This window comes from Nelumbo nucifera, chromosome 7, assembly GCF_055504915.1.
Source record: "Nelumbo nucifera cultivar China Antique chromosome 7, China Antique-T2T, whole genome shotgun sequence".
In the NCBI taxonomy this organism is placed as follows: domain Eukaryota; kingdom Viridiplantae; phylum Streptophyta; class Magnoliopsida; order Proteales; family Nelumbonaceae; genus Nelumbo; species Nelumbo nucifera.
The window spans coordinates 1,455,895-1,568,372 of NC_142655.1; the positions used below are offsets into that span (position 1 = coordinate 1,455,895).

At 37.5% G+C, this 112,478-nt stretch overlaps 9 protein-coding genes, 1 long non-coding RNA gene and 1 pseudogene across 12 annotated transcripts; 4 read left to right on the forward strand and 7 right to left on the reverse strand.

Moving 5' to 3' along the window:
- Positions 1-503: 503 nt before the first annotated feature.
- LOC104597662 (eukaryotic translation initiation factor NCBP-like) lies at positions 504-4,067 on the forward strand. Its single transcript, XM_010259333.3, has 6 exons — positions 504-783; positions 1,956-2,051; positions 2,756-2,860; positions 3,065-3,142; positions 3,474-3,593; positions 3,708-4,067. The coding sequence occupies exons 1-6, from the start codon at positions 643-645 to the stop codon at positions 3,837-3,839; spliced, it is 672 nt and encodes a 223-aa protein (XP_010257635.1). The 5' UTR covers positions 504-642; the 3' UTR covers positions 3,840-4,067.
- Positions 4,068-7,808: 3,741 nt separating this feature from the next.
- Positions 7,809-12,951, reverse strand: CSD3 (copper/zinc superoxide dismutase 3). The gene is made up of 7 exons (XM_010259332.3): positions 12,721-12,951; positions 12,527-12,628; positions 11,850-11,945; positions 11,721-11,752; positions 11,525-11,600; positions 8,753-8,806; positions 7,809-8,094 (listed from the first exon to the last, which is right to left on the reverse strand). The coding sequence occupies exons 1-7, from the start codon at positions 12,809-12,811 to the stop codon at positions 8,066-8,068; spliced, it is 480 nt and encodes a 159-aa protein (XP_010257634.1). The 5' UTR covers positions 12,812-12,951; the 3' UTR covers positions 7,809-8,065.
- A 1,230-nt stretch (positions 12,952-14,181) lies between these two features.
- LOC104597660 (Mitochondrial substrate carrier family protein) lies at positions 14,182-27,505 on the reverse strand. Its single transcript, XM_010259331.3, has 7 exons — positions 27,365-27,505; positions 24,646-24,888; positions 24,060-24,143; positions 22,551-22,612; positions 17,891-18,252; positions 14,677-14,891; positions 14,182-14,557 (listed from the first exon to the last, which is right to left on the reverse strand). Exons 2-7 carry the CDS (start codon positions 24,757-24,759, stop codon positions 14,501-14,503), a joined length of 894 nt encoding a protein of 297 aa, XP_010257633.1. The 5' UTR covers positions 24,760-24,888; positions 27,365-27,505; the 3' UTR covers positions 14,182-14,500.
- On the reverse strand, positions 27,101-32,418 carry LOC148790088 (pyruvate dehydrogenase E1 component subunit alpha, mitochondrial pseudogene; annotated as a pseudogene).
- An 11,889-nt stretch (positions 32,419-44,307) lies between these two features.
- TUA5 (tubulin alpha-5) lies at positions 44,308-47,930 on the forward strand. The gene is made up of 5 exons (XM_010259330.3): positions 44,308-44,591; positions 45,788-46,002; positions 46,092-46,291; positions 46,415-46,923; positions 47,320-47,930. Exons 1-5 carry the CDS (start codon positions 44,479-44,481, stop codon positions 47,630-47,632), a joined length of 1,350 nt encoding a protein of 449 aa, XP_010257632.1. The 5' UTR covers positions 44,308-44,478; the 3' UTR covers positions 47,633-47,930.
- Positions 47,931-50,994: 3,064 nt separating this feature from the next.
- On the reverse strand, positions 50,995-52,472 carry LOC104597658 (ethylene-responsive transcription factor ERN1). Its single transcript, XM_010259329.3, has one exon. It carries the CDS (start codon positions 52,303-52,305, stop codon positions 51,502-51,504), a length of 804 nt encoding a protein of 267 aa, XP_010257631.1. The 5' UTR covers positions 52,306-52,472; the 3' UTR covers positions 50,995-51,501.
- A 2,953-nt stretch (positions 52,473-55,425) lies between these two features.
- Positions 55,426-69,068, reverse strand: EMB2734 (ARM repeat superfamily protein). Its single transcript, XM_010259328.3, has 20 exons — positions 67,702-69,068; positions 67,232-67,435; positions 64,342-64,446; positions 63,670-63,735; positions 63,425-63,589; positions 62,185-62,259; positions 61,924-62,078; positions 60,329-60,464; positions 60,168-60,237; positions 59,943-60,070; positions 59,766-59,822; positions 59,475-59,660; positions 59,227-59,319; positions 58,342-58,427; positions 58,162-58,228; positions 58,006-58,072; positions 57,789-57,925; positions 57,097-57,188; positions 56,883-56,949; positions 55,426-56,087 (listed from the first exon to the last, which is right to left on the reverse strand). Exons 1-20 carry the CDS (start codon positions 68,929-68,931, stop codon positions 55,923-55,925), a joined length of 3,351 nt encoding a protein of 1,116 aa, XP_010257630.1. The 5' UTR covers positions 68,932-69,068; the 3' UTR covers positions 55,426-55,922.
- Positions 69,069-85,925: 16,857 nt separating this feature from the next.
- On the forward strand, positions 85,926-88,011 carry LOC104597656 (tetraspanin-8). The gene has a single exon (XM_010259326.3). The coding sequence runs from the start codon at positions 87,091-87,093 to the stop codon at positions 87,739-87,741; it is 651 nt and encodes a 216-aa protein (XP_010257628.2). The 5' UTR covers positions 85,926-87,090; the 3' UTR covers positions 87,742-88,011.
- Positions 88,012-88,154: 143 nt separating this feature from the next.
- Positions 88,155-89,935, forward strand: LOC104597655 (transcription repressor MYB5-like). Of its 2 annotated transcripts, XM_088891957.1 has the most exons (3): positions 88,155-88,314; positions 88,440-88,802; positions 89,145-89,935. In XM_088891957.1, exons 2-3 carry the CDS (start codon positions 88,504-88,506, stop codon positions 89,812-89,814), a joined length of 969 nt encoding a protein of 322 aa, XP_088748083.1. In that variant the 5' UTR covers positions 88,155-88,314; positions 88,440-88,503; the 3' UTR covers positions 89,815-89,935. The 2 variants fall into 2 exon arrangements, with proteins under 2 accessions (XP_088748083.1, XP_010257627.1); XM_010259325.3 differs by having other exon boundaries at positions 88,155-88,802.
- Positions 89,936-90,023: 88 nt separating this feature from the next.
- On the reverse strand, positions 90,024-103,938 carry LOC148790089 (uncharacterized). 2 transcript variants are annotated; one of them, XR_016078705.1, is made up of 3 exons: positions 103,744-103,938; positions 96,823-96,902; positions 90,063-90,201 (listed from the first exon to the last, which is right to left on the reverse strand). It is a non-coding gene; the product is annotated as an uncharacterized LOC148790089 (long non-coding RNA). The 2 variants fall into 2 exon arrangements; XR_016078706.1 differs by lacking the exon at positions 103,744-103,938 and having other exon boundaries at positions 90,024-90,161; positions 96,823-97,069.
- A 154-nt stretch (positions 103,939-104,092) lies between these two features.
- On the reverse strand, positions 104,093-107,238 carry LOC104597654 (small ribosomal subunit protein uS7). The gene is made up of 4 exons (XM_010259324.3): positions 107,072-107,238; positions 104,791-105,062; positions 104,500-104,703; positions 104,093-104,367 (listed from the first exon to the last, which is right to left on the reverse strand). The coding sequence occupies exons 1-4, from the start codon at positions 107,132-107,134 to the stop codon at positions 104,313-104,315; spliced, it is 594 nt and encodes a 197-aa protein (XP_010257626.1). The 5' UTR covers positions 107,135-107,238; the 3' UTR covers positions 104,093-104,312.
- Positions 107,239-112,478: the final 5,240 nt, after the last annotated feature.

The window sequence follows — 112,478 nt, forward strand, 5'->3', positions numbered from 1 at the left end:
TCCACCTCCCCTCTTCGCATATAAGGAATTTATCGGAAAACCAACCCAACTAAGATAACCCTCGGATTACAAAAAATAGAAGAATAAAATAGTCTTTTTATCTTATTGTTAACAGAATATTAAAAGGTACTAACGGTAATTTAAATATTAATCAATTATAATAAAACAATAGAAGTGACGTTAGTCAATTAGCTAAACCATAACGATAACGGTAGTTTAAGAAATTTACCCTTAAAACATTTATGCTAATAGATCTTAAAACAGTAGGATAACGTTAGTCAATTAACACAACAGATTGTACGGCTGAGATCTTCTATTTGATTTTTTTTTGGTAATAGAACTTCTATTTGATTGATGTGCGGATGAAATCAGAGAGACTAGTAGTGGGGGGAGTGGGAGAGTATTGGAAAAGCATAGATGGTATTATTATCAGAGCAAATCAGTGCGCATTGCGCACCTAGTTCACCCGAGACCGAGAGGCTAGCCCGTGACGCCGAGTAGAGTAGTAGGACTCGCGCTTCAACTTGGAATTCCGGTTCTTCTTCCTCCTCTTCTCTCGCTCGTTCTTTATTTTTTTCCGGAGGGAAAAGAAAGGAAAAGGTTTTTAGGGGTTTCATCAAGGTTTCTGCCGATAAGTGGTGGATGGAGATTTCAGAGAAGAAGGAAGACACCAAGGGTTCCAACGCTCAGCCACCCCTTGATGCATCAGCGCCTGCTGATAAAGAAGCAGAGGAGCGAGAAAGGCAAGAGCGCGAGCTCAAAGCCGGTTTGCATCCTTTAAAGGTCTCTCTCTCTCTCTCTCTCTCATATTGCTATTGTTGTAATTTATGCAATTCCTATTTTCCATTCGAATCAGGGGCTCTATAAGATGTTTGTCTTCTTGATATTTTGTTTTTCCTTCTATTTACTTATTTTTAGTTTGAAATGGATTTTAAGTTTGTGGGGAGTTTTCGAATTCTGAAATTTTTATAACCTTTGCATCAGTACCATGCTATGAATGATGTATAGGCGTTGGCATTTGTCTTATTTTTACGTTTTATTTGTAGTTGAATGATGTCAAAAAAAATGTAAATTGGTTTTCGGTTACTTGGCCTTGCATTTATCAAGGCATTCGTGGGCAGTATCTCTTTAAGGCCATTAGATTGGTTCTCCTACGTGGATTAGTTCGAGGAAAAATTCTGCTACAGTGCTACTAGGTGAAGCGGAGGAACTTTAAGAAAATTGTAATTTATTTCAGTCAGTTTCAACGAGAATTAGCATCAAATTTGATAGTACTTTATGAGAAGAAGGGCGAGATTCAGCTAGGACAATTATCACAAAAATTCATATTGATGTTTTGGAAAGACAAATTTCATCTGGACATTGAGAGTTCTTCCCAAATTTATAGTTTATTCGTGGGCAGGATCTTTTCATGCATTATGCTATTGACTTGATTTGGGTTCTGATTATTTTAAAGCAGCTTCCGTTAATTGTTGGAAAATAGGTAATTAAGGTGTAACTATTAACTAACAAGGGCATGGCACTAGGACAGTTCCAAACCTTGCTCTTTCAGCTTTCTAGTATGGAGTTCTGCTACCAATCTTCTCTGATGTGGTTTGGAACACAAGTATCGGTCGTACAAACTATAAAGTAGTGTCACAGATCTCAATATATGAGAGAGACTTGGAAGAAGGATAGAGGTTAATTTGGGAAGAAGGTCAGCTACCCAGTCAGTACATTGCCTTCATATCTATTCACTCCTCTATTCTACCGTATCCTCTTTTCTTTAATAAATTTTACATGTGTGTATTTTTGTACTGGTAATAGCTTTCATTGGGAAATTGTGATTAAGTTGTATAGTGCATTTTATCATTTCTATTTTTGCATAATAATTTGTTCCATACCTTTCTTTGTTGTGTATGATTTTTTGGTAAATTATCTCACTACCTTTTCTCCTCCATGTTTTGAAATTTCAGTACAAATTTGTATTTTGGTACACACGCCGAACACCTGGAGTTCGGTCACAAACGTCATATGAAGACAATATAAAGAAAATCGTGGAATTCAGTACGGTAAGTTCCTTGTTGAAGCACAATAGAAGTATGATGTGATTACTGTAGTTAAATGTTTTTAAACATTTGAAAAGGTTTTAAAATGTGGAGGTATGAAGTGTCTCTAGGATCTTCTGAGTTAAGAAGTAACACCTCATCATCTCAAAAAAAAGGGCTTAAAATGAGAAAAACTGTAAACTATGCAAAAGAGGACTATATCTTTATACAGGAATGTATAGATAAATTACTTGTCATATGAACAAAGAATACAAAATAACAAGAACTCTTTTTTTTTGATAAAATAGCAAGGGCATTCTTAAAATCCTTGTAGACTATTAGAAATCGCTTAATGTATACTATTAAAAAAAAATAACAATGAAAGAGACCTCAATTTTGGAATTTGACCTTGACCTGTTCTTGTCAAATGAAAATCCTATTTTACACAAGGCACCTCAAGGTGTGATCCATGTGTATTATCTTTTTAGGTATGAACCTCACAGTTGAGCTTAGGGCAAAAGTTCGAGGTTAACTCCAGGGTGTTTTCCTTAAGCCTCATATTGAGCCAAACCCCAAGGTGGGTTTGACATGTCCTTTAAAATGTTGCTGTCAACCCTTAGTTTAAAAGTCGTTCTTTCTCTTGGATCACCATGTGACTAATTTATCACAAATTCAAATTGTATGCTTTTAAAAACTTCTTTTGCTGATAGTAAAAGTATCATGTTTAGGTTGAAGGTTTTTGGGTTTGTTACTGCCATCTGGCCCGTCCTTCTTCTTTGCCAAGTCCAACTGACTTGCATCTATTCAAGGAAGGTATTCGTCCTTTGTGGGAGGTAAGAATTTGAGACCCAACAATACCATTTTATTGTTCTTTTCAATGAGAACTTTTCTTTATTCATCAATTCTTCAACTCAAAGATATCAAAACAATTCTTAATCAACACCTCTACATGTGTTGATTGAACTCTATGCTTTGATATTGCACTACTTTCTACCAAAAAGAAATATCGCACTACTTGAACATCTCTTTATGCTCAGGATACTGCCAACTGCAATGGTGGAAAATGGATAATACGATTCAAGAAGGCTGTGTCAGGTCGCTTCTGGGAGGATCTGGTAAGATGGTATTTCCTATTTTTTTAAAGCATTTAAGCTTTTAAGATGCAATTGAAACTCTGTATCATATTAGTTTATTGAAGATGGTATTTCCTATTTTTGTATGTTAAAATTGCAGTTCAAGCACAATAGTAGTTTAACAGATTCCAATTCCTGGAAATAGTGATTCAACCTGGGTTGGGCTGGGCTATGAATTTGTTAAATTTTCAATGGGTCCGAGCCCAAACTTGAGATTATAACCATGTTGTTCTCTTTTTTTCCCAATATCCACTTTTCTTTCCGTAAGGTTATCAAATTGATGGTAACCAGTCTCTTGGGATGCTTGATGAAGGTTCTAGCCTTGGTTGGTGATCAACTTGATTATGGGGACAACATATGCGGTGCAGTATTAAGCGTTCGTTTCAATGAGGACATATTGAGTGTCTGGAATCGCAATGCATCTGATCATCAGGTCAGTGGTGCTGATTATAATGACTATCGTTATAGCTTGTGAAAATTGCTTTCGCTGTACTGTAATCCAACAAGCAGTGGAGTTTGATTCTAAAATCATGTGTCTATTCATCAGGCTGTGATGGCTTTAAGGGATGCAATCAAAAGACAGTTGAAGCTTCCCCATAGCTATGTAATGGAATATAAGGCCCATGATGCATCTTTGCGTGATAACTCGTCATACAGAAACACATGGTTGAGAGGATAGGGGTAAATCCAGTTCTTGTAATTACAAGATGGAGAGTTTCTTCAGAGGTCTTAAAAGCTTAAATGCCTTGTTAATGGGTTCCTTGGTACCATCTACACTTTGTATTGAGTTCATCAAGTGATACAGTTTTTCTTCTTCAAACACAGTTGCTTGATTCAGTTCTGAGACTTTACAGGTACAAGGTGGTAAATTGTAGTCCTTAATCTACTAAGATCTTTTTAAGAGCAATTACAGTCTTGTATGAATGTGATCAAGGCAAAATTAGGTGACATGTTAAAGCGTTTTTGGCCTGTCAAGGCGAATCGTGCAAGGAATGTCTCACCCATTTTATTACAAGTGTTACCTTACTAAATTTCAGAGATACGAAAGATAATCGGTTACTGGCTTACTGCCATGTTGCATGTATGAGTGGCAGCAGGTCTCGAATCTTGACCTACTTGATTCCCCCCGGGGTTCCCCAAGGTCTAGTTTTGAACTTTTGAACACTCTTCTTTGTTGGATGATTGGGTGGTGATAAAGCATAGACTACTTCTGAAAAACAAAAACTTGTTTTACAAGGTTCAAAATATCATACGTCTAATTCGCCGGTAGCTTTTTTTCTTTTCTTTTAATTTTTTTCAAATCTGGTTCTGAGGGATCGGTTTACACTCCCTGAATCGGTTGAAACCCCAATCCACCCTTAGGGGCATATTGATAGTTGGGTAAATTACAAAGACCCCCCTATAGTCTGTGACAAAGACCCCCATAACTTTGTTTTGCCATAAAGACTCTTTTGTACTATGACCATGAAACGAAGACCCCCTTCCGTTGGTCTTTCGTCCAAAAAATGAAAATTCTGCCGTTCCAATAATTTTTAATTCCCATACTACCCTTATAATAATTATTCGGGAATACCCCTCCTCGGCTTCTTCTCTCCCTCAGGAACCACAAGTTGATTTCCATCGACCCTTTTGGCTTTGCCCAAGAGGCTAACCATTGGGAGTATTGAAGTTTTTGAAGTATTAATCTTCAGGGTTTGAATAAACGCAGACTTACCGAATTTCTTCAACTTGTCTGAGCCAATCATTCCGGTGAAGTTGTTTACGGAGATGTTCGAGAACTTAAGTGCAGGAAAATCAGATGGGAAGCTTCCGTTGATGACGTTGTTGGAAATGTCAAGGTACCTGCAGCGAGCGAAGATTGGCATGGGTTCCACGCTCCCTGAAATGTTGCAACTTGAGGTCGAGATATTTGAGCTTCGCAAGGTCCTCCATCCCAGAAGGCAAAACTCTCGGATCGTTGTGCGAGAGGTCGAGTACTTGGAGGTTCGAGAATCCTGACAGATGGACCAAGTTGGTGAACCTGTTGTGCGAGAGATTGAGCTTTTGAACTGATGACAACGACGAAACCGAACTGGTTTTTGATGTGGGGGCGAAGACCAACATTTCCTCCAAGACAATTCATGGCGAGATTGACTTCGACGAGGCTCGACATCGACCAGAACCAACCTAGAACAAACCCTTGTAGTTTATTGTAGGAAGATCCATATACTGTAACTTGGATAGATTTCAAAGATAATTCCATGAAACGATTCCGCTCAGATTTCTTTCTGGAAGCTTTACTTCCCTAATTGGAGGATTCGAGCAGTTCCCATCTCCAGATTCGAAAAGCGACAAGTCAAATCCAGCGACGGAGTGAAAGGCTCGGGAGATTAACTCCCGGTCTATAGTATTACAACTAGTACTAGGTGCTCTGCCCACCTCTAACACATCAACTATCTAAACACGATCAGCAAGATCTTGTGCATGCCAACTGTTCGATCGAGTTCGGTCTAGATTCAGATTAACAATCGAAGATCAGTTAGCGCATGTGTGGCTTTTGATTGTACAAACAAAAACAAACAGAATAATTCTCATCTTCTTCACTAAAATACGTACGTCGCACGTATTAGGTCAGGAATAAGAATGTTGACCATCCATTTTCATACTTTACACAATCAAGTTTGCGTTTTGAACTGGTACTATATATCTACTACTCCTCGTCCAAGCAACTCAATATATATGTTCAGGAATAAATCAGATCTGTTGCTATGACGAAGAACAATCTATAAGAATAAGCAACCGTCGTAGCTACCATCACTAGTGGCCAATTCCCGGACTTGGGCGGGATTTCTTTATCCCTTCCATCAAGTAGTTAACGTACTCTGCAAATCGGTTCCCCTTATCTCCAGAATTCTTGATTGCCTCGAGAAATAGATTGCTAATAAGCTGAAATGTATCTCCTTCTTCTTCCATGCATTCGTGCTGTTTTGGATCGCTTAATGGTCGGGCTTGTGTGGTGGAAAAGAGCACGGCGATCGAGCCCAACAAGAGAATAATTAAGAGAAGGAAGCAGCCAAGGTGGGATGATCTTGATTTTCTAGCCATGAATATATCTTGTATGTGTGGTATCATAATTAACCAGCTTCAATTACCCTCTTCTTGCTAATGCTAGCTAGGACGAGGCTATATATGCTACAAAACTGAGCAGTTTGGTACTAGTATTAATAGCTAGCAGTAATTTATAGCTAGGGAGGAGGCTATATATGCTACAAAACCGAGCAGTTCCCATCTCCAGATTCGAAAAGTGACGAGTCAAATCCGGCGACGGAGTTAAAGAATCGGGAGATTAACCGGTCTATAGTATTACAACTAGATTCCAGAAAGCAATAAGAGACGGAACGAGCACAACCTTGCAGAAAAACTCCATTACAGAACCCAACCTTATGTTTCCCGGAATCTTTTCAGGTTTCAACCTCCATGTACTTGCAGCGAAAGAGAACGAGTTTCGATGATCTGAGCTTGTGACCAAGGATTCGGTGAGAAGAAACAATCCTCTTGGGTGCACCATTTGGCAGAATTGAGTAGGGAAACACCCCGAATTAGCCACAGCAACAAGTTATGGCGGCTATGGCCGAGAGGAACGGAAAACAGGGGAAAGCGGGAAGAAAAAAGAGAGGAGAGAAAGGGGAAGGGGAAGAAGAGAGATCGGGGGGAAAGAGAGAAATATGAAGGAATCTGAGGTAGAGGGGGTATTTGTCTAAAGTCATAGTACAAGGAGGTCTTTGTCGCAAAACAAAGTACAAGGGGGTCTTTGTCACAGACCCCATAGTACAAAGGGGATCTTTGTAATTTACCCTTGATAGTTTTTTTTTTTTTTTTTTTTTAGTTTTTTTTTTTAAATCTGGTTTAGAGGGGTCGGTATGGACCGATTGAAACCCCGATACACTCTGCAGGGGCATATTGATAGTTTTTTTTTTTTTAAATCTGATTCAGAGGGATCAGTTTAAGGTCCATCCACCCCCTGAACTGGTTGAAACCCCAATACACCTTCTGTAGAGATGTATCGGAAATTCCTGATACGTATCAGCTGACATATGTATTGATACTTTGAACCTTGGTTTTACCCCTAATTATGGTACACTTCTTACCATGCTAACGAGGGAGGGTATCTCTTTTCTTTTCAATTATGTCAATTATACTAGATACAATATCTTGATATATATTATAGGATGTCAGTATTACAAATTTACAATATTTTCCTTTTTCCCTTCCTATTTTTGGGAAAGAAGAGTTGAGTTGTGCAAATAAACAGGAAGAAAAGGCTATATTTGAAACTGGCATCCTTCACATTCACATTGGCCAACTATTACATTCTGATGTAATTGGAAAGAGCTCCTCTCAAGAAGAATCAAGGATAAATGTATATATATTTTTTATTTTTAATCAGTTGAAAGTGAAATGGTTTCAATTGCGTCTTGGTGTTGGTATAAGATGCTATCTCTTATTTGCTGGTGGATTATTTTTCCCCTACGCTTGTAACTGTGTTTGGATTTTGGATCTCCTAAAATGGAGATACGCAGAGAGTGAAATTCTTGATGACAAGCAATCTGATGCCTATGCAAATTAGCTATTGCAAATATACTGCCGCTAACAAACGACCACTAACAAGTTTGATTGCAACCTTTTCCAACTCCAGAGAGTAAAGCATGCAAAACCGCAAACATCCAATAAATGAAAAGTACAAATCTGAGACGTGTTAAAGCTCATGCATTATTTAAAATCAACCAAGAATTATCAGAACCCCATTTGGTCAACATGTTTTTTCATGAGGAAGATAATGCTGTTTAATCAATATATGATACATATACCCGTATCCCATGCATGAAACTAGCCTTGATGCTCAGTCTCGATCTGCGCTAATTGCGGCTATACAGCTGATTGAAGCCCAATGATACCTGCCACATGACATGTGTTACTCTGGTTTCTATTATTATGTGCAAGAAGGAAATAAGAAAATAGAGCCAAAAACCAGATCATAAATGTAGGCAGGCAAGAGCCCAGTTGCACATATTGCAGGCATTCAGCAACTCACCATTTGATGCCCACTTATAAGCTTTCCTTCAACATCTGACTGCATTTTCTGATTTTTCGCATCATACATTTTCACTCTTTTGTTTGACAATTAGACAAAAAACTATCTAACATGCACCTGATTATCCAGATGCCTGGCCCCCAGTCTGGGTCCATTAGCTTTGGACCAGATTATAGTCAGGTCCTGTTTACTTGTTTGGAACCACCAGTGTCATACATGGGCTTGGACCTCACAAGACCCAAAAATGGCACACGTGATAAGGTCCATGCTTGGATATAGGCCCTGTCCTGGACCCAACAAGTTGACACTTCAGATGAGTTCAGTGACCAGGAGGCGTTTAGGTGGGCGCCATAAGATGGTGGGTCCCCTCACTATTATATACATGCATGGTGTTCAACTTTTTGTTGGTGTCACCATGTTCAAGGACCTATATTCTCCAAAGCGAGAGAGCAACCAAAGAGCCAATGAACCAAGAAACCAATCATGATTCTATAACAATCCTAGGGTAGAGACAAAATTACCACATCCAATTCTTCCACCTGCATTCCCGGTTGTCTTGCTAAGTTCATGTCCACCTGTAACATTGACAAAACTCAATAAGTGCCACAATAAAAAGAAACTGTAAGTTTTAAACGTGGGGCTGAGACCAATGAGCATTTTCTACACCTAAAGAATTCTACTTAGTCCAGAATATGGTTGGAGCAAAATGAGATAGCAGAGTAGATGACCCCATATAGTTGGGTAAGGCATGGGAGATGATGATGATGATGATGAAAATGAGATAGCAGAGTAACAGGGCAATCAATCCTCGACCAAAATGATTTGTATGCAGATGAACCAAGTATTTCATCAAAGTCTTGGCTCAGTTTGCTACCAAACACCATTCTTTCTTCTTCTTTTTTTTAATTTTTATTTTATTTTTGGAGGGAGGATATGGACTCGTGAACCCCACGATGCCAGGGGATCCAAGCAACCCAATAGGTGATCCAGATGCTAGCATGATATAGGATCCTTGGCATGGAAAAGACCGATAGCCCCTGGTGCCCATGCAACATAACAGGCTAATTGAAGGCGAGCCAGATTTAGAACTACCAATAGCTGCTTGACTACTATCACTGATCATCATTGAAAGAACAGGAGGTTGACAGATTGATGACAAAGAGGTAAAGTATTGCTGAATGAATCAACATGCCCACAAAAGGATGCTAACCTGTAAAGTTTTGACAACACCACCATCTTCTGATTGTTATTCTGGTTACATTCCGTTCTCAAGGATGAAAATTCACAGAACCTTTTTCCTATAGTCAGAAATGGGAATGCCACTAATAACAGACATATTGATGGAAACCACTGCCACCTTACATATCAGATGACAGAATTTCATTTTGAGTACCATCAGTGTCATCTTCTTTTGAGGTCCTTTCACATTTTCCAGAGCTGACCAAGATCCTGCTTTTTTCCAGGTTGAGCAAACATCTTATGACTAACTTGTACGAGGGTGCATGGAATCTCTATGTCTACTACAAGGTTGTGTTCATTGTACAAGCAATCTTAGGTTCATATTCATCCTACCTACAGCAGAAATGTGGAATACAAGCCTCCTCTTCCCTGTTAAGATGGTTGGTTCTTCTGCATTTTAAATCTCCAGATTGGGATGAAATCTTTTGTACTAGATATTAAACCAGCCACTAAAAACTCCAATACAAGCCCTTCCATATTACTAATGGGAGACCCTCAAGGAACTGATGCTGAGTAGCCTTGAAGACAGCTTTCCAGCAAGACAAAATCCAATTCATGGAAACTCTACTGCTAACATTCCAACTTTTCCAAAGGTTATCATCTTTTCTTTGTTCAAAATCTTTGGAGTCAGGCCATGGGATAAATAGAATATATAAAGAAAGATGTCCAGGGTAATGCTCTTATCCATTAGGTACTGTTTTTCTTTCTCTTTAGACAATCAAGAATGTAAAAGCAAGAATCTCCTAGAGTGGGTATCAGCTAGTATCTTCAAAAGTGGTCTATCTCTTCTAAAATGCTTTTCTACTCAAGTCAACAGGCTAGGCATGACTATTTAGTAAAGCCTATAGTATATGTCAAATGGTCTCAAAAGAAGACTCGGTGGTCCTATACAAACAATATGCATAGTAGACCCCCTCCCTCACAAGTGAGACATAAGATAAGATGCTATGAAAGTCCTGAAAAAGTGCAAATGAAGTGTTCTTACAGCCCATAGCATCAAAAATCAAAGCTATTTAAGGAGTCTCTTTTCCTCTGGCTTAACAATTCCCTACAAGCATCAAAGTATAGGCCTATTCCTTGTATGCAAACATTCATCTCATCTTAGTTATCATGGGAACGTTTTTATTTTCCAGTACTATAGAATTTAAATGCGTTGAAGACCCTTAACATAATGGTGGCTCCATGTTACTCAGAAAGCAACCTGGAATCTCATCTGTCCCCATTAAAAAAAAAAAAAGAAAAAAAGAAAAAACAAAACTTCTACTGGAAAATGATGAATCTTACATGGCACATGGGCTAACTCATAAACTTTGCCAAGGAATTCATTTTGGGAAGGAAAAAATTACTCTTAAGAATTTATAATACTTGAATACAATAGTTGCCAAGAAGATAATGTAGGAAACTATGAACAAAGTAGAAGAGAGACACATAAAAAGTTCACAGACCCTGCTTTTCTTGATATAGGATTACACTCCATATATAGGTATCTCTGATGGAAAATGAGGTTGCTAGCATTTGAGAATAAAATACTGCCTTCTCCAATATATTCAGTTTTAGAAATAATCACCAAAGTTTAGTGAAATGAGACAGGAAACCTTATGAAGAACTCTGCACCCAAAAGCTACTCATCAACCATCATGTTATTACTCCAATGAATGCATGTGCATTGTCACTATGCATCATGATTAGTAACAAACTGATCATTAAGTTTTTACCTTCTCAGTTTGTAAATCTGCCTAGAGGAAGAGATTCAAGTCTTTCCAGCATCTAGCTCCATGTTTTAAAACCTAGTAATAACTTCTCTAATTAAGAAGAAAATGAAAAAAAAAAATCCGTTATAGTGCCTTGTGGTACTACCTTTATACTTAAATTTCATGACCTACAAGCAAATGGCAACCAAGGTTTGAAGCCACTACTGACTTGGAAAAGAAAAACACCTTATTCAGATACTTAACCTCTCCAACTTCAAATACTCTTTGCCAGAAGTTCTGGGAAACAAACTGAGCTATTTGTACCAGAACCTTTCAAAGAAATAGTAGTTTCCAATGCCATACCTCTGCCAAGATCATCAGGATCAGCATGTACAACAACTGCCCTTCCGAGTATTGAGTGCTGCCCAGTTAAGGGAATCTACATTTCAGAGAGAAAGTGAAATGAACTCTCCAAACCTCAAATGAAATTGCTAAGACACTCCATAATGCAAGAATTTGAAATAGCAATATAGGGTAGGTAAAGGGTAGAATATAAAACCTGCATATCCTTAATGGAAATTTCAGCAACTCCTAGAAGCAAAGTAAGCTACAGTTAGATGAACAAACAACTCAGACCAACATCTTTAATAAGAAATAAGAAGAAGAAAACAAAATAGACAACACAAACCATCTGGGCCTGCCACTATGTTTCCCAGGTCACCCGCATGCCTCTCTTCATCAGAAGGAGCTCCATGATCCTTCTTTAGTGGATTGAAGTGAGGTCCTGCAATAAGGGGATAAAAGGGAAAACACCAAAACCTATATTTTACTAACCAAACCACAAGAACAGAACTGGCAAAGAAATGGGTGAAAATCAACATTCTAGCTTGATTAAATACAGTGACTACCACAAAAAAAAAAATGACCATTTTAGGGGGTGATCACCACTATGTTTGATTTTGTTTTGCCAAAGAAAAAAAATCAGACTGAAAACATAAAACCAAAATTGAAGCTAAATAAACAGAGAAGGAGATCAACAATCCTTCTTTACCGGGTTCAAATGAGGCCCTGCAATATAAAATCCGAGCTTAATTAACAGACAAACTTCATCATCCTTGTTTATTGGATTAAAAAATGAGGGCCTTGAATATGGGAAGAAGACGAAAAAAAACAAGAAACCAAGTTTACTAATCAAACCACAAGAATAGAACCAGCAAAGAAATTGGTAAGCATCAACGATTTAATGTTGATGAAAAAAACTTTAATCAATTAAACCAAAAGCATAAGATCAAGTAAAGAAATGGGTATCCATCAAAAATTCAAAATTCGAGCTTAATCAGCATACAAACACATAGAAGGACCCACCAGTAGAATTGCAGCCATTGGTGGTATCGCCGAGAGAATGAATATGGAATCCATGGAAACCGGGTGAGAGGCCTGTGATCTTTCCTTTGACATGGGTAACCCCTATAAATTAAAAGCCACTACAAGCTCAGGAAAAAAAAAAAATAACAGAGACAGAGAGGTGGGTGGGGGAAGGGATGGAGGGAAGTAGAGACCGTTGGGTTCTTGGACAAACTGAATAGAGCCTCTGACGTTGTTGGTGCCGGTGACGATAGCAATCGCTTTAACAGCGCCTTTTGCAGCCATTTTCTCAGTCAATTGAGAGTTGAAACGTAGTCTCCGGCTCTTGCTTGTTCTTCAGTTCTATAATCGTATAAAATGGATTCGACAAGAAAAGGGGTGTGTCGTTGGCTTATTATAAGTTAGCTGCAGCTCGTGAGGATCACTCAGTCAGTCGGCACTCAGCACCACTGGTTCTGCGTCCTACCTGGCGCATTCTAGTGAGACCTTGCAGCCAACATAAATAAATAAATAGCCTATCAAGTTGATGCTTCAGTTCCAGTGTCCGAAGTCCAATCTCAGCTAAGACATTGGCGCCAAAAAGAATCAACATCATTACTCGTCAGATGATCAAGGCAACTAACTATTGGACGATCAAAAAGATTCCTTTTAAGGAACTTAGGACCCACCAAAATGGTGGACCCTGATACTCTGAGAGAAGACCGTGGCTCTTATACTGAGAAAAGCCAGCCAGTGCAACATTTCTTGTTATTTAGGCTCCGTTCGTTTTTCGGTTATACAACGTTGGGTCCTAAATTGGGAATGCCTGTCTGCCTGAGACAGAGAATATCAATTATTTGGGTTCGGGTAACGAACGCTTGTTGAAGCCGGATAAGCGCTATCTCCCCCACCTCTCTTTAGTCTATACCCGGGTAAAGAGTACACACTGGAAACTTGCTTATCCAGACAAATGGACAAATTTAAACTTGCTTAGACAAACCGTACTTACCCAAGAAAAAAAAAATGAACGCCGCCTTATTTGACTTCTTTTAGACAGATATAATCCAGTGGGCGGTCTCTGATAATAAATTGATTGGTCCTGTATTTGGTTTTGGTCCACATGGGAGAAATTAACAAAGATTTAATATTATTTTGTGCGATCAGAATTTAGGATGGTTTAACTTGTTCATACTTCAATTGGGCTATTGTTTGGCACCATTAACCTGAAGGATCCAAATGCAAAATATATATTTGATTGCCCAGTCCAGCAGCAGCAACAACTTAGAATCGAGATAGGACCACTATCACACTGACACCATCACAAATCATAGGCCTAACTTATTAGATCTAAGAGATCTATGAATTTTACTTGTCCAACTGACCGAATGAAGTCAGTCATCCATGAGATCCCAGACCTAATATTATAAACACCTTAAAATTGCTGCAGACATCACCCATGACTTCAGCACCAGTATGAAAATAACCACAGGCATGTGACGGCGAAGCATTTAGATTACCAACATGCAAATATGAAATCATTAACCACGACTAATCGATACTTCAAACTATCAGTATCCAGTCTTCAAAATAATATTCTGTAATCTGTCGTCTACAGTCCATACAAACACCCAAATAGTCGAAAACCCCAAAAAATAGAATCCAGTCCAGTTCACAAATTGAGTTTAGAACTACAAATATTGATTGATGGAATTAAACTGTTTTAAATCTATGAAATCACTTTAATCCACGTCAATTGCCAACAAATCATGGCTAAGAAATTGCTTATCCCTCCAAAAAAATCACCAAAAATAGTTTTTGACAGCTCCGAAGAATTATTAAACCTACACTTGAATGGCACTAATAAAAACTACATTAAATCATTAATTGCCAAGGCTGCCAGGTTTCCAAAAACAGCCTCCACTAAAGTACATAGAGAAACTTATTATCATAGTTGAAGCTTCACTCCTATTAAGTATGAACTCCTAAGTTGAAACTCTACAATCCAATAGATTTCTCCAGTTTTTGGATTTGGTTCAGGAATATCCATGTCATCTGCAAAAGCATCCAATTAATAATCATAACAGAAATAGAAGTTGATATCCAAACAATATCGACTTGGAATTCTAAAGACAAAAAAAGGGGAAAGGAAAAAAAAACGTTAGATATATTACCATGACATGCGGAGCAATCCTAACACAATAGACAGGGAACCCTGTGTAGAATTTAAAAGGGCCTCCTGATTTCAGAGTTTTCATGGTACAGTCCAAAGAACCAGTGTATGGATATTTTCCGTTGGCATCAGGTTGCATTTTTTGTATTTGGGTTTTGACATAGTCAAATGGTAAACTGCAGGCTGAAGCAAAGAATCCAGAAACAGCACTTGCTCCTGCAAGATGTAAAAAATACGAGTACCACTAAACCAGAGCTTGAAGAAAAAGTAAAATTTGCCTGAGAAAATAAACAAGTTTACAATGTTTAATTAAGTTTACAACGAGGGCCAGTGTTTAATAAAGTCAGAGTTATGACTGTTACAAGGAAAATCAAATTACTTCAAATCATACAAGTATATAAAAGAAAAATGCATCAGTATGCCAGATCAGGTTGGCAAAAAATTCTTTTGCATGGGCAATGATTAGGTGTCACCTAACCGACAAAAATTAAGATACATCCATTAAATTTCTGACAGATATTGAGCTACAAAATTGTTGCATGTAAATGGTAAAAGGGAGGCTTTATATTTAGAAAAATAAAAATATCAATAACTTTTACACCTATCTAGCACTAGTGTGGTTGTACTTGTTATAGTGGTATATGTCATTACCAAGTGAGTCAATTGTCTAAAGTGCCTCTTCACAGATTCACTATAATTCTACGTATTAAAGATGCATGTAGGCATGAATTTAACATACAAATGTGAGCATACATTTAATCACTTTGTAAATACTTTGTATGGCAACTTGTGTGACACTTTGGACTTTTAATCACTTAGAAAAGACAGGACATTTGAAAACTAGGGGTTCTTGCCTAGGCAACTCGGCACTCCCCTGTCGCCTAGAATTGCCTAGAGATCTCAACAACTATGCTTCAAGCTTATATCGATCAGGTTGGCCTAAATTAGACTTGTGCCCACATGGGAGATGAAAGACAACAGAGGAAATTCATTCCATAATTATCATAGAATCTTGCTCGAAAAGTTGGAGCAGCATGTTATTTAGGCAGGTCTACTACGGCATCTACACCATCTGGTGGACCAGGTCTAGCAATGAAATTCAGTCACATTTGAGACTCAACCTGAAACCTTGTTTTCAGGAGGATCACTCAAATGAAAATTTCAAGAATGTTCTTTTTCCAAATACAGAACCAATGCCAGGACTAACATGTCTAAATCTGCATAAAATTCAAATGCATAGTTATCAAAGCAGCATGGAAATACCAAGCAACAAAGAACCACCTTGTTACCTAGGCACCATTAGGTGGTGGAATTTTGACAATTAAGACCTATAATTTATTGTGTAGATCCATGTTGATATGTTCCATATTGTCAATTTCTAATTACTTAAGTAAGAAATACCAAAAGAAAGCCAATAATAACAAGTTTTGCATACAGAAAGAACATGAAATCATCACTTTCATAAGGCAACATCTTAGGTGTATACAAGGTCCATAAATTAATTATAATTTTTACAGAAGTACAATACCTGAACTTTTCCCCAAAAAAAAAATCATATGACAACATCACTTTTAATCATAAATCTCTATTTTCCATTTAAAATCTAGTCAATTCCATAAATCAAAGTAGTAATGTTTATTAAAACATGAGTTCTCATATAACAAGAATCCAAATAATAAGAAGTAAAATCACATGAATCCACACAAGCATTGCAGGCCAACTTCCAGCGAGAATCCAAGCTATTAATTAAGGGAAAATTCCTGATTAGTACGCTCTACTTTGGGCCTAGTGCCACTTTGGTCCCCGAACTTTAAAATGCAACAACTCAGTACCTGAACTTTCAAAATGTGCCAATTTAGTACATACCATTAACCAATCGTTAAGTGGCATTTGAAAAGATACAAATGCCCTAATTTTCTTTATCAACCATCCAAACGTTGAAAAAAAATGAACAATCCAAAAGCCTTGCATCTTCTATTCAAGAAAGTTGGGGTCACCAGAATGCCCACAAAGACATGACCCCAACTTTCTTGAATAGAAGAGAAAAGCATTTGGGACTGTTCATTTTTTTGTCAATGTTTGGATGGTTAATAAAGAAAATTAGATGACACTCAAAGGGCATTTGTGTCTTTTCAAATGCCACTTAATGGATGGTTAATGGCAGGTATTGGAATGGTACATTTTGAGAGTTCAGGTACTGAATTGTCACATTTTAAAATTTGGGGACCAAAGTGGCACTAAGCCGAAAGTACAGGTTAGTAATTGGGAATTTCCCCATCAAGTAATGAACATGCTAATATATATAATGATGCCATGTATCAGAGAGCACAACAAAACAACACAAATTTGTATTCAAGGACAGCATGATCTAAAAGGCATCTATGAAAAAAATCTTGTAACTTGGGCAGGAAGCATCACCTTGGTAACTATCATTAGATGAATGACACCCAACATAGGGAATGCATTTTGTGTTTGGATCTACACCATACATTTCTTACAACAATACTTATTCCTTTTATTGGAGTCTTGGTGCAAAGATAGATGAGAGCATGGTGGGAAATTCCAGACTGGAAAGCTTGGGTGTTTGTCAAACCAAAAAGTTCATCAGTTGCCAATTCAACACAAATAATAATAATAATAATAATAACAACAACAACAACAACAATAACAATAAACAGAAAATAAAAAGAAAAATTTACCAAATTAAAAAAAAAAAGGTTTTAATTTACTATGCCAACTAATTATTGTGCAAAAAACTGCATTAGTTTTCCTCTTTAAGTTAAGGCCACTGAAACCTAAATCTAATACAAACAACTTTTTTGTGTTACACTTAAATATTTTATTGGCTTAGAACAAAAAAATGTTCATTTATAATTATAGTGCAAAAATCTCTTTGCATTAATTTTCCTTTCCTAAGCCCACTAAATCCTAAATCTAATACAAACAACTGTTTGCATTAAACTTCAATATTTTATTGTTTAGAACCAAAAATGTGTTCATTTATATTCTTTCTCCCTATTACAAGGCCTCAAACTTAGCTTCTAGAATCATGTTGTTGAAAATCCAAATAAATATAACCATAAAAACAAAGGGAATACAGAAATACAACCTCAAAAGGAATTAGCCAAGTCACAGATTAATTTTTCATTAGATATCAAAAGAAAAAATATTAATTTTCCATTTAGATCAAGGTTTAAGAATGTGAAATATCTTACCTACAACTGTAGCAGCTTCACCGAAACCAAGGGAATCCTTGAAAAACTCAACACTTTGATCATAAGAGGCAAGCATGCCCATATTCAGTGCCATTGCTCTAACTACAGTAGGACCTGCACCTTTCCAAAGTGCTAGAACCCCTTCATCAGAAACAATACGGTAAAGTGCATGAAATGCATTTGTATAATTCCGTCGTTGTGCAGCAGGTAAAGTGGCATCAGCCTGCATACGAATGAGTGCTAAATCTGCTGGACTTCCAACACAAGCTCCAATTGCTCCAGCTGTCAGACCACAGATTGCTTTCTGGTATAATGGCAACGGCTTGCCATCATTGGCAGCAACTGCTTTGTTTGTCAAGGCCCTGTTACATAAAGGATGACATTTCCAAAGAGGATGAGAAAAAGATGACTGTCATTTTCAGGATAGAATGCAATAATTCCATAGCCAAATAAATATATATCTCTTCTCATCATCTCATGAAGAGAATAAAAAAATAAATATTTCAACAAGTTTTATCAGCTCAAACCAGAACACATGAGCATAACATATAAAATAAATTCAAATTGAAAGTGAAAGCAAACAGATATGTGTCGTGCAAAAGTGTTTCAAGCACCCAGCAATTGAAGTGAAACTATCAATCTGTTTGTCCATCTCCTAGTTACATCATGTGGGACTTTGGGAGTTCAAAGGCAGCAACCTTGACTCAAATTTTTTGGGATGTACATATGAGGTGATTGGTTTATGATTTTGGTTGCAATTCATTCTATTTTGGGTTAGGTATTGATGTATGTTGTTGCTTCTTTAATGGAAATTCTGCAATCTCAGATCTTGTCTACAATAACTAGAGTTTCAGGTATTTAAAAGGTATTTATTATTGCTCTTTTAAAAGTTAATAGACCATTACAAGTGGATAAGCACACATAAAAGGTAATTTGGAAGTTCAAAAGAGTAAGACCATTACAAAAGAGTAAGTACATATTATTGTATAAAAAAAGATAACCAATAAGAACAAACTAATACAAGGCATGCACCTGGACCAAGGCACAAGGTGATCCAAGCCCATGCACACCAGGCAAACACATTTCAAAAGGGACATAACTTGGTTTCAACTTTCAAGTAAGGCAAATGCCTTAAAATATGCCTTCTCTGTCTGCCTAGGTAAACCATTTAAAACACTGTCCCCAACAGCTAATCTACAAAGGTAGAAAGCACCTGAGCCATCTCTAATAACTCCTACACCAGAAGGGCCAGATTATCCAAGCTGCAGCCATCAAAATTAAGTTTTAATGGTGGGAGGCCTCCACTCCCTTGCAGCTCTATGATCTCCTCCTTAGTTCTTCTAAGAAAATCCTGTTATTCTTTTTTCCCAAATGGAATGCACCACAATACAGCTGCCCTTGCACTCCCCCAGGCCAGAGAACTTACACTCTTCTTGGGTTGAAAAATGTTGTAGAGGATATAAATTTTAAATCAACAAGAAGTGACCATCCACAACCAAAAACAGAGAAGATATAATCCCAAACACTAGAAGTAAACATGCAGTATCTGCAACCATGGTTCAAAGTACCAATACATATTTTACAATACAAATCAGTTTTCAGGGTCACTAAAACATTAAATACTGAGAGTTAGGACCTTTTAATAGGTTTAAACATTAATATCCATCCTAATGTATCTATTTGTGAATTTATCAAAATGAAAAAAAAAAAACAAAAAACAAAAAAAAAGAGTATTGTATATTGAAAACTCTGGAGGATCAATACTTTGAACCATGGCTGCAACTTGGTCATGCTGAGGTTTGAGCGTTTGCCAAACCTCAAGTAACCAATTTGCACCCCTGGTAGGGGAAACTTAAAGGAATTCATTCTACTGACATATTCTGGGCCAACTGGTTCAGGAGACTCAGAACTAAGATAAAGTATCTTGCTTCAAGGCTTCAGATACCTATCCTAGTTTAAGCAAAATATGTAGCATTAGAAGAAGGTTAGCAGGTGATCATTGGCTAGTTCAAAGTTTCATCTAATAGCTTGGAAAGATCTTTGCGGACCAAAGGTATTAGGAGTAGATATCAGATCCTTTAAATAAATGAATGGGTATTTTTGGTTCATCTAATAGCTTGGAAAGAATGGGTATTTTTGGTTCTTGATCAGTTGCACATATGGCTTAGCAGGCCTTCGTTGGGAATCTAATCCAGTGAATCAGTCATACAGCACTGGACACTGGAGTAATGCAAATGCAAGAAGGTTGCTTTTTCAAGAATTTTCAAGTATATATGCCCTGGCAGAAAACATATAAGCAACAGTTAAGGAGTGTTAAGAGTAGATAACAAACCAACAACATATCTGGATACCGTGTCTAAGAGGGCCTATCAATGATTGGGACATGGAATCACAGGCAAGAATGTTTCAATTACTGGAGAAAATGAAACCCCAATTATTGGATGAGGATAGATTCTGCTGGAGTGAAGACAGGTCAGGTCAGTTTTCATTGAAGTCAATGTTCAGCAATCATAACAGGTCAGTTTTCATTGAAATCCCTTGAAGCTAGTTGTGGAGTTCTAAGATCCCCTCCAAGGTTTTGCTTTTCATGTTGACGCTCATCAAAGAAAGGATCCCAACCATTGATGTCTTGAGATCTAAAGGAATGGTGCTAGTCAATTTCTGCAACTTGTGCGGTTAGGGTGAGGAAAATACTTAGTATCTGCTCATTCATTGCAGCTTCTCTAGGCAAATCGGAAACTACATTCTTCAGTTGTTCAGATTGCAATGGCTGGTTCCTCCAAATGTTAGCACCTTGGTTTCAGCATGGAAAGCTGGTGCATTTGACAAGACAGGAAGTCTTCTACGGAAAGTGGTTCCCTCGGCTGTTGTGTTGGAGTGTGGAAAAAAAGGAATGACAGAATGTTGGAAAACAAGGCATCTTCTACAAGCAGCTTATGTGGGAAGGTTGAGAGGATGATAGCAAGATGGGCTCTAGTATGTAGTGATTTCCAGGGTTTTAAAGCAAAATCCTTTTAAATCATTAGAGGGGCATCCAGCATCATTTGGAATGACATTTTCACAATGTAAAAGCTTTTTTGTGGTAAGCTAGTTTACTCTGATGATGCAATTGTTATGGGGTGGAATCCATCCTCTCTTTCCTTATTTTAATGAGATCAATTTTATATTTCAAAAACAAATCATACAAGAGAAGACAGGGGTCTACCTTGAAGGCTTAACATCTCATTCAGATTGATACAAAGATGAGATAACATTCTGGCACTTTGTACCTTTGACCTATTGACTTCATTTCTACCTTCCTCTTGACATCATGAGTAGAAGGTTTTGTAATCTTACTTTATAAAGTACTCTGATAGCCATTACTGATCAAACAGGTGGCTGATATCTAGCTAAGGGAAGGGTCAACGGAAGAGAGTTGTAGCAGAGCAACTCTCTCAGTCTCTCCAGGATAGCTTCAGGTTCTACCTAGTATCTACTATTATAATACTTTTTTGTTGGGTTGACCTCAGCATAATGGAAGTTTGTATCTTACTTCCTAATTTATCAGGTGGATTGATGATTGTGCTTGCTGCATATTTAAAAAAAAAAATGCATTCATCCTTGATCTGGTTACTAGGCTGCTCATAAAAAACTGAAAAACTGGAAAACCAAATCGAACCAAAGAAACTGGACCAAAAAATCCAGTTAACCAATTGATTCAGTTTGGTTTTGGTAACCAAGATGAAAACCAGCGGTTAACCAAACCAACCAGTATATGCATATAATATTATATATTCATATATAATATCTCATATTGATAAAATTTAAGTTTCAAGAATTTGATATTCCCGCCCAAACGCCCCTAGCTCCAACTCTCAAGGTCCAACCTAACCCAATTAATTCAGTCATGCCACATTTCATTCCCATTATCTTCTATATGTTAATACGTAATTAATAAAATATAAGCCCAAACACCCCTAGCTCCAACTCCCAATGTCCCACCTAACCAAACTGTCAAATGTCATTTGGACATTTCTCCTTTCCCTCTTCCCCAACCAAAAGCACAGAGCGTCTTAACTCCTCACTCTCAAGTTTTAGAATGAAGTAGAAAATCTCACTTGGTTCCATCTTCCACCTCCATCTCCATTCCTCCCCTCTAATCCCATCTGACCTCTCATTCTTTGCCTCTCTATACTCAAGGATTCTACATCATTGTCTCACAACACGGCTGCACCAGCCATCACATTGCTGCCTCACTACCGCTGGATGATGGCGCTGATCTACCACAGCAGTTCAACACCACCAATGATCCAGCAGGACCAACATCACCTTTCACTTTTGTACTCTGCTTTGCCTTTTTTTTAATTCTTGGAAATCCATTTTTTACCGTATTGTCTATTATGTTGTTGTATATTCTTGGACGTTTACGGAGATGACAAACTGAAAAACCGAAATGTGGTTAACCGGTCGTCCAGTTAACTGGTTGCTTCAGTTCGATTTTGGTTTGGCTTTTCAAAAAACCAAATGGTTCAGTTTGGTTAACCTAACCGTGAGCACCCCCCTACTGGTTACCAATTGGAAAAAATAATTATGCAAGAAAAGTGTAGTTTTTCCCAGGAAAATGCACCATATCATGGCATCTGTGTGCATCTGTATTACGCAATTAATGTACACAACTAACCTGAATGATCCAAGTCGTGCTGTTGTGTACGTAGCTTGCCTTAGCAATCCAGCTGATAGACCCTGCTCAAAAAACGATGTAACTTAGGGAAAAAAAATAGGGGGCATAGAAGGAAAAATAGATAAATTATTTTCTTTTTAGAATCATGAAGAGATCATCTTATCCAAAAAATAGTTGTCAAAATCTTATGATTTACACCATTGTTTGCAATTCAAACTGCTAAATCCAAGGTTTCTCATTTAAAGATTACCATTTAATCTTATGATTTATGATTTTTATAATATTTGACGTTAATCTTGATATTATGATTTATCTGTTTATTATTCAAATATTATGATCTATCAGATTCATGTGTTTGAACCAAATTCCACAGAGATCTGATTTAAAGATTACCATTTAATCTTATGATTTATGATTTTTATAATATTTGACGTTAATCTTGATATTATGATTTATCTGTTTATTATTCAAATATTATGATCTATCAGATTCATGTTTTTGAACCAAATTCCACAGAGAGAGGACTCACTTGTACCTTATTTCAAAGGGATGTTTATAAAATATTTAATACCTTAAAGACTTCTGTTGGTTATTTAAAACCTTTATTACTTCAATTTTCATCCATATGTGGGTTAATCAACAATTATGTATGGCATTACGGCAGTATGGGTTAACTCACATTGAAGGTGAACTTGATTCTTGATTATATCATCTACCATTTATAGCATTCAAGTGGTAAACTTGGAAGTAGCACTACTTACCATATTCCCTATATATATAGGCAAGTGATCATTTATATCAACAATTTGTTTGAGAATTGCATAAAAATTAAGAACATGAATCCACTTTCCAACAAAAAGGCAAGACCAAAGTAGAACTAATTCACTAACTTGGACTGAAACGTTCATTTTAAAAGATTCTGCATTTAACAAATTTGTTATTGTGGTTAAGGACTTGAAAAGTATCACTAATATGATTCCGAGAAGTTCTTGACTTCTATGTGATTGCTTTTATCAATTCAAATAAACAGAAAGTATCTAATACCCAATATGTACATCCTCTCCAATTCAAAATTCCGGCTATTACTTACCATATCTATCTACAACAGATGCAATATCCTCTATAGATGGTGAATGTGAATGCTAATATTACAACATAACCTCCGACACATTCTTTTTGAATTTTCTACATATTTTGTCCAAATTTCACTTTTGGAAGTTGGAATGAATAAAATCAAGTACAAAAAACAAAAAACAGTTCAGATAATCATATATTTCTATATGAGCTTGCACAAACTATAAAATAATTTTTTATCTACTTAGATCTACCAATTTTAACTTTATGGTTCTGAATCAGGTAGAAACATTGGTTTCGACTGAGATGTTATGAGATGCCGATGTTAGATCAGATACCCTCATTCCTTTAATAGCAATATTCCTTTTTTAACATGAAATCAATTAAGGAGATCAGAAACCAACTAAAATTTTTCATCAGTCCAAACAAGCAAACCTTGTAAAAGGCGCCAATACCCTCATTCTTGATCATGTTCCTGGTCACTTGGGCTGCTGATCCCTGACCCAGTTGAATCCTCACCTGAAAACCATGAAATATAAGCTAGGCATTCCATAAATGACCAAAAGCATAAATCATTTCATTTATTTGGGGTAATAACAAACTAAAAAACACCCATTTACTCAAAAAATTAGCATCCCCTCCCAAAAATACAGAGGAAAAAAACAACTTACAATCGAAAGGGTAAAACATGCAAGCATACATCACGAGAAAAGAACTCAATTAGTTCGAACTAATCAAATAAGAGAAAAACTCATCGAAACCCCTAGGTCCATCTAGAATAACCCCAGATCCTCTAATAAATCCGACTTTAAAAGCGAAATAACAAAAGAAAGGTAAGAAAACCCGCACACTAAAAAAGGCTCCATTAATTCGAAACCGATCAAATAAGAGTTAAACCCAGAAAACCCTCATTAGCTCATCTACTCAAACACCAGATCCCTCATTGAAAACAACTTCAATACCAAACGAATCAGATAAAAAAAACACACTGATCATGACTAGCAATAGCTATAACTGATACCTTTATCATGTCCACTGGTTGGATAACACAGGTTGCAAGCATTCCAGATGCTCCTCCATTAACAAATGGCTTGACGGTAGGCCAGACACCACCGGTCTTGGGCTTCTCTCCCATTCTTCGATCTAGGGCGTGAGAAGAACGAGGGAGAGAGAAAAGCTTCGGTGGAGATGAAGGGGATCAAATCTGAATCTCCTCCTCTCGAACATAAAAGAGTACTTCGGAGCTTAGTAGTTTGCCCTATGCCTATGAAATGACAAAAACACCCTTTAGTTTCCTTATTTTTACTATCCCTATTTCAAAGCCCAAATATGAAATATGTTTTACAACCATACACTATTTCAGTCCAACAACCTACCTAATGACCCCTCTCTATATTTCTTTGCTAAAAAGTCATCTAAACATTAGATTTTTGATGTCATTAGATAAATAAGGGGTGTCCACACCACATTTTGTGGGAGGGACAAATCTATATTACACCAATCTATAATTGTTTTGAACTATGCATAGATTGTGTGGGATGGACTATTTTATATCCACAATGGGCATTCTGTAGGTCTAGTTTTTTTTATTTCATGTATCTCATATACATTTTTTGGGAGATCTATATAGTCGATCATAAATATCTAATTTTTGCATTTTATATGATAAGTAAATTGAAAAAAAAATGCATCAATATGTAAGGCAACAATTGCATTTTTTTAAATAATTAAAAAAATATTATTTTTAAATATTTAAAAAATAAAATATTATTTTAAATATTGTTTTATTGATAAATATATTAAAAATTAATATTTAAATAATGAAAAAATAGTTGAGAAGAAGAACTGTCGAACTTATGCTAGAATTAATATTAAAATTTATTATTTTATTGATAAATATTAAAAATTAAAAATTATTAAGAGATTAAATAAAATGAGAGTAATTTGACCAATGTAATGTAGGTGCATTACACTGAAACCTTTCCACAAACTGTCTACACCATAATGTGGATCATACACGAGAAAATACTATGAACGATAAATTGGAGTGTGGTCTGTCCTTATCCACACTATTTTGTGGACGGGGACCATCCACACATAACAGAATACCATATCTTGCCATGGATAATGACCAAAATGGTCACGTCCACGATATTCACACACTACCCGAACGCACCTAAAACTAAATTATGCTCATCACTTTCCAAAATGTCTTTTATAACAAGTCCCTAAGTTGTATTGCAATGCAATTTTATTTCAAATACTACAAATATATGGGAGTGTAAATGAAAAAATACAAATTCTGGTTTAATTTTGTTTTGGATTTTACTTTAGGTAAAATACAAAAACCTCCCTTGAATCTTGAAGTTTTTGACAATCATAATAATCTCCCCTGAAGTTTCACTTTAGCAAAAAACTCCCCTAAATTTTTAAGGAATTCATCAAAAACCTATCGTCATTGATAAAGACAAAAAAATGTTAAACTGGTGAATCAAATTTCCAAAATATCTATTTTACCCTTTTTATAAATTAATTTGCATCTATTTTTACTAAAATACCATAGTCGACATGTTATCCTCTTTTTCTCTCCCGTACGTCGATAGAAGGGCTTTCAGAAAGCTTTGCACCGTACTTCACTCATCATTTCCTTTGGTTTGAGGATACCAAAGATGGAGGGTCAGACGGCAAGGCATACCGGTGAGGGAAATAGAGAATCGCTTTCTGCAAAAGCCATTCCTTTGAATTTGGAAGCTAGCAATTATATCTTTAAGCCCTCCTCGTATAAGAGTCAATGGCATCAGGAGCTACCATCTTTACTGGTGTTACTAGTGCTAGCGAACAGTCAGGGTTGCTGCTTCCATCACATCTGAGATTTTATGTCCTCGTTTCAGCCAACTCCTCCATGAGCTCGACGTGGCTAGGCCCAGGTTTGTTCTTGACCTCACTGGTCTCGATTCCTCTCCTGAGGCCCGGCTATTGGAAGCACTGTCTACCCCCCCCCCCCCCCCAATGTGTTGGCCTGTTCATGGTTTCGATGGGAGATTTCGCTTGGAACCGGAGGCTGAACTTTGGGACCAGCCCAGATGTTTGATTATAGTCCGACCCACTAACTGTCCTTGTTCGATCGGAACCATGTCCCCACCAAAAAATCTGTTGCCCTGGGCTACTGACCTTGGAGTTTACTTTGTTGGGCCAGGGCTAAATAAGCTGATTGAGGAAGTGACCCATAATGACCAACAAGGTCTACCTCTAGCACCTACTTCAGCCATTGATGTCATGCTGAGAGTGAAAATCACAGAGAGCCATTTGAAGGATGATTCGCATTGTCCGGTTTGTAAGGAGTTTAAGATTGGTGAAGAAGTTAGGGAGATGACGTGTAAGCATATTTACCATTGCGACTACTTTGTTCCTTGGTTGCAAATTCACAATTCTTGCCCAGTTTGCTAGCACGAACTGCAAGCTTCGTTTGACAATGATCTTCGTGTTGATGATGTGTTGTGGATTCTCAAAGGGAGGAGGTTAGTAACCACCACCGGCATGAGAACCACCAACAAAAGAAAAAGTTTCAAGTTTCAACCGAGGTAAAATTGTATTACTTCTTTATCTCATTCACTTACGGTGGTTGTTCTTACAAATCAAAATTGTAGGCAAGTCCAAAAGAGCTGCCATATTGAGTGCTTTGAACAACTGACCTTAATTGGCCGCACCATCACCATACATAGCGAACGTGACAGTATTACCTTTGGAGTACTTCTGCACCAACAATTCCATGCCCACCAAAGAAGCCAGGGTCCTTGTAGAAATGTATGGAGCCTCCCTTTCCATTAGAGCAACCAGCTTGATGGTCCATCAGTCCAGCAAAGGACTCAAGAAGGGTCTCACCCTCATCGAGGAGAACATAGTGATCTTGGTCGGCATTGATGATGCAGTCCTTCTTCGTGATGGCAGCTTCCATGCCAATAGAGACAACTTCTTGGCTGCCATAGAGATGATAGAAACCGCGGATGAGCTTAGCCTTGTAGAGCGAGTCCACAGCGATCTCCATACGGCGCATGACAGCCATGTCTCTGAAAAAACCGAGGAGTTATTTTTGGGTGGTTTCAACGATGCAGGAGAGTGCATCGATCTTGTGGCTGGTGAAGGGGGCACTTGTTTCGATGGTGATGATAGAAGTGTCATCGACAAATGAGGAGAACGAGCGGTCATGTGGCGATATCAATAAAAATAGATGCAAACTAATTTGTAAAAGAGTAAAATAGGTATTTTGAAAATTTGATTCACCGGTTTAACGTGGGATGTTTTTGTCAAATTATTTAAAATATAGGGGAGATTTTTGCTAAAGTGAAACTCCAGGGGAGGTTTTTATGATTGTTGGTAACTTCAGGGGAGATTTTTGTATTTTACCCTTTACTTTATTCTGTTTCATGTCTTATTTTACTTCATTTGTATACCAACCAAACAAAATAAGATAATTTTTGAAAAAAAATAAATCATAACTTGCACCAAAATCATTTGCACTACCATGATTTTGCATCATTGTGTAGGTATATAGTACAACGTGGATGCATGTGAATGGCTTACAATCAACTTTCTTTCTACAATGAATCCGTGATGCATCATAGGCCTACGATGAACCCACAGCATGCATCGCGGAACCACGATAAACCTGCGGTTCATCGCACGCTCTCAACAAGCCCACTCGCATCCCGAGCCAAGGGAACTTGGGCTGAACCCGCGGCGAGACCCGCACATGCTCAGACTTGCGATTAACCCATGGCCCATTAAGGAACGCGGCAAGATGCCACATAGGGCTAACAAGACGTCGCCCGCCAAGTGGTGACGTCACTAGCGCCACGTCAACTAAGCAATGCACACGAGAGGTGGTAGCACACATGAGTAATGATGACTCTTGAGTGAAAGGAAAGTCGATCATCAGAAAGATCCCCCACGAGACACGTGGCGAATACTCAGTGGTGCACTTAATGATTGACAGCCAGCACAATATCCCCTTTCCTGATAGGAGGCGAACACCTTTATCTCCTACCTTTTACAATCTCGGGATCTCCTCCATAAATAGAGATCCTCCTCGTATTGAAAATCATTCGGCACTCAAGCACTCTTTGCCTTGGACTCCCGACTCTACCATTCAAACCTAACACCTTAGCCCAAGATCCAGTCTCGCTCTAATTCTCGGTCTTTCTCTATCCTTTCCTGATAGGAGGCAAGCACCTTTATCTCCTACCTTTTACGATCTCGGGATCTCCTTTATAAATAGAGATCCTCCGAAAGATCCCCCACGAGACACGTGGCGAATACTCAGTGGTGCACTTAATGATTGACAGCCAGCACAATATCCCCTTTCCTCATAGGAGGCGAGCACCTTTATCTCCTACCTTTTACGATCTCGAAATCTCCTTCATAAATAGAGATCCTCCTCGTATTGAAAATTATTCGGCACTCAAGCACTATTTGCCTTGGACTCCCGACTCTACCATTCAAACCTAACACCTTAGCCCAAGATCTAGTCTCGCTCTAATTCTCGGTCTTTCTCTATCCTTCAAAGAGACCATCACCCAATCTAGCCTTACCCCACCTACACACTACAAATAAATTTGCATTGCAACCAAACACAGACTAAGTTTTTTGCTTTGTGATGACTTATCTATAGTTGTCCGACGTTGCGAATGTTTGTCCAGCGAGATATGAAATTAATGATAATGTTCTACATCGATAATAAAATACATGGGGCCTGCACTATTTATAGTGGGAGTGGATGAATTTATTATTGGCATAGAACATTATGATTGGTTACACAGTCCATCCAATAGCCATCACGTTCAACTAATCATTGATCAGTTAATATGAAGTTGGTAATTCTAATTGGTACCACAAACATATTTACTCTCTCATTTTTATCTTTTTTTTTTTCTTTTTATGAGGGCAAGGGCTTATAACATCCTCTATCCCATTGGTGTCCATTTCTTTTTCTATTTTTTTGCTTTTTTGATAGGGAAAATTCTCGATTAGTATCCTATACTTTTGATCTAGTGCCACTTTGGTCCCCAAACTTTAAAATGCAACAATTCAGTGCCCAAACCTTCAAAACGTGTCAATCTAGTACCTACCATTAACCAGCCGTTAAATATATTTGAAAAAGAAACAAATGCCCTTCGAGTGTCATCACACTCGAAGGACATTTATACCTTTTTCAAATGCCACTTAACAGTGGTTAACAATTGATTAACGGTAAATACTGAATTAATACATTTTAAAAGTTTAGATATTAAATTATCACATTTTAAAATTCAGGAACCAAAGTGACACTAAGCCCAAAACATGACTATTAATCGGGAAATTTTCCTTTTTTGATATTTGATGGTACACTCGAATCCTTACATCCCTTCCCAAGGTTGGTGGTGTCGAATATACATTTCCACTGAAACAAACCGTTTATTAAATGATTTATTAACCTCATTGCATCATTTATTAACCTCTTTATGTATTAAATGTATATCCAAAAACCTTTATGGGCTTGGATGTATGATTCAGCAATTACCCATTTCATACTATTAACCATGCTAGGCCGGTTTACCAACTAGTCAGTTGACATCTTACAACATGTGAACCAAAGGAACGGAAAGAAAATCAAAGCCAGGATATTTAAAATTGTTAATTAGAAAAACAAAGCAGGGCAAATTGGCCATTTTAGAGAGATGGAAACGTTAAGTGCGAGAAGAAATTCGGTGAGACTTGAGGGCCCCACGTAGCATGAATGGAGAAGCTTCAAAGTAATGCATACTGGACCAAGAAAGGCAGAGAAGGTTAGAATATACGTGAGTGGGGTCCGGCCCCAATCCCCCAAATCCCAATAGCTTTTCATTTTCATTTCCAGTTTGCTTCCCCAAATTAATGTATTATTAGTTGTAATAAAAGTGACTTGAGTCCGGATCAATGGCAATTAAACAATTTACGCACATCACAGGTGATAGGTTCATAGGTTTGTGCCAATTTCTCCTCAGTCCTCACACATGTAATATTTTATATTCTTGAACTTTTTTTCTCAAAAAAAAATGCAAATAAGTGTGAATGCAAATATGTAGAGTGTAAAATGGGCAAAATTAGGTTAGTTTTGTATTAGCAAATTTATCTTTTTACCAAGCAGATTTTTAACTGTAATAGATGCAAACATGAATTCCAATAAAACGTATATTTTTTTTTTTATCAAAAGCCCACTTGAATACAAATTTACTTCTTTTTTATTGATATACTTTAATATATATTGATCTGTCATTTATCAATGTATAAATGTAATATTGCCAAACACAAACAAAAGTGAACCAGAATACAAATTTACCTGAACCGAGATTTAACACTCCGTTTACATTGTTTCCAAACACAGCCTTAAGGTCTAGGCAGACCCGTGGATCCCTAGTCTTCTCGGTTGATTTACCCCTTTCCCGGCTATGGAGGGGCAGAGGACTTGCGGGTAGCAGAATTTATTGACCCAGTAACAAAAGTATGGAATGAACAAAAACTCTCCACACTTAATTGAATTCAATTAAGAAAAGTAGGGAACCATTGAACTCTTATGGGGGAGAACAGCAACGATAAACATAAACTGGTTTGGATTAAAACCACAAACGGGGATTTCAAAGTTAGCTCCATGTACAAGCAACTAACTAACAGAGCAGCTTCAACTTCGTCATCTTTTGAGAACATTCTGTGGAAAAAAATTGTGGGCCACCAAGAGTTCAACTCTCTGCTTAGCCGGTGGCACTAGGAGGCTGATCGGCGAATAGGAGTGTTTGAGCTAGTGGCTAGGCCTGCTAGACACTAAAAATAAAAATAAAAAACATGTTTCTCGTTTCACACATGACTGTCTGCAAATCAGACATTATATTAAAACAAGAAAGGCACAAAGAGCAGGACAAGCTTATATTTACAACACCACATAATTGGGATTAAGGCTTTGTTTGAATTGATTTAAGCATTACCAAAGGTCAAATGACCCCTAGTTGAATTGATCCCAAAGTATCCCTTCCATAGTGGAGATGCGGAATCATGCCTACTGATGAGGGCAGATTTGGCCACCACTGACATCATGACACAAGGCATCTTGGAATAATTGGGTGACACCTCAGAACCACCTAGGTGACAATTTGCCTTAGCCAAAATGATGGAGTCCTAGCTGGTGACCTAGCGACCTGCCTCTGTCGTCGACCTAGTGACCTGGTGACTTGCCTCTAGCGCCGACTTGGCGACCTACCTCTATTGCCGACCTGGCGACCTGCCTCCACCGCTAACCAAGTGACCTGCCTCCTCCACCGACCTGGTGGAAACCTAACTGGCGACCTCGTCCACAACTCGGGGCGGCTAGCAGCACCTCATCCAGGGCCGACCTATGGTACCTCGTCAGAACTGGCTGAAGCGGCCTCGACGTGAGGAGCAACCTCCATCGAGGGCTTGTCGACTTGATTGAGGTCCAGGTGGCGACCTGCGAAATGTGCTCGCCAACAAATTTTGCATGCATCCTATCACTCTTGGGTCTCTCAGGAGTCATCTCTCACACTGAATGTTCTGGAGGAAACCGAGTAAGGCGCAAAGATTGGCCTACGTGCATGACTACCTCCAAGGACTTTGGACAGTTAGGCATGTCTTCCCGGAGATCCCAGACACATTGTGTGATGACCACACCAAACAAATATAAAGGCCTTACCTCCAACATCAGAAGGGACATGCACAATTTATTTCTCGCAGCTCTCTTACTTGCAGCTCTCTCACAAAATCTCCGCATTCGCTGACTTAAGCATCAGAGTGCCCACCCCGGGTAAAGCAACCCAGGCACTCTCATATTATTTCCTTACAGTCAGGCATCAGAGCCACCTCTCCAACTTGTCACCAGTCAGCTAGGCATTAGAGACACCTCTCCATTTCATCACCAGTCAACTAGGCATCAAAGCCATCTCTCCAACTAGGCATCAGAACCACCTCTCTAGCTCATCACCATTCAGTTAGGCATCAGGACCCACCTCTCCAACTTGTCACCATCCAGCTAGGCGTCAGAGCCACCTCCTAACTCATCACCATTCAGCTAGGTGTCCAAGCCACCATCCAGTTAGGAACCATTCAGCTAGGCGTCCAAGCCACATTCTAGGTAGGGATTATTCAGTTAGGCATCTGAGTCACCAGCTAGCCGGGAGCTGCCAAAATGTGCATCATCAATTGGTGCCGTCTGTGGGAAACGTTGCAAAAGGCTATGTTCTCTCCCAATTCTCTAAGCCTCAAGTAATGACATCTTCAAGCAACAACAACAGCGCTTGATTGAAAGAACCCTTAGGGGGGCGGAAGCAAAATGATTAGCCCAAACGTATTCTCGTAGTCTTGCTCAGACAGAATCTCCCTAATTGTGAGGCCACCCCCATATGTCGAGCCCTACGAGCTTTATGCGAGAGTTGACAGCTAACAGAATGTGAGGCCACCCCACAGTTCGAGCCCTCCATGGTTCCCGTGGGAGTTGATAGCCAACAAACTATGAGGTCGCACCACAGATCGAGCCCTCCATGCTTTGTGTGGGAGTTGATGGCCAGCAGGTTGTGGAGCCGCCCTCGCAGGTTAGTCCTGCCGAGGTGACGAGGTGTCTATAGGCCGAGGTGCTGAGAGCAAAACTGGATTGTCAAATTCCACTGACTTGGAGACCTGCCTCCGACCTGGTGACCTACCTCCGCTGACTTGGCAACACACGTAATTAGCCCGGACAAGCCTTGTCAGCCTTGTTCGCAAGGTCGCCCCTATAGGTCAAGCCCTCCATGGCTCCCTTGGGAGTTGGCGGCCAACGGACTATAGTCGCCCTTGCGGGTTGAGCTTTTCAAGGTTCCCATGCGAGCTGGAAACCTACAGTTAGTAAAGCTGCCCCCGCAAGTTGAGCTCCTTGTGGCTTATCGTAGGAGTAAACGACCAGCACCTTAGAGGACTGACACAGTGCAGTCGTGACACTGACCCGCTATTTAAATTCCAACATCGATGCACAAATCACAAGGGGAGGCCAAACCGCATTCAACATCAAGGACCCCTAAGTCGACCTCAAAATATGTTGGTAACAGGTCAAAAGACCTACGACAAAGCACAAATCTACTCCCTTCGCTGAGCTGATCTTAGCTCGGGAGTGGGGGGCAATTGATGAGGGCAGATTTGGCCCTCCACTGACATCATGACACATGGCATCTCGGAACAATTGGGTGGCACCCCATAACCACCTAGGTGACAACTTGCCTTAACCAAAATGATGGAGTCCTAGTTGGTGACCTGGCGACCTGCCCCCGCCACCGACCTGGTGACCTAGCTACCTGCCTTCGCCGCCGACCTGGTGACCTGCCTCCTCCACTGACCTGGTGGAAACCTAGCTGGCGGCCTCGTCCACAACTCGAGGTGGATAACAACACCTCGTCCACAACTCGAGGTGGATAACAACACCTCGTCCAGGCCGACTTGTGGTACCTTGTCAGTACCGGCCGAAGCGACCTCAACGTGAGGAGCAACCTTCCTCGAGGGCTTGCCGACCTGATTGAGGTCTAGGTGGTAACTTGCGAGACGTGCTTGCCAACAAATTTTGCATGCATCCCATCAGTCCCAGGTCTCTCGGAAGTCATCTCTCACACTGAATGTTTTGGAGGAAACCGAGTAAGGCGCAAAGATTGGCCTACGTGCACGACTACCTCCGAGGACTTCGGAGCAGTTAAGCACATCTTCCTGGAGATCCCAGACGCATTGCGTAATGCCCACGCCAAACAATGCCTATATAAAGGCCTTACCTCCAACATTAGAAGGGACATGCACAATTTAGTTCTCGCAGCTCTCTTACTTTTAGTTATCTCACAAAATCTTCACATTCGCTGACTTAAGCATTGGAGTGTCCACCCCGGGTAAAGCAACCTGGGCACTCTAACACTGTTTCCTTACAGCCAGGCATCAGAGCCAGCTCTCCAGCTCGTCACTAGTCAGTTAGGCATCAGAGACACCTCTCCAGCTCATCACCATTCAGCTAGGCATCAAGAGCCACATCTCCAACTCGTCACCATCCAGTTAGGCATCAAAGCTACCTCCTAGCTCGTCACCATTCAGCTAGGCGTCCAAGCCACCATCCAGGTAGGAACCATTCAGCTAGGCGTCCAAGCCACATTTCAGGTAGGGATTATTCAGCTAGGCATCTAAGTCACTAGCTAGCTGAAAGCTGCCAAAATGCACATCATTACCTACATGAACATGTTTTCCACGGTATGGTCAGTGGGCCTTGTGTGTATCCTATTTTGCCCCCATTTTTGAATCATTGTATGATACAAAAAAAGTCAAGGCTTTGTTTAGATAGATATTTATAAAACAATTTCATATTTTTGGAAGTACAAAAGTAAAAAAAAAATGATGTAGTGTTTGTTTCATATACTTTATACTTTTGAAAGTATGAAAAATATCAAAACCACGAAGTCAGTTTTTCATATTTTGTGTTTCTAGCAAAATAGTGTTTTGTTTTGTGCAAATGTCTCCGATAAAACTCTCAACCCTACCTTTGCTCGCCATAGTTGGAATTGGACCGCTGTCGTCGGTCTTAGACCGCCAAACCACCGGAAAACATCACCAGAAGCATGAACATACATGCTTTTACCAAATAGAAGATGGTACTTCTACTTTCAAAATCCTACCTTTCAAAATTTTTACCCAAATAATTTTTAAAGCAAAAATACCAAAGTAAAAGTATTTTATGTATTTTGTACTTAGATATTTTTAAAAATATACGACCTTTTTTCTTTTTATTCTTGAAGAGTGTTGAGAGGGCTGGAGGGGATGGATGTGATAAACCTAACTCAAATTTTCATTAAAAAAAGACTAAGAAGAGGCGGATCAATTTTGCCATGTGATAAGTAATAAATAAATTCATTGGAAACAAAGTAATAAGTTGTTCAATTCATCAACTTCAGCGGGTATCAAATGGGCCCTGAGCCATGAACACATTGGCATGTATGTTCATCATTCCTTGACTCAAAAACTAGAAAACTCCTGTCTATCTTCTATTTTCAAGCTAGTGAGTAACAAAAACAGTAGGATTCTCATGGTTCACTCATTGAAAGCAAGTTTATTAAATCAACAATTTATTGGTTAGACAAATGGGCTCCATAATTTGGAAATGGCATGTAAGGATATGTTTGGGTAGGACTCTCCTCTAAACAATACTACTTGAAGAATGCCTTTTTGAGCCCCAGAAGAAATGGTTCTTTTGAGTCTTAATTTTTTTTTTAAGTTCGAATAATCAATTATTAAAATGAGCTTTGACTCCAAAAATTAATCAGCTTAATTCATTCCGATTTTACCGGATTTGGATACCTCCTGTCGTATTTTCAAATCACCCCTATCTGATCCATCTGAATATCCAATAGAATAATCTGAATCAAATTTAAATCAGGGGTTAGAGAATCCAACGGATTCAAATTCAAATCGGATCATACCCCAATTCAATTCCCATCCAATCTATTTGCATCCCTAATCTCAAATGAAGTCTAACATGCAGCTTCACTCTTACATTTATAAATAATTCTCTTTTCTTGTTAGGCAAATAGGCCCACAAACTATTATTTGCATCTCCAAACTAGAAATCACGAGTTTGTTTGGGGTCCAAAAGATGAAGAAGAATGAAAAAATCCATGCATTTTTTATTGGCTACTTATACTTGCTGTCCTTCATGTGTTATTTTTAGTGTGTATGTGTGTGTGATAGTCACTATTTCAAACAGAAGAAACCTATTCCTAGTTGATTTAATTATATAACAAAACCAGGTCAGAAGTGAGCTGGTACAGGTCACCTTTGGCTTTGAGTGTAAGTGAAGGCCACGGGTGACCACCCTGGTTTGCTGGTTTACTTCGCTCCTACTATGGTGGGATCAAAGTGTCGTACCATCTCTTGATTTTCACACATGAACACAGATCGTTTGTCCTCAGAAAAAAAAAAGGTCCTCACAACATTTGCAACCACACATTAGGAACATCTTCATATTTCTATATTTTCATTCCTGAGGATATATTCTCGATGCACCGCTGTAAAATGTTGTGATGACATTTTTGTGAGGATGAAATCTGGATTCATCTGATAATAATGAATTTTAAATCTTAAACCGCTTATTCCTAAGACTAAAATCTAAAATCAACATTGAAAATGCATGTGTTCGAACACATGTTTTTGGGAGATTACATTAACGCCCCACAAGCGCTGCACATACACATCTCACCGTATATTGGGAATATCTCCCGTAGATGTTTCCAAATTCCAATACACGGGTGGGAGGTATTGCCTGGTTTGGCCATGGAAAATACAAAATGGCCAATCCTGGAAGGCAAATATGTCATTTTCATTGAGAGATGTTTTGCATTTTCTTGCTATCCTTTCGTGTGGAGTGTGGTTGAAACATGCACAGAATGAAAAATAATAAAGACTGCAAAATTAAAAGAAAAACGAAAATTATTTCCCACTAAAGGTTTCCAAAGTAAAATAGAGAACCTCAGAAGGGTCTGTAGGTAATTTTGGTGTGTAACATTTATGACGCTTGGTCTGCTCCACGAGAACCTCAGCTAACCCCATCAGACTACCTACCACAGATTGAATAGGAACTTCAATTACCAAAATAACCTCATAACTATAATGGAATGGCTATCACATATCGGAAGTTCAATGAAAGCAATGGTTTTTAAAATCAAACCCGAGATTAAATCAGTCAGGGGTTCGATTACTGGGTTGAACGGTCAGTCCATTCTGACAAAGAAAAAAAAAGGTCAAATTATTGAAAGGGTTTAAATAATTAACCGTCTGATTCAGTGGATTAACCATACCGTTCAACGATTTACTGACTAAAATCAACAGTTTTTTGAAAAAATCCAATTTTAAGGGGAAACGAAATCAATCACCTAACCAATTCTCAGTTTTTTCAGTCCAACCATCTGGTCTAATCCAATTTTAAAAATAGTGATGAAAACTGCCCTTTTTTTTCTTGTTGAGAAGCCCTATGAAAATTGCCTTTTAGTTCCTCATGTTGGTGTTTATAGGCATTTGTAGCTTTACAATATTTAATTAAAGGGGTATCCTCACATATGAATGTTTTTATTTTTACATGTTAAGTGTTGAATGATGTACATTTTCTCAACGGGAAAATCTATGATACCGAAATGGTATAATACTGGACGATTTTTTACAAATCAAAACACCGGCTTTAAAACTTTCCACTATCATAGTCGAACTATTTCTCCAAACAAAATAAATATAGATTGCATTTGCTATTTTCAAGTTTTTATGGATTACAATGCTAAAAGTCAAGTTATGAAGGTGTTTTTTGTCTTTTCGAACAAGTATGTTTTATCTTGTGATTGGGAGTCTAGGACTGTGCCTGAGAAGAAAAGAATGCGCCCAAATCACTCACATTGATTTGTGCAAGTCACTTGTTAGGGTTGATGGAGTGTTTGTCACACCATGGTTGAATTTGTGAACATACGATGGAAATACTGCCATGAACCCCAAGACTTATGTTGAAAACAAATGATTTCCCTTGAAAAGTTGCATTCAATAGGAAAATCAAATCTTTTTTTTTTTTTGCATAATTTGGATGACTGTTGCAAGACATGTCAATCCCCAACCCTTTAATTGAGATGGTGGCTCAGTATCTCTCAATACTCTCAATATGGAGGCATGGGATCAAACCCGCATCACTACAAGCTCTCCATGATAGATAGGATTAATGAACCTCTCACACGTAGAGAGCGAGAGAGAATTATTCTTATTTCTTATTTTTTGAATTACTACTTCTCCCCTCACTCACTTCTCTCATTAAATAGTATATTTAAGGTATTAAGTATTAATTCATTAAATCCTATATATTTAGGTTTTTTTCACCAATAAATTCAATTAATTAGATTTATATCCAATGTTTTTACAATACACAATTCATGTTTTTTAAAACTGATCCAAAACAAAACCATTATTCTATCTAAGTTGCAATATGAAATTCAACATCTAGGGTTAAATGGGTAAACCCATGATATTAGAGTTACATATTAAATATTTCCAAATAAAATAAATACAAAAAAATTGGCACGTCTCTAATATTATATTAATCATATTAAAGAAAAATAAGTATGATAAACATTAATGGGTAGAAATGAAATACAAAATTTAAAATCACAAAAAAAAAAGAAATTGCTTTCCTATTTGGTGATGGATCAACAATTCAGTCTTATTTTAGGTCAAATGTGTCACCCTTGATATCATAATTAAATAATAAAAATAAAAAATGATAAACAAAAAATACAGAAAAATTGTAAGAAACATATGGGCACATCTTTGATATTATATATATTAAACAAAAATAAGTATGATTAATAAGAATTATTTATATATGCATAACAATATAAATGATTTTAGAAAAATCTGGACACACTATTACTATCATGATCACCATTTAAAATTGTCATATAAGCATGTACAAATTTGCTAGTGAATATAAAAAACCAACTTCTAAATCAGGATTAGGAAAAAAAAGAGGCAAAAAAAAAAAACTAGTATAATAAACCCAGATTATAGAAGGGCCAGGAAAAGAAGAGGCAAAAAACTAGCATAACAAACCCACATTATACAATGGGCCAGTGTTGCCCAAAAGTAGGGGTGTCAAACTTTCAATCGATCGGCTTTGGATTGGATCCAAAACCGATCCAAATCTTATTAAATTGGATTTGGACGATCCATTATAAATTTATAATGATTGGATTGAGCCAATCCAAAATAAATTTCTTCATATTCTTATTGGTCTGAATTAGACTTGAATCAAGTTTCCGATAATCCGATCATGGGGCCAAACCCTTGTGGCCTTGCCCAATTTGAAACCAATCAAAATTGAAGTCGGCATAAAATCATTTTTATGAAAGTACTTTTGCAAAAGCACTTTTACAAAAGCACTTTTGTGGAAATACTTTTATGAAAACATTTTTAATGAAATTACTTTTATGAAAACACTTTTAATGAAAGTACTTTTACAAAAGCACTTCTATGAAAAAACATTTTTACGAAAGCGTTTTTATAAAAGAACACTTATATGGAAATACTTTTAGAAAAACACTTTTGTAAAAGTACTTTTATCAATGCACTTTTGTGAAAGCACTTTTATAAAAGTACTTTTTCAATACCAAAAGGATATATTTTTGTAATTTTTAGATTTTTTTCATTTTTATAATTTTTAATATTTTATTTGATTTAGATTAGATCCAATCCAATCCATTTACATTTTAATGGATTGGATTGGATTTAATTTATATTGAATTTGAACTGGATTGAATCCAATCCATTTATAAATAGACTCACATTGGACTGGGTCGGATTGGACCAAATCCAGTCCAATTGACACCTCTACCCAAAAGTTTAAAACCTGAAAATTCAGCCCACCAGCCCAGACTGTTCCAAACTGCTTGAAGCCCGATGCCATCGGCCCATCAGTAGTGCCTTAGAATATAAGTGACAATATGTGACATCTCCATTATCTGTACCAAACCGTTGTTTTAATTTTGTCACTTCGTGATTTAAGAAGTCTCTGGTCATACACGCTGTGACAACATGCCTTTTGAATCCTTTTATTTCTTAAATTCTTTCTGTACGAATTATTAATTATTAATATATATTTTAGGTCAAAACATATAATATATGAATAAAGGAACTATGGAAAAATATGGGATATTTATATATTTTGATAGTTTAAAACATGTTTATATTAAATAAGTTGATATCTATAATTAAAAAGAAAGCTTAAATTCTGATATATACATATTTTAATATTCTATGCATATATTTGAATATAAAATATGCCAGATTTTCTATTCTACATATGGCTAGGGATGAAGAGGAAGAGATCTGGCGATTGGATTTTTTTGAGGTAAAGAGAGAAAGGTGGTTATCGGATCATCATTTAAGCCTTGTCTCAATTATAAATTCCGTTTTTTCATTTCATTCTGTTTAATGCCATATCTCAATTAATTCCTTGATACTTCAGACTATGTTATATTTTGTTTTATTCTAAATCTTTCAGCAGACCCTTCAACTTGTAATAAATCATTACTTCTTACGGGTGGTCGATCGATATCCTACACTAATCTTGATTTAGCTTTTATTATATAATAAACTTTGCTAAATCAAATCATGCATTCCACTCCAGAGTGGCCTACATATGTGTTCTGACCTCTCACCAGTCTTGCAATTCAATGATATTAAATCATTATTGGAGGGTTTATGATGGATACAGCCAAACTGCTTATTATGGAACCTATGCCCCCCTAGAAATGGTAGACCCCTCAGCACATTTTTGTCAAACATAGAGATCAAAGATTCAAAATTACATATCAGATGGTTTGGATTAAGGAGAAGAGTATTTTCTTGTCAACCCAAGGAGAATCCAACCACAACCCTTATTACCCTCTATCACACATACTTTGACTAAAAGCAAACACATGCCACAAGTTGTAAAAATTAAACAAACTTTTCTTTCTTTTCGCGACCTGAATTGAATCATGGGTACATTGGGATGCCTACACCAAGTAACTAGTAGAATATATATATATATATATATATATATAATGACTAAGTATAATTTAATTGGTCTCAAATCTTAATGAGATCCAATTTTTTTGAAGATCCGAATTTGAAAAAAAAAAATCGAATTGGTCCAATTTTATTATAACTACATAAACTCACAAACAGTCTTAGCTCCAATGCCGAATTTCTTAGGTGTCTCAGAGTTCATGTTGATTGAACACCTCACCATAAAATGTATAAAAAATGTAAGGTGCAAGTTACAATCATGCAGATCTATCGAGCTGTTAATCTTATTCATTCTATTTCTCGCAACCTATGGTCAGTCGGCATCCCTCCAAAATATGAGGGGTGGGATCTAGTTCGCAGATCTACAATTAATTTGAGGGTATTGGATTTATAGGATTTGTCTTGTTTTGGTTAGAAGTAAGACAAATAAATCAGAACCAAAGCAATAGGGGTGTTCATGGGTTGGGTTGGGTCAGTTTATTAGGGTTTTCCCAATTGACCCGATCTGGTCGGGTTACCTAAGGTAGAAATCGAAACCGACCCACTGATAGGCCAAATCAACCTGGTCGATTTGAGTCGGGTTGGGTCGGTTTCAGTTTTACTCCTGTACAAAATGACACTTAATTGAATTCTAATTATAATTGCCTAATGGGTTGTCTATTTGGTGTAAAATATTATAGAAAGTTAAAAACTAGGATAGATTGCCTAATGGGTCTTCTAGTTCTAGTAAAAGACTAGTTATAGAAAATTACTCAAACTAAGAACTACCGAACTAATCTTACTAGTTCGGTTCAGGTCGAATTAGTTTCGATTTTCACACAAGAAAACCGAAACTAACCCGATATATCGGTTTATATATTTGCCCAACCCAAAACCAACTGATACTGATGAAAACACGGCCAACTCGAATTAGGTCGGTTTAATCGGGTTGGACATTCTTATGAACAGCCTTACAAAGCACTGAAGTCGAAAGGGGAATACAGGTTTCACTTTCAAAGTATTCAAAAAATCACCTATTTAGAAAAAAAAATGATGCCGGAAAAACATGATACTGAAAAAACTTATAATCAATTAAGAATTAAAAATCAATCAGATTGATTTTTTTGAAACATTATAATTATTCAAAGCCTTTCGAATATCATGTATTTCTATCATCATAGATTTTCCCTTAAAAGAAGTAAGAATATGAGAGTGGATAGTTCCCAGTTCCCAAGGGGGGACAGCCTAGCCATTTTCAAAAAAAATAGCAGCAGCAGCAGCTTCCACTTGCTTCTATTTATTCTCCTCCCCATGTGCCTGCCTTGTCCCCTTCTATCACGTCACATGCTGTACGATCGTATTATTGAACTGATGAATAAATGAACATACTAACTAGATAACTCCTCTACTGACACAAAATAAACCCATCCCATCGCAACTAGTTCTTTGGGTTCTTTACAATTATTGGGTTGGAATTGCTTAATACCAACCAAAATGAAACGACCCGAGTGAACCGGGTTAAGCCCATGCATTGGTTAGTATTTTGCAAAACGATTAGAGGTAAAAATTGATCGAGCCTTAATCTAACTATCTAGGCTTAAATTCAATTAAGCTCAATTCAAGTTAGTACCCATTTGGCTTGTGGAAATAGAAGTTTGGACTCAGAATTAGAATGGGCTATTTTGATTTCAACAGTTTGGTTGGGCGGAATTGAAATCCCCGTTCCTACAAGAATGACAGTCTTCAATTTGAGGGAATAACTATTCACTGTTCCTCCTTTGGGAATGAAATCTCATTATTGTCTGAACCAAATAAATTATGGGAATAGATCATTCCAATCCCGATCTCAAAGGATTTCAATTCCAATTCCTACTACAAACCAAACGGACTCTTAAATGCTAATCAAATTTGAGTCTTAGGTTAAATTTGGTAATTATACAAAAAAAGAACTCAAACTTAGATATACATATATAATTATATATTAGTTGAACTCAAGGTTCAAAGTATCGATAAGGCGTATCAGCCAGTATCAATCATTTTTTTTTAACGTTTACTGTTTTTTTCCCGATTTTGGTTCAGAGGGGCCAGTTTAAGTCCCGATTACCTTCTGAACCAGGCCCTAACCCAATACAATTTCTGTAGGGGCGTATTAAGAAGGGCCCAATATGATACGTATCTATTGACACAGGCCAATACATAACAATTTTTTGAACCTTGGTTGAATTGAGCTAAGTCATACTAAAGTTAAACTTGACTCGGTTCAATTGCACCCTAAAGTTGGTTCATTTTCAATTGGTTCTGATTTGTATGAATTCGGATATGGTCCTCACACCGTCTGTACATTCTTTTGCGGCCATGCATTGAGGAGTGACATCTTCATATTTGTATATTTTTATTCATCGGAGATATTCCCAATGCACAGTTGCAAGGGGATGTGAGGACCAAATCCAATTCGGCTTGTATCCCCCTGACATGGTTGTGTTCCCTTCCTTTTTTTTCTTTCAAACAAAACACAGCTTAATTGGTTTCACCACGAACCGGGTTGAACCCGACAAAACCTTTCCTTCGGTTCAACTTCTGAAGATGAAGCCACAACCGCCCTTGATTGTTATCGAAAATCGTTCATGTTGATTCTTCTTCTTCTTGTGTGGATTACCAGGTGGAGCTTAGCTGTACCACTGCTCTAAGGTCCCGCTTTCACGTGATCCCTTACCTGTTTTGACAAAAAATACCCCCAATTTTCCCTCCTAATTATAGAGATGCATGTCGAAACGTCCTTGTAATTTTTGGAGTAAGATATTGCAATCTGGTTGGGGAACGACACCGAACAGATAAGCATTGTTCATGGCCGACGAAGTGGCGTCCGACAGTTTTTGGTCGATTACCTCTAATACCCCAGCAAATGTACACATATTACAAGATTATTCCGGAAGTTAAGGCCAAAACTGAGAAAAGAACGAAAAGGGTATTTTGGTCATTCAGAAGCGCTAGAAAAAAGCGACAATCTACCGACCTGTGGGGCCCATGATAGTTGGCGCCAAGGGAGGTGGCGGGGCCTCTCCGTCGGATTTAAAGATTTATGAAATGTGATTAAAGCCATAGGGACAAAGCCATAGGGCTACCGATTTTTTTTCCACCGCCTCGTCTCTCTTTGGTGCTATAACATAACGGTGATAAGAGAGAGAGAGAGAGAGAGGGATTTCGTTATTATTTGGGGAGATTGAGGGATTGATACAGCGAGAGAGAGGGAAGAGAAAGGGGAAAAATGAGAGAGATCATCAGCATTCACATTGGACAAGCGGGGATTCAGGTCGGGAATTCTTGCTGGGAATTGTATTGCCTCGAGCATGAAATTCAACCCGATGGGATGATGCCTAGGTAAGTGAATTCTGTGTTCTTTTCGAAATTCGAACTTTCTGTTGTTATTTGAAGAGTTTTGTACCTGAATTAGGTTGGTTTTTTTCTTCTTTTTTTTTATTTTGCTGATTTTATTTACTTATTAATGGTGCTTACGCATGTAAAACGTGTTTTCCAAAATTTTGCACCTGGATTTCATTCATTTGGCCCTTTTTTTGTATAATTGTTGAATTTTATAGTCTTACTTGTTTGAATACATTCAGATCATGGATATATGATATTATCTTGATTGATCGATTCAGATCGTGGATGTATTTTGATTGATCGATCAAAAAAGTATACAATCAACCCGATCAAATTATACATAGTCTAGTTTTATTGATCTGTTCTTTTATTTTGAAAGTTGTTCCATTTTTTTGTTTGTTATTATGTTGAATTATTGTTTATGAATGGGTTTATTGATTTTCTTTTTAGCTAGGAAAATTTTCTATATGCATTTGGAGCGTAATTGCTTGATCTATATTCATTTTGTTCCTTAGATATTTCTAGAATTGTTTTCTCATATTTTTGTACTATTTGATTCGTTGTTTATATGAATTTTGTGGTCCTCATCCATGAAATAAACCGAATGTGATTTTCTCGTCCTGGTCTGACTGAAACGTGCATTTTATGAGTTTAAGAGCGATAGATCATTAGGACATTATTACCTGTTTTCATTCTTATAAGGGTATTTTTGTCTTTCTATTTTTCATGCAAATTTCGGTATTTTCATTTTACTGATTTGTGTTTTTCTTTGAAAGTATTAGGAACCATGGTTCTTGCCCTACTGCAATTTTGTCCTAGTTCTTCTTCGCAGTTTTTATTTTCAAGTTCGTCCTGCAGAATTTTCATTTTTTTTCCGCGAATTCTATGCTTTTGTTGCGTCCACAACAAAAAACAAAATTATGATTTTATTATTCGTGAATTTGTTATCTTCTATTGCCATTGGAGATGGTTCTAGTGTGTACTGTCTGGGATCAATTCAGTAATTTTAAGAATTCTAATGTTTTGGGACCATTTATGTGGTAGAGCTTGAATTTGGAAATGTTATATAGGCATTCTATTCCATAATATCAGGTGGAGTTCATCCACAGCCCACAGGGGAAGTAGTCATTCAAATTCCATTGGATTCAGTGCAGTTTTACAGTTGAAAATCTTACAAGTTTCTGTCTTTGCAGTGACACTTCAGTAGGTGTTGCACATGATGCTTTTAATACCTTCTTCAGTGAGACTGGTGCTGGAAAGCATGTGCCTAGAGCTATATTTGTTGATCTGGAACCCACAGTCATTGATGAAGTTAGGACTGGGGCCTACAGACAACTTTTTCATCCAGAGCAACTTATTTCTGGCAAGGAAGATGCTGCTAATAACTTTGCAAGAGGGCATTATACTGGTAAATTACCATTCTTCAAGTGTTACAATTGCGCCCCTTTTACCATGTTAATTTCAATGACTTAAAGTGGTTTAGATTATCTTTTGCAGTGGGGAAAGAGATCGTAGATCTTTGCCTCGACAGGGTAAGGAAACTAGCCGACAACTGCACCGGTTTGCAAGGTTTTTTGGTATTTAATGCTGTTGGTGGTGGCACTGGTTCTGGTTTGGGCTCTTTGCTCTTGGAACGTTTATCAGTGGATTATGGGAAGAAATCAAAGCTTGGATTCACCATATATCCTTCACCTCAGGTACTCATCATACCACTGAATAAAGCCATCTTATTGATGATTATATGTGTCTAGAAGCCTCTTGTTATTTGCTTTATCTATCCATGTTCAACTCAGATTCGGTTCTATCACCTGTAACTGCAGGTTTCTACAGCAGTTGTGGAGCCCTACAATAGTGTGCTTTCCACTCATTCCCTTCTTGAACACACAGATGTGGCTGTTCTTTTGGACAATGAGGCTATTTATGACATCTGCCGCAGAGCCTTGGATATTGAGAGGCCAACCTACACCAACTTGAACCGCTTGATATCTCAGATAATTTCTTCTTTAACTACTTCCTTGAGGTTTGACGGAGCCATCAACGTTGACATTACAGAGTTCCAGACGAACCTTGTACCATATCCAAGGATCCATTTTATGCTTTCATCATATGCCCCTGTTATCTCAGCTGAGAAAGCATACCATGAGCAGCTTTCAGTTCCTGAGATCACAAATGCAGTCTTTGAACCATCAAGCATGATGGCCAAGTGTGACCCAAGGCATGGGAAATACATGGCCTGCTGTTTGATGTATCGGGGAGATGTCGTTCCCAAGGATGTCAATGCTGCAGTTGCAACCATCAAGACCAAGAGGACTGTTCAATTTGTTGACTGGTGAGTGTTCATTTACACACACACATGCACCAAGGTAATGTCGTGTGCGACATATGGCACACCTTATAATGGAAGGGCAGACCTCCAAAGGGCCTTCACCTTCCAGTCCACCAAAGAACTAACCCACGGTTGATGACAGTGCCATCCAATCTACTGTATTCTATCCTGTGCTTAATGGTAGTTTGTTTATCCATAATGGAAAAAAAAAAGGATTGTTCTACATAAAAGATCCCTTTGGTATGAGCAACCACATGATAGGTTCTAAACCTTGGTGTGTGTCTTGTAGTCAGAGTGGATAGAGGAATTTTGTAACTATTGGCAACTGTTAGATAGTTATATCATCTTTCATATCCTCTGTATCTTGACTAGAGATATTGGCTTCGGGTGAAATTTCAGGTGTCCAACCGGCTTCAAGTGTGGGATCAACTATCAGCCTCCAACAGTGGTCCCTGGGGGTGATCTGGCCAGGGTACAGCGTGCTGTGTGCATGATCAGCAACAATACCGCAGTGGCGGAGGTGTTTTCACGGATTGACCACAAATTTGATCTCATGTATGCCAAGCGGGCATTTGTTCATTGGTACGTTGGTGAAGGTATGGAAGAAGGGGAGTTCTCAGAAGCCCGTGAGGATTTGGCTGCTCTTGAGAAAGATTACGAGGAAGTTGGGGCAGAGGGTGTCGATGACGAAGAGGAAGGTGAAGATTATTAAAACGGTTTTCTTTTTCAAAGCATTCAACCACAACCTATCTGGTCTTCTATTTTTCTTGTTTATCTCTCTGTGTATTATCTTTTCATGCTTATAAATCTTTTTGAATGTCTTGATCTGTGGTTCTAATGGTTTGGGGCTGCAGTGATTTCTGCGAATTCATTTGTCAATTGCATCATTTCCCTTCAATTTTGTGGCCTTCTTTTTTTTTTTTTCTTATTTTTTCACTGGGTTGTTTATGTTATTATGGAAGCATCCTTGTATGGATAAATAGAATGTTTAGATCTTAGAGGACTCAAAATTTCTTGTGTAGATGCTCTACTACACCCATATTTTCATTGATGTCCCCCATTTAGTTACACATCAAAGAGAATCATCGTCTACCGAAAAAAAAATCAAATAGATCATGCATCTTTTGACTGTTATCCCAATCAGGTTCAAAGCATCGCAATATCGCATTGGTATTGCAAAATGCAATCTGTATCAGCAAATTGATCTAAAGATGCGTAATGGGAATTGAGAACGTTTAGGAAATGCATGGACACGGTGTATCTCTTAAGGCCTTTTTTTTTTTTTTTTTGATGATATTGGAAAGGTATCAAACCCGAAAAACTTTATAAATTCTACTAATAACACGGGCCGACAGGCAATTTTTATGGACTGCCAACAGCCCCATTGCTGAATTGGTCGCATGGCATGGCATCGACAATTAAAATATGCACCATATGCTTGGGGAATAAATGCAAATCTCATTAGCATTTAAATTAACATTAATTTTTTTTAATTATATGTTTAAATCGTCTAGTTTATTTGGAGTATTGAATTGTTAGCTGTAGCCATTGTTACTCATCAATATCAAATTGCCATCGATTGTTACAGATCAAAATCGAACTATTAAACACTACAGACTGGTATGATTTGGCATGGGTGGAAGAGCCTAAATAATATAGTAATTATAGTACGCCACATGTCCCATGTGTTGTCCCCTTTACTCGTGAGAAAAGGATAAAAAAAAAATGAGGAAAAAGAAAATCTATCATTGTTTTTACAAAGCCCAGATTTAATTGCCTTCTGCAGTGATCTGGTCTTGAGGGACGGAGATGCAGTATAATTTGTCACCTGTGGTGTTCAGTGAGCAAGCAGGCTAAATAAATTTAGGCAAGTCTAGCTCACACTGTCTAGGTTGATACAAATAATATATGATTTAGGGTTCGACTATAATACTGGAAAGAGTGATATCCGAAAAACTTGTGCCAATCGATCGGTAAAATTCACTGATGGAATTTGATCAGTAAAAACTCTCTTTGAATGCCATGTCTTTCCGGCATCATAAATTTTTCACTGCAGCTCATCTGACGAGAAATCGGCTTCATGACCTTCCGAACCCGGGTGAAGGCTGGAATTGATCGATTCCCATTGAAACCTTACCAACTGAATCAGTTGGAACCTTCACTGGCAACTGCTGGCCTGAAAGAAGAGGATTCAAATATTTTTCTCCCCCCGCCCCCCAGAAGAAGAATCCATCCCCCGTTGTCAGGTATAATAATAAAATAATTCTCCAAATAATTTTTTGCCTAGAGATTTTGTAAAATAAAGAGAAAGTTACAGGTGATGAGCGCTGGGTCCCCCCATCACCACCAAAAAAAAAAAATCTACAGGTTTTTAATTCTTTGAACAAGCTTCTACGTCATTCTTTCAACTGCTACCTGACATTTGAAATTCATAGCAAGACGTGGCTCATGTCCTTCAATAGACTTTGTTTATGTTCAGATTCTTGGTTTATGTTTTGTTTATTCTGTGTGCTGTAGGTGTAGGCTGATGAAAAAGCTAAGGTTTCCTGAAAGGGTGGTGGATTCACTGGATTGGGTTGGCCGGTTGGGTACTGAATTGTGGGTTCTGGAACAGATGAGACTAGAGTGGTTGCAGCTTTGGGTGCTCCGACTTGACAACTGAATTTGCTTAATTATAACTACAACCAGCTAATGATTCTATGAAAAACATTTTGTAACTTAATATAATGAAAGGTGTCAACAACTGCAGAACTAGTAACAATTAATTGATTGGTGTGGTTGGAACTTTGAAAGCTCCACCACAACTAGGGCTGTCAAGAGAGTCAGAAAATTCAATCCGACCCGAAACCTGATATAATCCGAATCTGATCCAAGACCCCAGATAAAAGGTTCAAAGTATTGTTATGTATCTCGGTTGATACGTATCGTTTCAGGACCCTTTTAATACGCTCCTATAATAGGTGTATCGGAGGTCTGACTGGTTCAGGGGATGGAGGGGTCCTAGATCGCTCCTTTGAATCAATTTTAAAAAAAATAAAAAACAAGTATCGAAATGCCCGATACACCCCTACCAACGTATCAATATTTTAAATTTTACCCAGATACAATTGGAATTATGGGATTAGATAGGATTGGAATTTAAATTTTAAATAATTAGGTTGTATTTGAAGGTGATCTGAATCTGAATCGATTACAGCCCTAACCCCCAAATTAAAGATTTAATTAAATGAGTAGTTAATACTTGTCCATAAAAAGTCGATATAAGGTGGGGTATGAATTGATGTAGACAGGCAAATTTTCCAAATTCAGAGATTAGGTAGAGCCTATGTCAAAGAAGGAAGCTCTGTACTTTTGTTGGATCGTAGTAAAGAGGGAATTTTATCAATAAACAGTGGCGGAGAAAGATGGAAAAGGGCTACTTTGTTGATGCTACTTCACTGTGAAAAGACATAGTGAGGTGGAGAAACACATGGATGCATTTCAGCTTATCTCTTTGGTAAAGCAAGATTCTCTTTTTGTTTTTTCTTTGTTTATATGGGATAAAGGCTCTATGGGGATTGGACACTCTTATTATCTTTTCTCTTTCTTTTGTTTCTGTTTATTTGTTTGTGTGGTAACGTGGCTCTGGCCCCACAAAGGCTTTAGTGGATTGATGGGGTTAGAAATAAAGCTGCAACTTGGGTGGGTTTGTGGGATCGGGCCTGATGGCTGATTCTGTCTCAATTGGTTCACCCAATTCCTCAAGTCGGATACCCGATTAGGGATTCATGTAGGGCCCATTGGCACAACACCCAAAGAGCTTGCATTCCAACAATATAAGTTGGAAGCTGTATTTCCTCAAAGGGAAAGATACCCATTGACCATCTACCCAGACTACATTGACATACGCCCTTGGCTGATGAGAGTCTGACAAATCTCTTAACCCCAATCTCATTTTAGTATAATTAAACAGGATGATAGAGATCTCCTTGTTGTTTGGCTTCTCTAATGGCATAAATTTGCAGGGTTCTATGGTGAAAGACCACCATCTTTTATTCTTTTTCCTCCATTTGAAAATTACAAATACAAGCAACCTTTTATGACTTGTAAGGGCGCTTTATATGTTTTGACAGTGGAAGGTGACAGAAATTCTTTAATACCACAAGACAATAGAGCTGGCCATTGGATGCCTCGTAGAGATCACCACCTATCTCATGAGTTATGACGCATTCCATTGACCAACTGGGACACACAGAATGGTTTCAAATTTCAATTATGGAACTTCAAATTCAACGACCACTGCACAATCAGACAGCTAACCTAATTACAAACAATGTTAAAGAGACCTTGATGCAAGAGATCAATGTCATCCTACAACAGGTTTCTTTGATTCTTTCAAGGTTTTTATGGGCGCTTTTTTATTTTAATTCCAAGAAAATTTCCTCAACTAATAAACGGGGCCATCTCAAAACTGTTGTGGGAATGTAAGAAATTTAATCCAAAGAACAAATTAAAAAACGTCTATATCCCGTTCTTGCATCTTCTGTAACCAATCTCAGAAGAGAAACAAAGGAGAGGAAAAGAGGAGATGTTGACCAACCATTAAAAGGAGCAAGACAACTGACAGAGAGGAGGAAGATCCCACAAAGTATCACTAAGATCATGAACTGTCTCTTGCACCCCATTCATCGGATAGAACGACGACATCTGTTTTTCAACTTTCAACCTTTCAAATTCTGCCACCTCTGATTCCGATGCCTCCGGCAAGCCAACATTCATTGGAAAATCAAACCCATCTTGGGTGAAGGAGAACTGATCAAAAGAGGAGCCAGTTGCCCATGAGAGATCGGATTTTGATGAATCCAATTCGTGTTCTTCACCACTACAGTTGCTCAAATCTGGTCTATATGCATCATTACAAATCTGGGTCTCATGTATCTTTCCAAAGGAGGGAGAATTTCCACCTCTGTCACCATTACCAGTACTGCCACCTGTGCTGGTATAAGTTGTGGCTGTGGAGGTTCCTTCGGTGGAGGAGGGATTATGAAGAGGTGGTTGTTTGACGACAGCTTTTTTGTTGTTGAGGAGATTCCGAATGCGTGAAGCGAGAGGGGAATTGGAGGAGACATGGGTGATGAAGTTGGTTCGAGTATTGGATCCACGAAGCAGGCAGGCGGCCTCATCATATGCTCGGGCAGCTTCTTCTGCAGTCTCAAACGTTCCGAGCCACATCCTGATCTTCTGTGTTGTGTCCTTGATCTCTGCAACCCATCTCCCAGAGGGCCTCTGTCTCACCCCAACAAACTTGTTGTTGGGATTAGTTCTACTTCTCCCCTTAATTCTGCTTCCTTTGCCAACTGAAACCTCCCCATGCTCATGTTTCCGTTGTTGGACGTGGAGCTCCATTGGAGATCTGTTCAAGATAGAAGTTGATTGTGACAAGAGAGAAATGGGTCTGATTTAATTAACAAGCAAGACAAGAGGAATGAGTCTCTCTAGTTATTATAATTGTGGCTATCTGGTCCTCATCCACCCACATCCCTCTGGCTGCCCAAGGGAATTTATGACTGAGTTTCCTTGAGGTAGGTGTTTTCGTGTGTGTGCTTGTTATTTTATGCAACCTTTGTCTTTTAATTATCCCACCTTATTCTATTATTCTCTTTTTTAATATATAGTTTCTGATTAAGAATCACTGCTTGTGTCAAACTCAAACATGAATCATGTCCTTTGATTAATTTGTTTCTATTTCTATACAAAAATGTCGTTTTTGCCTTTGCCCTTCACGGTAGTTCATGAGTCATGACTAACAAAAGAATAACAATGACGACTTCTGACCCTGTGCCTTATCCAGATCAACGCACTTAACATTATTTTGCTGTAAATCAACCATTTTCTCTAAATGACATCAAGAACAAAGGGTTCTAATTCATTAAACCAAAAGCTCCCTAGTCCCACCCCATCAAAAGTCACAGCCATAGAGATTCCAATACATCAGAGAAAGCTATAAGTAACCAAACTGTGCTAATTAAATGGGAAGTTCGATCACAGTTTTTAAGGTGATGAGATTGGTGTTGATCTTTGAGGAGCATTAGAATTAGGATGCAATTGAACTTCATCAAAGTTTGGGTCATTCCGTAATCCTGCTAAATAAATTGAAACTAATAACTAGTACAACAAAAGTACTGAAACTATGGGCATTATAAGAGAACATCTTCCTCAAAAGCAAAAAGGTGTTAGCGTGTCAATTCTGTTTTTTCATAATATGTCTACATGTATAGCTTTCACACAGGGCGTCAAAGGAGTCCTGGATCCTTATATGAGAGTCCAAAGGCAGAATATCCCATTGTGCACGCCGCGTTGGATAAAACCTTCTCTCACGTCATCATACTCATTTATTTATTATTTCTCTCTCTTATTCAATCGGGTTTTCTCTAACCCTTCTTCGTTTCCTTTTGAGGTGAGAGTTGAGACGAGGGGGAGCGCCTGGTGAGGTTCTTCCTGGATCTTTCATAGAACATAAATCCATAGACTTCAATAAATAAATAAATAAATTGGGTTAAAAAGTCACATTCACTAGACCAGAGGGTGGTTTCAAAAGAAAAAAAAAACATTTTGACTATTGGAGGGCTAAAGGGCTTAAAAGCTGTATGAATTGGCAAGATACATCTCTTGGTTGTAGGCGAAGGTTTGAATCTGACCTTAAAAATAGTTCCCTCTCTCTCTCACACACACAAAGAGAGTCTTCAATGCAATGAATATATCGAGTCAAACAGTTCTAAATTCTGGATAAACGGAGCCTTGTTTCTCCTCCCCCTCCTGAGGTTTCCGGTTGGAAAGAAATGTCTCTTTTGCAAGTCCTTGGATTCACATATGTTTAGCGCATGCATGACCAGAACGGGACATGACCAAAAGCAATTTTGTTGTGATGTTGTCGACCGGCTCATAATATCAACTCAGCATCATGCTCACAAATCGACTATTGACCCATTTTTCACAAGAGTATTTTTAGCATCAAACTAAGATTCAGAAGGTCGGTATAGAAAGAATATAGGAAAGGCAGTTTCATCATTCATGAGACCCATCACGAAACACATGAATACAATTGAGGAAGATGCAACACAGCAGCAACAGGAAAGTACACATAAAATTCAAAAAAAAAAATAAAAGAAAAAGAAAAAACATTGATTTATGGCATTTTTTTATACCAAAAAACTCAGATGGAATAGGCATGATATCAAAAAATAAAAGTATAACAAAGACATCCTTTGATAGTTTACATGAAGTAATACGCAATCAGCTCTAAGTATATAACATCATAATTTTACCAATAAATATTCAAATTTCTAAAAATTAAGAATCAATATTTAAAAAAATTGCACTTCACATATAAAATAATAGATTTATACTACAATGTTTAGCTAGTGTAGATTACACATAAGTGCATAACACTAAATTAAATAATATTAGGATGAAAACACATTCATTTTCAAGTATACGAAGGACTTGCTGAAAGATGGATTGCCAAGTGTTTGTTCTTGTCTAAAATAGAAGATATATTGCACACAAATCGCAGGTTATGGCATTACTCTCTTGCACAACACAAAATATAAGCCATGGGCTCAGTTGACAAATACAAATATACACAAATATGTATAGTGCAAAACCTTGCGTTTTGTATTATTTGCGATGGGGACCATTAGAATTAACGCCAACAACAATGACAATTAATGCAACGAAGACCAAAGTCGTTAATTTATAAAACGGACTCTCTAAGAAATGAAAATTTGAATGGATTTCCTTTAGCTCATGAATAACTTCTATAATATTATCCTAAACATACCGATCATATTTAATTTAATCCACAACAAAGAAAATACAAGAACACCCTTACAAGTTACAACACAACCTGTGATTCTGTTCAAGTGTAGAAGGCAAAATTAAACAGGGACTCCTGTAAGGCCGAGACCAGACCACTTTAGCAACCACCGTTAGAAACGGAGCCTGTCATACTATTTACATTACAATCCCAAGTTCCCAACTCCCTGGAAGTTATGAAATATGATTGCAGCTCAATCATCTTATAGTTTTAGCGCTATAGCCAAGAAATAATAGTAGAGAGTTGGTCATGGTGTGGTCTCACTTCTCCGTCTTGAATTAATAATCCCCTAATCCCCTGCTGTATCATGAATTATCAAATGCCAAACAGTTACACAGAGGGCAAATTTTGCATGCAATCTGAATTCTGTATTGAACAATGAATGCCATAACGGACCCTGCCTCACAAAAAAAAACGTTAAAGAAAGTTTCAAATCACTGAATTCCATAAATAACCAATGCTTTCATCTTGCAAGCCTTGCGAGTTGCGACATAGAATTTCTTTTATTACATCAAACAGATCAATTCACTCCCGTCTTTCCACGCTATAATAAAATAAGCTACATCTTGTCCTTGCATTAACATCAGCAAGGAATAATTGCATGAAGATAATACTGACAAAGGAGAACGTTTTCAAGGGAGACAATATAATAAATTGCAAATTGAAAGGAATAATATATAATTTAACTTCATAACTGTGTCCAGATTCCCACTTTCAGAAAGGACAGGGAAGAAAATATAAGAGAACAGAAGACGAAAAGAAAACTAAGTACCAAAACTGATACAAGAATTGCCAAATTGGCAATCCTCAACCTTGTGCACTGAACCGACTAACAAGAACCTCTCAAACCCACTACTGACTACTATCTTATAATTTTTCCTTTCTTTTTTTTTTGGACATAAAACAGGACTATGAATGATTGTTGTAATATACACATTCTACAGCAAAACTTCTCTATTCACCCACACAAACCTTCACCCTCAATCAACACAATGACGCCGCATTGCCAGAAAAATCCACATCAATGAAAAGATGGGGATATATTATGGAAAAAGAATGGGTAATAAACATATAATTGACACAAACTGACCAGGCATACAAGCATCTCCAAGTGAAGCAATGACATGTCCACCACAGGCCCAAAAGACTAAGATGGGAGGATAGATTGCAACGCAAGCTGTTGCTGCGGCTGCAAGGATGACCAGGTCGATGCCAAGGTAGAGGGTGGTAATGTTTGCTGAAGCTGTCTCAACAGATTAATCATCCGGCTGGCAGTTTGCTCCGTTGCGAGATCCTTCCCTGCACATATAACCTACAATAGCCAATAAAATAAATCCATCATTTGTAACACTTATGAGACCAAACATACAAGGTATGGCTAGGAAAAATGTAAGAAAAGGAACGAATAACCCAACTATAAATAGCAAGACTGGAGGAGGCAGTTGCCCCAGTTGGTATGTAGCATTAGTACATATATCAAGTACTGAATAGCAAAACTAGTACAAAATATTTAATTAGGCACTGTCTCGTCCAAATTCCTTTCCCTCTTAAATTTTATCTCTTAACAATCCAAATCAAATCATAAAATTGCCCAACTAGTGTATATATAGATTTTGGCCCAGTTAATTACTTGGATAGGAATACTTGTTGCCAGAAGGTTGAAGGACAGTTAAGGTCACCCCACATTTTTAGCCATAATTATCGCCATATCAACTATAATCAAATTCAAAAATAAGATTAATCTAGAACAATTGAGAGGCATAACTTTTCCTGTATCATCCATAATTGGCTTGAAATTATGAATATATAGTTCACCTGTCCTCATATCTCCCATTGTTCACATAGGAATTAGATTTTAATGTCAACACTGTTAGGAAACATGACGAAACAAGTATCGTTGTAATCACAAAATTTGACATTTCAGTTGCTAAGTACCGTTGACAATTTGTAAAGGTGCAAATCCTGCAGTTCACAACTACCTCTAATATATCACTTAGAAACACATCAATGCCTATGATGCACCCAGCCTACAGTTGTACATACAGGCAGAAGCAGAGGAATGGGGTTACAACAACCGAACAGGAAAACATAAAACCAAAGAAATTACCTCGGCAAAGACTGCAACAATTTTAGGAAGATGTTGGTTGTTAGGACCCAAAAGATCCCTATCAGACCTGCAAGGAAATAAATATATGGAACATAATCAATATCCAATGAAGTATAATAAATAAAACAAACCATGCAACAAGGTAAAATAGCATAGGAATATGGGAGAAATTTCAGTCCCATATGGCAAAACCTATAAGAGACCAAGAAATTACCTTTCCACCATTGAACAAAGCTGATCATGCACAATTTTTGCTTCAATAAGATCCCCTTTTATTGGCAAACAGCTTAACCAGGCAGGAACAACCTATTAAAAATAACATAACCAAGTTTAAGATGGCCCTTGCCAGCTAAATAAAGAACAAATTATACTAAAGTTCTTTTTGATAAATATAAATTATACTATAAGTTTACAAATTATACAGAAAAATACTTCAGTTAACAATTATGTTTTGATGCCCTAAATTATTTGCATAAAAAATAAACATTTCTAGAGTTACCCCTCATTTAACTAGACGAATAACATGCCTGGGCCGACATATCAACAATGTATAATACGTAATCAGATGAGCCACTACAAATTTATATTAAAAACAATACTAAAATCATATGAATATAATTATTACTCATTGTTAACATTTTCTTCAAAAAACTCTCCAACTTAGTTCCAACAACTATAGCAAATCCAGAAAACAAAATTAAAAGTCCTTATCTTTGAAACATGTAAAAAATTAAATAAAATATTAAACAAATAATGTCCTAAGGAATTATGAAAGCATACAAGTAGGTAATGTAAAATATAAATTCTGAAGGCAAATTAGTTGTCCAAAAACCCACACCCAAGAAGGTTTAAATAATAACATGGTCAAACTAAAAACACAGAAGAATAAGTGTCATATGGAAGTACCTGAGCTGCATCAATGCTGTCACGATGGAACTGGCATATTTTCCCAAGAGCTGAAACGGCATTGTCATATGCCATTAAATTATCAGAATGTAGTGCATTAGGATGCCTTATCACAACATTTAACCTTGAAAGAGCCTCTGCAAAAGCCAATAAAATTATGTATACAAAGTAATGGGCATGATTCATTGAATAGCTGCAAGAAGAAAAATAAAGGTACCTCCAACAAGAGGTCTAAATACAGAACCACCGAACTCCGCACAAACACCAATTCCATAAACAGCAGCCTGTAAGTGTATAAAAAAGAAAGCCCTGAATGAGATCTATAGGACTTAACATGTAGGAAAATGCCAAAGACCCTGGTCAAAGTAATAACCTGTCTAACATCTGGATTCTCATCATTGCAGGCTTCTAAGAGGAAAGGAAGGTAAGTATCATAATACCTGTTCCACCATCAAGAAGAATAAATTCAATGTGATGCAACCAGCCACAAAAAAATAAAAAAAAAAACGATTATGAATTCTTAACTTAAATATTTACAAGGGGTATTGCTTACTTAAGAGCAGCTTCTCGGCATTGCTCTGCAACATCAACAAAAATGCAAATGGCAATCCTTCTTTCTTCAGCTGTTTTATCCTTGCCCTATTGATGATGAAAACTTTGTAAGCGAAACCAAAACACTATAAATGTTGTATAAAGCCACTAAAATTAGCGAGTATTTTAAACCTTTCAATTGAATTCATTGAGGATAAAATGTTCAAAAAATTCAAAACACAAAAAAACCCTCAAAAATCAAATTAATGAAAATTGAACTATAAATTGAATTCCTTGTGAATATCCAAAGATAACAAAATTAAAAAGAAAAAGGCAATAAATTCATTCAAATAGTACCATAGACACTGCAATAGTGAAAGCCTCATAACTGAGCTGCCATTTTAAGTAGTAACATAGAAAAATGAATCATTGAATCCATAGCTAATAACAAAGACAAGTTCAAGCTACTCCAGTGTCAACGATTAGCACTTCGATTGTGAATAGTTGCATGTTTACAGTAACAGTGGAAATTTTTTTTGATAGATAAAGTAACAGTGGAATTTATCTACTTGAAAGAATTCATTTTCATAGACTAGCAAAAGCAGGAAGAAATTAATCAAAGGTACATAATGAAATCCACTTACAGGGTTATTATAGTACAATTAGTGGCACTTATGCATCAAAGAAAAGCAATACCAAAACACCATCAAGGGAAACATAAAAAGTGCAGTAATTTTTCAATTTTTTACTTGACAAAAGAAACTGTTATAGCAATGCATGCATAAATAAACATGTAAGAAAACTTTCATTCTCCATTATATAAAAAGTATAGTTCCAGCTATAATATTATGAACCATTAAGTAAGCCTACGAAAGGAATAAAGTGCATTTTCTAAATGTGAACTTACCCACATAGGAGTTATATATGTCGACAGCTCATCAAAAAATGGTAAGAATGATGCCTTGAATGTTTTAATCAAAGTACCCAAGCAATCGCCAACCTGGATGCAGGAAAAGAACAGAAGGCAAACTGAGTAAAAACAAAATGAACGACAAAGCAATGAAAGAGATTTAGATTCCTTAATGTAACATGGAAATTGCACAATGCAAATTAAAAAATGGAAACATAAAGAAGAAAGTGATTTTAAAAACAGACTTGATTAAATACTTCCTCCTCTTGCTCATTTTCTTCTTTTAGCAACTCGCCCTCCTCTGCATCAAAGTCCTCTGCCTTGGCTCTCTCTGCTCTTTCTCTTTTTCTAGTTGAGCTTGCTGTAAAAACCTGTTTTATCTCATCCACGATGCTTCTCACCTGGCCTTCATCCAGGAGAGGTCCTGAAACCTGAAATGAAGCATAAGTGCTCGCAAGATTCATCATCAACTTCTCCAGAAGAAAAGAAGAAAGCAAAACATACAGCCTCAACCACATCAGAAGCACAAGTCAAACCTGTATACATTCATTCAAAGCGTCCAACATGCTTGCAACAATTTCTGTCTCAGGCTCCTGCTATCCAAGAGTAGTTAGAACTCAACAATAACAAGACAGACAACATCAAATTGGCTTTAGTTGGATCAAGGCAGTAGATTATCAACACATAAGAACCTATTAAAAAAATTGAATGACCTTATGTAAAGCTTCCACCAAGGCAGGTATTATATAATCAGACAACTGTTTGATATATGACTCATTGCGTCCTTGTGCTAGCCCCTTTTCTACAGCTAACTTAGCTGATCGTAATAACTCTGGCATGGCTGGAAACAGAAAAAAAGGTAGATCATGTCAAGAATCTTGTCAAAATATAGAACACATAATACGTGAATAATTAGAAACTGAAGGCTTAGCTAGTACCTGAAACAGCAGCCTTCCTAACTTCTTCATGGAAATAAAATTTAAGAAGTGGAACCAAAGTAGGAGCTACCTGTACTATTACAACCACAATTCATTACCAATGTTATTTTCATTGCAAAGGCTAACAAGGGAAACCAAATAGAAAATTGGTTGGATCTAACCTGATCAATCCATGGATAGAAACCCTCTTTTAGCTCATCAGCATAGCAACAAAGCATGTTACAGGCTGTGGCTTTCTCCTCTAGGACACTAGTCTTGATCCCTATCCTCTTGTCACCAAGGGTGATGGTCTCGATGCTGCAACAGAATTATACCCTTAGCAAACAAAAGCAAGTATCATTTTTTTAATCAGCAACAAAAGCAGAACATGGGACTCTCACAAGACCCAAAAAACATACCACACTTAACAAGTTACCACACACAACTCAGTAGGCTGTTCATCAAAAGTTAGATTTCATCAAAATGCAACTTAAATATCATATTCAATTATTTGTGTAAACATTGACCATGGCATGCCACCTGAACCATAAAATTTTAATTTTCAGGAAACAAACCATCTTAACAACAAAAAAGGCCTATGATGTAGGCACAACCTTAATGTCTATTAAATCTCACCAACCAAGTTGCCCTTCATTACTTCAATTACTGGAAATAGCATATACAAAGAAAAAAAATACAAGCAAGAAGACACAAAAACAGATAACACAACATCCAGAAAACAATCACTACAACAAAGTGAACCAAGAGCAGTTGAAATTTATGAGGAGCTAACATGTTCTCCAGTAGCTTCACAATAGAGCCATGTACAATGGAGCCAACATTAGATAACAGCTGATCTTGAAAGACTCGTTGCTTTTGAGGTTGACATGTGATTTGTTGTTGCCTTGACAGGCATGCTCTAAATTATTGACACATGTTTCTCCCTCCCTTCTCTCATTTACTTTATCTTCTCTCCCACTTCTCTTTACTCTAGCATTCAAAAATTACAAGAATGCCACATACAAGACAAACCTCCATCCCTATATAATTGATTCTATAATATTTGAAAATTACAGAAATGCCACATATAAGACAAATGCATCTTCTTTACCTTGCCAATTATTTATGATTATGCCTTCCTATAAATAAAATGCCATCCCTCTTATTTTCTCTCTCGTATTCTCTATCTCAGTTTTTATTTATTCATTTATTTATTTTAATATTATCTAAACATTAATTTATTTAATAAAATTAAATAAATTATTTATTTTAATAAAATAAATCAGTAAAATAAAGGAGATGTGACATTGAGAGAAAGATTTTAATAAACATTTATTTATTTATTTATTTATTTTACTAAATTATTTATTTATTTGGAAATAATTTACTAACGTTATTCTCTCCCCTTGAGCCCATATTTAGGGCTGTCAATGGGTCAAGTCTTGTTTGAGATAGCCTATACCATTCCCATCCCAATAAACTTTTATTTATTTATTTATTTTATTCAATTTAATAAATTATTATATAAACATTAATTTATTTAAGAAAAACTAGGGCTGAACCAAAGGGTTGGGTAATCTTGATGGAGCTAAATTGACAGAACATAATTATAATGGTTATGGTTCCATACAGCTATTAAGGTGTCCAAAATCGACTTAATGGCATACAATAAAAAGTCATTCACTTCAGCAAATATCAGATGACCATTAAACCTATATCACAGAAAGCAATACACCATTCTATAATAAAATATTAATAATTTAGTTTAAAGGGAAACCTTTCATCATCAGACTCGTCAATATCTTCATCCGAATCAGCAGAAGTGATGGTTACATCAGGTTTAAGTTGAGCAGATTGAATCAATGGGGGCATGACAACACTCATGTAAGGGAGGAAATCCTGCCCCAGGCACTTGCAGAGTCTAGCCCATGCCTGCAACATAGTTAACCATTTATTGTTCAATAGTGCCATCACTTGGAAAGCATTTGTATAGTTAGCACAGATTATCATATAGACCGTTGATACAATAAAACCACACCTGCAGCATATAACTTGTTGTTGGATCATCTGTCTCCATATGAGATCCCTGAAGTGTCATCAGGACATCCATAACCTTGCAAGACATAGCAAACCACATATGAGACTAACAATCAGAAATAACATCTTGCCATGTCCATCTTCATCTTTTGTTTTCTGATGGATAGTCATGTTCAACCTTGATATCTGCCACCTAGGTATATTAGTACTGAATCAATTGAATGCTCTCTTATATTTTCAATCAATATTCAACACCAGACCAACTGAATTAGTAAAGGTCCAGTACATATTGGCAACCATAGTTGTAACTCAGAAACTGTCAAGGAAACGGTTGATTATATGACATCACTTAAAATTGTCACATTCATCTAAAGGTATATTAGTACTGAATCAAATGAATGTTTCTTATCTTTTCAGTAGGGGTACCGAACCGGTACTACCGGTTTTTGGAAAAACCGGTAACCGAAAAGGAACCAAAGCCAATCAGTTGACCGGTTTGATTCGTCAGTTTTTCAGTTTTTAAATTTTTACAATATATATTATAAAAATATATATAATATTATTTTAAATAATAAATAATATAGCATATATTATAAATATATATACTTATATATATAATGCATGTTTATTAATTCATACTATATAAAATAATATACATAAATATATACATAATATATAGAAATATATGTATACCGGTTGGTTCGGTTAACCGCCAGTTTTCTATATTGGTTAACCAAAACCGAACCGACCAGTACGGTTAACCAAATTTTTTATTCGGTTCCAGACAGTTTTTTAGGTCAGTTTGATTTTTTTTTTGCTCACCCCTACTTTTCAGACCAACTGAATTAGTAAATGTTTAACTCCTGAACCCATGGTCCAGTGCATATTAGTGACAACCATGGTTGTAACAAGGCAAATGTCAAATGAAAGAATAAAAGGATAAGGGTTACTTAGGCTCAGATTGGAAAGAGTACAAATACAAATAATGAACAGTACAAATACATGGAAAATAATACAAAATATAAGGTTTTGCACACTATGTATTTGTATTTGTACTCCTTCCAACATGAGCCTTAAATTCTATCGTTACTACAAAACAAAAGCAAACAAGGAAGACTTCCATACTTACGTGTTCCATAGCCAATTTAGTAACACTTGCAAAACTAATAACTTTTTAGACATTCCACATTTGCAACTACAAAAGCAGACAAACATGAGAGAGATTGTATCCTAATCATCACCTGCTTAGCATCATCCCTAAACTTCTCTTTTCCAACAGCCATTCCAACCAAACTAATGCACTCCATGGATTTGGCACGAAGCATTCGATTAGATTTATCAGTGGCATTCATCAATATAGCTTTCAGATAAGGCATAACAGCATCATAATATTTTTGGAAGTGCTCCTACAGAAATGCAAACCATGTCAGATCAAATAATTTCAAACAATAATATGTAGTCAACCATTACAGAAGGTTTCAAGTACCTGTGATGAGTCAGCAACTGATGCCAAAGCTGTCAGTGCTCCCTCTTGCACCATTTGCTTACCATTCTGAAAAAGAGGCATAGAAATAAATAGCTAATCCCTAACATATAGAAATCAAAGAATAGGAAACTTGGGCTTATGGCCCAAGCCCGATTTTCCCAACCCAAGCCCAGCCCACACTGTAAATTGATGAACACAGGTTGGGATCGGGTCCGGGCCGGGCCTGGGTTGTTCAATGAACCCACTCTAAAATTATACATATATATGTATTTATGCAAATATGTACACATATTTATGTATGTATGAAAAATATGTATGTAAATAGGTAAATATGTATATATATGTAAATATGTATGCATAATTAACATACATATACATATGTGTATAGTTGGGCTGGGTTCGGGCTACCTAAGGGCTAGGCCCGGACCCGGCCCAAAAAATAGAAAAGCCCGATTTCTGGGGCCCAAGCCCAGTCCATGTAAAATTTCAGGCTGGGCCGGTTCAGGCTTGGGTTGGGCCCGCCGAAGTTGCACCCCTAGAAAGTTTATACACATAACATAATAAATGTATGCAATACATCTACCAATATAAATGTATCCAGCTACAGAGTTTTATTATACATTTATGCAAGAAAGTATTTCTATGTGGATGATTATATTGACAATTATATACCTGTAGAAGCACAAGCAATTTGCTCACAATCCCATCTAAGTAAGGCGTTAAGATATCTGGTGTACAATTTTCACTGAAGTTCAGGACCGCTGAAGCAGCATGTGCCTATAGAAATACAAACAATAAAGAAAATGTCAACAAAGATTTTAATTTTTAAAGAACAAAAGGAATGAAATAACTAAAGATTGCATGAACCACTGAAGCAGAAGAAAAAATCTTTGAGAAATAAAATAATATATCAATAATATGATAATGGAAATTTCAGAGTTTATTTAACAAAATACATATCAGGCCAGTGTTTTGAAAGGCAAACAAGATTTTTTCTATAGGCACTCCAGAAGTTCAGGACCTTCAGGTCAACTCTTAAACATCAAATGGTTGCCTTAGCTAGAACATTTGCCATACAAAAGGAAACTGCTTGAAAATGGCTAGGGGATAATACTTTGATTGGATAATGATAGAGTTCTAGCATCACCACTTCCATTTACCTAATTAAAAAAAAATATATATCATTTTCTTGTTGTCAACCAATACATTTATGCATAATCCTTTTTTTCTACAGTTGAAAATACTGCTAGAAGTATTACTTATTGAAAATTGGAAAAAAAAAAGCAAAGCAACAAAAATGTTTAAAGAAAAAGAGAAAGAAAGAACACATCTTAAAACAGAAAAAATAATGAATTTTATCACTAGGCCAACTAATAACATCAGTTGACTAGGCCAACCACTCACACCCACATTTCAGCACTAAACTGTGAAGCTCAATAACAAAACTTTGACTTGAGATACAACTCAAAAAACGTTAGTAGGTATTTGACGCAGAGTTGCAGGATGTGATGATGCCTAATGTTGGTATCAGCTATATGGGGTCATGGGAAAGGTGGACTGGATTACCATACTTGTCGACCCAAAATTTTACTATTGAACCAAGCAATGGCCCCTGGCTATGGATTCCTTGATATATACCAGAAATAGTTATTGCAACATAAGAGAACTAAAGGCTACATATGGATTAGGAGAATTCCGTGGTAGAAATGGAATCCACCCCTAGAACTATCTTCAGCTACCACCTATTGGTGCTCCAAAACATAAGGGATGGGTAGAAAATAGGCATTTGATATTCATTATTTATGTGGGCCTGAAAGTCTGAAACTCTCAGGTATAAATGTTTTCAGAATGCCCCTCTTGGGTGGAATCAGTGTTTTAAAAGCACAAGGCGCAAAAAAAGCACAAGGGCCAATTTACGCCTGAGGCGCAAGGTGAGGCGCACGCCTTTTTAAGAAAGGTGCAAAATTACCAAAAAAAGCTAAAAAATAAAAACAAGTCAGAAAATTGCAAAAATGCCAAAAATATTAAAAAAATGCAAAAAATATTAAAAAATATTTAACATAATGTTAATAAAAATATAAGCTTAAATTTTAAAATAAATGATTTAAAAAACCTATTATCTAAAATTAAAATACATAAACATAACATGTAAAGCATATTCAAATGAAAATTAAAAAAAAAATAGCAAACATATAAAGCATTTTCAAGCATATAAAACCCACAATCTCTTTTTTTCCTTAATTACATTGCTTCAAGTAGTTAATGTGATGTAAAACATATTGCATTCTTGATTCTATGAGTTGCCTTTGTAGCACGCCCCTCGAGGCAAGCCCGAACAAGTCTATGTTAGGGTCTGAAATTCTTATTTCTCACATAAAAAATAATGATTTTACAACTTTCATTGCCTTTTAAGAAGATATTTTATTGCAATGAATGAATGAACAACATAAGCAAATAGGGGGTTCTCGGAGGTTGTGGGTCCGAGGGAGTGGTCAGGGGTCTGGGGGCGGAGCCCCCAACCCAGCCTTTAGACTCAAAAAAAAAGCAAAAGCGCAAAATTTTAAAAAGGCGTGCGCCTTTTGAAAGAGGTGTGCCTAGGACCTAGGCGAGGCGCATACCCCAAAATGCGCCTCACCTGAGGCGTGCCTTTTAAATCACTGGGTGAAATTCACTTCCATTTCCAATGATTGATCCAAAAAAATGCTTATATAGTCTACCTACCATAATCCGAAAACCATATTGGTAAGAGAACCTCAATTAATCTAGTGACCAAAATATGCAACACTGAGATAAATCACCTTAAGGTTACATCTAATGGCAAAAAAAATCCAGTTTAAACTTGTAGAAGTACAGCTGCTATCCACCCTTAATGATAATACCAAAATAAGCAACTGGTATTAACATCCAACACTATAGCTACCTATACCCTGTTCTCTATTGTTGATTCTATTTTCTCACCAGCAAATGCATTTGGGGTTCCAGATGGGGATTTAGTATAAAGTGCATCATGGAGTTAATTAAATTCAGAAGGGAAAAGAAAAACAAATAATTAAGAAAAGAAGACCATTTGATGCTTAAAAACCTCCTGGCTGAAACAATATTAGATAGAAATAGATACCAGAAACTGGTTATGGATCTACAAGTTGCGTATTTGCTAGATCTATTGCTGGATCCCCGATGGAGATACACTGTGTCCTTGTCTTAACTAAAGCATGTCATAGTCCTTACCACAATCACACAATACAAGTTGTATAACTGTTCACGAGAATAATAGAAATTATTAGAACAGATACAGCTTAAAACCTATTGCAATTTTTATTGGATGCTATAGTTGGTTGTAATAATGCATAGTTAGAAAATGAAAAGACAAACATTATCACCCAGTAAGAAGTATTCGAGAATAGAAGTAGAAATACCATGCTTACTTGCACGAAAACCCACTTAAATGATTGGCTCTAATTGTTAGCAAACCGTCAGTGTGGAGAGGGGGGAAATAATTTCTGTAAATGCGTTGTGACAGACACTAGATCGGATATCATACAAACCTAAGCCATCAACTAACCTGCACCCGGGGATTCTGGAAATCATCCATAGCAGCTGCTAAAGCAGGTAACACCCGTTGATGGTATTGAACTTGTAACTCCGGGCCCAAATCCGTAGATAATTGTCCGATTGCATTAATAGCTGCCCACCGCACGCGAGGATGCGGATCGTGGAACGAGTTCAAAACCATATTTACCACTTGTTCAAGATTCTTTAGCATTACCTGTATCAAGACAGGAAGTACAAATGAAAAAAAAAATAACATTGAGCAAGAAAGGATCATAAACAGTTCTTAGTTAGATATTGCTTTTGAAATTAAGCTGAAACCAATTAACCAACCACTCTCCCCACATAAAAAACAGAAATATGATAAAAATAACGAACGAGGAAATATAAGCTTAAGAAGTACTCAAGAATTAACAGTCAAGTATCAAAATTTGTACGTAACAGTACCATTGATCAATTGGTCAAGAAAAAAAAAAACAGTACCTTTGAGCATCCCTCTGCAATCTGAGCAAGCGCAATAAGTGCTGCATGATGCTTCTGCCACTCCGGAGCTGCAAGGAATACCGGCAGCAGTTCTGAAGCAACTGGAACAATTGTATTACCACCCAAAGAAATAGAAAGCCGATCCAAACACTCCTGGGCAACACTATAGTTGCTAGTCTCCCCAGCATCTTCATCCTCGCTCTCAGCATTGTGCCATGCAGGATCATCCTCAATATCCAGAAGCATCTTCATCAAGATCCCAAACAATCTATGAATAAATTGCGGCAACTTCCGCATCATCCCCGGCGCTCTCTCCCTCGCCTCAGCAAGCGTGATTACGAACTCAATCGCTAGATGCCGCGTCCCCTCCTCCAGAGATTCTGCTTCCGCTATCTGCAGCATCGAACCAACCACATCCACCAGCTGCCTCCTCAAGAACTTTGGCTCTGTCCCAGCCAACTCAATCAAAAGCTCAAGTGCTTCTTGCGCCGTCGACTCTTGACCGCAATTCAATGCCTCTGTCAGTGTCTGCATCATCGCAGGTAACAAGTCTTGAAAGCGATCCCGGTCCGATGCACTAGACAAGCACTGAATAAAATTAATCGCCGCACCGAGCGCGGCGATCCGTACATCGGAGCTCGAAGATGAAGCCAGGCACCGCAAGAACACCGAATGAAGAGTGTTAACGTGAGGAATTAGGGTTTCCCCGATGTACTGTGACAACTGAGCAAACATCAAGAGAGCGGATTCTTGAAGCCGAGGCGAATCAGAAGTGACGCACTGGAACATAAATGGGAGAAGCTCCGGCCACGCGCCATCGGGCAGAATCCCCGACGCGAGCTCTGATACTGTGTCGCAGAGCTTCTTCGATATTGTCTTGGCATCCTCCCGTTGAACGCAGACGAGAAGATGAGATTTGAGCTGCGCTTGGGTCGTCGGCGACAGTCGAGGCCAGATATACGAGTCATCGCGAGTGAGCTGCTTTCGGAGAAGAATCGCTGCCATCGCTCGGAGCTCGACATGAGGAGATGACTGGAGAAGGTGAGCGAGTTTAAGAGACAGCGCGTCAGGGTGGTTCTGCTTGCAGAGATTGAAAATTGTTTCTGCCTGGGAGCGTTGTTCATTGACAGATGACATGAGATGAGATATTAGGGTTTCGAAGGGAGCCAAGTCGTGGCCGAGGATGGCAGCCAGTTGGGCTTGTTGGAACTGAGTTGAATCAGAGTCCATGGCAGCCACTGTCGAGTTAAGGTTTGCGTTTGCAGAATGAAACGAGAGAGAGAATGAAGAGAATCGATGGAGGCGCTCTTGCTCTCTCTCACTCTCTATCTCTCTCCCTATCTCTCTCTCTCTCTCTGCCCGGTAACGAGAGAGAAGGGTTTTTCTAGGTTTTGATTAAAGTGGTGATTTGGAGGATAATCATGGAATTAGGTTTTCATTAACGTGGTGATGGAGGTTAATTACGGTAACGCATGACAATTGGAGTATATTAGCTGTTGGTTAAATAACTTGAAAATGTCAGCTTCATGATTTTTTTTTTTTTCGTTTTGGAGGGAAACAGAGAGGAACCACCCGGGTTCAGTGGAGGGTGAAATGACAATTATACATTTCCTTTTCCTTTTCACGGCTTACAAGTGCATCTTACACCACAAATCTGAATCAAGCCTCTGGACCCACTATATCAAACTGTTACCATGTCCCGAATGCATGGCATGTGATGCGCCTGCAAGCGATGCGAGAAAAAAAGGCGTGGAACCTAAGCGTTGCTCTGGATGGAATATGCCCCTGATGGGAACACGTGAGAGTCCTGCCATTTGCACGTGATGGTTATTTAGGTAAAGGATGGATTACGTGATGCGGCAGTTAAAGTATTGATGGGCTGGAAACCGTTGGATGGTTGACCGTGATGATGCAATGATATGATTGGTCGTAGTATGTTCTCTACGTTGAAATGGCTCCGGAGTCCGGAGTCCGGAGTGTTCTTATTCGGGTACGATACGAGAAGAACTTTAATCCTAAAAAAGTGGGGAAAAAATAAGTTTCGTGGTAAAGTGAGCCACCTTTTACACCTGGTTGGTTAGGGTGTTGAGCTGGATACATTATTGGACTAATGAAGGATTTTCTTTCCAATCTGGGCTGCCTTGAAGATAAATTCCTTTTAGGGAAAATTTACATTTAGCCACCCAATTCTTTGGGGTGATCACATTTAGTCCCCGAATTTTGTTTTGTTGCAAATGGCCCTCTGAGCTTCTAGGTTTCCGTAATTTCCCATACCTGTTAGGGATTTTTGCACTGCAGTCCACCTCAGAACTCTGATTTGAACTGCAGACCTACAATAATTTAAATTTATAATCAGTTCCACCTATAACAACCATATTCGCCTCAGAATTGGCATCAATTCCGAGTTGGCACCTACATTAAACTCCTACAACTGAACTGAACCAATCCGTGAACAACAGTTTAATCTCCAATAATTAAATTTAAAAAGCTAAACAACAAAGTTTAAACTCTAATAATTATTGAAATTTTTTTATTAAATAAAAAGAACAAAAATAGATTGATACATAATTATTGAAAATATATTTATCACAAAAAACAATAAATAATAATTTTAGTTTAGATAAATATATAATAAATAAAGATTAAGTTTTTAAAATTATTATTAATAAACAATATTTTTTAAAGTTATTTTCTATAATTATTAATTGGTATAAATGAAATTAGTTATTTACAATATTATTTATTTATTGAAATAATATCATTATTTAAATTTTAAATTATTATTTACTTGTTGAATTTAATAATCCATAAAATTACAGTACTATTAATACAAAATTTTGTTATTTTAATTATTTGAAATCTAATTATGTTAAATATTCCATTATTTAAAATATTTAGTTATTTAACTAAATATTTAACATCTTAATCTATTTATTATAATTGAAATTTACTCAATAACTATTTAAAACATATTATTAATTGATTTAAAATATTGTTTTTAATATTTTGTAATTTAAGATATTTAGTTATTGAAATATTTAAATAATATTTTATTTTTATGCTATATTTTTATTATTCGAATAACATTTGGACTGAATAATCTAGAAAACATAACTTATACTGTTTGTACATAATTTTGTGATGAATTTTGTAAAAATATATAATTACTAATAATATGAATATTATTAAATATTAATTACTTATTGAATTTAATAATCCATAAAATCATAGTACTATGAATACATAATTTTTGTTATTTTAACTATTTAAAAGATAGTTATGTTAAGTATTTCGTTATTTAAAACAAATAACTAAATATTTAAAATCTTAATTTATTTATTATAATCAAAAGTTATTCTAATTATTTAAAATATATTATTAATTGATTTAAAATATTAATTTGAATATTTTGTTATTTAAGATATTTAGATATTTAAATATTTAAATAATATTTCATTTTTAATGTCAGATTTTTATTATTTGAATAACATTTAGATTGAATTATCCAGAAAATCATAATTTATATTGTTTGTATGTAATTTCGTGATGAGTTTTGTAAAAATATATAATTATTAATAATATGAATATTGTTAAATTGATTATAATTATTTTTGTCCTTTTAATAAATAATTAAAAGTTGTTATATAATTTTGTAAGAATATTTAAATAATTCTTAAATTTTTTAATTCAAACTCTCTAAGGTAAATAAGAATTAGAGATAATTTAGGAGATCAACTCTCTACTAAATTAAATATAACTTAGGAGAAAGTTGGGGATAGTGAGGGAGGTTGTTTAGGAGAAATTTTAGGATATTAGATTATTTACGTTATTAGAACATGTAGGAGAGATAGAGATTTTAGGAATATTTTTCGGGGAAATAAGAGTTTCTAAATCGTAGTTTCGAAAATGACATGGATTTAAAAAATTAAAAAAATCCAAAAAAGGATAAATTTTTCAACCAAACATTGCTTTTCAACCCATTTAGAATTTTGTAATTATTTAAAATTTAAAAAATAAATACAATGCTATTTAAGCTCAACCACAACCAATTCAGTTAAGAAAAATGAATGTAAAGTAGGCATTTTTTAACACATTGCATCACATTGATGTTTTTTAAATATAAATTGTTCTCAAAGTATTGATGAATACATCATTCTCTCTCTCTCTCTCTCTCTTTGGTAATAGATGAATTCATCATTCTCGAGCCATATTCAAGATGAGATTTGTTGAAAAAAAAGTAGAGAGAAACATATAAGACTTAGAATTAAAAGAAAAATATAATCTTATTTTTTAGTAAAACAAAGAAAAATATAGTCACAAGCACGAATGTTTCATAAGATAGGACGAGGGTAAATTTGGGGTTTTAAAATTGTTGAAGAGATAAAAAGGAGTCTATTGTAAAGCAGAGGTCAAGTGTCCAACTGTCACTTACCCCTAAGTACAGGGTGGTGGTGTATAATTTGTCCTTCCTTTTATCAGTCATCACCCGTCCAAATAAGAAGTTGGTCACTTATTAAAGGAAGATACTGCCATACTGGTGGGTTGGGCGGATTGTCCCAGGACCGGGCTGCAACCCGCCCGGTTGTGATGACATCGCCTTTTTATTACATAAGAAAACAAGGGATGTCCCTGGATGTCTGGTTGAAAAGGCAAAAAACACACTGGTGCTTAATACATCCCTTAAAATATAAGGGGGTGTTTTTGTCTTTTAACATGTGTATTGTTATATAAAGTATCAACAAGCTCAGCTGGTAATTAAAAAAGAAGGGTATGTTAGTGTGTGTAGCTCTCACGATTAAGATTTCGGAAACCTTTCATAAAATAAAATCCCATCTTTTACTATTCTGGGCCCCACCCCCAACCCAAGCCTTAGTAATCGGGACTGAGTGTTATTTGTTCAGCGATTGTGATGCCCGTTGCTAGTGTCAATCCTCCGTAAAATTGCATTTTAGCAAAGGTTTAGCATAATGCTGTTGCTGTTCAGTGGGCGGGCTATAGAACCAACAATAAGGTTTCACGTCAGTATTAAATATATGGGATTCCACATCTTTTAGCGGGGCCTATGAATTCATCATTGGTTTATTAAATAGGGAAAAATACTTGCAGTTCATCGTAGAATTTTGAATTACAATTAACCACAATTTACTAGTAGCCCCCTATAAATAATTCACGATCGGGATTCACTCCCTATACGGTGGGATTAAAGAATTTTGAGCTGAATTGATCAGTCATGGGTTGGGCTTCAAATTCAGCCCACGAATATTTTACACTGTTTGGGTCAGGCCCATTTGAATTTGGCAAACGCTAAACCTAGCTCATGAGTAAGTTTAATTGTCTATGGCTTTTTTTTTATACCAGGTTATTGATCTATGACGTTTTTTTAAAGGGTTTCACTATGATACCCGAAAGAAATGATGCCTAAAAAATTTACAGCCACTTCTCGAGAATGGTTTGATTGATTATTTTCATTTCAGTATCAGAGATTTTCCCTTTTTTAAAAGATTTTCTGGTCAAGTCAACTTAGGAAGCTTCCTTAAACATGATTTCTTCTTTTTATTTTTCCTTTTCATCCTAAATACTGTATGGAGTGATAATGTCGCCGTAACATTTAACCAGTTCATTAAAAAAATGCACACTCTAGATTTTATTTGTTATATGTTTGATCATTAGTGGTCATGCCCCATGTTTCCTTCCTTGTTTTAATTTTTTGTGTAAACACATGTGTTATAGGAAATGATTATTGTAAACAGGGGACAATGACCATTAACCAATACATATTATTCAGCCTCAGTGCCCATTTGGAAGGCTGAAGCTTTCATTGAATTGTGTTTTTATTGAGCATTCAATGCAAGGATGTCACACAATGGCTAATGGCTTTGCAAGGCAGGTCCGACGTGGAAAAGCTTAGAATCTATATTTGATAAAAGAAAAATTTAGAAATTTTAATAAATTTATAAAACTATAAAAGGTATTTTAATAAATAATCATTTTTATTGTTTAGTTTTCAGTTAATAAATTTCATACATCACACGAATCTCCACTAGTATATATTCAATAAAAAAAACCCAGAAAGCCTCAGCAAGTTTTCATTCAGCTAAGAAGACGGTTTTTAAGTGACAGTTTTGGTATCTTTTTCATCGGTGAAAGTAGCTTAATCAAAGATGAAGCACTTCCAAATGGGCCCTCTTGAAGAAGCTATTAAAGATGTTTTTTCATGTACACATATAGGACAGTCTCTTATTATCTTCCGTGGCATTTTGACCAAGAACAAGATGGGATAGTCTCTTATATCGAGAGTACTGCTGTTCCTATTAAGTTGGGATCACATCCCAACAAAACGATCTCCATCAATCTTCCAACTTGTCTTCTCACATTTTATTTTTGATGAAAATTGAAATGTGCTGCACAAGCCTGGTGTAGCACGTCCCCAAGAGTCCACAATACACAACAAAGCCAGATTTGAAAGCAGGTTGGTTGGGTCAAGAGATAAATGGGTTCACATGAATTCTCCATCGCTAAATAAGTTACAAGATTTGCTGCTTTGTTTGCTTCCCGATAAATATGACGATAAGAAATCTGCAAGTTGAATGCGTCCACGATCTCTAAACAGCTTGAAATTATGAAATGACCAGCTTTGAGTTTCCCTTGAAGCTTCAACAACGTTAATTGTGGAGTAGTCCAGCTTATAGCCTTTTATGTCGAGAACTTCGCCATGGGAATCCCTGGCTATGCTCCTAAGCAACAACTTGATTTTAATGGACTCCATCTTTGGGCTTTTTGAAAAAATATTTGTGGAGAATTCTACCTGTCCATTATGCAAGATACACTCGTATATATACAATTTAGGAGGTTTAGTTGCAATAGGAAACTATCATTAGTTAAATACCCTAGGGAACTACAACTAGCTAAAGATACATGGATGAAGATAAGATATGCATGAGGATTTCCCAATACTCCCCCTCAAATTGGCGCATGAAGATTTCGAATGCCCAATTTGTCGAGAAAACAGGTGAATTTTTCTTTTCCAAGAGCCTTCGTCAAGATGTCAGCCAACTGCTCTGTGATTCGAACATGGCGAGTAACAATGTTCCCATGCCGCAACTCATCGCGAACAAAATGACAGTCGACTTCGATATGCTTTGTTCTCTCGTGAAACACTGGATTTGCGGCTATATGCAAATCCACCTGATTATCGCAATACAATCGCGCAGGTTCATCATGCACCACACCCAAGGATAAAAGGAGTTTCTACATCCACTTCAACTCACAGCTTGTCGCAGCCATTGAACAACATTCTGCTTCTGCCGAGGAGCGTGACACAGTATGTTGTTTTTTCGTTTTCCAAGAAACCAGTGACTGCCCCAACATAACAAAATAGCCGGTCAACGAACGTCGTGTCAACGGGCAGCTTGCCCAATCAGAGTCGCAATAAGCATACAGATGCAGATTGCTATCAGAACGTAATAATATACCTTGTCCAGGATATCCTTTTATATATCGCACTACTCGTAGAGCTGCCTCCCAATGTTCTTGTCGTGGACTCTGCATGAACTGAGCTAGGATATGAACACAATAACACAGTTCAGGTCGTGTGATGGTTAAGTCTATCAACCGCCCCACTAGTCGCCGATACTGATTGGGATTCTCCATTAGAGCGCCCTTTGCCAGCGCAAGATGATGATTATGTTCAATGGGCACGGATGTTGGTTTGGCTCCCAACAATCCACATTCCGAGATGATGTCCAGGGCATACTTCCGTTGAGACAAAAATATTCCCTTAGGGCCACGAGCTACTTCAATACCTAGGAAGTACTTGAGTGGACTCAGATCTTTCATATGGAAGCATCGGTTGAGATACTCTTTAAATTTCGCAATGGCTACCATATCATTTCCCCCAACAATCAAGTCATCAACGTATATCAGCACATGCATACGAACATTGTGTTTGAAATAAGTGAACAAAGAGTAATCAGGATACGATTGAACAAACCCGAACTGTATCAAGGCTACTGTCAATTTCGAGAACCAACATTTGGGAGCTTGACGTAGTCCATAGAGAGACTTCTTCAGTTTGCATACTTTTGTTCGATCCTTAGATGTAAAACCTGGCGGCAACTGCATGTATACCTCCTCATTCAAATCCCCATGTTTGTGTACATCCATCTGATGCAACTCCCAGTTCCTAGCGGCTGCCACAACTAAGAAGGTTCGGACTGTTGTCATTTTGGCCACAGGAGCGAAAGTCTCATTGTAATCTAATCCCTCAACCTGTCTATTCCCGAGAATAACTAGGCATGCCTTATGCCTTTCAACCGTCCCATTTAAATTATATTTGATCTTATAAACCCATTTACTCCCTATTGCCTTTTTCTCGAGAGGTAGAGTTTCCAATGTCCAAGTACCATTATCCTCCAGAGCCTAGATTTCCTTTCTCATAGCTTCTCTCCATTTCTCACTTTTCATTGCCTCAGAAAAGCTGGTGGGCTCGGCTCCTGCAGTGACTGCAGCCAATAAAGCTTGATGTCTAGCAGAGAAGTTAATACATGTCACATACTTTTCTATGGGATAGGGAGTCATACCTGAGGACTTTGATTCAAAGTGGGCTTTAGTGTGAATGGGGTCTTTCAAACACCGAGCATTGTAGGTTACGTAGGGCTTTAACAGAACAAACGGCGTGCGATGTCGATGTCCCCTACCAAGTTTATCTTATGGTGTTGTTCGTAGTGTTGGTTCCACACTAATTCCATCCTCACCGCCATTGATTTCTACTTCCTGCACACTCTCTCCATCTCCTTGCTCCTCCTTTCTACCATCATTATTATTTTCAAGGCTCCCCCTACCACAAATATCGGCTGTATCACTCCCCCTGTCTTTATTTCCTCTGTGGCTATGAAAAACATCATCATCAACCACGGTATCAGCTGGTGCAATGGCTGGGCCAGGGTTGTCTTCCAGAGTTGCTTTTAGATTAGTGGCATATGGAAATACATTCTCATGGAAGACTACATCACGAGAGACAAAATATTTACCTCTTTCAACATCATATACACGCCAACCTTTCTTTCCGTAGGGATAACCTACAAAAACACACTTCATACTCCTTTCTCCAAACTTATCATTGTCTCGAGGACTCCAATGAGCATAGCAGAGACAGCCAAATACTCTCATTTGCTCGTATCGAGGTGGCGTCCCAAACAGTACCTCATACGGAGTCTTCCCGCCAAGTACAGAAGAAGGTGTCCTGTTTATCAAGTATTTGGCGGTTAAGACACACTCCCCCCAAAAACCAATGGGCAAGCCTGCTTGAAATCTCAATGCTCTCGCAACATTCAAGATATGTCTGTGTTTTCTCTCCACCCGACCGTTTTTGTTGCGGTGTCCCAACACATGAAGTTTGATGCGGAATGTCATGAGTCTCAAAGTATGATTTCAAGCTTTTAAATTCTGTTCCATTATCACTTCGAGTAGTCCTGACTTGCTTGCCAAACTGACGTTCTGCCATGGCAAAAAATTTCTCAATAATATGTGCTACTTCACTTTTTTCCAATAACAAGTAAACCCACACAACACGAGAATAATCATCAACAATGGTTAGAAAGTAAACTGCACTACAAGAGGCAGATACTTTATAGGCGCCTCATGTATCACAATGAATTAGAGAGAAACAATCATCAGCTTTATGTTTACTTTCAGGAAAAATTTCCCGTGTTTGTTTTGCTTTGTAACAAGCATCACATGGTTTATCTCCTTCAGTTCTACTATTTAATTTATTTACTTTAGGAATAAAATATAATATCTGTTCAGACGGATGCCCTAATCTGCGATGCCATAACTCCCATTCATCCATACCTCTTGTTCTATTCGCCCGAACCGGTGCTGCTCCTCTAAAATGATAGACCCCATCACACTGCTCACCTGCTTTGATCAGAATCCTCGAGGTTTGATTCTGTATCACACACAGCTTGTCAGTAAAAGTGACAGTACAATTTATCTCTTGCAATAATTTTGCTACGGAAATAAGGGTGCAGTTCATTCTTGGTACAAAAAGCACATGATGTAAATAAATATTTTCACCAAAATGTAAAGTCCCTTCCTTCACTGCAGTGGTTTGCTTCCCATTGGGAAGTCCCACCGGTCACGGTGTAATATTCCGTACATCAAACAATAAATCAGTTTCTCAAGTCATATGGTGCGACGCCCCGGAATCAATTATCCAATCAGTAGAATTTTTCTTACCAGAAAGTCTTTTCATTCTACCAGATTTGTGAGAGTTCAGAATATTACGAAGTGTTTTCCATTGTTCTCCACTCAGCCCAGGGAATCTGTTACGATCATGATCATCTGTGGTTCCAGCCTTCTGTCCTTCACTTGCCGCAGCTTGGGCAACGTTTGCTCTTGCTTTGTTCCCTCGTCCACGTCCGTCAGCACCCATGCTCAAAACACCTCACCCAGGACCTGCTCCATTCCCACACGACGTATCGCGGGGTCTGTCTCCCCACCATTCCGACTTACTTGAGCTCTGACCGTTTCGGTTGTTATTGGCAGCCATGATACCGATCAACAAGAAATAATAAGAAACACAACAGTCTTTGATTATCCTCTGAATCGTCGATTGGCAGGAACGAACGTGGAGCTTTGGCTGTTGATGTTGTTGTGCACTGTTCCGATCCTTCGGAAAGGAAAAGGGAATAACCGAAGAACTCTGCGTTTCTGCCTGAGTGCAGAGTGTCTGCCTGACTATGACAGATGAAGAACTCTGCGTTTCTCGATCTCTCGCGCCCTTCCTCCTAATGATCGTGATCTCGTTGCCCATAATCCATCCCCTCCGGTGGCTCAGTCTGGGCTCTGGAGGGTTAAAAAATAGACTGGAATTTGTTCTTCAACACGCTGTTCTGGAACTTGAATTTATGGGATAACGCAAGCACCTTATCCGGAGAAGTCGATCGACCCTAACAGACGTTCCCGAAGGCCCTCTTCTCGGCTGGCTTCCTCACTATTCGCCGGAAAGTGGTTGAAGTTCTGGGTCAAAATTGGCGTTGTCCTATCTGCGATAAGACTCTTCGAAGCCCAATTGAGCAGCTCCTCTTTCCAGTTTATGGGAATGGGCGACCTCGGTTTCTTGCCCCGATTCTGCGCAGCCCGATCAACCCGGTTCACTACGCCCTGGGTTGGTATCTTGGTCTCGAGCGCGATCACGCTTGGAGTGTCATTTATGGACTTCACCAATATAATAGCGTCGGCGAATTTCCTGTGCAGTTTGGGGATGCTATTGGAGATAGCATCCTTTATCTGGCTGAGACGAAAGTATCCAACACTGAAGAGGCCGTATAAGGTTCCGGGAGGGATATCGGTGATGGGTCTGCCGCTGGTTCCGTTCGAGCAGGGAGAGAAGAGGAACAGTAGCTTCGCCGCTGGTTCCGCTGGTCCGTGCTCTGTTTCTGCATAAAACCATCGCAGAGTCGCAGACCAGATAGCAGACAACAAACAAACTGCATGGGAATCAACAAGAGAGAAGGTTCCGGGAGGGATGCCGGTGATGGGTCTGCTGCTGGTTCCGTTCGAGCAGGGAGAGAAGAAAAATAGTAGCTTCGCCGCTGGTCCGTGCTCTGTTTCTGCATAAAACCACCGCATAGTCGCATACTAGATAGCTGACAACAAGCAGACTGCAAGGAAATCAACAGGAGAGAAGGTTCCACGAAAGCGGTTGGCAACTAAAGCGGCTCGGAAGTCGGCACCAGCGACCGGAGGAGTGAAGAAGCCTCACAGGTTCAGGCGTGAAACCATTGCTCTTCATGAGATCAGGAAGTACCAATCAACAGGAGAAGGTTCAGGCCTGGAACCGTGGCTCTGATACCATGAAAAAATCTTTGTGGAGAATTCTTTCTGTCCATTATGCAAGATACACTCGTATATATACAATTTAGGAGGTTTAGTTGCAGTAGGAAACTACCACTAGTCAAAGACCCTAGGGAACTACAACTAAGTAAAGATACATGGATGAAGATAAGATATGCATGAGGATTTCCCAATACTTTTACAAATGACTTGCCGCCAAGTTTTGATTGTACCATCATCTTTCTCGATCTGAGAACAACTCCGGTATTCATTAAACTGATCCAAAGCCCTCTTAAATCTAAATGACCACAGAGGGGAGACTTGATATGTTGGGAAAAGTTTTATAGTTTTTGCATTTCCATAATGCCCATAGAATAAAAACAAAATTTTCCAGAGTAAGGTTTTCAAATCTGTCGTGGTATTCACGTAACCCACCCCACCAATCCCAAATGTTACGATTCAGATCTCTCAGCCCATTAATAGATGGAGGGGCTAATTGCCAGACCTGCTTAGCGATAACACACTCCCTGACGATATGATCAATGCCTTCTTGCAACCCACAAAAACTACAAGAGGCATCTATGGTAAAACCCCCTTCTCACCAAATTGCTTTTCGAGGGAAGCCTAACTTTCATTAAGGCTGTGTTTGGTTTGAAGGAAAATATAAGAAAAAGAAGAGAAATGTAGAAAAATCTTTATAAATCTTGTATAAGTTTTCCTATATTTTCTTGCCTTTTCCTATCTTTTCCTTCAAACCAAATATAACCTAAGAGATATAAGAATATTTTTATTTTCGGCCTTTCAGGGGCAACTGATTTTCCAAACCACCCTAATACTTTGACTTATGCTGTAATGCTCTCAAGGTGTCTGAACTTAGCAATCTAAGCTGACCTTGTAGAAAAGTTACCATCTAGATTAAGCCTCCAAATGAGCTTGTCTCTCACCGAATTAGAGGGAATGAAAATGGCTTTAATAGAATAACAAACTTAGTTGGGGACTAAATTACCAACTCACCTCTCGTTCCATCATCCCCTATCCTTATCTATAATGTTAGCAACTCTTAAATTGGGGTTCACCGAATTATTTGTTTCTTCAAATTCACATAGATGGGTATCCGTAACCCAATTATCCCTGTAGAAGTTGATGCTTTCTCCATTTCCAACAATCCACCCTATTCCTTTTCTTAGCAGATTCCTCTCTAAGCCCATGAATCACTCTTATTGGCTTTCACAATTCAGAAATCATCTTTTCTTAGATAATTATCTTTTATAATTCTAACCCACAAATTATTTTCGTTGGATAGGATTTTCATCATAACTTTGCTAAACTAGCCTCATTATTCCACTGGAGATTTCTAAGTCCCAAACCACCCCATTTTTTGGGAGTGCAAACTTTTCTCCAATTGATAAGATGAATTGACTTTTTGCCTTCTAAGTTAATCCACAAAAACCTTTTTTTTTGAATATTATTAATTTCTAAAATGACACTATCTGAGATCTTAAATGACCTCACAACTAATTGGGGCATAGCATTGAGAGAGGAACTGATTAAAGTGAGAGAAGGGAGTTTTTTTTCCACCCTGCGAGTTTAGCTAGATTTTCTCATAGGTTATTAAAGGTGCCCTTAATTAGAGGTGTAAATGTTGTGTGGCCCGCAGCCCGGCATGAATTTGGATTGGCCCGATATGACAGTGAGTGGGTCGTGCCAGGCCCGTCACGATTGTGTGGGTCGTGGTAGGCCTGGGGTTTTAGGTCCGCGGGCCGGGCCGGCACGGCAATGACCAAGTGGGCTATGCCGCATGCATGCCAGCATGGCCTAGCACGACCAATATATATTATTTATATATATATATAATATTATATAAATTATAATTATATAATAATATAGTATATAATATATTAATAAAATAAACAATTGTTTTCAATTTTATTATATTAATTTATTTAATTATTGTATATATATATAAGCAATTGTATAAATCAAAATTCATATAAAATTAAAATTTTAAGTTTTATTTTTCTATTTTTTTTAAATAAATAGCTTTTGCCCGATTTGGCCCATGGACCAGTTCGGTCCGCATAAATCATTCACTGAATCCAGGTTTTTGCACTTGGGTATAAGGGTGATAAAAGTTTGTTTAGTATTCTGCATATCCTGCTTGTATGAAAAAAAAAAGACTTTACGACTACAGATTTCAAATCCCACAATATGCCAAAATTATTTAAAGAAAAGTGCATTAAGCCCATGGACCTGGTGCTTTAAAATCTTTGATTGAAGAGAGGGCTTAGAAGATTTATTCATTTGTCACCTCTCTTATGAGAAGGTTATTTTGATCCTCACTAAGAAAGTCTTCTCATATCTCACCATAAAACTGGGATGCCATCATGTATGAAATGTATGAAAACAGATCATGTTGGAATGTGATGGAATGGTTTTTTGTTTGAGATGAATTAAAGTAATGACCATTTTAGACATAAAAAACATTATTAAAAGGGACATTTTTTGTTCCATTCAAGTGTTGGCCAAGAAAGTAAACTTTCCCTCGTTCCCACATAAATCTAAAAAAAGAACATAGGATTCTATCCCATTGACCAACTTTCCCCCCTCTCAAAATCCAAAAAAAGAAAACCCCCTTAGTATATTTGTCACAGTTACCTCACTTTATTCTTCAATATCTCTTTCTATTCTGGAGGCGTTCTTTTTTCGAATTTTGAGAGGGAGGAAGTTGGTCAATGGGATTTTGGTTCCCATTGACTAAAATTTACATGTTCTTTTTTTTCAGATTAATGTTGGGATCGAGGAAAGTTTATTTTTCTGAGTATTATTTACCCGACTAAGTGATACCCATTTCCTAGGTGGATCAATAATTTTCCCACTTGGGGTGAAAGTTTCCAATATTTGAATGGGACAAAAGTGCCCCTTTTAATAATGATTTTTTATGGTTAAAATGGTGATTTTCTTTTTTTTACTTGGGAAATAAAAGAAAATGGATAAATATACTTACTTGGGTAAGTGTTTCTCAAGAAAAACTTACCAGATAATTACATTTACCCGACTAAGTAAATTACCGAAAAGCGAACAAAGCCTCTTTGGTACATTCCACTCTAGCGCAGATAAATCCTTATATCGTCTAAACTATAATTGATCATATCCATAAGATGGGTTTAAAAGGTTGAATTGAAGATGGTATAGAAGTGGTTTTTACGGCTTGGTCCTCGGGATTCATACTTCATGGTGGAGGTGCTATGAAAGGTATAGGACAAACAAAATCAATTTGAGATGTTTACTATATATATATATATATAATTTATAAAACCATGCATATTATTCAATGTATGAATATGTTTTTCCAATTTGTGTTGTTTTCTTGCTGACTATTAGTTTATAATTTGCCAATTCTTGGCATTATTTGCTTTGATCATTTAGATGCGTTTGGTTAGCCAAATCACAATTTTAAAATTTGTGCTTTGAAAATTGAAACTGTTTGATCTATTACGGTGCTCTTTAAAGCAAACCTTATCAAACTTAAGAAACACATTTTTGGATCATTTTCGTTTTCCACAGCCCGCATAAATTAGAGAAGCTTATCCAAACAGAGCATAATAATGCTGCTTTTTTTTTTTTTGAAAGATGAGTATAATAAAGCTGTTTATTTATTTATTTATTTGAAAGATGAGCATAATAATGCTGTTGCATTTTTTTTTGTTCAATTGATTTATCTGATTTAACCCACAAGAGAATCATTTATATTTCTCTTATTCTCAAAAAAGGCTCATCAGTTTGGAAGAAATACAAATACAAATATATAGAACATAAAACCTTATATTTCATATTATTTTGTATTTCTCAATCTTGTATTTGCATTATATATATATATATATATATATAATGACACCTGAGATCCAAACATGATACTGACACCTGAGATCCAACTCAACCAAGTATATTGCTGTTGTCATTCCTCTCAATATCGATTGAGTAAAGAGCCCATTCTGTTTTCTATTTTCGTAATTCTCACGCATATGTTGGATTACTCAGCTATGCCAGCAATTCTTTTAGATGTTTTTTGATATGATTGCCATTTTTTTATACAACAGCCACGTATTGGAATTTGATAAAATAGTTTCATTTTTTGTGTATATATATTTTTATATTATTATTTGATGTTAGTTAGGCATCATTAAATGCCAAATAAGCAAGAAGGTAAAAATGTTTCCATTGTAAGTAACATCAAAATGATATTTTCATTAAAAATCACTTTCATAGAATCTTAATCATTTAAGCAGTGTTTGGTTTGAAGGAAAAAGTAGGGAAAAGAAAGGAAATCTTTACAAATTTTGTATAGATTTCTTTACTTTTTCCTTCTTTTTCATATTTTTTCCTTTTAAACCAAACAGAGACTTAGTGTAGTTTGAATTGGTTTAATAGCTTTCAATCAAACAAGAAAAATGAAAAAGATAACAAAATGCCTACATAATGCTGATGTGGCAGAAACACCTTAAAAAAACAACTCAGTATCAAACACCATCTTAATCTACCTTCCTCCCCAATCTCCCATGGCCATTGCTCCCTCCGGTTTTATTCATGCTTAGCGGCTCCATGAAAATAAAACCTACTCGATTGTCCCTAATGTTGATCATAATATTGCTTAACTTGCTAGAACTTTGAAGCGTAGAGTTTTGTGCTACGAGGTATTTGGATGAAAGCAGAGTGGGAACTGCCCCTTGTTTCTGAGATAATTTCAGCATTTATTTCTCTAAAAACTCAAGAAGGACACTGAATTCTAAACGTTAGAGTGGATTCTGATCAAATTATGTGTGTATTTGGAATTATGGGCATTTATTAAATAAATGCTATCACATATGTGTCGTTTCAGCATTTTTCCCATTATAGAGATTTGTAAAAGCAGACTTTAAGTTATGTGCACATCTATCGTTGAGGGAAACTTCATTTTAGTTCTTCCGCCAATGGGTAGGCGTTTATCCACTATTTTTTTGATGAGATGTCCAATGATGCCTAAATATCAATAAACGGATTTATTATTACTTTTTTTGGTTTTACAAATCAGAATAAATGTACACGATTCCAAAGACATACTATATGTTCAATGGAAATCCGGAATGCAATTTAATCGATTTAACATTATAATGATGTTTTTTGGTAAAAAACAATATAATGATTGAAAAATATATAAACGACAAAGTGAGATGGGAAAAACTTTGAGAAGATAAAATTTGTATTTATTTTAGATTTGCACTGCAAACCTCCAACGTCAGAAGTATGTATTCAGGAAGCAAATAGCTGAGACATGTTGCTGACTTTCTTAATTCTAGGTCGGACACGTGGCAAATTGATAATCCAAATCCTTATTTTAGCCTCGATTTCCAATGCCACCTGTAATTTTCTTGACCCAAAATCGGTTAGTTAACATTTGCCATTACCATTCGTTTAGGACTTTTTAGTCCCAGCCTCACAGCAATTCAGAACATGTCCCACAACAAATGTTTGAGAATAAAGGAGTTAATATGTTGAGGTACAAATTCAGAACAGGTCCCTCATACATCTTATTCGAATCCGACCATGGGCATTGAGCTAGAAGAAATAGCTGATATCCTTCAAACTAATTGTCTTTTGCTTAATCGATAAGAATCGAGACATCGATCCATAGCCAAACCGGATACAAACAAGCAAACACAAACAGCAGCAATTTTGACGGCAAGTGGATTTTGACTATAAGATTGTTCCACGAGGCCGTCCAAGGTCCAACGAACCTACAGCGCATTGGGCCCCCATTTGATCAGTCTGTAAAATCAAACAGTAGATCCAATGAAGGGCTGAAATAGTATATTTGGATAAGATTAAGACGGCATTGGTTGATTAAGAGGATTCAAATTAAATAAGGTTCTGGTCAGCGCGGTCTGCAAATCACATGGTCCGCAAAGGAAGACCATGAGATTAATTAGCTTGGTCTGATCAAACGAAACTGGTATTCTGGTAATCATTCATCTCGTTATCGACTTATCATGATTGAAGATATGGAGCCCACGTCCACCTGGTTTAGTACTATTTACACGTCATTTTATTCACATGGTCCGCAAAGGAAGACCATGAGATTAATTAGCTTGGTCTGATCAAACGAAACTGGTATTCTGGTAATCATTCATCTCGTTATCGACTTATCATGATTGAAGATATGGAACCCACGTCCACCTGGTTTAGTACTATTTACTCGTCATTTTATTCCGCAACGTCGTTGATTTTCGGATTTAGCGGGGGAGTTCGGATCTGTTCCTTAGAAAGCGCTCCTCACATCGATCTCACGGTATGTTTTGACCGCCCACTGGAGTATTTTTAATATTTATATTATTATAAATTGTAGAGAAGTTGTCCAAAATCCATTAAATTTATCATAATTTTTCAAAATATCCAAAATTTACCCTGTCAGTGACATAATGATATCTCGACTAACAGAAATCGCTAATTTACTATTTTACCTTTTATTATGTTGACCCATTTTACCATATCCCAAAATTACTCAAATCATTCTTCAACCCAAAACCTCAACAGTAACATTGACTGCGTTGCTTCTCCCATCGTCTGAGAATGTGAAGATTTGAAATTGACTTCTGTAGAGAAGGAACAAAATCAGAAGAATCAAGAGAAAAGCCACCACCGACCCGATTGCGATTCCTGCAATAGCTCCTCCAGACAACTTCTTCTTTACATCACTCTTACTGTTGTTGGAGCTGCTACCTCTGCTTGTCGGCGGCACCGCTTTGTTAGGAAGGAGAAAGCGGCGAGCCGCAGAGCGAAGTGCTAAGGAATGAATCGGCCCTAAACTTTCGCACAGTCGTTGGAATCGAGCCATTCAATTGATTGAACAAGACGTTGAACTGATCAAGATTCGTTAGGCTCAGCTCCGGTATTAGACCAGTTAACTTATCGTTCTGCAGATACAGAGTCGCCGGTGGGATTATTGAAGGACGGAGAGATCCCAGCGGAGAAGTTATTCAAAGCAAGGTTCACGCGGGCAAGTTTCTTGAGTCCGAACAAGGACGACGGAATCTCGCTGGAGAAAAAGTTCCCTTGCAAATATAAATTGTGGAGGTCCGTACATGCGGCTAGACCGGACGGCAATGGACCGGTGAGAGCATTAAGCCGGATGACCAGCGTGTGGAGCTGCACCAGATTTCCGAAGATTCCTACGGGGATTTGGCCGATGAGTCCGTTGCCAAGAAGATGCAAGACGGTGACTAGGTTGTTCTCGCAAGTAATGCCTTGCCACCGACAAGGACTTTGCTCGGTCGTGTTCCACAAGAGCGACCTTCCACCGACAGCCAACTGGAAGAAGATGGTTCAGTGTTATCGATTTTGGTTGATCTTCTTGTAGTGAGAGGAAGATGGTTCGAGTGAGCAACAACCTAATAGGCATTCTAAACTTTGTGACGTTCCTGCTCTCGATTCCGATCTTGGGAGCAGGAATATGGCTGGCAAACCAGCAGCGACTGCGAGAAGTTCCTCGAGAAGCCCGTTATCGCTCTTGGAGTGTTTCTCATGGTGCTCTCTCTCGCCGGACTTATCGGTGAATGCTGCAAAGTCTCATGGCTTCTCTGGCTTTACCTTCTTGTGATGTTCCTCCTCATAGTTCTTCTCTTCTGCTTCACGATCTTTGCTTTCGTGGTGACTAACAAGGGTGCTGGAGAGGTGTTGTCAGGTAAAGGGTATAAGGATTATAAGTTGGGGGATTATTCCAACTGGCTGCAGAAGAGGGTTAACAACAACAACTGGAGGAAGATCAAGAGTTGCTTGATGGATAGCCATGTCTGCAAGAGTCTCAATAACTCTGCTGCCGAACCGGTGGAAGAATTTTACGCCCGGCATTTGTCTTCAATTGAGTCGGGCTGCTGTAAGCCTCCAACAGCATGTAATTTCCTATACGTGAGCCCAACAGTCTGGACGAAAACCAATACAACCAGCGAGCTTTCTGATTGCAATAACTGGAACAATCCCACAGGTTCGCTCTGTTTCAACAGCAATTCTTGCAAGGCTGGAGTACTTGACTACCTCAAGAAGGACTGGAAGAAGGTGGCTGTTGTGAACATTATCTTCCTCATCTTCCTCATTATTGTCTACTCTGTTGGCTGTTGTGCTTTCAGGAACAACGGAGAGGACAATGCTTACCCCAGATGGAAGGGATACCCTTAGATCACTGATTTAGTTCCGTCGCTCCGTTGCAAGATCTGATTTTCCAAGAAGAAAGAAACCAGTAACAAGAAAGTAATAAACCGGAGAACCCCATTAGCGGTTTGGAAAAACCAAACCCACTTTTCATCACTTCGACATCGTCCTAAAAGAGAGAGAGAGAGAGAGAGTAGGGTCACGAGAGATGTAAAAAACCCAGTTGTAGTTTCTCTGCAATTCTTTCCTCGTCTCTATTTTTGTAATTTCATAAGGATTGTTCGGTTGATTGCAAAACTTACCATAATTTTTCAAAAGGCCTAAAACCCACCATTCAGGGGTAATTTTGTCATGAAACTTGTATTAGGTTGACGTGGATAATTTGGGTCAATGAATTTTAACAGTGTTTTGATAAATTTAAGAGAATTCATAAAAGGTGACAGTGGGTTTTGGACAATTTCCCTAAAATGCATTCTTATTTATAAAGAGATGATCCAAATACAAGGTGCGATGTGGGTGTGAGGTCGATGTGAGGACCGCTCTGAATAGCAGATCCCAATTCGTAGCGAGAGACAGATCTCGTTATCCACTGGATCCCACGTAATTATCTCAATCAAATAGTATCTGATCGGTCAAATTGTGATGGTTAAGACTTAAGATGGACTAAGTAATTCTCCTATAACAAATTTTTTTTGATAACTTCCTGTTATTAAATTGTGATTCAGGAAATCATTTCAAAAGAAACAAAGCCAACTAAATCTACACAGAGAAAGAGAAAAACAGAGAGAGATGAGGAACCCAAGTTCGGCATCGGCGGTGTCGAGTACAAGTAAGACGCCGTGCTGTAGTAAGGTAGGGCTGAAGAGAGGGCCATGGACGCCGGAGGAGGATGAGCTTCTGTCAAGCTACATAAGAAGAGAGGGGGTAGGACGGTGGCGGACGCTGCCAAAGCGTGCGGGGCTGCTTCGTTGTGGCAAGAGTTGCCGACTCCGCTGGGTGAATTATCTCCGACCCTGCGTTAAGCGAGGACACATCGCACCTGATGAGGAAGATCTTATTCTTCGTCTTCACCGCCTCCTTGGTAACAGGTGCTAAAACTAATTTATACATATATTAAACCTCGTTGATTTCTCAATATTACTCTATCTTCTTCTCTCTTTGCTTTTCTCCTTCTGTCGTGCTTCTCAGCTTTTTCTTAGGGTTTCACTGTACATCTTCCTCCTTTTGTAGTTCTGTGTCTGTAGGTCAGATTTTCACTTCCAGCTTGCACCCTTTTCCTGCTCTTTCTTTCAACTCTGGCGTTTTCCTCTGACAGCTATTAGTATTTGTAGTTTTTTACTCATTCTTCCATCGCCAAAATCACGTTTTCATTCACTCTATTCTTTCTAAGAGCAGTCTTAACGTTGTATATAACTTTTCTGGTTTCTCAGATGGTCTCTGATTGCTGGAAGGATCCCAGGACGTACAGACAACGAGATCAAAAACTACTGGAATACGCATCTCAGCAAAAAGTTGATCAGCCAAGGGATAGATCCCAGGACTCACAAACCATTGAACCCTAACCCTAATTCCTTAGAAGATTTCCACACCCCGCCTCCTGCATCAGGATTAAATCCTATCCCGAACCTTGACCCCAACCCTAATTCTAGAGGTTTACAAGAAACTGGGGTTGGCGATGGTGCAACTACGATCTACAAGGGTAATAAACGTTTCAGAGAGATAAACGTAAACCTGGATCAAGATCATAGTGCGGCATTCGAAAATAGCAACGGGAACTGGCAGAAATCTGAAGGGTTCACGATCAGCAGCAACCTTGGGAACAACGAAGAAGGCAATATCGATTACTGCACCGATGATGCCTTCTCTTCGTTCCTGAATTCATTAATTAATTTGGACGTGTTTGGAAACCAAGAACAACAACAACAATATCAGCGGCAGCAACAGCCTAATCATCTAATTGCACCTCCTGATCCATTGCTAAATTCTGCACAAACTTTCGGAGATGGTGCACTCTGGGAAGCTGCAATCACGTCCTCTACAGCTGCTTTTAGCCATGACGAATATAAGCGGTTTATAGATCACGTCCATAAGCACTTCTGAATTGCTTGCTTGCACTAGGAACGGGTAGATCGATCAAAACCAAACTGTATGGTGATTGTTATTTTATGTATCTTATCTGTATCAGAAATAATGTTAATTAATCAATGTGAAGATTGAACAATTGCTTCTTGTGGATATGTATCTTCCCCTCTGCAAACAAACTGCAATTTATTTGTTTGCTCTTTAATCGTATTCTCATTTTAATGGAACACGTTTCAATCCACGAAGTATTCATCATCTTACACAGCACGAACCCATTTTTTCTAGCCCTTCTTTGCTTTCTTCTCCCATATTAGTTCATATTTTGTAGTATGATCTCTCAAGTACCTGTATTCGTTCCGCTGAAACTGATTTACAGGGATTCCAATCATGGTTGCAGTCTTGCAGCTAGAGTGATATAAAGCAGTCACCAAAAAGATGAAGAACACCGAAACATCATCATTCAGAAACTCCTATTATTAGTATTCCTTATTACTTCATATTGTGAGATCCAATTTCAATCTTTTGGTTGCAATGATTAATTCATAAGATGGAAACACAACATTAATTTGAGAGTTGAATGTGTAATTCCTTCACATTCATTTTCTGATGATGAAGATATTTTTAGATTTTTACTATTTGAGGTGCAGGTTGTATTTACCCTCTTGGATTATACAACATCTATGATCTAGCTTAATTATGAAGAGTTGTGATTAGGGGCGGCCACGAGCCTAGCTCGAGCCCAACTTACAAGCTCAATTAATAAACGAGCCAAGCTCAAGCCTAATAGAACTTGGCTCGTGAGGCTCGCGAGCTGAGCTCGAATATATATATATATATAATTTTAAAAAATAATATATATAATAAAAATATTATAATTCTTAATTTTTTAATATCAAATAAAAAATATTTTTTTATATAATTTTTTATTTTTATAAAACTTTTTTTTCTCAAATCGAGCTCGAGCTTACGAGTTTTTGACTCGAGCCAAGCTCGGGCTCAAGGTTCTAGCTCGAATCGAGCTCGAGCCTTGTATTATTCGGCTTGAATCCACCCTTAGTTGTGATCCCATGTGCCATTTTGTCATCTACTACTTACATCAAGGTTCAAAGTATCGGCACCTATTGGCCCGTATTGGTCAATACGTATCATTCCGGGACCCCTCCAATACGCCCCTACAGTGGGTGTATCGGGGGTCAGACTGGTTCAGGGGGTGGAGGAGCTCTAAACCGGCCCCCCTGAACCAGTTTTGAAAAAAATAAAAAAAAAAGTAAAAAATATGTATCGATTCACCTGATATGCCTCTATCGACGTATTAGGCTTATCGATATTTTGAACCTTGACTTACATAATTGCACTAAACTATAAGGCTGTGTTTGGTTTAAAGGAAAAAGTAGGGAAAGTAAAGGTAGGAAAACCTTTACAAACCTTGTATGATTTCCCTACCTATTCCTTCAAACCAAACATAGCCTAAAAGTATAAAGTGATAAAAGGGAAATTTCTATTACCCTATAATTTTCTTTTGCCAAGGACAAGAAAATGCACGAAATCCTCCGCTCAACCCTATAATGCATGCCCTCAATAATCAACTGTTTGTATAAATATGTGTACATGATAAACTCGAGGCAACAAACTGAGACATGAATTGTTCTTGATGTTAATGAAAGTTTACTTGATGTTCACAATTAATATTTTTAGTTAACAAGATAAAAACTGACCCCAAAACGGAATTTCTTTGGCCACTGGTGTCTGGTTAGTGGTTCAAGCGCCCAGGTCCAATGACTTCACCCATCAAGTTTATATATATCATAGCTTAGAATATTAGGGTTAAATGTGATGATTATATATGTATATTATTGGAGGAGACAAGAGAATGAGAACCATGGTTTTTTAAACAATACCGGAAATAGAACCTCTTTGGCTACCAGTTCCCAAGTCAAACACTCTGACTGTTTGGTCCGAACATCGGTCGATCGGGTTTTGGGATCCAAAACCGGACCTGAAACCATAACCGCAGTACTCAAGTTAACCGGTCAAAACATCCTGTCTATTCTCGCTTTCAAAAGATGACAATAACAACTGAGAGAAGAAGAGGAGGAGGAGGTGGGTGGGGGGTTGCCTCCTCCCTCAAATCCTTCCCTCCTTCCCAACGATTCCATTTTCATCCCCCTAATTTATTGACCTTGAACTGCTGTCCAGGTTGAAGAGCTTAACGGTTCAACCATCCGGCCGGGTCAAACAATTTGTTGACCGTTTCATTAGTTTTTTCTTTTTTTTGAGAAATCCTGGATTAGGTATAAAATAGAACCGAATAAGTGACCAGTCATAGGGTCAAATGGTTCGAGTGCCTGAGTCAATAACGGTTTTAAAGCCATATTTTTTAATGAATTATTAAAATGGAAAAGGCACTGAATACCCTGTACCCACATATATTATGGAAAGGGAGATGTACATTGTTTTAGCCATGTAAAAAACTATATCTTTGGTCGCAGTAAAATTTCATTTACACCGGTACAAATGCAAGAGAATGCAAATTTTCACTTACTATTATTTTGGGGTTTACTTCGCTTAGTGGGGCATTAGTTCACTTGTTGTGTGGCTGTCTTAATTTCATGATGCCGTAGAAAAAAGATGAAGTAAGCCTCGGATTTTTTTTTTCAAGTCATAAAAGCAACAATTATAAGGCATGAAAATCTGGTCTAAGAAGTTCAGTAAGTATTTTGGCATTCATAAGTTGGTAATATGAATGGAAAATTTTTCACCCAGAATATGTTCAGATGTTCTGTTAATGTAGCGATGGCAATTTAGGGTGAGCATTCGGTTTATTCAGTTAAAAACCGAATCAAATAAACTGAAATATTAAAAATCAAATTAAAAAAATAAAAATAGAATCAAAACTAAAATTTAGAAAAGTCGAAAAAACCGAAACTAAAATTTTTGGTTATTTCGATTAAAGTCGAATTTTAATAATATATACTTTATTATATATATTATAATATATAATATAAAATATATATTATGAAATCAAATTTCAGTATATTATATATTACATATAATAATAAAAAGTTTGGCTAATTCGGTTAACCAAAATTTTAATTCTAAAACTGAAATCAAAAACCGAAAAAGACAAACCAAAAAAACCAAAACCGAAATTTTCGGTTTTAATGGAATAGTGCTCACCCCTACCAATGGGGACCCTACTTCCTCAGCCCAATGGGATCGGAGATGGGTGATTGCTTTGGTGGGATGGGGATGGGGACGGGGATTAATAGGGATTCCCGATCGGGGTTGGTTATTGAGGTCCCCACCCTACCCTGATCGGATTATATATATTATTATGTATATGATATTATTTATAATTTTATATTATTTGTATATATTAAAACATATTTAAAATATTATTTATATTTTTAAATTTTTATTTATTTTAAGTAATTTTTTTTAAATAATATTACTTAAAAACATTTTGGGGATTTGGATCCCTACGGGGAACCCGTCCCTGTTAAAAATCGGGGATGGAGGACAACTTTTATCCCTGAAGGAGATCAAAGACAATGATGGCAATTCGTTTCAGAATCAGGGTCAGGGATGAGGAATATAATCCCTACCCCATTGTCATTCCTATATTAATATATTCTTTCATGATTTGTAAAATTGTTTAAATCCTGAATCCTGCAACTTTGAATTTGATAAAGAACTCAATATGAAAAATCTGCAGATAACGTATTTGGTGTAATTGTGCTCGATGAATTCTTTGTCCTCAGAAATAGATCTTAGGGTCGTTTGATTAACAGTTGGAATTGGAATTTGTCAGAATCGGAATTGAAATGGTCTATTCCCTCTGTTTGGTTCAGATAGGAATTGGAATGAGAATTTGATGAAATCAGCTGTAGTGGAATTTCATTACCCAAGGGAGGGGGAGGGAATGACTATTCTCTCAAATGGAGGAATGTCATTTCACCAGAAATGGAAATGAGATTCAATTCCACCCAATCAAATAATTCAAATTGGAATGGCCGGCTCCTATTCCTATGAACCAAACGGACCCTTAATTGAATTAATGGTTTCAGTGATTAAATGAAATTTTATGTACCGAGTAAGATAAGGAAAAATCTGTATTTGTTTTCTATTTGCATTCTTTCCAAACGGAGCTTAGTAGCATTAATTTGTAGGGCTTGGTTGCGTAAAACTCTATACCAAACGGCAGACACGTTTTATTTGGACAACTAGTCAAAAGTTCAGTCTAACTGTTAGATCCTCCTATAACCACACTGCAAATTTAATTTCATGGCTAACTTGGTTTGCCACGTGGATTTCATGCCACCTACTTTGTATTTACAAAATATAGGGGTATTTATAAAAAACGGAACTAAATCGATGAAACCAAACAGAAAAATCCGGTTGGTTCTATGTTTTGGAAAAACCAAAGATAGCGGTTCAATTTTGGTTTAACATAAACACATATGCATTATATAAATATAAATAATGTATAATATATTATACAATTATATATTACTAGTATTTATATTATACAATTATATATTTATTTATAATATAGATTATAAATTGATAAAAAAGCGAAACAAGCAAAGAACCAAATCTGTCAAAAAACAAACCGATCAATTGATTTATCGATTGGTTTTCTTTCAGTTTCGATTTACAGTTTTTCAAAAATCGGTAGTATCAGTTCAGTTAAAAAAAAAGTCCCACGGTTTGATTAAACCCCCAAACAAAATGCATCCGGCCCATCCTGGTAAAGCTTGTTAATGACATTGACCAAAGATTGGATCCACGTGGCAATTTTAAAGTGAAAGTTGGCCACTCCCTATTCATAATCCCTTGTAATTGTTCATTGGAAATATTTCCCTATGAATAATACAAGTATGAATATTTTCAATTCAGGTCTACAAAAGGTTGTAAATTGTGATGAAATCTGAATTTAGTGGGAGTACTCACAAGCTGTTCCCACATCCCTACCCTTGGGCATTACATTACAGCATCGCCCTTGTCATTCATGGGGAGATGATCCAACACAGAGTGGTGGTGCTTTCTGGGTAGGGAACAGGATGTGGAGAACAGTGCATGGGTAACAGGTCATCAGAAAAAAAAAAAGGTTATACCAGCATGTAAGAAACATGTGGGACTTAGGGTCTTAGTGGCACACATGCCAATACAATGCAGTCTTGCGTGGTCAAATTACATATGGGTAGGGGTGTTAATGGACCGGTATTGGATTAGACCTTGTTCAAACTAAAATCAATTTGGACAGATTGGATAAACCAACAGGACATATTGAATAAGACCAGTCGAGACTAGACCTGTTCATGGGCTGGGCCGGGCTTGGGCCGTGCTTTCACTCTATTAACAGATTTTTTTAAGGCCCAAGCCCGAGCCCGGCCCGACCATCGGAACTATAACTTGGGCCCGAGCCCAAAGTCTAAAGCTCAACTTCTTACAGCTGCTATCGTTGAAATGGCTGAACAGAGAGAGAGAGAGATTAAAAAGAAAAAAAAACAAAAATGTATATATTAAATTATTTATATATATATATTATAATAAATTTTATATATTTTATATTATATAAATTAGTTAGGCCAGGCTTTTTGACAAATCCAGAGCCCGGCCTGAAACACAATCGGGCTTGGTGTTTTGGGCCCAAGGTCAGGCTTGTGGGCCTGACTACATGTCTAAGCCTGACCAGGGTGCAGGCTGGGCTGGGCCGTTAGGCTACTCGGCCCATGAACAGATCTAGTCCAGACTTAATGGTCCAAAGTATTTATTGCATTGGATTGAAACTGGTCCATCCATCATGAATTTATATTGGATTGGGTTGGATTGGACAAATATCTGTTCCATTGATAGAAGATAAGGATATAGGTGTCAATAAAATAGGTTTGGGTTAAAATTAATCTAAATTAAAACAAATTTGAACAGATTGAACGATCCAGACATTGAATTAGATCGATCCAAAATGGTCCAAAATATTTGTTCGATTGGATTGAACCTGATCCATTTGTAATGAATCCATATTGGACTGGACCGGATTGGACCAAATCCAATACAAAGGTGCTTTGATACTTGAATAGAGACGCTGAATGTGGAAATGATAAGCATGAGAAGTTGGCAGAATAACTAATAGCGAGACGAGTAAAAGCTCTAAACACGGGCATGTTCACTCATGTGGGTCACTCAACTAGTTTTTGCACATTCGCAGTAGATCCTATGGCCTATAAACCACAAGAGTTATTGGGCCACATGATAGTTGTGGTGGGCCGCACCCACTAGATAACGAGGTCAAGTTTGGTTAACACCCACCAAACTTCAAAGAAGTTGGATTTATATTGGATACAGGATGGGCTCCCCACAGCCCATCTCGTCCGTGATTTGGGAACATCTCCTGTCATGGGGAGATGTTCTCAATGCATGGGGATGGGCTATGGAGTGCCTGTGGGAGCACGGTCCGTGGGATTGAAGCCTACATATCTTGTGTGTGTGAGAGAGAGAGACAGAGGTAAACAAGGTATTGAAGCCTACATATCTTGCTGTCTTAAAAATTATAAACACAAAAGGAGGAAATTTATTGAAGTTGAACAAGAGTTTTGGGCTGGAAATGGGATCAACAAAAAGATGAGATCGGCTTTAGTGCTCACAAGACCATGTTGATACTGTTTACATATCCTTTTACATCAAGAATTGAGAATATCTCCGTACTTGAATGTAATTTTTCATGGGAAGATATTTCCAATGCAAAGCTGCATGCAAGTGACTGTGTGAATGGTGTGAGCACCCGATTTTGAAATAGACGCAAGGTGAACATGAGGAAGAAAAAAAATAAGGAATTCGGTTTCGGTTAGTGCAATGCCCGTCCAAACAGCCTTTATAGTCTTGCATTGGGAATATGTTTGTACTTATGTGTAGGGAAATATTCCCAATACAAGATTGCACTGACCGAAGCCAAACTAAAAAACAAGGATTACATATATTTCACTCAAATGTAAAGCATAAGCTCAGTGCTCAAGACTGACTCACCGGAAAACAGAGAGACTATTATCTTCCATCCTCCCACACTTTTGCTGACCACGCCCATAATCTGCGCTGCTTATTTGTTCCTACATCAACATTTCCACGTTGCGATAAAGCTTATGAGTTGAGTTTTGATTAGGGAGAAAGAAACAGGAGAAATGGCAGCTGAAATAGCAATGTGGTTTCTTTGGATTGACTGGTAGATTTAGTGAGGTCATGTATGTGTTTATGTCAAAATTCGAGGAAGTATGGTGTTGATGGGCAGAGTGAGATAGGAACCGCCCAAAAGCCAACCATTTGGAGGACTTGAGACGAGAGTGTTCAATACTGTTAGACGGACCAACCTTTCTTTTCTACTTTCTACCTCTCTTGCCCTTTGCCTTTTGCTTTCCTATTTCAATTGCCCGTTAGATGAGGGACATTTTTGTCATTTTAAAAATGAGTTAGATGATTCATTGCTTCATTGTTTGGTTGGTTGAGATTCACCAAACGGTTCAAATAAGAGAGAGAGAGAGAGAGCTTCTCGCACTGACCTCACAAGCAAGTACCAGTTGCACATCAGAAACATTTCGTACCATGGTTTTTAAAGCTGATTCGGTGACCGAACCGGTCAGGGGTCTGGTTACTGGGTCGAACGGTCTGACCATTTGAACCGAATGCTTGGCCCGTTCTAACAGAAAAATAAAAAATTAAAAAAAAAGGAGTCAAAACTGTTTGAACGGTTCGAATGGTTAACTGCCCGGTTCAGTGGTTCGCTGACCAAAATCAACAGTTTTGGGAGGAAATCCGGTTTTTGGGAAAAACGGAAGGTGACCGATTCCCGGTTTTTCTAGTCCAACTGTCTGGTCTGGTCTAATTTTGAAAACCATGTTCCGTACTTGTCTGTTATTATTCAAGTGAAACCTTCCCAATACATAGGTAGATGTGACTGTGAGGTCAGTGTGAAGAGAAAGATTCTAATTCACTGCTAATCTGCCACTTATATAGCCAAATAACAAGCAATGACATTGGCAACAATTACAATGAATGTTTGGATCTGCTGACCACAACTGGACTGGAGGCACTAACTTTCTGGCCAAAGGTCCCCAGGTAAGAGAAAATCTAACCTCTTATTTCTTAGGCTATGATTGGGAGTGCTTAAAAACAAGCGCTTATTTGGACAGACATCACACCAAGAAACACTTATTATGTTTGAAATATAAAAGCATGAATATGTGCTTATTCATGAGTATAAACACTTATTTGAGAAGCCCAAATTTTGGATTTATTTTTAAACGCTCATTTTCTTTCTAGCCTGTCTTGGCCAGCCACATCATTTTGAAAACACCTATACAGCTATAATACCCATATTTGAAACAACTGATTTTTCACCAAACGTTCATAAGCATTTATTCATGAAAACTCCGCCTTAGTTTGTATATTGGTTCAGTTCAAGTTTGTATGCAATTCTGCAATCCCTGCATGAGCCTCGAGATAGTGGGAGTGGGACCAGAACCCAATGCATATAAACAAAGTCCTTGCTTTGTTCCGTATATGGAGTAACGATTTATGGCTGGTAAACTGATGACTAGAATGGTAGAGATGAAACATGCGGTTTGGAAACTTAGGATTTGCTTCTCCTTCTTCTCTTCAAAGAACTTCATTAGTTTGGATCAAACCTCCTCATTTGCACATTAAAATCAATACTGATGGAGCATGGTCTCCATCAAAAGCTGCAGTTAGTGTCATTGCTCGAGATGAATTTAGATCACTCCTGGTTGCCAAAGTCTTGTTGGTGAAGAGTTTTTCTCCCATTGAATCTGAATTTAAAGCAATTCTAGAGGGTCTTCAACTAGCAAAATCTTTCATCTTGGACCCAATTATCATAGAAAGTGATGCTAAAGTTGCTCTTCAAGTTCTCTCTTCGGATCTGGAGCCCCCTTGGAGTTCGCTGCTAGTTTGCCTTGGATTGTAAAACCATCCCAAAATCCTTCTCATCCTGTGCTTGGTATCACACCCCTCGGTCCTGTAATAGAGCAGCCCATGGGCCTGCCCAATTTGCTCTAAGACAAAACCGATTGTTTACTTGGTCGTCTATTCCAGATTGTATCAGATCTATTATTTTGGATGAGATGTAACTTCCAAGTTGAAAGTTAAATAAAGTTTTTGCCCTATGGCTTCAAAAAATAATTAAAAAAAAAAGCATGCGGTTACAATTCCAATTCATGGGTTGGATTCGGAAGCTACCCACCTACCATTCCCTTGTCCAACTGCAACCTACAAAGAATAAATCTGCTATAAGCCTACAACAGTTTGCCCAATTGGGGTAAACTTCTTATAATTCTAGTGGTTTTAACTCCAACAGTCAAGTATGTATTAGAAGGATATGCAAAACTATAACTTATAGTCCCAAAATTCCAGATTGTTCAAATTAGTTTACCCACATGGACTTACTTCTTGACATCTAGAATGTTCCCTGACATTGTATATATTTCCATTATCTTCCATATGCCAATACATGAAGTTTTTCTTCAACGAGTTAGTTTCATTTTCTATTGCGTAGTTGGTCTTCTGTTATGGTATCAGAGTGGTAGTTCCATCCCGCCTGTTTTCCTTGTTTTCTTCTCTTGATTTTTTTCTGTGTTCTTTAACGATGAATACCAACACAACCACCATGGCCTTGAGCGATCCAAGATCTCCTTACTTTCTTCATCTGTCGGACAATCCAGGGGCGGTGCTTGTTTCAGCGCCACTCACCGGCGACAACTATTCGACTAGGAGCTGTGCAATGAAGAATGCTCTCCAAGCGAAAAACAAATTCTCCTTTGTAGATGGAAGTCTGTCGTATCCAGATTTGGCCTCCGGTGATCTTCTAGCTTGGGTGAAATGCAATTCCATGGTGATCGGCTAGGTATTCAATTCTGTGACCCGAGATCTCCATGGAAGTATAGCATACATTGAGACAGCTCAAGAAATCTGGAAAGACCTTGAAGATCGGTATTCACAGGGCAACGTTTCGAGAATCCACCAGTTGAAACGTGACATCGAGCTCTTGAATCAGGGTTTGATGAATGTAACTGCATATTTTGCAAAACTGAAGGGACTATGGGATGAGATGTATGCCCTCATTCTTGAACCTGTCTGCATTTGTGGCGCGACCAAAGATTATGTGGCAGAAAGAGAACGGGAAAAATTGTATCAGTTTCTCATGGGATTGAATGACAACTTCAATTCTATTCGATCCAACATACTGGCTATTGAACCAGTTCCTGGAATCAATCGTGCTTATGCGTTGATCATCCAAGAAGAACGACATCAATCGGCAGCTTCACATCGTATTGTTCAAATCTGAACAATCCAGTCCAGATTTGCGTTGCGTATGGGATGAGATCGTGCTTATGCGTTGATCATACTGGTCGTCCAGTCCAAATCTGGACATCACATGCAAGATCCTAATTCTCAGTCTCGCAGCAAACTCTATTGTGATCACTGCAAAAAGAAATGCCACACTAGAGACTGATGCTTCGAACTAGTGGGTTATCCCCCAAATTGGGATCGTAATAGGTCAAATAGATCCAAGAAAGAGAATTTGCTACCTGTTGCGGCACATGTTTCTACAACCACAGACAATCTTACTCCTATCTTTACACTAGATCAGTACAATCAGCTGTTGTTGCTCATTGATCAAGGCAAGCTGCAGGCTAACACTACTAATCTTGTTGGTACTGTCACTCATACCTCATCATCTTTAAATTCCATACACTAGATACTTGACAGTGGAGCATCAGACCACATGTCACCCTCCAATGTTAATCTCACTATATGCTACTCCATAAATTCACCAAAGTTTGTTAGTTTGCTTGATGGATCCACATTACCTATAGCACATCAAGGTTCCTACAAGATCACACCTCAACTCACTGTAGATCACGTTTTTCGTGTTCCTGATTTCCACTGCAATCTACTTTCAGACAACAAATTAACCTCCCAACTGAATTGTGCAGTTACTTTCTACCATGATTTCTGTATTTTACGGGACCTAGTATCGAGGAAGGAGATTGGGAAGGGTAAGATGTGGAATGGAATATACTACCTTCACCCACCATCCAACTCAACTCATAACTCCACCACCAACATTACTCCACCGTCAACATACATGCTATGGCATCAACGCTTAGAGCATGCATCATCTCTTCGGGTCACCACCATTTCTAGCATTCTCCCAGTGATGCAAACCGGAGGTGTGAAATTTTCCACAAGCCAAAACTTACTAAACTTCCATTTCCAATTAGTACTACTCAGTCTATAGTACATTTTTAATTATTACATTGTGATATTTGGGGTGGATATAAAACGCCCTCCCATAGTGGGGCACATTACTTTCTCACTATAGTGGATAGTTGTACTCGTAGCACATGGGTTTACCTAATGAAACATAAGGCATATACTCTGATTTTCTTAGTCTCATTTTGTCACATGGTTAAGACACAACATAATGCTATTATAGAGTACATCAGATCAGATAATGGGTCTGAATTCTTGTCTGGACCCATGCAACAATTTTATTCACAAGCAAGGATCATACATCAATGATCCTGTGTTGACACGCCCTAATAGAATGGTGTTGCAGAACGCAAACACCGACACTTTTTGGGGCAAGTGTATACTTACAGTAGCCTACATCATAAACTACACCCTGACACCCAAACTTCAAGGAAAATCACCAGTTAAAGTTTTGCTCAACAGATCTCCTTATTTCCACTTTAAGGTCTTTGGGTGTTTATGCTTTGCTCGGGTAGCTCCACCAACTCATGATAAATTTGCCACACGAGCTCGAAAGTGCATATTTGTGAGATACCCATATACCCAAAAAGGAAACCGCCTGTATGATATAGAGTCCAAAACCATATTCGTATCTAGAGATGTGACTTTTTATGAAACCCAATTTCCTTTTAAGGACTGCCACCCAAATCCGATTCAGCCCGTTCCCCCACCTATTATTCCTTTACCCCAAGAGGATGTTGAATCCACTATCATTTCACAACACTCCCATCTTGATGCTCCACCCGACCATACCATAGATTAGCAACCTTGGCCATCTCGTTCTAGGCGAGCACCATCCCATTTAAAGGACTACATCTGCTCCATACTCCCATCTTTGCAACAATAGTCCCATGCCCTCACATCATCGTTGATTGAACCCAATAATTATACAGAAGCATCTCAAGATCCAAAGTGGCAATAGGCCATGGCCGAAGAAATTGAAGCTCTTGAGCGAAACAACACTTGGTTCATTGTTGATCTCCCACCAGGAAAGATAGCCATTGGTTCAAAATGGATTTACAAAATCAAACTAAAACCTGAGGGTACTATTGATCGCTACAAGGCCTGCCTAGTGGCCCGTGGATATACTCAAATTGAGGGGTTGGAATATCATGACACTTTTGCCCCTATCGCCAAACTGGTAACCATGTGTTGCTTGTTAGCAGTTGCGGTAGTTCGAGGTTGGTCTCTTCACTAACTTGATGTCAACAATGCCTTCTTAAATGGTGATCTTCATGAGGAAATCTATAAGTGCACCATACAAAGTTTATCGCCTACAAAAGTCCCTATATGGGCTCAAGCAAGCGTCAAGGATGTGGTTTGAAAAATTCCTGTTGCCTTACAAGAATATGGCTTCTCACAATCCAAAGCTGATTATTCACTATTCACACTGTAGAAATCAGATACCTTCACAGCAGTTTTGGGGTATGTTGATGATCTTATAATTACTGGTACTCAAGAGTCATGCATTCAAGAGCTGAAGGATTATCTATACTCATGCTTCATTCTCAAAGATTTGGGCCCTCTCTCTTATTTTTTGGGCATTGACGTTCAAAGATCTAAATCGGGAATTTTCCTGTGTCAGTAGAAGTACATTCATGATATTCTACAAGAAACAAACATGCTTAACTATAGGCCTGCTAAAATACCCATGGAGCAATTATCACCACTCCATAATGACTCCAGCCCATTATTTCAAGATCCTGGACAATATAGAAGACTTGTGGGCCAATTTGTCTACTTACAAGTCACTAGACCAGAACTAAACTTTGCAACCAATACTTTGAGCTAGTTCCTTCACAAACCTCGACAGGTGCACATAGATGTAGCTTTACAAGTCCTACGGTACTTGCAAGCCACAACATCTCATGGGCTATTTCTACCATCTACTTCTAACCTCGCCCTCAAAGCTTTTTGCGATTCTGACTAGGCCTCATGCCTCACCCAGAGTGTGGTGTCTCGGTCATTTGCAGAGGTAGAGTATCGTGCAATGGCTATAGCTACTTCAATGTTATTGTGGCTCAAGCATCTCCTCCATGACCTTGAAATCACCATTAAAGGTCCTATGCATCTCTATTGTGACAGTCAAGCAACTCTCCACATTGCCAACAATCTTATATATCATGAACAAACTAAACACATCGAAATCGACAGTCACTTCATTCGCCAGCACATTGCAAACAACACAATTGCTACTCATCATATTTGCAGTAAAATCAGCCGGCAGACTTCCTCACCAAACCTCCGAGGCCTCTTCCATTTTCTATACTAATAAGCAAGTTGGGCATCCAACCTACCCCTGCTCCAACTTTAAGGGGGGTATTAGAAGGATAAGCAAAACTGTAACTTATAAACCCAAAATTCCAGATGGTTTGCATTAATTTACCCACGTGGACTTACTTGTTGACGTCTGGAATGTTCGTCTTCCATATGGCAATACATGAAATTTTTCTTCAACGAGTTAGTTTCATTTTCTGTTGCGCAGTTGGTCTTCTGTTAGTATGTTTGGCACTGAGATTTTAAATATGATCCTAACTTGGGTAAATAATTTTGAAATGAAGCATTTAACGGGGGACATGGCCCAAAGAAAATACAGGACAAATAACACATTAGGCCACCCATTACCTTGTCATGCTCGTGTTCCGAGCCTGTAATTTCACCGACTCCCATGGTCATGGTGGCCTTTAGAGCATGGAATGGATACCAGTCTCGTGATACTGCAATAGAATGACAATACCAAGGGATTACGAAGATGTAATCAAAATCCCGTTATATACCGCTTGCTACGACCATTACAATATATATATATATATACTCCATTAAAAAGCGTGCAACTTCACCCAGCTTGTGTTAAAATTTACCACATGAGATCATTAATCCATCTGCAATTCGAGCCTCCACCCAAAGAAGGGAATTTGGGGTTACAACGTGAATGAACGGTCTTATTTGCAGTATTGGAAATTTTGACAATTAATTAAGCCAAAAATTCATCATTGGCATTGAATAATGTCTACGAAACCAAAACCACTAATGGGGAAAAGAGAAAAATAGCCAACAAAACTGGAAACGAACCTCTTGTATACTCAGACAACCTAACTATTGAAAAGGAAATGAATAAGACTGACACAAAAAACCAAATTTCTTACGATCAAATACATCCCCCCTCAAATAATAAATACCCACCGAAGGTCCTCTCAACGGTTGGCCTTGGCAACTCGTTCAATCTCGTCCTTCTTCTTTATGGCATAGCTGTAAACAAAGAAAGGCAAAATGAGGTCGATAGGAGAAAAATGAGTTAAAGGGGTGTGAGACTGAGAGCATGATATCTTTCTGAAGCTCAAACTGAATAAAAAGGGAAACAAGTATAACTACAAAGTTCACCTGTTGGATGATCCCTTGGCAGCATTAATGAGCTCATCTGCCAAGCACTCTGCTATGGTCTTGATATTCCTGAAGGCACTTTCTCGGGCACCAGTTGTAAGAAGATAAATTGCTTGGTTAACACGTCTCAAGGGAGAAATATCAACGGCTTGACGCCTCACTACACCAGCAGAACCGATTCGAGTTGCATCTTCTCTTGGCCCACTACACCATTAGTAACCAAAACAAATTAGATGGGAAAAAAATTACAAGATTGAATAGAAGCTAAGAGAATATTTACTGTTTGTGTACCTGTTTATCACAGCATCAACAATAACTTGAATAGGATTTTGGTCTGTGAGAAGATGGATAATTTCCATGGCGTGCTTCACAATTCGGACAGCCATAAGTTTCTTACCATTGTTCCTTCCATGCATCATCAGGGAATTGGTCAACCTCTCCACAATGGGGCACTGAGCCTTCCTGAATCTCTTGACAGAGTACCTCCCAGCCGTGTGTGGTACGTAGGTTGCATGCTTGGATGGAACCACACCAATGTAATCCACCAAAGATATGTCACCAACCTGCACAAAGCATCAAGGCAATGATTGTGGAAATTGTTTTGACAAATAATTCTGATGATTGTGGTTGTTGATTATAATTTTCCATCCTAGTTATCACTATATTTTCCACATCAGACATTAGGAATGCCCAGAATCTATACCAATTTTATGCATGACCAACTGTGGGGATGTTTCGTTCCTTGGCTTGCTTTTACTTGGAAACATTGCCACATCAGCACCACCAAGAGATTTTGAGTTTAATGGTCAATTTTCTGTTTGGTTGAGACTGTTTTGAGTTAAAACAGTCATACAAAGTTTTCTACCTGAAACACAAACCAGCGGTGCTTCAAGGCATACCAATTTGATGTTTCTTGTTTTGGGAAGCAAACATCTGAATATCCTGGCTGATGTCTGCTGATATGATGCTGACATGGATGAAAACATGCATTTCTCACCAAATAAGATTCAAATACAAACAGTAGTGTGCATTTCAAGTATAATTTCAACTCATAACAGTGAAGGTTGAAGTGCCAACAGATCCAAAAATAACCTGGTATACATTCTTAAGATAAAAAATTGTCATAGGTCATATGCCAACACTATCTGCTTCTTTGTATTTACCATTTTTATTCTAAAATCTCTCAACTGTTGTTTACCTGGTATCAAAAACTTGGGCTAGGTCTTGTAAAGACAAGGAAAAAGAAAAGAATAATCCAGATAAGCACTAAAAGTTTAAAACACCAATGCAATATCCCCAATCAAACATCATTTAGGATTGAAAACAAATCATCTACATAACATCTGACTGCTTACATAGAACACAGGTTTCAAGTAAGGACGAGTTGATGCTTCAACACAAGTACAAATGTTTTTTTGATAGGTATCACAAGTACCAATATAAAAGCTACCTCTAGTTCAAGACATGCTCGGTTTCATTAAGTTGATCAAATCTACAAAGCTTGACAACGGAGAAGCACATTACAGTAGTACATTTATGCTTCTAGCTGGAACCTTATTAAAAATGGGGGCGTATGGATTGGTTCGGATCTATATGGAATTTTTACCCCACGCTTGTTCTATATTTTCTCCCTGGTTGATGATAGTAGGCACAATTCAAATAACCTATGCAGCTTTAACATCTACCGCTCAATGCAAATTAAAAAAGAGAATAGCTTATTCTTCGGTATCTCATGTGGGCTTCATAATTATAGGATTTGCTTCCATAACTGATACGGGACTTACACGGGCCTATTAATCATTATGCTCTTTTTCTAAATTCTTCCACTTCATAATCTACTGTTAGAGACATCTTTAGCAACCTCCTACCGTAACTAAAGCAACGTAGAATTATCGCATTAACATGTTAACAATCCCCATCTAGTCTAGCCTTACTCTACACAACATCACAAGCACAATGTGCAAGTAAGAAGGGTATCCAATGCAAATCACTTTTATTAGTTGCAAACAGACGGCACAATACACCGTATAGATAATCAGACAACTTCTTAACTTCTAAGCAACTTTAGACTCAGGAGCGTCTAGGATTCTAAGCCTTACGACTATAGAAGAAAGGAAAATAATGGCAAAAATACAGCCGCAGCTCTCAAATATCCAATGTTGAGAGAGAGGCGTGTAGAAGACAAGAAAAAATAATTGAATAACAGGAAAGTTTAGACATAAAACGTGCCGCAAACTGCTTTTATTTAGGTTCCTTTTACTTAGATATCACAAGGATTAGAATTTTTCATACCAGTTTGTAGATTTATTTTTTTGCCTCCTTTACAGAGAAAATTTTGTCTACAGGCCTTTTTGCTTGGAAGCAAACAGAACCCTAGGAAAACAAATCGCTTCAGGAAATTAAAAGAATAGATCGTACACAAGACACAGATCAATGGTTCCAGTAAAGGAAAAGTAGACGACATTCAAGTAGAGAAATCCAGAGAACAGTGGGCATTGTAGAAATCCCATACAGCGCTCTATAGGAGTAAAAGAATGGGGAGGAAGAGGCTGGGGTTTCTAGAGGAACAAACCTGGACATCGTCGAAAGACCATCTGTTGAAAAGCTTCACCTCTGGTTGAGCGACGATCGCCATGGCTGCGGAACGGAGCTTCTCTTTACTTCTCTAAAACCCTAGAGCGTTCACTCACACATCACAACGAGGCAAAACAAGGCTCGACAAAATATATAAATCTATCCCATACGAGACAACCTCATACATCATTACCTATATAAATAGATAGCGCCAGAAGTTTGGGCAGCGTACATCAACTGATCTTTCGATGCTTTCTCAAACAATTCCAATCTGAAGGGTAATATCATCACATATTGTGGGTTACAATAGATCATGGCGTATAAGAAATATTTTTACCGAAACCCTAAATTCGAGTCATACAAATGGTAGTTAGGGACTGTGGTCGGGCCGTGACCCGTGATGGGCTGAGCGTCGTGGACTGATCCTACAAGGACTATGACAACAATCGTTACATAAATGATAAATCACGTTCGAAAAAAAGCGTTATTTACTAGAACACCCTCTATGACATAGTTTATATTTTACTAAAACACATTATATGGTTTTGTAATCTATTTACTTAATCACCTTAGAACTATTTGTTTTGCTAAAATAGTAATATGATCACCTAAACTAAGTGGAAAATGTTCAAGGACATGAACCCATTGTTGTTTATTCCAAAAGGGAGGAAATATTCAAGGGTAAGGATCTATGGTTGTTTATTCCAAAACACTTTTTTATATAGAAAATAATATTGACAAAATAAAGAAAATAGAGTGATTATTTGTGTTTTATTAGGAAAAAAATGATTTTTTTTGTTTTTAGCTTCTTTTGATTAAATTTATTTGAATGGATGTTAGGGTTAAAACTATCATTTTTTTTTTTACTTTCATCTAATGGAAGGTCGTTAAGTAAATTGATTGCAAACTATAGGGGACATTTTAGTAAACACAAACTATAAGATATTGGTTTTAGTAAATTCATTAAATTACAGGGGGTGTTTTAGTAAATGATCCTCAAAAGGAAATCATGTTGTTGTTTAGTGCCGCTTTGGGAGTTTTTTTTTTACAAGAGATCTCCAATTCACTCCCCACAAAGGTCGTGTTCACACCGTATTCAATCGGGCATTGGGAATATCCCCTTACATGTTTTTATTCATGGGAAGATATTCCCAATGACCAGCTCAAGTGGTTGTGATTGTGAGTGCGGTTTTGTGAGGACTAAATCCAAGCTTATTCTTCTTCTTCTTTTTTTTTACAATGGCTTTTGGCTTCTTGGTTTGTGAGGTGGGCCCAATCCGAACAACTAGTAAGCGATGAGTTTGGATATGCTAACCACAATCATCCAACCACACATTGAGAATATCTCTTATTCTTTATCTCATCAATATTCCCAATGTGCAACTAGATGAATGTGGCCAGATATGTATTATGGTCAACATATCCATACTCATAAGCCACACATGTTATGATGGAAACTCTTTCATGGCCAACCAATGTTTCAGCCCTCCAAGGGCTCTTATTTTCTTTTAGGGCCCATTTGAGAGGGCCAACGGCATGAAGCATAGTGGCCTCTAGCTTTTTGAGGTGGGCCATGCATTGCATACATAGCCTATAAACTATGGTGTCATTTGGCAAGTCTTTTTTTGAAAGATCTTACAGCAAATCAAATAGTCAAAAGACGATGTGAGGTTTTGCATTAAAATCTTAGTAGTTTGAAGATTGATTGATTAAGGCACATCTTTCCATGCATCTTTCTACGCGAAGATGCGATGAAAAAAGTTGAAAAGCTCTATTTGGAGTTTATCAAAAATAGCCCAAAACTGGTTTCACATGTCTTTTCGGAGCGACATCTTTTAGTGGCTAGATATTTTTCCAACCAAACGGGAAAAGACCAAAACTTAAGCTATCGATTGGGGTGAGCATAATTCGGTTAAAACCGAATAACCAAACCAAAAATTTCGATTTTGGTTTTTTTGGTTTTTGGTTAAATTGGTTCGGCTATTTCGGTTTCGGTTTTTGGAATTAGAATTTCAGTTAACCAAATTAACCAAACTTTTTATTATAATATATAATATGTAATATGTAATATATAATATATAATATATTATATATTTATATATTAATATATAATATATATTATAATATATATATAATAAAGTATATTATTAAAATTTGGTTTTAATCGAAATAACCAAAAACCAAACCGAAAATTTCGGTTTTAGTTATTTCGATTTTTCTAAATTTCGATTTTGGTTTTTATTTTTTTAGTTCAGTTTTTAAAATTTTGGTTTATTCGGTTTGGTTTTTAACCGAATAAACCGAATGCTCACCCCTAGTTGCCGGGCTTCTAAATAGCTATCAATCCGCATAAAATGATGCACCAAACGGGGCCTATGTTTAGTGAAAAAGAAAAATGAAGAACCCAAACAGACTTATCTAAGCATCTATAAATCATTTTAATAACTCTTCCGCTCACCCCTCCCAAATAAATGGGCCCTTACAAATTTCCTTACATGGGCTTTCCAATTAGCAAATGCCCACCCCAGTTTTCTAAAATTACTCTCCACCTTCCCTTGTTGTTGCATCATGATGACCTTGTCGGTTGTATTATGTCCTCAAACTTTTTAGAGACCAAATTGCCCTTTTTCATACATTATATTATTTGGACATTTCAAATTGATGTAGATCTTTAGTTTAGCTCAAATAAAATGGCATTAAAACTAATTAGGGGCCGTTTGGCAAGTCTTTTTTTGAAGATTTTCTAGTAGCTATGACAATCAAAAGACACATTGAGCTTTTGCATTAAGATTTGAGCAGCCTGAAGCCCATTTGGTTAAGGCATGTCTTTCCTCGCAAAGACGAATAGGAAAAAAAACACAAAAGCTCCATTTAGAGCTTCCCGAAAATCACTCGTTTTGGGCTTCTCGTATCTTTTTGGTGTGTCGACTTTTGACGAATAGTTCTACTGCAAACCAAACGAGAAAAAATCAAATTGTGGTTTGCTGGACTTGTAAATAGCTGATAGACCGCGTGAAAAAACACGCCAAACGGGGCCTAGATTGAAGATGATAAAATTCTTTTTATTTTTGTTCGATTAGAACTCTGAAATGGAGAAAAGGAATAGCAGATAAAATTGTGATCCTTTACCAATATTCTGAAATGGAGAAAATGAAATATACAGATACATGTCATCCTTTACCAATATTGTGAGAGAAACTTGCTAGTGGTCAAACAAGACCAAGTGGGCTTTTGGGGAATTAAACTACATGTTGGGTTTGCTTGATCTCAAGGTATTAATACCAAATTGACAAACAAGTAAGGTATTAATTCCAGGGATGAGCCTGGTCTTGTAAAGAGAGGCTCGTTCGAGTTGCCCAAGTATTAATACCAAAAAGCTAAGATGGTCTTGTAAATCTAAGGCCTGATTGCTAGAGTCAGGGACGATGAGCCTCTTTTTTGTTGTTGTCTTTTTTTTACTAGTAATTAAGCACATGCATTGCACTTGAGAAATTTCTCTTCGTATTAATTATTTGAATTTTAGATATATCATAGTTAAGATAGAAATTGAAAATTAAAAAAAATAACAATATGATTAAAAATAAATTAAATATTTATTATTCAATTATGACATCATGCATTTTTTTTTGAAAAGTTGGATCATTGACCCAACATCTAGATAAGAAATAGCATTGCTTTTGGATTAGTTTTAAATTAGGGGAAATTATAGTCGGAGCCGACTGTACTTTTAAAATTTGGTTACAAGTTGGTCCATAAACCAACAAAACTTTAACAAACGGCTCTACATTTCAAGTTATAAAATCCCTCGCCATGTCATAGGAGGCTTATGTGGCTATTGCCAACATGGGTGTTAATGGGACTCTTAATCCATATTGGACATAATAAAAATTTTATACTGAAATTAACCTTTAATGTTGGGTGATGGGAAAATAAAAAAGGGTTTTTAGTTTCTTTCTCTCTCAATCTCCCTCACACTTTCACTCATAGTCATCTTTATCTGCTCAATGACTATGTGATTTGAAAATAAATAAAAATGGGTTTTGGTTTCTGTATTTACGTTCTCTATATCAATTTCTCTCATTCTCTCTCTCTCTCTACCTATCGTTCTCCTTCAATCTCTCTCATTCTCTTTCTAGGTCAATCTCTCATTCTCCCTTAATTTCTATCGTTATCCCTCAGTTTGTCACCCTCTCCCTCTCTCATTTTTTTTTCTTATTTTCTTAAACACTTATATGGTGTTAATTAGACCGTATAAAAGAACATGATATCAATTTGGTATGGTTAAAAAATTATTACACCAATTTGATAAAATTCACAAAATACTCTTGGATATGAAATCTACACCAATTGGAGAATGATAGAGATTGAGGGAGAATGAGATTTTGACCGAGAGGGAGAGTTAGGGTGAAGAATGAGAAAGATTGAGGGAGAACAATAGAGAGAGAGAGAGGTTTTGATTTGGCTACAGATCGAAGCAGAGAGAATGAGAGAGATAGAGGGAGCGGGAGATCAAGAGATGACTATAAGCGTGAGAGAGAAGGGAGGGAGTTCAAGAGACAGAGGGAGTGGAAGAGAAATTGAAAACCTATTTTCGATATAGGTTTTCTGTTGTGTCCAACATGGAATAAGAGTCCCATGTTGGCAACAACCACACAAGCCTCTAATGACATGGCGGGGGTTTTTATAATTTGAAATGTAGAGTCGGTTTTCAGAGTTTGGTTGGTTTCTGAACCAACCTTCAACCTAGTTTTAAATGTACAACCGACTTTGACTATAATTTTCCCTTTAAATTATATATTTCATTTAGATTATATAAAATATTTTTTTTACTTATCACACTTAAATTTTGTTTGTCTATGGTACCATTTTACTCAAACCACTAACCCACCATCTAAAAATAAAAATTGTTTGATTTCTAGGTTGACATTAAATTTTGTATTACATTTTCATCATTGATAAAATTATTTCTTATGTATAAAACTTATTTTTGTTCAATATAATGAATGTACAATATTAGAGATGTACCCAATATTTTTATTTTTTATAAATATATAACATTAGATATGTACCCAAAATTTTCTCTTATCTTTCTTTTTTTTTGTGATTCTTTATATTTTCTATTATTAAAAATTTTATTATTTGACTATGACATCATTTAATTTATAGGTAGATTTTGAAATTGGCTTTCGATTTTCATCATTAATAAAAATACTTCTTACATTTCATATTTATTTATTTTAATTTTTTATTATATAATTATGACATTATTTATTAATCCATTTGACCCCAAATGGTCAAATTGCTTGCCCACCACCGGAAGGGAAGAAAATGGTTTTGTTTTCAAATTATTTATTTTTATACTATTAAAATTAATATTGTAGATTTAATTACAATAATTTAATGAT

Coding starts and splice junctions, on each gene's coding strand:
- LOC104597662 (XM_010259333.3), top strand. CDS start 643: ATGGAGATTTCAGAGAAGAAGGAAGACACCAAGGGTTCCAACGCTCAG. Junction 784..1,955: donor CCGGTTTGCATCCTTTAAAG/GTCTCTCTCTCT, acceptor TTGAAATTTCAG/TACAAATTTGTATTTTGGTA. Junction 2,052..2,755: donor AAATCGTGGAATTCAGTACG/GTAAGTTCCTTG, acceptor TATCATGTTTAG/GTTGAAGGTTTTTGGGTTTG.
- CSD3 (XM_010259332.3), bottom strand. CDS start 12,811: ATGGCTGCAAAAGGCGCTGTTAAAGCGATTGCTATCGTCACCGGCACC. Junction 12,629..12,720: donor GTTTGTCCAAGAACCCAACG/GTCTCTACTTCC, acceptor TTTAATTTATAG/GGGTTACCCATGTCAAAGGA. Junction 11,601..11,720: donor TTTCCATTAAGGATATGCAG/GTTTTATATTCT, acceptor TCTGAAATGTAG/ATTCCCTTAACTGGGCAGCA.
- LOC104597660 (XM_010259331.3), bottom strand. CDS start 24,759: ATGGGAGAGAAGCCCAAGACCGGTGGTGTCTGGCCTACCGTCAAGCCA. Junction 14,892..17,890: donor TGAAGCTGCTACAGTTGTAG/GTAAGATATTTC, acceptor TACATCTTGCAG/GAGCAAGTGCTGTTTCTGGA. Junction 14,558..14,676: donor GGATTGCTCCGCATGTCATG/GTAATATATCTA, acceptor ATGCTTTTGCAG/ATGACATGGATATTCCTGAA.
- TUA5 (XM_010259330.3), top strand. CDS start 44,479: ATGAGAGAGATCATCAGCATTCACATTGGACAAGCGGGGATTCAGGTC. Junction 46,003..46,091: donor TGCAAGAGGGCATTATACTG/GTAAATTACCAT, acceptor TATCTTTTGCAG/TGGGGAAAGAGATCGTAGAT. Junction 46,292..46,414: donor CCATATATCCTTCACCTCAG/GTACTCATCATA, acceptor CTGTAACTGCAG/GTTTCTACAGCAGTTGTGGA.
- LOC104597658 (XM_010259329.3), bottom strand. CDS start 52,305: ATGGAGCTCCACGTCCAACAACGGAAACATGAGCATGGGGAGGTTTCA.
- EMB2734 (XM_010259328.3), bottom strand. CDS start 68,931: ATGGACTCTGATTCAACTCAGTTCCAACAAGCCCAACTGGCTGCCATC. Junction 63,590..63,669: donor CAGTTGCTGACTCATCACAG/GTACTTGAAACC, acceptor GCATTTCTGTAG/GAGCACTTCCAAAAATATTA. Junction 58,229..58,341: donor TGCCGAGAAGCTGCTCTTAA/GTAAGCAATACC, acceptor ATGGTGGAACAG/GTATTATGATACTTACCTTC.
- LOC104597656 (XM_010259326.3), top strand. CDS start 87,091: ATGGTGCTCTCTCTCGCCGGACTTATCGGTGAATGCTGCAAAGTCTCA.
- LOC104597655 (XM_010259325.3), top strand. CDS start 88,504: ATGAGGAACCCAAGTTCGGCATCGGCGGTGTCGAGTACAAGTAAGACG. Junction 88,803..89,144: donor CACCGCCTCCTTGGTAACAG/GTGCTAAAACTA, acceptor CTGGTTTCTCAG/ATGGTCTCTGATTGCTGGAA.
- LOC104597654 (XM_010259324.3), bottom strand. CDS start 107,134: ATGGCGATCGTCGCTCAACCAGAGGTGAAGCTTTTCAACAGATGGTCT. Junction 105,063..107,071: donor GGTCTTTCGACGATGTCCAG/GTTTGTTCCTCT, acceptor TGCTTTGTGCAG/GTTGGTGACATATCTTTGGT. Junction 104,368..104,499: donor GCCAAGGGATCATCCAACAG/GTGAACTTTGTA, acceptor CTTTGTTTACAG/CTATGCCATAAAGAAGAAGG.